Here is a 118863-nt window from a genome sequence, read left to right as displayed (position 1 = left end):
TTTCCAATTTGTATTTCCCTTCATTTATTTTATGTTTTCAAAACAGCAGATTTACACACTTCACATACTGCATTTGCCTGCAACACTAGACAATTTCTTTCTAAGTAAAGCAAAATATAACATGTTAGTAATAACAACAGAGTCTGGTGGCACCTTAAAGACTAACAGATTTATTTGGGCATAAGCTTTCGTGAGTAAAAACCTCACTTCTTCGGATGCATCCGAAGAAGTGAGGTTTTTACTCACGAAAGCTTATGCCCAAATAAATCTGTTAGTCTTTAAGGTGCCACCAGACTCTTTGTTAGTCTGTATCTACAAAAACAACACGGCTACCCCCTGATACTTGACAACATGTTAGTAATGGTACAGAAGGCATCTCTCAACATCTATTAGCTAGAATGGTTAAATCTACAACAGTCCTCTCATAAATGCAAAAAATCATTGAAATAAAAAATGATCACCCGCTCATACTGTAAAACAAATGCCTCTGATTTTTGTTACACGGTAAAAATTGGCCTGCGTAGCTGAGATGGGAACCAGGAGCACAGTATTCAACTCCTGCTCATGCCTAACAAAGGTTGTTTGACATGTGTAAACTCCAGCAGATAGATGTATATGTGAAATACCATCTGCAAGGACACACTCCTGTTGTAGAATGGGGGGAAAGCCATCTTTACCATATGTGTTTTTATTTGACTTCTGGGTATTTATTTATACAAACAAGGGAATATTCAGGCTATATTCAGAATTGGGGAGGAGAGTTACTTTGTTAGGAGAGAAATTGCAAATATTCTGCAGCTTCTTGATGTAGTGCAACCTCGTGATTGTCCCAGAGCTTGACAGTAAGTCTAAAAGTATTTTTTAAAATGTAGTGAGTTTATATGACTTTGACTTAGTTTTAACTGATATTCTCTAAGGCATGGATTCTGCAGTTTTCAATGCACAGGCAGACTACTGCACTTGTATGAAGCCCCATTGAAATCAACAGGGCTCTATGGGTCTGCAGCAGCCTTTCTGTGCATTGTAAATTGCAGGATTGGGACCTGTCACCTACTTAACTTTTTTTGCCTGGAACCATTATTTCTGCAAAAATGCTGAGGGATTTTTAATGACCAGGCAAGGGGAGGTAACATCTGTTTAAAGTTTAAGGAAGTAATAAGGGAGCTGGCTCAAAGTATGCTGTCATTCAGAACTAGAACTTCAATGTGGAAAGGGGGCAACTTTCAAAAATAAGAGCAAAACTAGAGCTCTTAAGTAATCTTCACTAATATAATGCTTCACATCCTCACAGTTCAGTAGAAACAGGAGCTATCTGCTGAGTGAGCTCCCTGAGTCTAGCCATCTATTTTATAAATGGGCCCTTTAATCTAGCAGACAAAGGTATACAAGATCTAATAGAGAAGGGATAGCTCAATGGTTTGAACATTGGCCTGCTAAACCCAGGGTTGTGAGTTCAATCCTTGAGGGGGCCACTTAAGGATCTGGGGCAAAATCAGTACTTGGTCATGCTAGTTAAGGCTGGACTCAATGACCTTTCAAGGTCCCTTCCAGGTCTAAGAGGATATTTCCATTAATTTATATTATTTATTTTATTTTAATGGTTTAAAGCTGAAGTCAGACAAATTCAGACCGGAAAGAAGGTGTGAATTTTTAACAGAGGGTAATTAACCACTAGAACAATTTACCAACGGTGGGGGTGGATTCTCCATCGCTGGCCATTTTAAATCAAGATGTTATGTTTTTCTAAAAAGCTCTGCTGTAAGTCAGACAAGAGCTCTTTCTGGGAAGTGCCCTCTGGTGCTAGGTGCTGTACAAAGATGAAAGGCCACATGGGCTGTATCTGGAATAGCTTTCAATGGAATGCAATGCACTGAGCATGACTGAGATAGTTGCTGGAACTGGAAGTGCTGCTGCACCCGCTGGCTTGAAATAGTTTCCATCATATAGAGGGTTTACCGTTTGGTTCAATAGCTCTCAGCAGCCCCCCCCCCCCCCCAAAAAAAAAAATTGTTCCAGCACCCTGGTGCCTGACAAAATGCACTGGGGCTGAGGATAATGGAAATAATCATTAGGGCTGGGGGTGAACAATTTGCACAACGGATGGTCCCTACACATTTCAAAGGCTTTTTAAAATAGATGTCTGCTGTCCCCTGTTGAGGGGCTGCAGGGGAGCCTGGAGAGTGGGGGGTGATGTGGGCTGCTGGAGTTTGTACAGGGGGTGCCCAGGTAGGGGCTGCTGACGTTTTGCACAGGGGGTGTCTGGGGAGTGGGGGGGTGCTGGGGTTTGTACGGGGGGGCCCAGTGATCAAAGGGGGAAACATGAGGACTGAGGTGGGGGTGGGATGTTGGGGGGTATTTGATAGGGTTACCATTCGTCCGGATTCCCCCGGACATGTCCGGCTTTTAGAGTTAAAAATAGCGTCCAGGGGGAATTTGTAAATGTCCGGACTCCCCCCCCATGCAGAGCACGCGCGGCTAACAGGGCAGCTGGCCGGATGGTGCCACTTACATGGGGCTCCGACAGCCAGAGAGACCCCTCCTCCGCTTCCTCCTCCTCCCCCCTGCAGCTGAGATCACTCCCTCCCTCCCTGCATTCGCAGAGCGCCTCCGGCAGTCTGGAGCTCCTCCCCCGCTCCTCCTCCGCACGCTGGTCTGAGCGGCAGGGTGAGGGGGCCGGGGGGTCGGAGAAGGGGCAGGGAGGTTCTGGAGGGGGCACTCGAGACAGGGAGCGGGGGGGGGGGGGGGTTGGGAGCCCTGGGCGGGGCTATCAGGGGACAAGGAGCGGGGGGGGGGGTTGGGGGTTCTGAGGGGGGCGGGAAGTGGGAGGGAGGGGAAGGGGAAGGGGAGGGGCTGTATGGGGCGGGGGTTGCTATAGGTGACGGGGCATTGGCGCTCTCGTCCCGGAAGTGACGTTCGGGGCAGGCGCCGGGCGGCCGGGGATGGCGGCGGTGACGGGGCGGTGACGATGGGCCGGCGGGAGCGAGGTGAGACCCCGGGCGGCTCCGCTCCCCGTGAGCGCCCGCCAGTCCCCCCCCCCCGGTCCGTGCGCAGCCCGGGGCTCCCGCGCGGCCTGAACGCGCCCGGCTGCGGGCCGATGGGAGCGGCCCCCGCCCGGCCTCGCTCCGGCCGCCACCAGCGGGCAGGGCCGCGTCTGGAAACCGGGCCCCGGAGCTGTAACTCTTAGACTGGGCGTGGGGCAGGTGTGTGTGTCTGTATGTGTGGGCGTGGGGCAGGTGTGTGTGTGTGTCTGTGTGGGCGTGGGGCAGGTGTGTGTGTGTGTCTGTATGTGTGTGCGTGGGGCAGGTGTGTGTGTGTGTCTGTGTGGGCGTGGGGCAGGTGTGTGTGTCTGTGCGTGTGTCTGTGTCAAGCAGGTGTGTGCGCGTGGGGCAGGTCTGTGTGTGTGTGTCTGTGGGCGTGTGGCAGGTGTGGGCATGTCTGTGTGTATGCTCATGGTGGATGAGTGTGAGCGTGTGGCAGGTGCACGTGTGTCTGTGTGTGTAGCATGTGTCTGTGCATGCCTTACATGTGTGCATCCACACACCGCTTAGCACAAGGGAGCCCCATTATTGGTGTGCAAGTTTGGTCATTACTGTAGTATACTCATCAAATAACCTTGTTGTGCTTGGTGCCCTTGTAACTATCAGCGTGACTGAAATACAGGGAGCCAAGAGCAGTTGGGGAAGTTGAGGGATCTGTACTTGTGAAAACTAAGACCTGGTGTACACCTAATACTTAGGTCCACCTAGTTATGTTGCTCAGGCATGTGAAAAGAGATGTTGTTAAACTGACCTAAGCCCCAGTGTAGACACTACGAGGTCAATAGAAAAATTCTCCCCTCAACCTAGCTAACACCTCTGGAGTGGGTGAATTTACTACAGCAATGGAAACCCCCCTTTTGTGGCTTTAGTGAGTGTTTATACTACAGTGGCATGACTGCAGCTGTGCTGCTGTAGCACTTGTAGTGTAGGCATACCCTATGTTTACAAAATAATCTGAATAGAATTTTCCTTTCCCCCACTTCTAAATTCCTATCTCAGGTCTTCCTGTCAAAGAGGGCCTACATGCAGGTCCTTCTTCATCTGCCAACCAGGAGCTAAGCTATAAGAATGGCCATATTGGGTCAGCCCAGTGTTCCATCTAGTCCAGTATCCTGTCTTCTGACAGTGGCTGGTGCCATATGGTTCAGAAAAAATGAACAGAACAGGGCAATTTCGAGTGATTTAACCTCTGTTGTCCAGTCTCAGCTTCTGGCAGCTGGAAGTTTAGGGACACAACCCAGTTATATGGGGTTGCCTGTCTGACCATCTTGGCTAATAACCATTGATGGACCTATGCTCTGTGAACTTACCCATTTCTTGTTTGAACGCTGTTATGCTTTTGACCTTTAAAACATCCCCTGGCAACGAGTTCCACACGTGGATTGTGCATTGTGGGAAGAAGTACTTCCTTAAGTTTGTTTTAAATTTGATGCCTATTAATTTTGGCAGGGGACCCCTAATTCTTGTGTTATGTGAAGGGATGAATAACACTTCCCTATTTGCTTTCTCCACACCATGGATGATTTTAAAGACTTGTATCATATCCCCCCTTAGTCATCTCTTTTCTAAACTGAACAGCCCCATTCTTTTTAGTCTCTCTTTGTTTGGAAGCTGTTCCATACCCCCAATCATTTTTGTTGCCCTTCTCTTTTCTCTGTACTTTTCCCAATTCAAATATATCTTCTTTTTTAAGATGGGGCAGCCAGAACTGTACACAGTATTCAAAGTGTGGTGTACCACATATTTGTATAGTGGCATTACGTTTTCTGGTTTTTTAATCTATCCTTTTCCTAATGGTTCTTAACATTCGGCTAGTTTTCTTTTTTTTGACTGCTGCTGCACATTGAGTGGATGTTTTCAGGGAACTATCCACAATGACTCCAAAATTTATTTCTTGAGTCATAATAGCTCATTTAGACTCCGTCATTTTGTTTGTGTAGTTGGGTTATGTTTTCCAGTGTGCATTACTTTGCGTTCATCAACATTGAATTTCATCTGCCATCTTGTCACCCACTTATTCAGTTTAGTGAGATCCTGTTGTAACTCTTGCTGTCTTGAGTAATTTTGTATTGTCTGCAAACTTTGCCACCTTAGTGTTCACCCCTTTTTCCATACCATTTATGAACGTGTTAAATAGCACAGGTTCCAGTACAGATCCTTTGGGTCCCTTTTATTTACCTCTCTATTGTGAAAACTGATGATTTATTCCTAGCCTTTGTTTCCTATCTTTTAACCAGTTACTCATCCATGAGAGGACCTTCCCTTTTATCCTATGACTTGTTACTTTGTTTGAGAGCCTTTTGTGAGGAACCTTGTCAAAGACTTTCTGAAAGTCCAAGCACACTATATCCACTGGATCATTCTTGTCCATATGTCTGTTTAACCCCCTCAAAGAACTGTAGTAGATTAGGAGGCATGATTTCCCTTTACAAAAGCTGTGTTGATTTTCCCCAATAAATTATGTTTGTCTATGTGTCTGATAATTATGTAATTTACTATAGTTTCAACCAATTTGCCTGTAGGTTTACTGGCCTGTAATTGCCAGGATTGCCTCTGGAGCCTCTTTTAAAAGTAGGTGTTACATTAGCTACCCTTCAGTCATCTGATACAGAGTCTGATTTAAGTAATAGGTTACATACCACAGTTAGTAATTCTGCAGTTTCATATTTGACTTCCTTCAGAACTCTTGGGTGAATGCCATCTGGTCCTGGTGACTTTTTTCTGTTTAATTTGTCAGCTTGTTCCAAAACCTCCTCTACCAACACCTCAGTCTGAGACTGTTCTTCAGATTTGTCATCTAAAAAGAATGGCTCAGACGTGGGAATCTCCCCCTCATCCTCTGCTATGAAGACCGATGCAAATAATTCATTTAGCTTCTCCGCAACAGCCTTGTCTTCCTTGAGTGCTCCTTTAGCACCTCAATTTTCCAGTGACCCCACTGATTGTTTGGCAGGTTTCCTGCTTCGGATGTACTTAAAAAGTATTTTTGGTGTTAGTTTTTGTCTCCCCTGCTAGTTGCTCTTCAGATTCTTTCTGCATTTTCTGCCTTTGTAGGCTCTAATCTCCCTGAACTTTTCACAATCACCATCCTGGTCAGGTGGTCAGTAATATATACCTACTGCTATAGTCTTATTATTCAAGCATGGGATTTCTATCCATAGACATTCTGTGATACAATTTGATTCATTTAAGATTTTTACTTTATTTGACTCTTTCTTTCACATGTAGTGCCACTCCCTCACCAGCACGACCCATCGTTCCACATATTTTGTATTACTGTGTCTCCTTGATTATCCTCATTCCACCAAGTTTCCATGATGCCTATCATATCAATAACCTCTTCACGTAGGTTTTTTTTTTTAACAGGTGTCTGCCTCGCTTGGCTACAGATCTGGACAGTGCCTTGTGCTGTCTGTGTATTTCTTCTTGATGGACCTTAACTGATCAAGGTGTAGATAAATTTATCGTTTAATTTTTGTGACTCTGTTTTCAGATAAGAAGAAATCTAAGAAACGTCATTACGATGATGACGATGATGAGGAAGACGAAACTCCTGGTAGAGAGTCTCAGGAAGCTGTTCCATCTGCAGCAGGGAAGCAAGTGGAAGAATCGGGGATCAAAGTGGATGAGTATGGAGCAAAAGACTACAGACTCCAGATGCTTCTAAAGGGTGATCATTCCTCACGTCCACTCTGGGTGGTAAGTCCCATCAAACAGCTTTGTAAAAGACTCCTTTTGTTTATGGCAAATAACAAAGGAGAATGAAGTGTAGTATTGTGCAGTGGCTTAGGTGTGAGTTTGAATTAGGTAGACTTAGAAAGGGACACTGTGAGGAGAAAAATTTGGCTTAAGACCCAGCAGTACGGACAGATGCTGTGGAAAACGTAGGCAGTGAGACAGTCTTTGCCCTAGATTGCTAATAGACATAGGACAAGGTGCCCTGGAGATCTAGAGGAAGGATTCATGTTATCTAGACAAATGCCTTTCTCTGTAATATGGTACAAATGAGGTTTGAGGTACAAAGTTAAAACTGGAAGCCCCCTTCAATATTTTTTCCCCAGAGAAAAGCTGGGAATACAGGAGGATTCGTAGCCATTTCAAAATATGCTTTGCTTCCTGAAATCTAGTAGAGAGGCATAGGGGGGGGTGGGGAAACAAAACGTATTGTGTGTCTGCGGGTAGATAGAAACCTTGGTGTGAGTTTGCCCGTATAAAACCTTCTGAGCAAACTTCAAAGTTTGAGCCAGTCCTAGTTTAGAATGGCATGAGAGGATGTGTGTGTAGGGGGATGTCATTTCAGGGATCTGTAGAGTTAATCCTATAGAAAACTCCTGAAGTAGGTAGAATTAAGGGGTTGATAATGTCACTTTAAGAGAAGGTGTGGGTGAAGCAGGGCAGCATTCTGTGCATTTCAGTGTAAACAACAGAAGAAACAAATCAAGTTAGGTTAATAGAAGCAAATAGACTGTGATTTTTTTTAAGTGACACAGTAATCTGATTCCCTGTATTGGAATAAAGCAGAATTAGTATAGTATAGTTGATACCCTGCCTCTGGCAGCAGCTTGTTCCCTCTGTGTAAAGGGGATCACAAAGAAATATGACCAATTTTGGTTAGTTGTGCAAGGGTATTTGGTGGGAGAACCTTCCAACCAACTCTTGCAGGCCATCTGTTTATGCCCTTAAACATAAAGTTTGCTTTCGTCAGTAAGAACGTAATAATGGCCAGACTGGGTCAGATAAATGGTTCATATAGCCCAGTATCCTGTCTTCCAACAGTGGCCGGTGCCAGGTGCTTCAGAGGGAATGAACAGAACAGGGCAATTTATCGAGTGAGCCATCCCCTGTCATGCAGTCCAAGCTTCTGGCAGTCAGGGGTTTCAGGACACCCAGAGCATGGAGTTGCCTCTGTGACCATCTTCGCTAATAGCCATTGATGGACCTGTCCTCCATTAACTTATTTAATTCTCTTTTGTGTCCAGTTATGATTTTGGGCTTCACAGTGTCTTCTGGCACAGGTTGACTGTGTGTTGTGTGAAGAAATACTTCCTTGCGTTTGTTTTAAACCTGCTGCCTATTAATTTCATTGTGTGACACCTGGTTCTTGTATGATGTGAAGGTGTAAATAACACTTCCTTATTTACTTTATCCACACCATTCATGATTTTGTAGACCTGTTTCATATCCCCATCAGTCGTCTCTTTTCCAAGCTGAATGATCCCTGTCTTTTTAAATCTCTCCTCATATGCAAGGTGTTCCATACCCCTAATCATTTTTTTTGGTCTTTTCCAATCCTAATATATCTTTTGTGAGATGAGGCGACCAGAACTGCACCTAGTATTCAAGGTGTGAGCGCACCATAGATTTATATAGTGGTATTATGATATTTTATCATCTGTCCCTTTCCTAATGGTTCCTAGTATTCTGTTAGCTTCTTTGACTGCCACTGAATGTTGAGCAGATGTTTTCAGAGAAATATCCAAGATCTTTTGAGTGGTAACAGCTAATTTGGACCCAGTCATTTTGTATGTATAGTTGCGATTGTTTTTTAATGTGTGTTACTTTGCATTTATCAACATTGAATTTCATCTGCCATTTTGTCGCCCAGTCATCTAGTTTAGTGAGATCCCTTTGTAACCCTTTGCAGTCTGCTTTGGATTTAACTGTATTGTGTAATTTTGTATCATCTGCAAATGTTGCCACCTCACTGTTTACCCCTTTTTGTAGATTGAATATGTTGAACAGCATTGGTCCCAATACAGATTCTTTGGGGACCACTCGCTGTTTACTTCTCTACACTGTGAAAACTGATGATTTAGTCCTACCCTTGGTTTCCTATCTTTCAAACAGTTACTGATCCATGAGAGGACCATCCTTCTTATCCCATGAATCAGTGTGTATTGCTGTTATGATTCAGAACTTTGATTAGCATAATGACTCCTCCCGAAGAGTTAGTATGTGGTCTTGTCAGAAAATTAATATGTCAGACTGAAAAAACCTCATCAGTTCTAGTGATCTTTACACTTGAATGCATTAAAAAGACACTGACAAATTAATATCTGGTCACTTGCAGAAAATGAGTTAAAAGTAGCTTCTGGTACTATACCCAGCTCTGAGTCCCCTGTCAGTTTTTGTGGTTTTACAGCCCAGGGTGAATTGATGTAAGTCAACACGATTGAAATCAGCAAGCAGGAAACCTTGATTTAAATCATCAATTTTAATCATGTTTTGCATTTGTACGTTTTAGTTATTTTCCTAAAGAAAAGTTTATTTTTATTGGTTGGTAACCGTATTGATTTGCAACTAATATAGCCTTTCCACTACACTTGGTGCTTCTTGTTGCTAACCAGGATACACTGTATCTATACACATTTATTTAAGCAGTTATACAGTTTAACTTACATGTATTCACATTCTCAGTTTTAATTTTTGTATTCTGTTAAGAAATGGTGAATGATATATTTCTTATTTAGTAGACAATTAACTTTTTACTTATGATTTGTGTCAAGCTCTATTAGGATGGAAATTCAAATTCAATTAAAAAAGGACCAAACCAACATTTTATTTTGTTTTGTTAAATTAAACTACTTTAAATGTGTTGGATACATAGGAAAAAAGTTTATCAAAACAGATTTTATTTTTAAAACTGATTTATTAAGCAAAGGAACTATGAACTGTAGTTAGCAAATTGAACTGATTGTTTCTGGTCACTATATCTTTCAAGCCTTTAGAATTAGTAGATCTCATCCCAGGTTTTATTCATAGACTGGAAGAGGATAACAAGCATTCTTTGTTTTTCAGCTCCCATTGGTTTCTTAATTTTGAAATAACTAGTCATTGAACTGAACTACTTGAAAAAAGAACAGGAGTACTTGTGGCACCTTAGAGACTAACAAATTTATTTATTCCGAAGAAGTGGGCTGTAGTCCACGAAAGCTTTTATGCTCTAATAAATTTGTTAGTCTCTAAGGTGCCACAAGTACTCCTGTTCTTTTTGCGGATACAGACTAACACGGCTGCTACTCTGAAACCTGAACTACTTGAATAAACTGAAATGAAGAAAATATTCACTCTGCTACTGCTGTCCAAAACTGGTTTAACACTTCAGCAAACAGTGGTTCCAGATGCTTAGCCAATGACTTCCACCAGTTGGTTGGATTTTCTTAAAAAGTTGGCAGCAAACATGTTGTTTATTGTATTTCGTTAAATGATTTTAACAGATGATGATAGGTTTAGGCCTTAACATAAATTTCCAATTTTAAATTTAATTGTAAATAGGTTTATTATTTTAACAATAAACCTGTATTTAATTTTAAATCATCAATTTTATTCACCCTTTTACAGCCTCATGTTTCTATTTTTAAACAACTTTTTTCTCTCACTTGGTGCTCTATGATGGGGAAATTGGTAATAGTGAAACTGATTAGATGAACCTCGAGTTTGTTGCTGACTTTTTTTGTTTGCGTCTTGAATTTAAGATGTTTTCTTCCATATGTGGCTCTCTCACTGAGACAGCAGCACTTTTTTGATGCCCCATGATGTACTGTCAGTTAAATAACAATAGTCTCTTTGCAGAGTGTGTCCTTAATCCTAGTAGTAGAGAGGGCTTTCGACCTTTCTCACACAACCTCGTTATTTCTTTAACATATTTTTCCTTTGCTGTCTTATAGGCTCCTGATGGCCATGTTTTCCTGGAAGCCTTTTCGCCTGTTTACAAATATGCTCAGGATTTTCTAGTTGCTATTGCTGAGCCCGTGTGCAGGCCAACCCACATACACGAATACAAACTCACTGCTTACTCGCTGTATGCTGCTGTCAGCGTTGGCTTACAAACAAGTGACATCACTGAATATTTGCAAAAGCTGAGCAAGACGGGTGTCCCAGATGGAATAATTCAGTTTATCAAGGTAAGACCATTTCAGTGAAGAGTCATTCTCCGTTGTCTTTTCATGTCTCTAATATTCCTGTTCTCGTCTATTGCTCTGTTTCAGAATTCAGGGAAGCACGCTCTTCATCCTATCTTCTTCCTTTACCCTTAGGATAGTGTGAGAAACATAGCTTTCAGGCTGTGACAGATTGGAACTGGACAACAAAATTGCATGTTTCTGATTGGTTTCTCCATGCAACATGTATGCATGTCCTAAATACTGAAAATACCTTATAAATAGGTTTGACCCACAAACAGAAAATTTCATGTAACGGTCTGATCTTGTAACCATTGTTCATGTAAATAATTTAATTGGAGTCAGTAAGTGCTGCAGCATCTGACCCCAAATCTGGAATCACCCCTGCTATATGCATTAAAACTTCACATTGTCAAAAGGTACAAACCTGCACTATTCAACAGAGTCTGAGTTGCTTACGTTTTTTTTTTTTGCCTTTAATAGTAAGTTAATGCATAGGTGAGGTGGCTCTATTAAAATCAAAGTCAGAAATGCCATAGTCAAGGTTCCAACAGATGTATTAACACACCTGTGTTGTACATCCTGTATGTTTTTTGGAATGTGCTTTTTATATTAACAGAAATATAGTAATCTACACACTTAACCATAAAAGTAGTGTAGAAAATACACTCTTAATCAGGAATTAGGAAATTGATAGAAAGTATTCCATAGAATATACAAGCTATGCAGTGTGGCTATTAACATTGCTATAAGAATCTTATTTTAACTGAGCAATCATAGCTTTGCATTAATGAAACATATTGTAGTTATTATTGCATAATAATGGAAATTAATATACGTTGGTTGACGGGAGGCAGTTCTCTGAAAATGATAAAAATGTAATTTCTTTTAAGACCAGAAAAGCATATGCTCCTTAGTGAGGACTATGCCTTTCAACCTTAGCAAGTAGCAGGGACTGTCTTTTTGTTCTGTTTTTGGATAACCTCGAGAGCAGCAGGGTCCTTGTCCTTGAGTTGTACTCCTAAGTGCTATGATAATACAAATAAACACTATTGTGGGCATTGCCGGGCACCTGCTGTAACCAGTCTTGTTATCAGCAAATAGCCATAACCTGTCTGGGTCTCCAGGTTTCTCTGGATATGGATTGTGAGAGTGTAGAAGCGTGTGAAAGATATCATGGCGTAGCCTTAAATATTTATGAACCAGCTGCTATTTGGACAGATATTACCAAAGATTCCAGACTTGACAATGGGACTGTTGCCCTGGAATCTGACACTATATTGTGGGATAGATGAGTTCCCATCTCTTCTGTATCCAGGGGAGGAATTGCTCAGATTTTTCAAAGCATCCAGTTCTTAATGGTAACTAAGACGGGTTTGTTTGTTTTTTCGTAATCCGTAATAGGCTGTGAAATCTCTTGAAGACCTCTCATCTTTGATACCCATCAATTTTGCAGCAGCTCTCAGCAATCCTGTGCGTGTAGAGTTTGACTGATGTCAGTTCTCCCTTATACTTCCCATTTGTTCTGACTCTTATTGGTCCTGTACTAGTCTTGGTGAACCATTCTGGTTACACAGCCAGGGGTGTGTGTATGTATTTCTGTATACACACAAAAACATGTGCTGTCACTAAATCAGCCACTGCTTTATTATGCTGAATCTGAATTGCTTGTTCCTAATGGATGTTCTTGTCTGTTTGTAGCTGTGTACTGTCAGCTATGGAAAGGTAAAGCTAGTGCTGAAACACAACAGGTAAGCAGCTTTTCTCTTTTATTTTGGGGGGTGGGGTGGGAGGCATATCAATTTTTTTTTTATTCACCCTGCTTGCAGTGCTTTAGTATAGTAGTTATTTGCTTTAAGTTTGACTGTTCTGTGTTCACTCTAGTGGTGGTCATTGTGTTAGCATGGGTATGCTTTGGTTTTTTTAGAAGGACTCTTCAAACCCAAAGCGCTGATTTACATTAATTGGTCAATCTGTGGTCTCAGAGTGCTGAGCTGACAACGTTTGTTTTGCTGCGTTAGATTGCTTTCCTGGGGGAAGTGGCGCAGGCCGCAGGGACGTGCTGGCTGCCGCTTCCTGCAGCTCCCATTGGCCTGGAATGGCGAACCGTGGCCACTGGGAACTGTGGGCAGCTGTGCAAATGTAAACAAACTGTCTGGCGGCCCGCCAGCGGGATTACACTGATGAGCCAGGCCACAGGTTGCCCACCACTGGGCTAGATGATCTAAATGGTCCCTTTTAGCCTTAAAATCTGTTCTCTATTCTGCATCTGAGGAAACCAAGGGTCAGAGGGGAAGTGACATGCCTGAGATGCCACAGCATGTCAGTGGCTGAGCCAGGAATAGAACCCAGGGCCCCTGACTCCCAGTGCCCTGTCCCTGTTGCCTCCCTTTTAACCTGCTCCTTTGAGAATCTGTGGGACTCTTTGCAAGAGGCTGTTGTGAGGGCCAAGACTATAACAGGGTTCAAAAAAGAACTAGATAAATTCATGGAGGATAGGTCCATCAATGGCTACTAGCCAGGATGGGCAGGGATGGTGCCCCGAGCCTCTGTTTGCCAGAAGCTGGGAATGGGCGACGGGGATGGATCACTTGATGATTCCCTGTTCTGTTCATTCCCTCTGGGGCACCTGGCATTGGCCACTGTCAGAAGACAGGATACGTGGCTAGATGGACCTTTGTTCTGACCCAGTGTGGCTGTTCTTATGTTCAATACTAGCAAACTCTTTATAGCAGTTTTAGGCCTCCCTGAACCACCTTCTGCTTCTCCAGTTCAAACTTTTTTCAGCTTCTGTAGGCTCAAATTTTAACGAGACTCTCCAACGAGCATCTTTATTGGCAAGCTTCAAGGGGAAGAAACACTTCTAGGGCTCGCAGCATAAGGTTTCCATAGCTTCTGCCTTAATCCTAAGGGCTCAGGCAGCTCACTGCGTGTACTCAGATTCCTTTCCTGGCCCCACCCCAATTAGGCTTCAAAAGAATTGACTCCTTTTAGAGATGGACTGTAAATTGGGGAGATTTTCAGGGTTATCTGAATGGTGTTTTTGGAGTCTTTCTAGTTTTATCTAATTTTTGAAATGGATTATTCAAGCAAGATTCCCAAGCAAGGGAATCTTTAGCAGCTAAATATTTGCTGTGAGGGTGTCTGTGAAAAGTTCTCTGTAGTAGCAACAATTGTTTTAACCTTCACGCACACAAGCGATGGCTAAGATGCTAGAGCTTGAGTGACTCCATTTGGAATCACTGTCAGGTAGATTGAAACGTCAATGCCAGTGTTCTGGTAGGTGCTCAGACAGATTCTCTGTTGATTGGTATAATGTGCTTTAAACTTGTTGGGAGCTGCTTGTATAGTTCTTGTTTGTTCTTTCCATCTAGGTATTTTGTAGAAAGCACCCACCCTGAAGTCATCCAGCAGCTTCTTCAGGACCACGTCATCAAAGAGTGTCGGCTGAGAAACGCTGAGGGAGAAGAAACAGAGCTCATCACGGAGACATTCACGAGTAAATCAGCAGTACGTTGGGATCGAGGGTCACCATCTAAAATGCAGGATTCCTCTTTGTGAGGCTGTACACGCTGTTGAATATCTGCAGTGGTGGTCATTGCATACTTCCTTCTGTTGTAAACGTTGCAAGTGCTCTGTGCTTATTAATGAACCATTGCTCAGTGAGAATCTCTAATAGCTTCTGTTAAATTCCTGTTTTCAGATTTCTAAATCCAGTGATGGAGGTCCTTCAACATCACAAGGGACAGATGCTCAGAATAAATCGGATGTCCCGGCTGACTTATATGAGTTTTACGAGCAGATGGACAAAGATGAGGAGGAGGAGGAAGAAACACAGACTGTATCTTTTGAAGTCAAGCAGGTAAATATCTGTTAACCCCTTGGCATCCATGTTCCTGGTGAGTCCCACTGCAGGCAATTGGATATGGGGTTGCTAAATACCATATTCTAAGGCTTTTCTATTGGGGGGGCCCTCTGAGCCACAAAGATTTCTTCCCCCACCTCCAAAAGTCCCACATCACAGATTCTTCCTCTCCAGCCTGGTGGGAGGAACAAGACACTGCCCCTTCCCTGGCTGATGCATGAGTGATGTTGACAGGCTACAGGGCAGTGGCTAGGGCATATGGGGAGTTCCCTTTCTGCAGGATTGAATGTGCTAACTCTGTGTTAGGTGGACTGTTATGCTGACCAAACCTGAGAGAGTTAATTACGTGAAAATATTAATATAGTGTGAAGGCAGACTCTAAATCCACCTGGATGCTTTGTGTGACTTCACATCTCCTTCCAGCCCCAGCAGCTTCTGGCAACTGAGAGACTGTCCTTAAATTTAGCTTGTCTGCTTGATCTTGTTGGCTGTTAATTTTTGCTGAATAGTGTAGTTAATGTGGCTTGCATACATACCCCATATGTTTGAGGAGTGTAGTAAGATCTTGTGGACTTTTCTTTGGTGCTCATTGTTGTAATTTCTGAGCATGTCACAAATACTAGTGAATTTGGCTGCGATTTTCAGAGGAGCCTATGGAAGTTAAAAGGGAGTTGTGTGCTTAACTCCTTGGGTACATTTGAAAATCCCAACCTCAATCCTCAAAAAACCCAATCTTGTGTGAAGTAGAGATCGTTGTTTATTCCCTCGTGCAGATGGGGAGCTGAGGTCCCAGGAGCTTAAGTGACTTGCCCAAGGACAAGTTCCACTCTAGTGCCTTAGCTACAATAGCATTCTTACTCCTTATGCAAACCTGGCGTATGTAAAGAGATTTACTGTCCCTGTTTGCGGGTGTGGAACCTTTAATGTTACTGCTTCTGTTTGTCAAGTGCCTTCCCCATCCCAGGAGCGTGTAAGTAGTGAGGTGTGAGATCATGCAGGGGTTTGAATCAGATTTTGCTGGGTTTCTTGCAGTGTTTTGTCTAAATCCTTGGACAAAGATGCTGTTTATACTTCTGTCATGTACAGAATGGAGCATACCCATGCTTAACAGGTAGCAGGTGCTGTTTATGAATAGACTGTATTAGATCAGACTTACTTAGGAGGCTTTTTTGTGAAGTTTCTGTAGTTTTATCCTAGACTTGGCAAGTCTTTTGTTGCCTTATTGGAAACACAAAGAAAATCGGCAGGCTATTCGGGTCATTTTTTCAATGTCTCAGATAGCAATTAAAAGCAACATGCTGTCGTGGTAGAGTAACTGTTACTGGGGAGTGAAGATTTCTGTTACCAGATGTGTAGCTTTTGTGGATCTTCAGTTACAAAACAGTGACCGGATGTGCTGTATTTTGAATTTTTTGTGTTTGAAGAAGGGATTTGCTACTTCAAAATGTTGATTTGTCAATAGTCCTGTAAAGGACATTATCAAGGGCTTTCCCTACAAGATAACACTCTTTCAGAGATTTGAATATCTCACTTTTTTCCATTTCTCAACAATTTCCTCCCTTTGTTTCTAATATACAATAATACTTAAATTGTTCTGTTTTCTGCTTTGATCACCAGCAAAATTCTGGGAATAGGTTTTAACTCCTGCTATTACAGAGCAAGCAAAGGGTGTAAAAGAACAATTAACTTGCCTTTATACAGCTTGTGTATATAAACTGGCTATTTTAAAAAAAATCCTCAGCAGGTTTTAGAAATTTAGAATGTGCTGTTAGAAGCTTTGTTTCCTTTCCAGGAAATGATTGAAGAGCTTCAGAAGCGTTGCATCCACTTGGAGTACCCCTTGCTGGCAGAGTATGACTTCAGAAATGATTCAGTAAATCCTGACATTAATATAGACCTGAAGCCCACAGCTGTTCTCAGACCTTACCAGGAGAAAAGTCTAAGGAAGATGTTTGGGAATGGGCGTGCGAGATCTGGTGTTATTGTCCTGCCATGTGGTAAGTAGTTGGATTTTGCCTGAGCTGAAGCAAGGCCTTACACGCAACTAGATGGCATTTCTCTGTTTGTAACACAATTTTTGACTGCCAAAGCTGATCGATTCCAGAGAGTTTCAAGGAATGTTCTGGGTATAACCCTGTTGATTTTTGTGGAGAAAAAAAAGGCGGGGGACACAGAGCCCCTGGCATCTGGTTAGCAGCTAGGTCTGCAAATGTCTATAGATCGAAGAGCCAACCACTGGCAGCCATTAACACCTTCCAGCATAACAATACCTCCCCCAACTCAGTTCTACTGATTGTCCCAATAGGGTTTTAAAATGTTGACACCCTGAATGATTTATCTTCCAAATAGAAAGAAAAGAAATAAGGATGGCAAAGCAAGAAATGCAAGAACAGCCATACTGGGTCAGACCAATGGTCCTTCTAGCTCAGTATCCTGTCTTCTGACCGTGGCCAATGCCAGGTGCTTCCAAGGGAAGGAAGAGAACAGAGAACAATCATTAAGTGATTCATTCCTTGTGTCCACTCCCATCTTCTGGCAGTCAGAGGCTAGGAACACCCAGAGCATGGAGTTGTATCCCTGACCATCTTAACTAATAGCCATTGATAGACCTGTCCTCCATGCACTTATCTCATTGATTTTTGAACACTGCTATAATTTTGACCTTCACAATTTCCCTTGGCAATGAATTCCACAGGTTGACTGTGTAGTATGAAGAACTATTTCATTTTGTTTGTTTTAAGCCTGCTGTCTATTAATTTCATCACATGGTTCTTGTGTTCTTGGTTCTTGTGTTATGTGAAAGTGTTATTTTTTCCTTCTTATTCATTTTTTCCACACCAGTCAAGATTTTATAGACTTCAATTAGATCCCCTCTTAGTTGTCTCTTTTCCAAGCTGAAAAGTCCCTGTCTTTTTCATCTCTCCTTGTATGGAAGCTGTTTCATCTCCTTAATCATTTCCATTGCCCTTCTCTGTACCTTTTCCATTTCTCATAATTTTTTTTGAGCTGGGGTGACCAGAACTGCACACATTATTCAATATGTGTGCATACCATGGATTTATATGGCAGCATTATGATATTTTCTGTCTTCTTATCGATCCCTTTCCTAATGGTTCCTAACATTGTTAGCTTTTTTTGGCTACCACTGCTGCACATTGAGCAGATATTTTCAGAGAACTATCCACGATGACTCTGATCTTTCTTGAGTAGTAACAGTTAAGTTAGACCCCATCATTTTTTATTTATAATTGGACACATGTTTTCCAATGTGCATATTTTTGCATTTATCAGCATTGAATTTCATCTGCCATTTCGTTGCCCAGTCACCCAGTTTAATGAGATACTTTTGTAACCCTTTGCTTTGGACTTAACTATCTTGAGTAATTTTGTATCCTCTGCAAATTTTGCCACCTCACATTTTCCAGATCATTTATGAATATGTTGAATAGGAGTGGGCCCAGTAGAGACCCCAGGGGGACACCACTATTTATCTCTCTCCAGTCTGAAAACCGACCATTTATCACTTGTTTTCCTGTCTTTTAACCAGTTAGTGATCCATGAGAGTCTGGGAGTACACAGAGCCCTGGCATGACAGTGGGGGTGGGTGGGAAACTGCCAGGGACTCTCTGAAATAGAAGGGGAGGGAATGGGCAACGGGGGATGGATCACTTGATGATTACCTGTTCCGTTCATTCCCTTTGGGGCACCTGACATTGGCCACTGTTGGAAGACAGGATACTGGGCTAGATTGACTTTTGGTCTGACCCAGTCTGGCCGTTCTTATGCTCTTATCAGGGTGGCACAAAGGGTGCTTGTAGGGGTGGGGAATAAAGGAATACAAGGAGCCCCTGGAGTGTGCAATGGCTCAGCCTGTAGAAGCAACAAAGACCCTGTACTGTACAGCTGTAGTGCTTCAGTGAAGATGGTTCTACGCCGATGGGAGAGCTTCTCCCGTCGGTGTAGTTAATCCATCTCCATGAGAGGCAGTAGTTCTGTCGACAGGAGAAGCTGTCTCATCAACATAGCACTGTCTACCCAGGGGTTAGGTCGGTGTAACTAGGGGAGTGGATTTTTCACACCGCTGTTCTACCAATGTAAGCTTGTAGTGTAGACCTGGCCTAAGTTCTGGAACAAAGAAACTATTCAAAGCAGTTCATTTTGCTGCAAAGAGAACATTAACTGCAGTGATTTTGCTGAGATTTTTCATAAGTGTATGACAAGCAGCAAACACAGATGTGTGGTTTCATATGCTAATATGTAAAGGCTGCTGTTTCTGTTATAGTCTTAAAGCTGTGGATACTGAGAAATTTCCCCTCCTCTAGGATTCCTGGGCAACCATTCCACAGTGGTTTTCCTCCCCTCCCCCTTTTTATCCAAGGAGTGATGGGATCTATCTGTCCGGGTTGATTACTGATGACAGTTGCTCTTATTTTTCCTCTCCTCATGCAGGTGCCGGCAAGTCTTTAGTAGGAGTTACAGCTGCGTGTACAGTCCGTAAGCGCTGCCTGGTACTTGGCAACTCTTCTGTCTCTGTGGAGCAGTGGAAAGCCCAGTTCAAAATGTGGTCCACCATAGATGACAGCCAAATCTGTCGATTCACGTCAGATGCCAAGGACAAGCCTATCGGCTGCTCTGTTGCCATTAGCACCTACTCTATGTTGGGACACACAACTAAGAGGTCTTGGGAGGCAGAGAGAGTAATGGAATGGCTTAAAAGTCAAGAGTGGGGCCTTATGATACTTGATGAGGTGCACACCATACCTGGTAAGGAGTGTACAAATTCTTAAATAGTCCCCTCCCCCCAGACCCATTGTTAATGCTGCGCTACTGTTGCCATGCAGTTTCTTTCTGGCTTTCTCATACTGTTGTTCTGAAGTTCTAGAATAAATTAATAGCTTAGTATTTGAGGCTTAATACATGTAGACGATCATAGGCTCTGGTACAAGTTTTTTCAGTACTGCAATATTTATATGAAGACTGCTTTCCAGAGATCTATCAACTCGTTAGGGTATACGTGTTACCATTCTTAATACCAGTGGGAAAGCATTATAGTAATGTTAGTACTTTTTTTTCCTAATTACAGTAGTAAGAAGTGTCATCTCTAGAGCTTTGGTCCAGAGAATGGATGGTCACATGATGCAGGCTTTCTTCTGAAGCTGCTTAAACTTCACTAAAAGATTCCTGAAGTACACTTAATAGCCATTTACTTTTCATGTAACAGTTGCTAAAGTTGCCATGTGGCTGTTACATCACCACAAGTGGGAGAGGAGTTGGTCTGCATTCTCTTAAGTGGGAAGGGAGGTGTCCTGATACAATCTCTTGAAGTGTGGTCCCTATGAATAAGTTAGGGATCCCTTTGTCTATGTATGTATTTTACTGGGAGGAAATATATCCATGCTAATTTGTTTCTGAAATAATTGTTGATAGTTGAGATAGGTGTGTTGACTTCCAGATAGGGATATGTGATGTTGGAAGGAAAGAATGGGAGCATTTCAGTTTACAGAAAATAATGCTGATTAGAAATGCCCCACCAATCCAGTCCAAGTCTCTGCATGTAATTTTTGAGTATTAACAGAAGTGGGAGAAATGGTAAAATATGGAAATAGCCATTGCTCATTGGCAGCCACTTTAACGAAGATCTATGCTGTTGCCTCAGTTTTCTTACCATCATCGCTTCTTAGACTTGGTCATAAAAAATAAGGCAGAAGTCCTACTTTATGCTACTAGAAAGATGATGGGAGTGCTAGGAATGCCTGAGAGAGATGATGCCATCGTGCTCCAATGGACTGAACCTAGGAATGGTAGAACCCCTGTATTCTAATCCTGGCTCTGAAATGCTATGTGGCTAGGTCAAGTCACTTAACGCCTCTATACCTCTTTTTTTTCCATCGGGTAAACAGGGATTGTGATGCTGGCAGTCCAGGTGCCAGCTCATGGCAAGATCCCCACTGATCATTGACCAGTGCATAGCTGGAAACCAGTCTGGCTCACCTGTATGTTAGTATTGTTAAAATAGGTATTAGATTTATAGAGTTGTGTTTGGACTTTATAAAATGCTTGTGAGTTGCTGCCTGCATTAATGTCACTTCTTATATCCATATCCCATGTTATAAGGTAATATTGGAGTGTTTGCTTTGTAACTATAAAAGTGTTTCTTATGAAACTGGAAACCCCCACAATCAGGAGAGAAACATGACCAAGCGTAAAATACTAGTTTTGCCACAAGAGGTGTTAGGCACCAGACGAACTGCTGTGGAACATCAATGAACAAAAGACTTTGCTGATTGCTCCTCCCACGCCCATGAAGAGGGGATATGCACAAATCTGCATCCCATCGCCGTTTGAACTGTGGGGGAAAGGAATAAAAATCCCTGACCAGGAGGATCTATATCACTCTGCTGCTTGGAATTTGGCCAGGGCAGTATTTCAAAGCATAAGCAAGGGGATCCCCAAGATGCTTAGTTTGGGTTAGAGCCTGCCTATTACAGTAGCTGCTATTACTTTTTGAAACCTAAGACTGTTAACGCGTGTGTGTGTGTGTGTGTGTGTGTGTGTGTGTGTGTGTGTGTGTTTACCTGCTTTAATATTACAAATAACTCTAATTGTTTTCCTAGTTAACAAACCTTTAGTTAGCTTAATATAGGATTGGCTATTAGCGTTGTCTTTGATGAGAGATCTAAGGTACAACTGACCTGTGGTAAGTGACTGATCCTTTTGGGACTGGAAGTAACCTGTACATTGTTGTGATTTTTTTGGTGTACCGGTCCTTCTGTCACAAAGGCGGGCTTGCCTGGGTGGGGAGATAGACCGGCGTGCCCAAGGGGACTCTCTGAGACCCCATGTTAATGCTGTTATATTGCTTGAGGAGTTCACATTTGATACTGGGTTGGTGAAATCTAATGATAGAACACAGCCAGTTTGGTGTTAGCAACCTGGTTGGTAACAGTCTACCCTGAGGTTGGCACCCGCGTTTGTGAGCCACTCCGGACAGTTGACATGGTTAATACTGCGGTCGGAGGACTACTTAAGGTTTGTGCAGTAAAAGTGCTTAAGTATAAGTCAAAAGCTGCAACAAATCTAGTGCTTGGTTTTAATGTAGGAGTATTCGATTAGAATCCTGTGTTTGCTTAACCATTTATACTGTGCTCATCTCTGGCGTATAGCTAACACAGCAATGTGTGTCTCTTTAACCCATTTATGAACTCAAAAGGAAATCTCACCTTGTGTTTCTTAGCCAAAATGTTCAGACGTGTGCTCACCATTGTGCAAGCTCACTGCAAACTGGGCCTGACTGCTACTCTCGTCAGAGAAGACGACAAAATTGTCGACTTGAATTTCCTGATTGGACCAAAACTCTATGAAGCCAACTGGATGGAGCTGCAGAACAATGGCTACATTGCTAAAGTCCAGTGTGCTGAGGTGATGCTCTGCTTTTTACTACCACAAGTGCTAGAGTCTATATTTTCTTGCAGCCAGAACTATCTAATCCCATTTATGTTTAATTAGGGCAAACAATCTTCTTTATAGATCTGCAACAATATTGAGATACTGTGCGTTTCAGGCAAGACTGTCGGTAATCAACATAAATCCATGGTAAATCCCGTATTGTGACTCAGTCATTGCATGCTCATATAATGGTATCTGGACATGCATCTGTTGAGACACTAATGCTGACTGCTGATACTGTGGTACTTGGTTAGCTGTCTGTAGACCCATCCTCAGACATGGCTTCAATACTAGTGTAGTGCTTTGATCATAGTTTTTAAGGTCAGAAGGGACTATTATGACCATCTCCTTTGTTCTCTTGCATAACAAACCATGGAATGCCACCTAGTATCCAGCCCAGTAACTTGTGGTGGAATGACAGCCTTTATTTTAGAAAGGCACCCACTCTTGATTTAAAGACTTTAGGTGATGGAGAACCTCCAACAGCCCTTGGGAAAGCTCTTCCAATGGTTAATTATGCTGACTGCTACGAATGTGTGCCTTATTTCACCTTCAGATTTCTTTGGCTGTAAATTCCAGCCACTGGTTCTTGTGATACCTTTGAAATGTGCCCATGTGTGATCTCCTCCTCTAGTCAGTCAATTGGAGGGAAAGGATTAGTGTAAACTATGGTGCCTGAGAAGGGAAAATCTTTCTCTCACATTTTAAGCCCTCAGGCTTTTGAGGATATAACTGAAATAAAGTAAAGCAATTCCCCAGACAGGAATAGAGTTCAGTGTAAGTGATGGCTGTGAGATGGAAGTCTTCTGGGGTTCTCCTTCTGCCCATAAGTGTCGACTCCGTGGGTGCTCCAGCCCCTGAGTATCCACATGGAAAAAAAAAAAACGGGTGCTCAGCACCCAGCCACCCACCGATCAGCTGTTTGGTGCTGGTTGGGAAGTGCTGGGGGGGGGGAAAGCAGGGTTGGGAAGAGGCGGGGCCTTGGGGTGGAGAGAGGGTGGCACCTTGGGAAAAGGGGCGGAGTGAGGGGGGTCTTGGGGCGGAGCACCCACCTGGAAAAATGAGTCGGTGCCTGTACTTCTGCCGTTCCATTCAGGGTGTCCATACAGGGAGTGGCTGGCAGGTGAGGGGTTGTCCCAGAATGAATGACCGCCAAAGGTGCAAATTTAGAGGCTTTTCTCCTGCTTTAGTGTTGCTTTGTGTTATCAACCATGGTGTTGTCTTAAATAAGAACGTGTAAGGTGGGAGGACTAATGATCATAGCTTTTCAGTTGATAGCAGCCACTCCACTTCCTTAGAGAGTGAGCCCAGTCTCCTTAGGGACAAATAGGTTTTCCTTAAAACAAAACAAAATAAATAAATCCCCAAACAGATTGAACTTCCAACCTCTCAGCTATAATAGCTTGGTCCTATGGAGCTTCCACTAGTCTTGTCCCTCCAATGGAGCTATTGGGAGAACTGCTGTCATGGTAAATGTGTGTGTATGTACACTAGCACTGAAACTGCAGTATTATAGGGACAACAATTTGAAAATTTCATCTTATCTTTGTACCCATTTAATTACAAGAAACACCCAAGCTTACTAAAACCTTGTTTTGTTTTAGTTTTACTTACATTTGTCAGCATTTTCCAGCCGCCTTTCCCCGAAGAATGAGTAATTTTTTGCCTTGCTAAAAAGAACCTTATAAATCTCAAGTCTCATCCAAATTACGTTTTTTGTTTGTTTTTGTTTTGAGGCCGTACTGTGTGGATGGTGCTCTGTCAGGAGTTGGAATGTCTGGAAATTGAACAAGCTGAAACACAAAACCAGAAAATCCATGCTGACGAAACCATGATTAGCCACTTCAGGCAATTCATTTCAGGAGTATGGTTTCCCTATTGCACACACTGTTAGTAGCTCATAGACCGGGGTGGGCAAACTATGGCCTGCAGGCCACATCCGGCCCACCAGCCGATTTTTATCTGGCCCTCGAGATCCCACTGGGGAGCGGGATCTGGGGCTTGCCCCACTCCTACGCTCCAGCCACGGAGCGGGGTTGGGGAGCGCTCCGTGTGGCTCCCAGAAGCAGCAACATGTTCCCCCTCCGGCTCCTACGCGTAGGGGTAGCCAGGGGGCTCCGCACGCTGCCCCCGCAGCTCCCATTGGCCGGGAACTGCAGCCAATGGGATCTGCAGGGGCGGCGCCTGCAGACGGGGCAGCGCACAGAGCCGCCTGGTCTTGCCTCCGCGTAGGAGCTGGAGAGGGAACATGCTGCTGCTTCCACGAGCCTCTTGAGGTAAGCGCTGCCCAGAGCCTGCACCCAACCCCCTCCCGGCCTCAGCCCCAGCCCTGATTCTGCCCCCCCCCCCACCCTCTGAACCCCTCGATCCCAGCCTGGAGCACCCTCCTGCACCCCAAACCCCTCATCCCCATCCCCACACCAGAGCCTGCAGCTCCAGCCGGAGTCCTCATCCCCCGCACCCAACCCCCTGCCCCAGCCCGGAGCCCCCTCCCACACCCTGAACTTCTCATTTCTGGCCCCACCCACCCAGCCAGAGCCCTCACCCCCTCCTGTACCCCAACCCCAATTCCGTGAACATACATGGCCCACCATACAATTTCCATACCCAGATGTGGCCCTCAGACCAAAAAGTTTGCTCACCCCTGTCATAGACTCATAGACTTTAAGGTCAGAAGGGACCATCATGATCATCTAGGCTGACCTCCTGTGCATTAAATATGGCATTCAACTCACAAAGAATGTTCCCTGTTGTGAACTTTTTTTAGGTACTTGCAGCTTCGTGTGAGTTCATGTTCTTCAAGAGAGTGTTAGATTTTTTTGACATTTAATTTAGAATCTACATTATTTCAACAACCAACCAAGTAATGGTGGTTTCTGGGAAGTAACAAACGTCTGTGATCGGTATGAACTTTATTCACATTCATGTAGTGTGTCATTTCATAGCTTGCCTTATCTATTCTGGCCTAAGAAAGCAACCTGGTTGCTTCTGAATCCAGATCTTCCAAGTGGCAGTAGAGGGCAGTGCTACCCAATGATACAGCAGATCGTATTCTCTGCATATATCGCTTGCTCATTCACTGCTTCAGAATGTAAAATTATATTGGTAGTAGCTGCAGCATGTTAAAGGTAAATGCTGCTCCTATCTAATATTATTTTTAATATTTCCACTAGCTCTGTTTCCAGAGGTGTCTGATTTGCAGTAAACTTGTCCCCAGATTCTGTACCGGGTTTATACCTTGGAGTGCATGCCATGCAAAATTTTAAAATTAAAAGATCAGTGGGGATGGAAGTATATTTTTACTAGTTTTACCCTTGAACGAGTGCATAAGTCACTTAGTGGGAAAGATCCTGTCTACTCTGTGGCAGTAATTCCTAAATCCTGTGGTTTAAATTATTCTGTTGTCAAGAATTAGCCTTTATTTCTATCTTCCCCTTTCTCCCCTAGCAAACTCACACATCTGCTGGTCCTAGCTGAAAATACTCATTGATGTAAAATTTCGTACCCCTTTCAAGTAGGGGATGTGCAGGAGCGATAAAGCCTAATCCAGAGTAGTTCCATTGTTAGACTCTAACCTGGTGGGAAAGGAAACCTCCTCTAAACCCATTGTATAGTCCACTTGTTTAATCTGTGCACTGAAGATGGGATTTGAGTAGAAAAAAATAATAATGACCACTAAGGAAGCACATAATTATTCAGCGGTGTCTCCTATATTGCTTCCATGCCATAATGCAAATGTTCATTTAAATTAATGGCAGATTTCTGTTTTTAAACCTGATTTATTAAACAATTATTATAAACTATGCTTTCATTTACAATGTAGTTGTTATCTGTTCTTAGCTTTATTTGCAAGCGTTCTGTTCTTGGGTGCTTGGATTCTATGGTAATGAGCATGGTATGTAGACTGGGGGAAAAAAAAGATGAACTTCTACTCTAAACTATGGTGTACAGATAATACCACTGCATTTGTGGCAAGTTCCTCAAATTTGGTTAATTATATGCAATAATATGACAGTAAATAAAGGTCTCTCACTAAATATAAAATCATGTAATGCTAAAAAAATGTATTGTAAAGAAAGACCATAAATGGGGAAAGCCTCTAGAACCCTACTAATTTGAGCTAGCAGTATTAGTTGAAGCCAGCACTTCAGGAGCTGCAGAATCTACATGTGCACCAGTGAAGTGATGGATTCTTTTGAAAAAAATCTCTGGAAAATAGTAATTAAAATTAAATGGAATTTGGCATGGACATGTTAAAAACAGATTGGTGAGTTGCTACACTTATACGCTAATGAAAACTAAATGTCTCTTTCAGCTGACAGTGATTTAAGAGATGATTTCAACTAGTGGTGGGAAGTCCAAAAGAAGACTGTCTTTATACCAAGATTGGATGTCTAAAATATATCCTCTAGTTCAACCAGTAGTTATGAGCTTGTTGCAGGAATTATTGGGTAAAATTCTCTGGCCCGGGTTATGCTGGAAATCGGACTAGATGATTATAATGGTACCTTCTGACCTTAAAATCTATGAATATCTGTTTTCTACTACAAATGGAATCTCATAAAATAATAATGACTCATTATTACTGTGTATAATTTTTTTTTTTTTTTTTCAAAAATTCTAGGTTTGGTGCCCAATGTCTCCAGAGTTTTACAGAGAATATGTGGCTATCAAAACAAAAAAGCGGATATTGCTCTACACTATGAACCCAAATAAATTCAGAGCATGCCAGTTCCTGATCAAATTTCATGAGCGAAGGAATGACAAGATCATTGTATTTGCTGATAATGTGTTTGCGTTGAAGGAGTATGCAATCAGACTGGGGAAGTAAGTATTTGTGAATGAGGAGGGTACCGTCTCCTTCTCCATACTGGAAAATGAATGTTTCACAAATTTCAGTCACTTCACGCATTTTTATAATAAACATTAAACTTAATAAAGATAGGAAACATTGAAGAGCATTCCAAGTAAATTTCAATGTGTATTGCAATATATTTTTCCAAGTGTAACGTTCTAAGATAAGATAAGATGTGCATTTTCTGTAGTGGCTACAGAGGAATTTTAAACCAGTACTTACGTAGAGAGCTGATAGTCACAATAAAATAAGCTGAGGATAAAAGCACTGTAGGCAAGTGACTAAATAAGGGGCTATTTGGATGGTCAATTATCTGTGCAGGTAACAGACTAGTGTCCCTGCCCCCATGTGAAATGAGAAGGAAATTTTGTACCAGGGAGCCCCTAGATCCTTCAGGGCCCACAGAAAGCCATGGCCTTCCCTGCTTTCTGCCCCCTTCCAGGCCTGTGGCAGTCTTGTCTTAAAACTAAGATTTTTAAGCTCTTTGGGACAATGGCTTTTACAACATATCTATACAGTGCCTAGTACATTGTGCTTCTACACACTACTGTAATACAGTTAATAAACAGCAGCACAGTTTCTGTAGGAGCTCCTTTGGACTCCTCCACTGCCTTGGAATTGCTCTTTGGGGCAGGGTTCAATTGCAAAAGCAGAGGTAAAAGTTAAAATTTACTTGCCAAGAGATTAGCATCAATGTGCTTGCCGGATTAATGAGGAAATAGTAAAGGAGATTGGTTCTTCCCTGCCTGATACTCATGGAAGGGTTTCCTTCATGGAGCATGTGGAGAAGCCAGCCTTACCCTTTCAATCATGAGTCGAAATCATGGCTTTTCTATTCCCCTCTCTTGGCAGAAATGGTGAGGAGCATTTAGCCCTCTAAACCTTTTCAGCTGTCCAGGAGTTTCCAACAGTATTTCTTAAGGGAGTTTTTTTGTGGGTTTTTTTTTTTTATCTCTTTTTCCCAAATTGGTGATGAGTTTTGAATGGCAGTGCAATAGCCATTCTACACCAGCTCACTGTGACTTCAAACAATGAGCTGGCTAACAGTGCTGGATGACTTCCAGATTCAGAACTCATGGTCTCTTTCATCATTGTTCTTAAACCTGCCTGGACAGATATTAGCTAGAATGATGCTTCTGGAATGTTAATAACTGTGTTCGGTGTTCCATATAAGATAATGAATATAATGAGTCTTTGAGTAAACAATAAATGAGAGATGGGCGGGAGGGGGCAGTCCTGTAACTTAGTGACTGGTAAAGATGTTTGAGAAGCATTGTAAGTAAAACTACTGAAGGTTTTTGGCAGAGTTATTAACTTGTGGGAGGATGGGGGGGAAATTGCTTTTTTAAAATCCATCTTCCAAATTGCTCTCTTTGGCTCTGGAGTGGAGCCCAAGGTTACACAACTGTCAGTACCACAGGGAAGGCAGGATTGTAATGCTTGGCAGTCATGGGGGATTGGCATGAGGCAGAAAAGGCGGAGTTTCTTAAAGCTCATGTTAAGTGCTGAGATTAGGAGTCTCTTGAGCTGATCCTGGCATCTTGACCATCATTCTGTGCGTCATCCGGAGCAAGAGCTAGTATAGCTTGTATGAAAGCCATTCTTTGCTTACAGCCATGGTGCTTATCAATACATCTAAATCATTGCTTTATAGAAGACACGTCCAGCCTTCCTGGGCTTGACAGATTATGACACAGGTATTGATCCTTGAGGCTCATTATCTTCCCATTGGTTGGAGGAAGGATTGGTTTTCAAGTTGTTATTAGATGGTTTTTGTTTATTCTGGGTAGGGAAGTGTTATAACTTGTTCATCACGATAAACCCAACGGATGGGAGTCAAGGGGAGATTAAACACCCAACAGTTTTAGGTCATCCCATTTTTTTGGTTTAGCTACAACAATATAGGCAAATGCTTGACAAGCTCTGTTTACAGTCTTGGGAAGCAGCTCCTGATGGACATGTGAAGTTCTCACAAGTTTTTTTAATTTTAGTTCAATCAACAGCAGATGTTTTGTGTGTTAATTTTGTTTGGGATGAATATCACCTTCACGTCCTAAAATGAAATGATAAATGAAGGCTAAAATAGAAGTACTGGGAGACTGATAACTACAGCAGCATTACAAGATCTCACTAGCTATACAACAACAGTATTGTTTAAAACAACTTGTGTCTCATTCCTATGAGCCATTCAGCTTTGGCTAGGAAAAGACTGTTACTAAAATGTACCAAGTAGAAGAATTGGATTAGAGGAGATTTGGCAGCACAAAAACTGGAATGACGTTTTCAGTAAGAGAAGGCATTAACCGCCAATACCCAGGGGATGTAGAAGGTCTTGGCATGCTATGAGTTGGGTTCTTGTGCTCAGATACCATGGTGATGTGTGCAGTATGTAAACTCAAGCTAAACTTTTGGGCCTATTTTAAAAAAAAAATAGGGAAAAAACTTCTTAACATGAATTATGAAACTTGCTTCTCTTGGTTTTCGAAGGTGCTTGTTAACAAGCTTCTCCAAAGAATGGGGAAGAGATGGAAAAGCAGCAGCTGCACATCATTGCCGGTTTCTCTTGCATTTACAGCCAGGCCCTGGAGTTTGCAGCAAATGCTGCAGATTCACAGCAAACTTTAAAGTGGGAGGGAGTCGATGAAGGGGTCAAGTTATATGCGGTGTTATGGAAAACTGCTGCTAATGTAAGGTAGTTGGGAGCAGGGCCGGCTCCAGGGTTTTGGCCGCCCCAAGCAGCCAAAAAAAATTAAAAAAAAAAATTCGTGATCTGCAGCGGCAATTCGGCGGAAGGTCCTTCGCTCCGAGCCGGAGTGAGGGACCGTCCGCCGAATAGCTGGACGTGCCGCCCCTCTCCGGAGTGGCCACCCCAAGCACCTTCTTGACAAGCTGGTGCCTGGAGCCGGCCCTGGTTGGGAGACTATGTGGAACGAAGGAGATCCAGGGGAAATCCAGCTCTACAGGTACAAAGTCAGGGTATGTACAACATTCCCACAAAATCTTCCTGTATTATCACTTTCCCTTCGGACTCTGTAAGGAGATAACCTGTACAGTCTGAACTTCACTGCTGTCCTCTTGAGATTGCAGACAGAAGTAAGAATTTACCACATCTATCTTAACCTTTGAGTGTCGGCTTGCAAGGTACACTAAAGAGTCTCATAGCTTCCTCCACCATTGTAAATCCCGGGTTGTGCTGTTCTTTTCCATAGAACCCAGTGGACATTGTATTCTGGTCACAAACCGTATGTCCAGGGGTTACTGGAGAGGAGGAGAAAGGTGTTGACTTCAAAACATAGACATCATTTCCAGATAAAATACCTAACAGCCAGCTTGAGACACTGAGAATTTAATTAAAAGGGAAACTTGGATTCTTAAGGACTCAAGTGGGAAGAAGTGAGAAGGGCACAGCTGTCCATATGCTGGCTCATTGGATTTGTTTAAAAAAAACCCAGCCAACCACCTTTTTATTTTAACAGCTGCATTCAGCCTTTCATCTAGGATTAGCAAATGTTTTCAGTCCACTGATCCGCAGTTCAGTCAGAGCACATGAAATGAAAAGCATTTACCGCTGTCAGGATTTATTTCTGCAGAAAGTGGAAAGATGTCTGCCTCTGGCAGCTTGGGTTTGCCCCAGGTGGTGATTCAGTATACAGTTGGGCAGGGTTACAGTAAAGAGCCAAAGGATTAAAGATGAGCAGCACAACTTTTTTTGTTTTTAAACAAAATCAAAACACTCCTATTTATAGACTGATCTGAAATTGTAAATGGTTATACTGCCCTCCCCTCTGTGGTATCCTAACCTAAGGATAAATAGTTCTGAGAAGTCTGGAGAACTGATTACTTTCAATGGTTGTTCTATCTTAGACCTTACATATATGGTCCTACTGCACAAGGCGAGAGAATGCAGATTCTACAGAACTTCAAGCACAATCCAAAAATCAACACTATCTTTATTTCCAAGGTAAGTGAAGGCATTCACTGTGATACTGCATCAGGTTGAAGGGTGCAAATGTAATTTAAAAACGCAGTAAGTTACATGTGCCAACTTATTTTTGACATACTTCTTGTTGCATCACCAAAGTTGTATTTTTCATTGTCTTCATTTCTTAATGTGGAAAACCGGGTTATTGCTGAGAGGCTGCGTTTGTATTGTAGGTAGGTGACACGTCGTTTGATCTACCCGAAGCCAATGTTCTGATTCAGATTTCGTCCCATGGGGGGTCTCGAAGACAGGAGGCTCAAAGATTGGGACGAGTGCTGAGAGCCAAAAAAGGTAAATGAGGTTGGTTTTGGGCTCTGTGTCTTGGGTCCTGGTACGAGATTAGGAATTCTTAATAATTTAGGTTGAACACTCAAATTTTAGTGTAACACAAAGCATCCATTTAACTAAGCAGGCAGATTGCCATAGTCAGCAGTGGCCACTGTTGACCCAAGATTACATGTAAGATTAAAAATTGAAGAGTAGCTATTAAACTGTGCTACACTAAGGAACCATCTCTTTTCTGCTTCTTTCATGTTCTCTACTTCTTATCCTGACTTTTTCTTTCTATTAGCCATGTATTTATCTTTCTCTGTTTCATTTTTTTTTGGTCTCATCTCTTATCCTTTCCTATCTGCCTGTTGGAACACTTGATCACCCCTTGCTCCTGCTTGGCGCTCTCTTCTTCCTTTCCTTTCCTTTCCTTTCCTTTCCTTTAAGAACTTAAGGTTCATTTTCTTCAGGAAACCCCATGTGCATATTCTGAGCAGCAGCAAAGTGCTGTCTTGAAACGCATTTAATCAGTATTCTGGAGATTGGGGCTCACTGCAGTTCCTAACGAGCAAGTGTCAGCATTACCAACACCACTGTCAAAATGAGCACAAATTGATGATAATGTTGAAAGTATCTGCAGAGGTCAAGTATTTGTCTGCGTGTGGAGACCGAATTATCTTATCACTTGTCTAGATAGTCCCTCTAGAGCAGGGGTCTCAAACACGCGGCCCGCGGAGCTCTTCCCTGCGGCCCACCAAGCTCCCCCCCAGTTACTTCCTGTTGCCGCCAAACTCCCCTTACCCCCGCGCCCCCCCCCCAGTTATTTTATGTGGCAGCTAAGCTCCCTGCTCGCTGCTCCCCAATGTTTGGGGTGGGGTCTCTCCCCCGGCCCCGCCTGCCACCCCCACACACCTCCCCCGTGTCCCCCGGGCTCACTCGCTGCCCCGGAGCCTGCAGCTCATGCTGACTCTGCTCTGCCGGCTTCCAGCATCACCTACTGCCGCAGGGTCCTAGTGCCCCCCCCAACTAGGGCCAGGGCAGGCTGCCCTTCCCCTGCCCTAGTCCTGAGCCTCTCCAATGCCCCAAACCCCTCACCCCTGCACCCCCTCCTATCTCCAAACTCCATCCCAGAACGTGCAGCTCTGCCCCAGCCCAGAGCCTGCACCCAGCACCCAAACTCCCTCCCAGAGCCTGCATCCCAGACCCCCACCCACGCAAACTCCTTCCCAGAGCCTTAGGCAGGTGGGGGTGGAGTTTGGGGGGGCGGGCAGGTTCTGGGCACCACCAAAATTTCTACAAACCTGCCACCCCTGGAAGAGGCAGAGCAGGGATGGAGTGGTGGTGCAGCCCTGTGCAGTGGGGGGGGGGCTTTAACAGAAATAAATCTAACTAAGTGCATGTTTTGTCCTTTCAGTGAGGTGCATTACTGTTGGTGGCGCTTAGCACTTTCCAGGAGGGAGAGGGAAGGAGCAGGGAGTCACACGCTCAGGGGAGGAGGTGGAGAAGAGACTGGGCAGGGGCAGGGCCTCATGGAAGGGGTGGGGTGGAGTGGGGGTGGGGCCACGCCGGGGGCAGTGGTGTGGGGGGGGAGGTGTCAGTGATGCTGCCCTTGGGCCAATGCACTAGTCCTCATGTGGCCCTCGTGGTCATTTGAGTTTCGGACCCCCACTCTAGAGCAGCGGTCAGACGCTGGCAAGGTGGTGTGGGAAAGCTTGCACTGGTGCTGCTTGGTGCTTGTTCTGTAGAGGACAGGCGTGGATGGGCATGGAACCACCAAAACTTCAGAAAATGGCTAACAAACAAATCCTGTTTTTTTCCCCTTGATACACTCCTATGCCTCCCTTCCAGGCTTCTGGGTGGCATGATGTGTAGCATACTGTTCTCCCTCCCCACCATCTCCTGAGTAGGACCCTCTATTCATTCTTCCTCCCTCTTCGGTAAGGGCTCTTTTCAAGCTATGTGATTCTGGGTGGGGTGGGATGCAGGAGTCTCCATTGGTTCTCTTCCCTCCTACTTAAAGAATTTTAGGATTGACTCTTTTTCTTGACACATCTTGGGCTTCTCACCATTTTATACTTGGTGGGAGAATGCTTTGGTGGCTTGAATCTCCTGCAGCACCGGGTACTGATTAGCTCCCAGTAAAGCTCAAGGCCACTATGGCACGAGGACCTGTAAGCTCAGCCACTGCTCCCATACCATGGCACATTCATGGAACATAACTTTCGAGGCTCCCTCCAAACTCATGAACCAGACCTTAGTGCTTTAGATACCCTCCCTTCTTCAACCACGAGATGGACGACTGACTGTTACCTTCCACCAGCATAATTTTCACATTTAAAAACCAGATAAACATGTTTGCAAGACAATGAGACTATATTTTCAAATATTTTTTGTAGTTGCATAATCTTAGTATTTGAAATTGCCATTTTCTGAGCTGTGGATTTTGATTTGAGAAATTTCTGAGTGGCAGATCTCAAAGCAGCTCAGTGCTTAACACGTATCACTCTGCACCTCAAACCTAATCTGTTGAAAATCAGAATGAACATTTATTTCAGTCCTGAAAGGCTTTCCTTTTCAAATAAATGTAAATTAAAAAACTTGTTAAGTTTTGGCTGCAGTTCTGGAATGATGGCTTCCATAATTAAGGAAGAGGAATCTAACTACTGCTTGGCCTAGATGGTCAGTGTACCATTGTTGGTTCTGTGGTCCCTAAATATCCACTCCACCAACTCTGTCCTCACAGCTCACTGTGGTGCTGATGACCCATAACAAATGAAAGAAGAGGAGAGACAACTAGAGCATTGATGGTGGAAGTCTCATGTGAATCTGACCAATTATGATGTGCAGACTTTAAGACTGTATGTTGTGGCTTTGCAGGAAGTAAAGACAGGTTTTTCTCCTTCCATCACAACAGAACTGTTTGAAGTGACCAACAGCCTGATAAAGCCTGTAACCACCCAGATTGAGCTTGACTCATGTGAAAAATGTAATGTTGTTTTGCAGACAGGCTTGCTCTGATTCAGAATGAGTTGTCTGCCGACGCAGAAACAGAACCACATCCAGCAGGGGAAAATGCTGTCATCTTTGCTTGAATTACAGCTGGTGCCATTCAGTTTACAGAGGTGCTGGAGTGCTTTTGTGCTACAATTTTTGAGTGAAGGCCAGCTGGAGAATACTGTGTCCGTTTTCGCTTGTGTTTGTTGATGTTTCCCTATGTGGTGGGAAAGATGCCAGTGGTCTTAAGCTATTGAGGCCAGAGTTCAAGAAACCAATTCTTGATACTGACATTCTGGCTAACTGTGACTTCCATCTGGGGAAGGTCATTGAGAAGGTGGTAGTGGGGCAGTGCTCGGTTTCTTGATTGATCAGATTTCCTTGGCCTCAAGTCAATAAATAAATGGGGATATCCCATCTCATAGAGCTGTAAAGGACCCTGAAAGGTCATCGAGTCCAGCCCCCGGCCTTCATTAACAGGACCAAGTACTGATTTTGCCCCAGATCCCTAAGTGGCCCCCTCAAGGATTGAACTCACAACCCTGGGTTTAGCAGGCCAATGCTCAAACCACTGAGCTATCCTGTCAGTGGATGAAGACTTTATGCTTATTCTCTTAAGGTACCTTTGATGGTTTGGAGCATAAGACTTAGATTCACTTGTGGACCCTTGCAGTAGTGGTTGAGCTGCTCTTGAATGGCTCTGGTATTGTTCTGGGAGAACCTAAAAGGTAGCTGGAGGCAACTGTTCCTTTACTTCAAGGGTTCTTTCCTGCAAGGTACCACTGTGCCAAGAAGAGCTTGGGGCCAACTGTAACATAATCCGAGAGAGAGAGAGAATGTTAATTGGCTGGGGGAGGCAGCCAGGAGAATTTTAGTAGAAATTGCTGGCTGCCGTCATTGAGAAAGTGCAACCATTTGTAACACCATGGTTGTCACATCCGGGACTGCTTTTGGATGCCTGGATAGTGACTGTGGTGTGCACAGTGCTGCTTTTCCCATCCTTGCCATGTAAGAAGTATGACCTTATCTTCAGTGCAGACCTCGCCACAATTATCCATGCCTTTATCACCTGGAAACTAGATTGCTGTAATGCACTCGGTGTGGGTCTACATCTTGGGACTAATTAGAGGCTGAAGCTAGTGCAAAATGCTGAGTCCTTTCTGGTGAATGGAATTGCACATGGGGAACATGTCAGATCAGTGCCCTGGGATCTGCAGGGCTTGCAGTAAGCTTCCAGGTGGAATTCAAGGAGCTGGTTGTACCTTGTAAGGCCCTAAATAATTTGAGACCTCCTTACTTGAGATCCCTGTCTTCCCTTGCCCGGCCACCACAGTTAAGTCACTGGTGGTGGTTGAACAGTAGGTGCTGTCAGGGCATTCTCTGTGAAGGTCAGTGACATGGAATCTCACTCCCGGACACCGGACTGCAGAGTGTGGTTTCTTATCCTTTCTGGCATGCTGTAAAGCTCCCCTCTCCTCCAGCTACTGTGGAGAAATGGGCAAGTTGCATATTTATGGGTATTCCTTTTATATCAGGTGCCCTTCAGTTCATGGTCTAGGCACCCAAAGCATAGGATAGGTGCATATATTTTTATAAATTAGAAAAAATATACTGCATGTATTTATGCTACTTTTCATATGGGTAATACCTATTAGAATCAGTATCTAATTTCCAAGTGGACTCAAGTAATACACATTTTTATCTACAGGTAAAGTTCCCTCTAATTCATTTTCATTCCTCAGTGCTCTCCTGACCGATAATCCTAGTAAAAATATACCACAAATAAATTATTGTAGCATTGCTCTAAATGCACATATCTAATTTTTTAAACCATCTAAGTCCCATTGACTAAGTGCCTAGGTTGCTTTTGAAAACAGAACTTCTGTTCCTCAGTGCTTAAGTGCTTTTGAAAAAATACCTAAAGTGCCTTGTATTTAGACAGTAGTTACCTGGAGCACTGTTTCTGTTTGAAATTAGAAAGTGCAGCCCTTAGTGCATACTCAGGATTTGATTCCTCGTTGCTTAGATTGCACGATGGAACAGTATGGATTTGAAAAGGTCTGAAATAGATGTAACATTTGCACTATTGTACTAGCTGGTGGTGAGGAGAGGGGCTGGATTATCGAATAGTTGCTTTGTACTGTTTGAGCCATAAAATCTATTACCCATATACAACTATATAGCCTAGGTTATTCAGAATTTTGAATAGCCTTACTAATTCCTAGCTAAATATCTTATTGTCTCATCTGGTTTTGTGCCATGTCAGTGTAAATCTCTACATTTACATTTATAAAACTTTTCCTCTGGTATCTTGCTGCTGTACTATTTCCTGACTTGTATCGCAAGCACAATTTAAGTTGTTCTTAAGATTATCCTGCATAGCACCCTTGGGAATTTTTTGTTCTTACCTCGTTTGGAATACACAATTCAACAAACACTATTTTCCTCCAAGAGTTAGGTCTCCAATATCTCCCGTTGCCTCTTCCCATATTCTTTTCAAGCTATCAATAGTTCTCAGCAAGAATTTCCATGCTATGTAGATGATCACTTACTTAAAGTATGTTCAGAAAAGCAATTTTTTAAAAATAACTTTACATTCCTGCTCAGGATGTTTTCTTTTTATCCTTCAATTTACTCATATAGGCTAATTGTCTAATACCTCTTGTCTCCTAGGGACGGTTGCAGAGGAATACAATGCCTTCTTTTATTCCCTTGTATCTCAAGATACTCAGGAAATGGCATATTCAACCAAACGACAAAGATTTCTGGTAGATCAAGGTTACAGCTTCAAGGTAATTTTGTCCCTTTAATGTGGAACACTGATGACTTGTGCGTATAATGTCAAATTTGCACATCTTGGAGTCTTAATGTACCTCATATACTTCCTGAAGATAATGAAGGGTGCTGTTGGTTAATCAGTTGGTGCTTACAGGCAACTATTGTTGCTGTAACATTACTATATTGTGGTGCCTGTACTGCTGTAGAGGACAGGTTAAGGTAGCATTAATTACAGCATCTGACAAGGCAAAGCATTCTGACTTTATAGCAGGCAACAACTGGGGAGTGGGGCCAGAGAAACAACACATATGGGGAAAAATTGGCTGATTCCACAAAAATGGGATGGCCTTAACGTGTAAGTTTTGGAAGCCCTCCCATTTGAGAGTGTGGAGAATAGAGACTCAAGTAAACTAGCTTTGTGTCCCCAGTTGGTCAAAGTCCTCATTGCTGTAGGTGATATTGTGTATAGTGTACATCAGAGTCCAGTGAATATCTTGGTATATTTTACTTCCTTTGGTTATATTTTAAGAACACTACTCTCTTTTTTTTTTTTTTTTCCTCTTCATTTGTGACCTTTTCCTTCCCTCCACTTCATCAGTTCTGCTTGATGGTGTCATGAAAGGCTTCATAATTGAATTGCAGTTTGAACAGCCTTTATTCCTGAAACCATATTGCCCAAATTAATGGTTCAGTGGTTGGTATCTTTTCTCTCAGGATTTGTTTTCAGCATCCACACTTAGTAAGGACTCAGATATTATTCTATCAAAGATAGCTCTCAAAAATTTGTAAATGAAGCAGTTCTGATTCCTTATCATTGGACCAGTGGCACCAGTAGGACTTGGCATAGTTATCAATAACTATCCCAACCAAAACAGGTTGGTATCGATGTCGCCTCAAAGATTAGCACCACCATTGGAAGACGTCTACTCCATCTTTCAGAAGAGAACCTTTTCCCCACCATTCAACAGACAGATCTTGAACCACCTGACCAACATCCTTCATCCTGTCCCCAAGACTCATCATCTTCTCCCAACAAGGCAGTTGTCTTGGCACTTATACTATCTCCTGATGACTTTAGACCCTTCCAGAAGTTTTTTTGCCTGGATTGTTGATGAACCAGAAACAGAGACCTCATTGACTAAGGAAATTTATTTGACATAATATATTCTTTCGGTAATGCTATAATAGCATTGCCCATTAACAAGGGCATTTTAGAACTGCAAAAATTCTATGGCAAATGCAAGCAACGTTACCGCCGATGGCTAAAAGAGCAGGAAAAAAAGCTACCAAGTAGCCAAAAGGGTTTTGAGTGATTATGCACCCTCCCAACATTGGATTCTTTAGTGGACTCTGCAGTTCATGAAAAAAATTAAAGGGTCTAAGAGTATCTGAAAGGAGAAAAAAACCTAAAGAAACTAGATCTCTTTGGGAGGAAGGCTTATTCATCAGCATCACTTCGGCTACAAATAGTGAACTAAAGCTTTGTTTGCAAAATTGAATGATGTAACCTGGGACATAATATCTTTCTTTCTGTCCAAACTCTATAGAGTGGAGTTAAAAACTATTATGACTAAAAAAAAAACCTAATGGCAAAGAAGTTACAAGCAGCCATGGATGCATCAGACACGATGGCTAGACATAGGGCCACTGCAGTTACTATGTAAAAGAGCATCATGCCTCTGGTATTCCTAGGGAGACTCAGAATACAGTAGACTTCTCAGTTTTGGGTACAGATTTATTAATATGATGTACTGATGATGATGCTTTACATCCAGAGTCACACTATGGTCAGTGGGCATTCAGCCCCAAACTGCAAGCTATTCAGATACAAAAGGCAAACTAGACAGAAGACACCCAGCTACTCTCAACAACGGCCTTCTGAGTACCCACCTAGGAAGAAGATGAGACTCTCTCAAAAGAAGTAAATCTCTTTCGCAATCACCATTCAGACTACACCAGCTGCCAGATATCAGATTTAACGCAGGAGTTGAGAACCACACTGAAACTGGATGGAGAGTCCTCCCCAAACTCCACCTTCAGGTGCCATCTTTCTCTTTTCTGCCAAGCCCAACTGGAATAACAATTGACAAATGGGTGCTGGAAGTTGTCTCCACTGAATACTAGAACCTATTTAAATCCTCCCTCTCTCCCCCAAATCTCTTCCCATCCCTCTTCAGGGATCCTTCTCAGGAAAACCAACTAAAAGAAGTAATTTCCCTGCTTCATCTAGGGGTCCTTGAGAAACTACTTATCTTATCCTTTCTGGCATGCTGATAAGATAAGTAGGACAAAAGGGCGTCTTTGTCCTATCCTAGACCTGAGCAGACTGAACAAATATCTATGCCATTTCAGGTTCAAGCTGAAAATGATTGCGGCCATCATCCCTTCCCTTTAGCTCAAGATTGGTTTGTGGCTGTCGATCTCCAAGACATGACTTCAATACTGTGATCCAATACAAGAGACTGCTGTTCAGTCTCTCTCCACAGCACCAGTAGTCTTCACAAAATGCCTACTTGTTGCGGCAGCATAACTAAGGAGACAAACCTTTCCCATCTATCCATATTTAGACAATTGGCTGGTCTCATCAAGAAGTCACCACAGCCTAGAACTGTGTCCTTCACCTATGTAGGCAGCAGGGCTTCATGGGGAAAGATTCCCAACCCATCACAGAGTTCATAGGAGCCCTAATTGATTCCAAGTTATCCAAAGCGTACTTTCCCAAGGACACATTTCACTCTCTCTAGACAGTTATCACCAACATCAAAGTGAACTCATCAGCCATAATCAGAACTTGCCTCAGATTTAGCGGCCACATGTCAGCATGCACCTACCTGACACCACTAGTCAAATTTCACCTATGTCCATTGCAATGCTGGCTAAAGTCAGTTTACCACCCCACAAGACATCAGATGACCACACACGTTGTGGTTCTAGCTTACATCCTGTTATCTGACCACCAGTTCAGTTACATCAGGAGAGTTCAGAAGAGGGGTATCCTTCTCCATCCCCTCCTACAAAGACCGATAAGACATCAGTCAGGAACAGGCTAGGTGCAAACCTGGACCACCTTGAGATACAGGGACTTTCCTACTCTGGGGATGGGATAAGAGAACAAACACATGAGATATGTGTATTCATGTTGCTTAATCTGTTATTGGAAGGTGCTCAGATGCTGTGGGGATGAATGTGGTATACAAATCTAGATAGAATAGAATAGGGGTATGGTCCCAAAAGGACATGAATCCTTACATAGCTCTAGAATTGCAAGTCATCTCTCTAGCTTCCATAGCATTCCAACCTGTTTAAAAATTCCATAGTATGGATTCTCTCAGGCAACACACCTGCAATGTATTATGTAAGCAAGCAAGGGAGGTATCTGCTCATCACCCCTGTGGTAGAAGGCAATCAAGTTATGGACATAATGTCAACTCCATGGAATAACCTCAGTAGCTTTTCATTTCCTAGGAGCCAGCAGTGATGGCTTCCTAAGAGGACAATCCATTGCCAACCACAAATGGTCACTGAAGAGTTCCCGTCTCAGACAGATATTTCACCAGCGGGGAAATCCCATTATAGATTTGCTTCCCATCAAAAAGAAAACATACTGTCCAGTCTTTTGCTCTAGAGGAGATGTGACCCTGGGATCCTTACAAGACATCGTTTTATACTGTGGGATCAATGTCTCACTTAGGCATTTCAACGGATCTTACTAATACTCAGGATGATATGGAAAAATACGTGGGGTACAGCCCCATTGACTCTGATAGCACTATGTTTGCCCAGACAGCTCTGGTTAACAGAGCTCGGAATGTCTGCTCAGTCTCTGATAGCACTTCCAGACTGTCTAGACATAACACCGAACCAAGGGCAAATATTACACCCAGGCCCACCAAAAACCACTGCACCTTACAGCCTGAATGTTGGCTGACTGAATGCCACTAGCAGAAATTTCTCACTGCAAATATGAGAAATTCTACTGCAGAGCAGAAACCTCTGACAAGGCATACTTATTCCACAAAGTGGGGAAAAAAAATTGTTTGGGCACAACCATGACCTTTTGGAGGCCCCATACCTAAAATCCGTGATTATATGCCACATTTGAAATAGTTTGAACTTTCATTCAGTTACTTTATGGTCCACCGTGCAGTGCTTTTGGCATGACAACACCCTCTTCCAGTCACGGTCAGTTTTCTTACCCCACTGTATCTAGATTTTGAAAGGGGTTACTCCATATTTCCCCACCAATTAAGGAATCTCTGCAATGTGGGATCTTAATATTGTCCTTTCAAGCCTCATGGAGGCTTTTCCCCATCACCTTTTTGACATCAGCCAGAAGGGTCAGCAAACTCCAAACTCTAATGGGCGACCCTCCTTAAACACCATTCCATTGAGAGCTCATCCCACATTTATCCCCAAAGTTGTCAGACTTTCATTTAAAACAATATTTATCTCCCCATTTTCTTTCCAAAACCCAATTTCTCTCCAGGGGTAAAGAAACTTAACACCTTAAATGTTTCTGGGTCTTACTGTAGTATCTTAATAGGACAAAGCCCTTCAGACAGACTCCCAAACTGTTGCCATAAATAGTGCTTCTAAGAGGCAAACGGCTTTTTTCCAGAGAACATCTGTGTGTATGTCTACACTGCAATTGGGAGGTGCAATTGCAGCGGTTGTAGACATACCTGAGCTAACTTTGATGTAGTTAGATCATAGCTAGCTCAAGTAACAATAGTGAAGTCCTGCCCACCCAGGACTTGAGGTACCTACTCAAGCGGCCACCACCCATGGTGCTGCATCTTCTCTAATACTGCTATTCTAGTTATCTTTGATCTAGCTTGGGTATGTTTACATGTTGCAATCACACTTCTGAATTGCAACATAGACATATACTGAGTTATCTATTTTGGGTATTTCAGCCTGCTATCGCATGGCTGGTATACTTTCTCCAGACGTCAAAGCTCATTCCACTAGAGCGCAAGCTTGTTTTACAAACCTCTCCATATGAGATATGCCTGGCAGCCACTTGTAGAACCCCTTTACTGTTGGTTAAATATTATGCCCTCAACTTGTTGGAAAGATCAGGTGCCAAATATGGTAGGGGAATGTTATCCTGATTTAGTGGCAGCTTAGACTCCTCAGTCCCACCTTCCAGATGGTGACCGATAAGCAGAGCCCTAAAATGGGATCAAATATTCAGAGAAAAAATGATTATTTGTGTTACATGCATCTGAAGAAGTGGGTTTTTTACCCACAAAAGCTTATGCCCAAATAAATCTGTTAGTCTTTAAGGTGCCACTGGACTCCTTGTTGTTTTTGTGGATACAGACTAACACAGCTACCCCCTGATATTTCTCTTACAATAACTCTGGTTCTTCAGTGTTTTGCCCATGATCCGCCCTCCATCCCTGCTTTTTCAGAGTCTTTAATTGATATTAAGAATTGAGGGAACTGTGGGATGGTTGTGGCTGCTCTGCCCTTTGTCCTCGGGTGAGGGAAGTAGGTGTAGCCCAATGGACGCTACTATTGAAAGATTCTGACCTTGCACACACGAGGTATATGCACAATCTGGAGTGGGATTTACATGGATAAAACCTCTAGAAGAATCATTTTTTTCATAGTCTATGGCCAGTTAAGAGGACTGCTTCAGAACAGTCTCACAACTGAAATAATTTCACTGCAGTCTTTATATATGAAAGCCTTTTTTGTGGCATATCAAGTTTGCCCAAATAGTTGCAGATTAGTGTTGATCTAATAGCGAACAGGCCTACGTGGTTACAGCCAAAAAGACTCAAAGAAATTGCTTTACTTGTATTTGAATGCTTTGGATTATGGAACTAATTAAAAAAGGCCAAAACAGAGAGATTTCCTTTTGCAAGTAATCCTTAGTTTTAGGAGCCTTCAATTGGCATTATAACTAGGACAGTATGAGTGCCAAATGGTTGGTGCCAAACTTAAGGCTGGTACCGTGGGAAATAAAAAAAAAAAAAAAAAAAAAATTAGTTTTCTGGAAACACTTGCTATGTATGGATAGTTTGATGTGCCATTTATTAAATAGTTCCATGTGTTATATCTGTATGGATAAAAATTGTGGCTTTTTTCATCTTTTTGCTATTTTGTGTAGTGTAGTTGGTTTTTAAATAGAGCCCTCTTGTCATGATTCCTTGCTCAGAACCCAGTGAGTTAACTGTAATTGTCTCATGTTTTATCTTATTAAAGTATATTCCCTTTGAAAAATACTGCTCTACAAATCTAAGACTTTTATATTAAATCTTGGACCAATAGCAGAAAAACCTGCTAGACCAAAGAATCGGTGATAACTTCTAAATTTGACACTTCTTGAACCAGGCCAACTTGAAACAAGTATTGTATTCTGTTGAAAACCAAAGAGTCTCTCTTTAGTTGTACACATCATTTTGTTTTTAAACCATCGCAAGGGACAGTTTAATACACCTTAAAATCATTTTTCTTCTTTCTACACTTTTTCCTGTTAGAAGCTGGACACAATCTTAGCATATGCTATTTTTCATAGATTCACAGATTGTAAGACCAGAAAGGACAATTGTGATCTAGGTAGGCCTGTGTAACAGAGGCCATAAGGACTTCCTTGAATTAATTTCTGTTTAGGTGTTTTTCTAAAAGATACACTCCAGTATTCAATCTTGACTTAAAAAACCTCCTGTGAGGGAGAATCAACTGCAACTGTTGGTAAGTTGTGCAGTGGTTAATTACCCTCACTGTTAAAAATGTGCACCTTATTTCTAGTGTGAATTTGTCTAGCTTCTAGCCATTGGCCCTTGTTATACCCTTGTCTGCTAGATTGAAGAGCCCATTATCAAAGTTTTGTTCCCCGTGTAAATATTTGTCGACTGTGCCAAGAACTGATCTCTGTGGAACCTCAGTAGAAACATACACTCCCTTGATAATGATTCCCCATTTCTGTTTACATTTTGAGACATGTCTGTTAGCCAGTCTTTAATCCATTTTTGTTCCATGTTGATATTCTATCATTCCAGTTTCTTATTCAAAATGCTTTATAGAAGTCTAAATATATTACATGAACACTATACCTTTGTAATTTCATAAATATGTATATATAATATTGTTTGACAAGATCTATTTTCCATAAACTATGGTGACTGGCATTAATTATATATTCTAAACAACTATATAAACCAAAGCTTTATAAAATATTATCACAGTTTGGTGTCCTAGCTTCTCAATAGTATCAAGTATTAACCTCTTAACTGTTGACGTTCAAGAGAACTCAGGCGTTCAGAGGATATCTTGATTGAAATGGGAGGGGAAAAAGCCAGATGATAAATCCGTATGACCCAGTTTGAATGGCTGTCTTGAAACCTGCCATGGCTGGGAAGTCATAAGTGCACCCAGGACTAGCATAATTTTTTAAAGCAGTAAACTTGGATTAGTAATCAAAATGGGGGGGAAAATGTCGATTCCTTTCTACTCTGGATTTAAAGAGATTGTTTTTGAGTCTGATAGCCCTACTGAGGGGAAAGATGTTTCAGTGATTGTGAAAGAAACGGAATTTACAGTGAATGGTCGTATATTGTAAACATTCTTTTTTCACTAAGACTAAGGGTACGTCCACACTACCCACCAGATTGGCGGGTAGCGATCGATCTATCGGGGATCGATTTATCGCGTCTCGTCTAGATGTGATAAATCGATCCCCGAATGTGCTCCCTGTCGACTCTGGAACTCCACCAGAGCGAGAGGCGGAAGCGGAGTCGATGGGGGAGCTGTGGCTGTCGATCCCATGCCGTGAGGACAGGAGGTAAGTTGATCTAAGATGCGCCTACTTCAGCTACGCTATTCTCGTAGCTGAAGTTGCGTATCTTAGATCGATTTCCCCCCCCTCCCCTCCCCCAGTGTAGACCAGCCCTAAGAAGCAGAAGCTGGGAGACTTTGGAGTTCGCTAGGAAAGGAGGACTTTGAAGTAGAGTGGTGATATATTACCAGCAGATAGCACATTTACTATACTTGCCCAGATATCTGACTAAATAGGAGACTAAAATATGTGCTAAACTGTACTCGTATCCTTGGTGGTAAAGGCAAATCAGGGTGGGATGCACGTGTCAGAATTCTCATAGTGAGAGCTGGTGCCTCATGAAAATGTAGAATAGTGAAGAAAGCTAGAGGAATAAACAAAAGTGGGTCAGTCCATAAGAAGAAACTGTAATCTAAAAAAGCAGTTTTCTGCCCTCTTTATTATTAACTCAAATATAATTACTAAGCTAAATGTGCTTTGCTCAATTTCCTTGTCAATGTGGTACGTTAAGCGTTTGGCTGAACATTCTGAAATAAGCCTGCCTTCATCCTCAGCTATGTGCTTTTGTTCTAGCCTCTTATCTAAATGACATTTTACTTTCGGTTCCTTTAGCACAGAATGTAACAAGGCAGGTGTGTGGTATCATTCACCTTGTATTATGTGTATTTAGACTTGGCAGAATTCGATTTTTTTAAAAATAATTTTGATGGATGTTATCGGTTTATTTCTAAGCTTTTTTTCCCCTATTTTTAACAATTTAAATTTTCTCAGTTGTATAAAATTGGAGGGGGGGTCAGACAATAATTTAATGACAGTAGATGTTGAGGGTCAAAAATTAGAAGCTTTATAACTGTTAAAACACAAACTGTCAACATCACATGTCAAAATATACAAAGTAAAATTCTTAAATCAAGTTCTGCATTCTGAAGCGTCATTTTTTTTCCTTGCCCATCTGTAAAATTTCGATTATCAGTGATGGAAATATTTGTCAGGTTTTTTTTCCCTGTGGCACCTTTAAGACTAACAGATGTATTGGAGCTTCATGAGGTTGATAGATTTCCATTCCATACGGCTAAATGCAGTGCCTTGCATGGTGTCTAGTGTCAGAGGGGTAGCCGTGTTAGTCTGGATCTGTCCTAAGCTTTCGTGGGTGAATGCCCACTTCGTCAGACGCATGTCAGTTTGTGTGTGCGGTGAATCGAAGTTTACCGACATTTACTAATTTAAAAATGTAATCTTTCCAAGTCTACATATATTTGTGGTAGCTGTGAAGCAAAGGTGATGGACTGCTAATATGCTATAAATGCAGTAAGGTCCACTGGGGGGGCATAGTTGATTTTCTTGGGAAATGGGGAGATGCTAATTTAAAAAAACACTAAAGTGAACACTGAGCAAATGCATCCTCCACCACATTCTGCCTCCTAGGTGATCACAAAGCTTGCAGGAATGGAAGAAGAACAACTTTCATTTTCATCCAAAGAAGAGCAGCAACAGCTTCTTCAGAAGGTCCTGCAAGCGTCTGACCTGGATGCTGAGGAAGAGGTGGTAGCAGGAGAGTATGGCTCAAAGTCGACTCAGGTACATGAAGAACGCTTAGCTTCTGGTAACTGTGGACTACAAATGCTACAGAACTGGACCCTTACTTCTTAGTCTTGCTTCTGCATAACAGTGCCAATACACAGAACGTTGAAAAATAGAATTCTTTACTTTCAGCTCCTCTAACACCTAGTTAACGATGAGAGTAACTGCTAGCTTAGGGACTAGAGAGAAATGAGACACTTGAACAGGTGTGACCGCTACAGTATCCTTTTATGTTTTAGGACATTGGTGGCAGATGGCGAATTTCTTTTATAGAGATCAGTTTTATGAAATACACATTAAAAATATCCTAGTGCAGTTAATTTATTTGGAGTGTCACACTGATTGAAAGGTTTCATGCTCCAGGACTTCATCCCCAGAGTATAGTTCTTCAAATAGGGCTGATATTCAATCTTTGTATATGCTATTTTATTTTTACTCATAGAAAATAAAACATGATTTCCCTAAAAATAAACACTAGAAACTAAAGGCTTTTCTACATAGGGAGATCTAGGAAAATTAATATGAATTAACCAAACGTGTGAATTTTAGTGGATTAGTTAAACCACATTAAATCCCTGTGTGAACACCCTCACTCAGAATTCAAGTGGCCTTTATTTGGTTATTCACTTGTGAAGTTAATTAAGCTAAACTGAATTAAGGCCACTTTAGTCTGAATGAGGGTGTTCCCACAGGCATTTAATACGGTTTTACTAATCCACTTTCAAAATTAATATCGATTAATTTTCCTTAGCGTCCCTGCATAGACAATCCTAAGGCTTGCTAATACATTGAGTTAAGGGGACATCATAGGACTGTAGCTCAGACTTCAGGCTTGACCATTAACTGTGGTGGCATTGGGCTGGAATGCCCTTTGAATTCTGAATCTGTTGAGGTATCTCTTCTATAGTTCCATTGCTTTTGTTATACCAACTTTAACTAGAGATGCACATTACTCTTGTAGTGTGTTGTGAGGTGCTTTGGTTGAGGAGCATACCTGGTGCAGAAGTAGGGGTATACTTACCTATGCACTTAGGTATACAGAATTCTTGATCATCCACTAAGTGTCCAGTGTTTTAGTATTTAATTTAAAATATATATAACTTAATAATATCTATATTAATTTGATCATTCAGCATTGTATCTAGCTACTCTGGCATCAGTGGGTTAAGGAGATTATGTATATAGTTAAACTGAACAATTGTGATTTCTCTTAATCTAGGTGTCCCGTCGTTTTGGCACAATGAGCTCTATGTCTGGAGCAGATGATGCAGTTTATATGGAATATCACACTTCACGGAGCAAGGCATCTTCAAATAAACATGTCCATCCACTTTTCAAACGTTTCAGGAAATGATGTAATATATGGATGCATTTTGTCAAATTGTGGACTTATTTATCCTTCCATACAGCGGAATATGGAGCCTAAATATCTTATAGACCCTTAAAGGACTCTTTAATGTGTGGCTATATAGATATATAAATAGTTAGCAATATATCTATGCTAATGGGTGAGGCTGAAAAAGTGAAGGAACTATCTCTGACCACAGTGAAAGATGTTATAGAAGGACTGAACCCTGTTTATGCCTATGTGGTGTTCCCAAGGTAATAAAACCTTTATTTTTATCAAGTGAATTTAAAGACCACTTTTTAAGCAAATGCTGCAAACGTGATCTTTTTTTGTATATCAAGTTTGTACCAATGTTTAAAATTTTATTTATATCATAAATATTCTAGTTGAAAAAAAAAAAGCAAAGTCTAAAATGCTTGAAGGAAAAGCTTAAATAAAACTTGATTAAAAATCATTCATTGTTCACATTTTATGATGTTTATTTTTTACATATGGAGAATTGAGTAATTTGTACTCCTAATTTCAATTTATAACAAACTAGCTCAACATGTCATGAAGCTTCAAGAGAAAAAACCTAAAGTGGGACTTTGTCACTGGAGTAAACCTGGGAAAAATATTTAGAAATTAATGAGCAATCCATTTAACCTGTATTTTGGGGTTCTTACTACAGTTTATCTTCTGTTGTATACATCATAAACTGCACCCATAAATAATCCTCTGTTTAACATTGGCATATTATCATGGAAATTAGTTTTGCATAAAAAGGTAGCATTTTGACTTGCTACAGGGAGAGGGGGAAGCTGGGTTGCGATGGAGAAAGCCCTTTTTTAAAACACAGGTATTTTTGATTCTTGGCAATACTGGCAAAGAAATCTTGTTAATTTGATTCAACGATGGATTTGCTTTTACCACAGCGAAAATGCCTGTCAAAATAAATGTAATCATGAAACTCCTGAGATTTGTTTTAAATACAAACCCACCAAACAGCCCACTAATGATATAAGACCAAAACTTTTGATATTGCATTTATTAGCTCCTTTCTGTGAGTAGGAGTAGGATTTTTGTAAACAACCTATAATGTAATGCTGCGCTTGATCCACCAGTTCACAGATCTAGGGGGGAGGGATAGCTCAGTGGTTTGAGCATCGGCCTGCTAAACCCGGTGTTGTGAGTTCAATCCTTGAGGGGGCCACTTAGGAATCTGGGGCAAAAATCAGTACTTGGTCCTGCTAGTGAAGGCAGGAGGCTGGACTCAATGACCCTTCAAGGCCCCTTCCAGTTCTATGAGATAGGTATATCTCCATAAATTAAGGCTAGGATTAGCCTTACTATGCTGGATGGGATGTATGTTAGGGGCTAAGTCTTCAGGGGGCTCTTTTGAGGAAATAAAACAGAGATGGACTTATTTCCTTACAGGAAATAAACACCAAAGCCCTGTTTATGATGGTGTTTCCATTTTTGGTTAATGTGCTTGGAATGCAAACTGTTCACATTCACACAAATGCTTCTAATGTTTCACAAATATTCCCAGGATCTGTATTAACAGCACCAGTTCCAGACAGATCTGAGAATTGAACCCAACAGGTTCAATTCAAATTGTTTCATTGTTAGTCCTCGCAACTTCATCTCACAATGCTCAATTCTCCCTCCCCTGAGCTGTGTCTTCCTTCCACGTGGCAAGCCTGGAACCAGTCAAGGTGGTGCTTGGGTAGCTTGAGTTAAGATATCTATATAGGAATAATGTGTGTACAATCTTAACGCTCATTCCTTTCCCCTTTGAATTCCTTAGACAATAAGCAAGGGCACAGCACTGGAACATTTGCCCATTCCTCATATCTGCTCTCTTTGTCTTGGGCCTTACACAAATCAGTGTGTTGAATTATCTGTTTAGCAGAACAGAATGACGAAGTGGGATGATGTGATCATTAAACAGACAATTTTGTCAATGTTCTTAGTGGGACACTTATCTCTGTCAGGTTTTAATGCTCAGTTCAGAACCACTTTCTGCTGTTACAAACTTTGAAAAAGCTGTAATATGCCAGATGTGAAGATGGCTGTAATTTACTAGTTAAATTAATCCTCATGATGCATTTATAGCGCTGGCTAGAGCAAAAGATGTGCTCTGCAGCTTTGATAATGTATGTTGGTCCTGACATCTAGCCCTCCTGCTACGACACAATGCATGGAGATCTCTGCTGTTCAGACTGTTCTCAGCACAGAAATAGTACTCAAAACTGCATGTGTGGTAAGAATTAAGCAAACCGCTGCCACTCATTGCAAGAGTAGAATCTAGGTCTTCGGAGTTGAACAGCTAGTGTGTATTCTACTATGCTTAGAGAGAACATTGCTACGTTTTAAAATAAACAATAGGTTCCCTTGTTTAAAGTTATGCATAACTGTATCTGGATCATAGCCTGCTAATGTTCCATAAATCTGATTACTCAGATCTTTCAAGTTTTCAAAATTCTTGTTACTAATAGTCTGAAGAATGCCTATTCATAGGTCACTTACTGATATACAGAAAAACCTTCACTAAAAGATCACCTTCAAGTGACTCTTTCACATTTTAAAGTGAACACTTCAAAGTATCCCCATGCAGTTTCTAGTGTAATTTCCTTCATCCTTTAAGACAGCTTTTATTGTGTAACCTACTTTTTCTGGTCCATAGGGTAGTTACCAAAGGCTGGTTGGACTGGACTGTACCTGGTTTATTGATGCAGATGTTCAGCTGACCTGCATGATGAACAGCTCACTGGAAGAAGTGAATAATGATCTCTGCTATAGTTGAAGATAATCTTAATTTTTTCCTGTTTTCTCTGCCATGCACCCAAACGCTCAGTTCATTTGAGAAGATTGGAAAGGAACAGTGGAATTGCTTCAGCTCTGCGCCCATCCTGTAAGGTGCAGAATACCCTTAACTCACACGTCAATGGCGTACTCAACTCAGATACTAAGGTGATGGATGTCAATATAAGAATCTGGGTGGATAGATGTGTAGGGGCAATGTGGTGGGAAGGTTGCTTTGATGCCCAAGACTCTTTTCAGGGATTTGGTTGCAGTGTTTTACTAATTCTCCCAAGGCTCTTAATTGAATAATTTTCTGTGAGCAATTTTTGGAATTTAGCAGGGCCCCAAGTTTCCAATGGTGAGCGATGGTATGATAGCTTCCTGTTATGTGCTGGGGGAAATACTGATCTTTGCCTGAAGAAGGAAGGATAGTTCTTGCATTGCTAATATCTATATCCAATCCTGGGTTTGTCCCCCTGTGTCGGTGGGTGTGTCCATTGCCTGTGTGAAACCAAAAGTGAAGCGGGCAGGAGGTTTTATATTGTGATCTGTGTTAACGTTGGAGTCTCCCAAACTGATGATGTCTTGTGAATTCTAAACTCTTCTGAACTCCATTACCACAATCAGATAGTGCTCAATCCTAATTAGAGACTCTCTTACAGGAAGCCTTTGGTGTCCAAAGGTCCATAAAGTAGAAGGATGTCCGTTTTCTTCCTCCGCCGTTGCTTCAGTCCTATTAATGGGAGATAGCAGCCATTTTGAATCTTTGTGGAATTCTCTATAGAAAAATAATTCTTCAGCCTCTGTTGAAGAAACATTCAGCTCTTCGAGTGCTTGTCCAGATATAGACTCATAGACTTTAAGGTCAGAAGGGACCATTATGATCATCTAGTCTGACCTCCCGCATGATGCAGGCCACAAAAACTGACCCACCCACTCCTGGAATAATTCTCTCCCTTGACTCAGCTGTTGAAGTCCCCAAATCATGATTTAAAGACTTCAAATTGCAGAGAATCCTCCAGCAAGCGACCCCTGCCCCATGCTGCGGAAGAAGGCGAAAAACCTCCAGGGCCTCTGCCAATCTACCCTGGAGGAAAATTCCTTCCCGACCCCAAATATGGCAATCAGCTGAACCCCGAGCATGTGGGCAAGATTCTCCAGCCATACCCTCCGGAAAAAGTTCTCTGTAGTAACTTTTAATATCCCATCATTGACCATTGTTACTAATTACCAGCAATGACACGTTATTGACTAAAATCACGTTATCCCATCAAACCATCCCTTCCATAAACGTATCAAGCTTAATCTTAAAGCCAGAGAGGTCTTTCACCCCCACTGTTTCCCTCGGAAGGCTGTTCCAGAACTTCACCCCTCTGATGGTTAGAAACCTTTGTCTAATTTCAAGCCTAAACTTCCCGACGGCCAGTTTATATCCATTTGTTCTCGTGTCCACATTAGTACTGAGCTGAAATAATTCCTCTCCCTCTCTGGTATTTATTCCTCTGATATATTTAAAGAGAGCAATCATATCCCCCCTCAGCCTGTTATATATAGTGTGTGTATGTGTGTATGTATGTATAGTCCTTCCAATCTCGGCACACATGCACCCTATGAACTTGAGATTGCATCTTTTGGTCAGCAATGTCCATTGGGTCTGTGCAGATATGCTCTGAGTGCCCTCATGCTCCATCCCAAGGGCATAAAAGGTGGTGCAGGACCAACTGCTACACAGTTCTTTCTCCCCACCTTCGGGTTTGAGACAGAGCTACACTCTCACTGGATACACAAATTTCCAGTTTAGTTATTTAGATTTAGTAGTTGCCCATTGGCACTCCCCTTTTTGATGAGCTTTAATTAGATTTTGGAAAGTTTTAAATTCTTTCCTTCCCTTGTATATATTTTTGACCAGAACCTTCCCGCTACCAGGACATGTCACACTGATGGGCAGACAAGGTATCTTTTTGTTGTTGTTTTGTTTGGGGGAGTCCCATATCCCCAGTAAATGCATTGTCCGCAAGCCCTTTTTCTAAATGGACTTTAAAAGCCAGAGGAGCAAGGCTTAAAATGTTTCTTCTAAACTTCTCCATGTGGCCTGGGTCAGCCTTTGTACCTGGTACATCAGTTTGTGGTAAAGAGATGTGCCCCTGGGAGCTCAATATCTGTTAGCTGCAGGGCTCCTTTGGACTTCCATGGATTTGGGTAGGACTGTCCCTGTTGAGTACTGAGATGGAAAGGAGTAGAGGCAGCTCTTCTCAAGAGAGCTCTGTAAAGAAGAGATCAAAATAATCCCTTCATTCTCAATCCAAGGAGATTTCACAGCCTGAGTTGAGTACCAGAGGGTCTTCAAGGGAGTGTACTGCTGACCATTACCATTAATTGAAGGTATGTCTGAATAAATACAGAGACTACTGAGGTGTGTGCAGTACCACTGATGTCAGCACTGGCTGCTGGCTCCTCTTAGGTAGAGATAAAGCTATTGGATCTGAACATTTCAACTCTGGCTACTGTATGGCCATATTGGAACCAGTGGGGTCCTAATTATGGGCATACCTCACATGTACTGTCTCAGAGAGCTACTCAGAGGCAAGAAACAGTATAACCTCAAGCATCCCCTCATGATACTCAGCATCTCGAGGAAGAACAACAACCTAGAAATTAGGATATTCAGGCACCAGTAACCACTCTTCTTTGTCTCTGGATGAGACAGTGATCCCTTTAGCACAGTCTCATCTGGATGACTATAAAAGCTTCCGGAAACAGATGATGAGAGTAGTCCAATCACTTCAGATTCTGCTTGAGAAGGTACAGAGCGCTCCTAGTAAGTTACTGGATGTTTTGCATGCATCTATGCTGGGAAAAGTTCCAGGATCCCAAGAGAAGTGCAATCAACAGTGGAGAATTTTCTGTTTGAGGGTTCAGATTTGTTCAGAACGAAAACAGATGATGCTTTTCACACTTAGGGATTCCTGTATCATTCTACACCTGCCTCCTCTCCACTTTCCCCATCCCTATTCAGAGACCTCTTTCATGAGAGATTGTTACTCCAGAAAGTAGATTCATTCCCGTCTCTCGGAGCAATAGAAGAGATTCCTATACAACCGAGGGAAAGGTTTCTAATCAAACTATATCCTCATACCCAGAAGAAAGGGAGATAAGGGCCAATTCTGGATTTGAGAACACTTAATACCTTTATCCACTGAATAAAGTTCAGAATGGACACCTTAGCCTGCATAATACCATCTCCAGATGAAGGAAATTGGTTTGCGGCTCTCAACCTGCAGGACATCTATTTTCATATAGCCATACGTCGGGTCACAAGAAATTCCTGAGATACGTTACATCAAAACCACTACCAATATAGAGTTCTCTTTGGCCTTTCTATAGCACCAAGGGTATGTACAAAAGTCTTAGCAGTAGTAGCAGTACACCTAAGGAGACAGAGAATAAGTGTTTCTCTATACCTGGATGACCGGCTCATCAGAGGTATAGCGCTCCATCCAAAGCATATTTTAGCTATTCATATCCCTTGGACTTCTCTGTTGACTTTTAGGCCATTATAACACCAATACAAGAATTTATAGGGACCATTATAGACCCCAAGACAGCCAGAGCTTAACCTACAGCAGGTTCCAGACTATGGCCATGCTTGTCTCCCAGCTTCAGACAAATCCTCAAACCATACTAAGAACTTGTCTAAATCTGCTGGGTCACATGGCCGCCTGCATTTTGTCATGCTGCATGGTAGACTGCACTTTTGTTGCATGCAGGACTGGCTGAAATCCGTGCACATTCTGAGCTAGCACAACTTAGACATACCTCTGATGGTGCCACAAGACATTCTCTACTCTCTTCGTTGTAGAAGAACCATAACAAGGTATGAATGGGAGTCCCTTTCTCCCACCTATCCTAACCAAGACCATAGTGACTGATGCTTCGTTACTGAGTAGAGGAACCCCACTTGGATCACAAATCAGGTACAAGGCAAATGGAGACTCAATATTCAAGAACTCAGTAGTGTGCAAAGCTTTCATGGAGCCCTTACCTCCAATACATGGACTGTCTATTGAGTTAATGACAGACAACACAACTGCCATGTTTTATACAAACCCTCAAGGAGGGACTCGATCTCCTCTGTGCCAAGAAACAGTTCAATTATGGAATTAGTGCATTCAGCATCAGATATTTCTCTCAGCAATTCACCATATGGGGCTGCAGAACACTGGTGGATGATTTGAGCAGATACTTTTCATCAGAGCATGAATGGACAATTCACTAGTCAGTTATTCAGTTGATTTTCAAGAAATGGGATCATCCAATCAGTAGTCTTATTTGTGACTGATAGGAAGAAGTAATGTCAAGTACTTTCTGCTCCAGAGGGGGACAGAGTCCAGGATCCTTATCATATGTGTTCCTTGGTCTGGTGCACTGATGCACACTTAGCCACTGATTGTGTTACTCCCAAGGGTACTCAGAAAGATCAGACAAAATGCAGCCAGGGTCATCCTGATAGCTCCTGCCTGGCCAAGGCAGTTCTGGTACCTGAAACTGTTACAATTGTCAAACCATCCTCCAAAACTGCTTCTACTATTCCCAGACCTGTTTAAGAATGAAGGAGCCATCCTTCATCCCAGCACATCCACACTACAGCTAACAGCCTGGTTTCTGAATGACTGTGTCACTGAGTAAGTACACCCTGTCACAGGGTATCGGATAGACATCAAGGTAGCTTTCCTCCTGTGCAGGGCAGCGTGGCCTAGTGGCCAAAGTCAACATGGCTTCTCTTCGGTGCGGGGCCATGTGGCCTAGTGGCCAGAGTCAATAGGGCTGCCCTTTGGTGCAAGGCAGTGTGGTCTAGTGGCCACAGTTGATAGGACTATCCTTTGATGCAGGGTGGTGTGTCCTGGTGGCCAGAGTTGATAGGGCTGGGCAGGCAGCCCTCACTGTATAGGGTCCCACAACTTTCTCGCTGGGGCAAATCAGCAACAAGTTTGGACCTTGAAGCCAAAGAAATAGAAATGTCAGAAATAGTGAAGTTATGTTCAGTTGGTGCACAGAACATTTTAACTAATAGCCAAAAGACTCTACCAGGAAGACTTATGCAGCTAAGTGGAGATTTTCAGCTTGGTGTGAACACCATCACTTTCAGCCTCTTGAGACACAAATCCCTGCCATTTTAGACTTCGTACTCTCTCTGAAGAACTCAGGACTTTCAGTTAGTTTTGTCAAGGTGCACCTTGCAGCTGTTTGCACATTCTATCCACCTACAGAGGGGTATACAATTTCTTTCCCCATTCCACTATTTTCAGATTTCTTAGGGGTTTCTTGAGAGATTTTCCACCTATAAGAAGAACCAACTCCCACTTGGGACCTTAATGGTGTACTTGTGGGCCTCATGGGTCCTCCATTTGAGCTCATGGCATCGTGTTCTCTTACACGTATCTGTAAAGACCTCCTTCCTTGTAGCCGTCACATCAGCTAGGAGAATTGGGGAAACAAGATCACTCATGGTGGATTCCCCTTATACTATTTTTCACTTTGAAAAGATGTCCGAGACCACACCCTAAGTTCTACTGAAAAGTTTAAATCAGGTTATAAATCCACCTATATTTTTCCAAACCTCATTCTAATCATGCGAAATGACTGCCTAGGAAGGAGTACTGCGGAAAGGGATCTGAGGGTCATAGTGGATCACAAGCTAAATATGAGTCAATAGTGTAACGCTGTTGCAAAAAAAGCAAACCTCATTCTGGGATGTATTAGCAGGAGTATTGTAAGCAAGACACGATAAGTAATTCTTCTGTTCTACTCCGCGCTGATTAGGCCTCAACTGGAGTATTGTGTCCAGTTCTGGGTGCCATATTTCAGGAAAGATGTGGACAAATGGGAGAAAGTCCAGAGAAGAGCAACAAAAATGATTAAAGGTCTAGAAAACATGACCTATGAGGGAAGATTGAAAAAAATGGATTTAGTCTGGAGAAGAGAAGACTGAGAGGGGACATAACAGTTTTCAAGTACATAAAAGGTTATTACAAGGAGGAGGGAGAAAAATTGTTGTTCTTAACCTCTGAGGATAGGACAAGAAGCAGTGGGCTTAAATTGTAGCAAGGGCAGTTTAGGTTGGACATTGGGAAAATATTCCTCACTATCAGAGTGGTTAAGCACTGGAATAAATTGCTTAGGGGGGTTGTGGAATCTCCATCATTGGGGATTTTTAAGAGCAGGTTGGGCAAACACCTGTCAGGGACAGTCTAGATAATACTTAGTCCTGCCTTGAGTGCAGGGGACTGGACTAGATGAACTCCTGAGGTCCCTTCCAGTTCTATGATTCTATGGTTAAGTTAAATTACATACCTTTTGATGTGCCTAGGGCCTTAGCCTTTTTACTACAGCAAATGATACCTTTCACTTCATTTCTTAGACCGTTCTTATCTGTTGCTGAGAAGATAAAAGTCAATCCTATTTCCACCCAAAGATTATTTAAATGAGTTTGAGGGTGGATTACACTCTGCTATGAACTAGCTAAATTAGCTCCAGCAGATATTAGAGTCCATTCCACTAGTTCACAGGCAGCTTTGTCTGCTTCCTTGAGAAGCATTCTGTAAAGCAGCCACATTGGGTTCTATATATACGTTTAATCAGATGTACCTTAGTGACAGCTTCCGGAGCAGATGCTTCCTTTGGCAGAGCTGTTTCTTACAGTCTATCTTTAAGTGAAACTCAGAGCATCCATCACTTTAGTCAGATCGCTGCTGGGGAGTGTCTATATATATATATATATATATATATATATATATATATATATATATATATATATACAAGCACTATAGAAGAGAGAAAAGTTACTTACCTGTACAATAAGTGGAGTTCTTTGAGATGTTGTCCATATATATTATATATAAAATTTCATGACCCACCTTTATTCCCCTTTGCTTCAGCGTCCCACTTCAGAGTGGTGGGGGAGGGATAGCTCAGTGGTTTTGAGCATTGGCCTGCTAAACCCAGGGTTGTGAGTTCAATCCTTGAGGGGGGCAAAAATCTGTCTGGGGATTGGTCCTGCTTTGAGCAGGGGGTTGGACTAGATGATCTTCTGAGGACCCTTCCAACCCTGACATTCTATGATTTAGAGTTCTATGAAGGAACTGAGTGGCACTCGGACCCACACTACCTTTTATTCCTTCAGTATGGGAATGCAAGGACACTCAGGGTGCATGTGCAGACCCTACAACTACTGCTGGCCCAAATGCTCCAAGCTTGAAGGCATGTGTACCAGGAAGGGAATATATATATATATATATGGACAACATCTCAAAGAATTCCAGTTGCTGTACAAGTAAGTAACTTTTCTTATTCAGAGTAACAGAAAAAAATTACTATTAATTGTAAAACTTCTTCACATATAGCCTAGGCACAAGATTAGTGAGTTTAAGTTATATGAAAAGTTTGAGGCAAGTCTGGTGTTCTGATGAGATCGTTTGGGATACAAGCAGGATCCAAATTTCTTAAAGGATCTATTTTTAAATTAATTTTAATTCTAAACTAGTTAGATTTACTTATCAATTTTCAGAAAATTAATTCTATATTCAGTAAATGTTCATTTGGTTGTACATAAAGATGTTAAATCTCTGCTTTAATTGTAAAACTCAACTCATCCTTAATTGTGGAGCTGAAGTTGATACCTCCATAATGAACCAAACAGATCTGTATTTAGGAAAATAAGAAATAATGCTAGTTTGGTGCTCTGGAAATAGAAGATTATGCTATATACTATTTTAGACTATTGGACTTTAAGATAGTGTTAATGTGTGACATGGGCTTGTTCTGTAATGAAGGCCCATTCTGTTTTCTTCAGTAATAAGAAAGTAATAGTTGATTAATGTTGCACTTTTTGTCCTTACAAAAGCCATCTTGCAAGGGTAATATCCTGGCAGGCAATTCAAGTTTATCTGTGTGGCATAAATATAGCTAGGTGAATACCTGTCTAAATTCAGGACAGGAGTGTTTTGCTAGTGATGCTGTAGGAATATTTAATTGTATTAATTTAGTAAATTAATAGTACCATTTTTCAAGGATTTGTCATAATGAGCTGTGAACAAGAACAAATAAAACACTCTTGTTAATCTGACCATTCCTTGGTGCTAACATTTAATCTGATCATTTTAATAATAATCTGATCAATTTAATCTGATCATTAAAATGTTTGTCATGTGGCATGTTGGTGAGAGCAATGCGATATTGTATCTCACATTTGTGAAGAGGCCTATATTTTGAATTTCTGTATGAAGGAAATGAGCAATAGAAAGTGAAGCCACATCTGAAATAATAATCTCAGTTCTGGGCACTACACGACCAGGAAATTTTGGAGAACAGAAATTTAAAAAATGTAGGTGGCTGGAGAGGTTGCTATATGAGAGAGAGTTGTAAATGTTAGATAAGCATAGTGACAACTAGAAGAGTAAAGAGGACATGACTGTCTGATAGGTACGTACAAGAGAGATGCAGCTGTCAAAGCCCAAGGTGATGGACTTTCTTACAACCGAAGATCAGAATAAGTTGGAGCTTTACAACCCCTTAAGAATGCAAAATAAACAAGAGAAGGGTGGAGAACAAAAATCCTTTTGGATTGAAGCATTGCTGTCTTATATTTTGGTACCTAGATGAGACAATGATGAGAGCATTATAAATACATAGATTGGATAGAACAGACTTCCAATTAACTGCTCTAATTGCTAGGCCATTCCCATTCTATACTTATCGAATAAATACTTTTCACTGCACAATTTTTTTGTGCATACTAGTTTCCTAGTGTTTCTAATTATCCTGGCTCTTTTCTGTAAACTGATGTCCTAAGAGTCCAAATTATATGTTTGTTTGTTGTGAAATTCATGCTGTTTGTTGGTTTGATTGTAAAAGGGATCATTCTGCTAATCAGGCTTGGATTAAATAGGATATTTTATTATCATTTATGTAAAAGATAAGATTTTAAATAAATGGTTTAGGAAGAGGTTCTATAAATGCAGAGAGGGCTGAGTGGATAACCCAAGAAGTCATTTCTGACCATGAAAAGGCTGATACAAGACACCATCGGTAAAGAATTAAAAGATGGTATCTTACTTAATGCCAATCAACATGGTTTTATGGAAAATAGGTTTTGTCAAGCAAACTCATTTTTTGCTTGGTTTGGTTAATAAAGGTAACTGTGTTGACATAATGTACTTAGACTTCCTTAAGGCATTTGACTTTGTCCCACCTGATAGTCTGATTAAAAACAGCATTATACAAACTCAATATAGCCCATATTAAGTAGATTAAAAACTGGTTAACTGGCAGATTGCAAAAAGTAATTTTAAATTGGCAATTGTCATTCACTGAGGGGCATTTCTAGTGGGATTGTTTCAGGGATCATTCTTGGCCAATGATATTGAGTATCTTCATCAATAACTTGCAAGAAAATAAAATCATTGCTGATAAAATTTGCAGATGACACAAACATTGGTGAAGAGGTAAATAACCATGGGGACAGACCGTTTTACAGACTAATCGAGATCATTTGGAAAGGTGGGATCATTTGAATAAGGTGTTTAAACACAACCAAATGCAAGGTGATACATCTAGAGACAAAGAATATGGGTCACATTTATAAGATGGGTGACTGTATTTTAGAAAGCAATGGCTCTGAAAAGGACCTAAGGGCTGTGCTAGATAACCAATTGAACAAGATCCTGCTGTGCAATACTGTAGCTACAAGAGTGGGAGTCCTCCTTGGATGTATAAATGGGGAGATATCAAATAGGAGTAAGGAGGTGGTATTACCTCTGTATACAGAATTAGCGAGAGCATTACTTGGTACTGAGTCCAGTTGTTTTGTCCCCACTTCAAAAAAAACATTGAAAAATTGGAAAGAGTTCAGAAAAAAACTACAAGAATTATTCAAGTTCTGGAAAACCTGCCTTATAGTGACAGACTAGAGAAGGATAAACTAAATAGACTGAACAAGAGAAAATTAAAAGGAAACTTGATCATGGTCTACAAGTATTGTCATGGTGAAGAGATTTCTTATAATAGATTGCTCTTAAGTCTAGCAGAAAAAGCCATTCAATCAAAATCTAAAGATTCAATGGTTGGAAGCCTAACCTAGACAAAATGAGACTAGAAATATAATATGTAAATATTTAACATCAAAGGTAACTAACGACTGGAACAACTTACCCAAGTCTCTAGGGCAACTTTCGATTGTTTCCAGTGTCTTTCCTATAATGTTATGACGAAACGCTCTCATTGTATCTGAATATGTCTTATCTTTCACAGTTCCAGGTTTACATCTGTGAATTTTTATTCACATACTGCCATCCAGCAGATGTTTTCATGATCTCACATTAGCATTGTTCAGCTTTTTCCATTTAATTAAAATGAAAGCCACAGGACCATATGCAATCTTGACGTGAAGCTGTAGAACTATTCAGTACATTCACTCTAGGTGGTAGAATATAAATCTGTGGAAGGGAGATCAAATTAAAATGAAAACTCCAGGACTGTCAGACACAGACATGAAAAGTGAATGTGACTAAGAGACAGACTACAACTTTAAGTAAAACAAATGAATAGGTATTTCTCCTCTTTTTAACACTGGTTTAACCACATTGAGAGTTTTGAGAGACAATTAGCCAGAGAAGAATAAAAGCTGAACAGCTTGTTGATGAAATCCAGACTTTTTATTTTACTTTTTCTCTTTTGATCTTAACCAGCGACCTGAAATTAGGGAAACATCCACAAAGGGCTCTATCCAGCAGACATTACTCAAGCATAATTCCCATTGATTTCAAAAACTTTTGCCTGAGCAAAAACTGTAGGAGTGGCACCTAAGGTAAGAGATACTATCACTGTTGTGAAAAAACATGTTTTCTTCCTCACACACCTATAAAGGGAGTTCTCTAAGTTAAATCAAGTTCTTCCACATTAAACTGTTTGTTGACTTTTTATAACTTAAATCCTCTCCTCTCTCTTTCTATTTCAGACTTTGAAGGAAAAGCACCATCCTGTTTCTATAGAAGGCTAGAAGAAAGGTAATCACAAAGGATAACATTTTCAAAAGCATGTCATTTTCATATTGCTTAATGTTCTTAGTGTTTAATGCCAGAAGGGATCATTAGATTATCTAGTCTGACTTCCTGTATATCACAGGCCCTTATATTATCCCTGTATTAAGATCAGTGACTTGAGGACTGAAATTCTTTAGTTTAACTCTGGAGAACAGGAGAAACTAAGTTGCCACCAATCATAGGCGCAGACTCCGTGAGTGCTCCAGGGCTGGGGCACCCATAGGGAAAATCCTCCTCCCACCTTGAACAAACCGCGTCCCTGCTCCTCCGCCTACCTCCCAGCGCTTCCCACCCAGCCACTGCCAAACAGCTGTTTGGCGGCATTAGCAAGCTCCGGGGGGGGGGAGGAGCAGGAACATGGTGCGTTTAGGAAAGGAGGCAGGGAAGAGGCGGGGCTGGGATTTGGGGAAGGGGTTGGAATAGGAGCAGGGAGGGGGCAGAGTTGGGGCAGGGACTTTGGAGTAGGGGTTGGAATGGGGGCGGGGCAGGGCCGGGGTGGTCGGGCACCCAGGGGAAAGAGAGGAAGTCGGCATCTATGTTACCAATGGCCAAGACCTCTGCAATGTCAGGGAACTGACTAGATGAGATATGTCCAGATGCTCCTACAGGCGATCCATGCTGCAGAGGAAAGCAAAAAAATCCACAAGGGTCCCGGCCAATCTGACCAGAGGGAAAATTCCTTTCCAACCTCAAACTGGAATAGGAAAATGAGATTGTAAAGCCACAAAAATCTGCTGTGGGTCTTATAAACAGTTGTAGTAATGGAAATTACTTTTAATTCGCTATTTTAAAATGACTATATTTTAAGCTAATAGTCTCCCTTTAAATAAAAACTCTCTCCATAGTGGAGCAGCAGATATTGCTAATTACAACTGAGTTTGAAAATAGTTGTCATGCACAAATCTTACAATTTTATAGATATATTTACTAAAAGTAATAAAAAAACAAACTATAGAGAACATTTTTAGAAGTTTGGGCTTGTCACAAAATAAATAGCTAAAAATATTTAAGAGACACTGAAATAAAAATCATATTCTGTAAATAAATGCCTTTTTACTTACGTTACTAATAACAAATACAGTCAAGAATTTTGTTTTCATTTTTTATGCTGTTTGTTTACTTTTTGCATTATTCTCAGTGTGTACAATGAAAATCAGTTAAATCTGTTTTACTTTTGTTCATAGCCAGGTTTCATAGCTCTGAGAATATGCTGCAATGTTTGGGTTGCAAACATTACAGATGTTCACTTTTTTTAAAATAACTTCTTCCTTTGGAAGCTTTATGCACAAATTAATGGAAATATTTGTATTGGTCTTAAGGTATTTTTCTAATGTTTCATTTTAACAAAATCTAAACTTTGAGTTCAATATGAGTTGAGGGCGATGATTTGTGAAAACAAAACTATCTAGTCATAGTAGAGAGTACATTAGAGCTCAAGTGAACAAGACAAATGCAATATTTTAGTTTCCTACGTTTCAGTATATAGTACAAAAGTGATTGATTTACAGATACAGGACCTGAACTTCATCCTGTTGAAATCATTTGGAGTTTTGCCATTGCTTTACAGTAAGAGCAGGATCAAGTCCATAGCCCCAATCTTATGCCTTCAATTCATAAAAGGAATCCTGTATTCACGCAGGTAATTCCACTGAGTAAGTAAATGGACTCGTGTGATTAAGGCAGTGGTTCCTAAACTTGTTCCGCCACTTGTGCAGGGAAAGCCCCTGGCAGGCCGGGCAGGGTTATTTACCTGCCGCGTCCGCAGGTTCGGCCGATTGCGGCTCCCAGGGGCCGCGGTTCGCTGCTCCAGGCCAATGGGAGCTGCTGGAAGCGGTGGCCAATACGTCCCTCGGCCCGCGCTGCTTTCAGCAGCTCCCATTGGCCTGGAGCAGCAAACTGCGGCCACTGGGAACCACGATAGGCTGAACCTGCGGACGCGGCAGGTAAACAACCCTGCCTGGCCCGCCGGGGGCTTTCCCTGCACAAGCGGTGGCACAAGTTTGGGAACCACTGGATTAAGGGTTGCAGGATTAGGACTTTAACAGTTTATTTTTTTCAAAGTTTGTTTGTAACTCATATTGCTGTTAATGGGAGTTAGGAATATCTCCAAGGGAGAACAGGCTCATTAACCTTCCAATTTTTGCTTTTTAATCCTTTGATTAGTTAATTACTTTACAGTATTCACAGCTTTACTTATCTTTGTGTGACTTGTACTTAAGGAAGAGAAATAGGGAAGGGCTCAGTGGAACAGAGAAAGCTGCTGCTATGTAGACATGTTAAAAGTCTTCTCTATGAGTTATATCCCTCCATATCTCAAATACCAACACTTCATTAGAAAAAAGTAACAAAGAAGCATGGGAAGGGTCAGGCTCCAGACCTGTTACAAAAAATCCATGTGCAAAGTTGAATTCTCTCTTGTTGCAATCAATTAATGTTCTTTATTAAATACTGAACACAGTCACATGGAATGCTAGCACTGCTATGGACTTGAAGTTCTTTCCTCATTTTCTTTAATCTTCTTCTTTTTTTTTTTTTTTTTTAAATCTCTTTTGTTAAAATGTTTGGTTTAGATTTTAGTGGCTGTCATGTGATAGATGATGGGGTGCAGAAACCTAAAGTGTATCTATATTAACAGACTTTTCTTAAACCAAAGCTGCTTTCATAACTGACTATACAAGCTCTGCTCTCACCTCATACTCATATATGACACTAACAGACAAACCCATGCGAAATGGGAAAGTATGCAGAGAACTCTGTGATGGAGGTATCTGCATAGATTGCCTGAAAAATTCTCCCCTGAGGAAGGAGTGTGTGGACATTCAGAAAAAGCAGAAGGCAGGGCTTTCTAACCACATGGCTTTTTAACTGCAGGGATGTCCAAAAATACATTGGGAAATCAAGTTCAATTCCTACCATCCTGGGGCAGCTGCATGGAAAGCTAGTTTTTCCGCATTGTTTCTGACAGTATGGATCATTCAAAAGCCAATGGTCATTTATATTCCTGGCTCCCTCAGTAAGGCAAGGAGGGAAAGTTAATTCTGTAAACGTCTACACACATTTTTTACCGGGATATCTACCAGTTTGAGGCTTGAGTGGTAGATTAGAGCAGTTCTTCCTCAGCTGCACTCCCCTCCAAAAGTGCTGCAAGTGCCCTAACTCAGTAGCTCCTAACTTTCCAGATTACTGTACTCCTTTCAGGAGTCTGATCTGTCTTGCGTACCCCCAAGTTTCACCTCACTTAAAAACTACTTGCTTACAAAATCAGACATAAAAATACAATTGTCACAGCACACTATTACTGAAAAATTGCTTCCTCTCTTCTTTTTATCATGTAATTATAAAATAAATCAATCCGGGCAGGTCGGTCTTCACCCATCCCATTATGGCGTGATTCCTGAAAAGTCTAGAGTGCCTGTACCCGCACGTCTGAGATCCGGTTCCCCCACGGGACCTGAATCTGCTGCTCTCAAAGTTCATGGGTCCTCCTTTTGAAACCCTAGCTTCCTGCCCCTCTCTTGGACGATGTCCTTCTTGATGGCTATAATGTCAATCTGGCGGGTGTCCGAGATCAGGGCGCTCACTTCGGAGCCGCCATATATGGTCTTCTACAAGGAAAAGGTCCAGCTGCGCCCGCATCCGGCTTTTCTGCCCAAGGTCGTTTCCCAGTTCCACACTGGCCAGGACATTTACTTACCGGTCCTCAAAAAAGGGAAAGGGACAAGGTCATCTTTTCAATAAGTGGGGGAAGGGTGTAGCCCAAAGTCCAGTGTGCTTCAACAGCAGCCTTGGGAAAAAACGGTTACCTACCTTTCGTAACTGTTGTTCTTTGAGATGTGTTGCTCATGTCCATTCCATTCTAGGTGTGTGCGCGCCCTGATCTCGGACACCCACCAGGCCAACATAGCTTTCTTGAACAACATGTGGAACTTATGTTGAACTGTTTTACTGTGTGCAAAGAATACACTGTATCCTGACAAAAGGGCCTGAAAAGATTTTAGGCATTAGTCCTTCCTGGGCTGGGAGGCAGGCCAGGAGCCCTAAACTAAATACAAGCCAGGTTTTAAATCAAGGAGGTATGCCATATGAGATTGTGCTGTGATTCCATTAAATATCAAAAGTCATATTATGAAAGTCAGCAAAAGTTGGAGGCAAATACAGTGGGACAAAGTGTATTATTTAAGTTAAAAAGACTGTGATAAGGGGCTTTCAAGGCTCAGGGTAACATCATGTATTGATATGAAAAAGAGCTGAAAGACTAGAAATGGGAAGAAATGTTTGTTGTAATCACTAAAATGTGTTTCAATTAGTTAGTGTTAAAAGACAGAGTGAGAATGATGCTATAGTCCAGTGGTCACGAGTGGGAAGGGAGAGAGCTTAGTTCCAGTTCCTTTGCTCCAGTGTGTTTTTAATTATTTAAATATTTATGCCTTAAACACCCTGATGCTGGTACACATTTGCCAAGTCTCAGAGCAGTTGATCAGACTATTTCCTGGGGTCATGTTTCTCCAGCAGAAAGCTTGCAAGTGAAAAGTTGTTATTTTGAATTATATATTTAAATTAAATAAATACATCATGGAATGAAATTGTGTGTGCACGCACAGTGCTTCCACATGCCCGCAGGGCTTCCACATGCCTGCTCGTCTGCCTTCACTGCCATTGGTACCACCCCATGTGCGCCTAGGGGCTCTGTGGACTGCCTGGGCAATTTAAAAGGGACTGGGGCTGCCACCGCTACTGCAGCAGCGGTGGCAACCGGGGGCCCCTGGGCCCTTTTAAATCACCTGGGCCCCATGGCAATTATCCCCTTCCCCCCCATTCCCCACCCTAAGTACATATATATCACTAATTTGAACTCTATTCTGTTTGCACATAACAAATGTGATCAAGTGATGATTGAGGGTGCTGGGGACACACAAGTGTGATGCATGGTGGAAGGGGTGCATGCAAGTTTGGCACATGCAAACCAGATTGATTTGGCCAGGTGCACATACATCTTCTTTGGCAGGAGCAATGCTTTTCTTTCAGACTTTATCCTACAGCAGAGGAGGGTTCATGTGTGACTGTTGACACATCATGGTTCATTCTCTACTGTTGATAAAATATTCTTTACCAACAAATGCACTTCTACCTTCTATCAATATCCCTCCTTTCTCACACACTTTGTAAACCCTCATCCCCGATTAAGCATTAACAAAACCTAGGAAATTAATGCACAAAATAACCCTCCCTCAATTTAACTGTCAAGCAGTTAAAGTTATTACACATACACCAAATCTGACATAAACCCACAAAAGTCCATCTAAGGTGGCTAGCTGTCCATCACACCCTCTTGCACATAACCTCTCACCAAACTACCCTCACAACACAACAGAACCAGTACACCAAATATTTGCAACTACTAATATTGAGGGGGAAATAATCTGATAAATGAGCATGTGCTGAAGGGCATAAGCAAGGGGATCAGAGTTAATACTAAATTAAGCTGTGGTTGTAGTAATGGTAATGTTATTAGCATCTTTCTGATTTCTTCTGAACACTTGTCTACCAGGAAGTTGTACTGTATATTCTCTTCCCGTTGCCCCCATTGGCTTGGAATGGTGAACCGTGGCCAGTGGGAGCTGCGATCAGCCGAACATGCAGACGCTGCAGGTAAACAAACCATCCCGGCCCGCCAGCGGATTTCCCTGATGGGCCGTATGCCAAAGGTTGCCGATCCCTGGGATATACAAACCTCTCACTGGAGACCGGGGCTAAGGAACAGCTCTGGGCCCAGGTGGCCCTGCCCAGACACACCTGCATAAGCTGGAGGCAGGGCTTTAAAAGGGAAACAGAGCAGTTCAGAGGCAGGGCAGTGAAAGGGAGCAGATGGCTTCTCTGCTACTACCCAGGAGCTCATTGCTTGTTACCTGACAATACAGACTGTGCAAACCCACAAGGAAGAAACGGGACAAAGTGTGCAGGTCAGAGACTTTATTGGAATGGTTTACTCTGGGTAGCTCAAGGAGACGGGGTAGGAAGTGGTCCGGGGAGAGGGCAGCAGACTCTAAGGGGTCTACGAAAGGTGACTATGAAAATAAAGTTTCAGATGCCAGAAAAGGCATTCCATTTTTCTGATCAATCAAAAGTATGTGAATACCCCCACCTACAGGTCAAAACCCGGAAGTTTTGTCATTACTATAGAAGCCCACCATTTAGTGCCCTTTTTCATGCTACTTCAAATGCTGACGCCATGCTGAGCACGTTCAACATTTATAGTTGAATTCTGTTCAGTCTGTTTTCAGTCTAAGACTTCTATGGTGGGAGTCTGCAGACCACAGGTTGAATTTCCAAAACGGTCTGCATCTCCATTTGAAATGTTTTAAGGGTCCACAAATGGAAAAAAGGTTGAAAACCACTGGCATAGAATGATTAAGTCCTGAACATTATTGCCTTAGTGACAGCACTATATTTCCACTGCAGAAAAAGTGTTGTTACTACTGAATATTGGTGCTATAAAGTGTGGAAGTCTATTATTATTTTTCAGTGACAGGTTGTATAGTAGAGATGTGAGAAACAAAGACAAGGTAGAAACTGAAAAAGGAACAGTTATAACATGGAGAGCCAAGAAAGAAGGTTTTGTCTGGGCAAGCCAAGAGGCAATTAAGTCTGTAGAACAGAGGGACAGAATTGCCATGGATGAGGAAAAAGGGAAGTGTGGCCAGTGAAGCTGACAAAAAGGACTGAAGTAACTAAAAATTGCTGGAAGAAAGGATAAAAACAGATTTAATCTATAAAAAATAGCTATTACACACTATTTGATTTTAGCAGGCTTTTGTTGGTTCAATTCTTTTTAAAATTGTGCAAAAGAAATTGCTATCCAGTTTTAACTTTAATTCCCTGTGCAGAAAAAATAATCACAGTTCATTATAGATGTGTACATATTTATCGAGAGTCAAAGGGTGGCTGAACATGACATGCAATTACAAGATAATGTTCAGTTGAAACTGTTCTACAAAAACATGCAGAAGTTACTTCTGGAGGAAAGTACAGCATACTGAGGAGAGATACTTGTGCAATAAATTCAAGAACAAAGAAAACATATGGGCAACCTGATTATCATCACAGGAATTGTTGGCAAACATATTTGCTGTAAAAAAGCACTGGTCTTTATATATGAATAAAAACGTTCTTGTATTTTATGGCACATTGAGTGGTAGTTACATAAGTTTTATTAAAATACCTTAGTATTTGCTGAAAGGTGGAAATGCTAGCTTTCAGGAAAAAAATCATTTACTAATCTTAATACCACTTTTTAATGAATGAGAAAACTGTAATCCATGAGAGATTTTTGCCAAAACAGGGGGCGGAAGGGTGGAATCTAAACCTTGATTGCTTCAGAGCAGGCTTAATTAGTAAATTTATCGGATTTGAATTAAAACAATAGGCTCATTTTATTCAAGTCTCATTCCAGACCACCACCCCTTTTCCTGCCTTAGGGGAGGGAGCCTTTAATAATGGTCTGTGTAAACCGATGCTCAGGCATTAAAAGATTGGAGAAGTGCTGCTTGCGCAAGTTAAAGCAGAAGAGAAACGGCAATCAAATAAAAAGCGGCTGCAGAAACAAAATAGAACTTTTACTGAATATAAGAAAAAAAATGCCTCTTTTCACCAAAATCTTGACCAGCAGTTGCAAACAGGCGCTTGAGCCTGAGAAAAGGAGTTGCTTTTCTCGTGTGATTTTTGTCAGCGGGTTTCACCAACTGACCAAACGTTCTAGCAGCCAGACTTTGGAGGTGCAAAATAACAGTACAACAGCAGCTGCTGCAACAGCAGCAGCAAAGGACAAAGAGGAGGCGATGGTGGCAGTTTCAGAGGGGGAAGAGGGACTCTTGAAACCCACTCAGCACCACCACTGCAACGTGAAGAGCCTGCAGGAAATGCCTGGACCCAAAACCCTCTCCAATCTAGTTGAGTTCTTCTGGAAGGACGGCTTTGGTCGCATTCATGAAATCCAGGTACAATTTAGTTAAAATAATCATGTTTTGATTTACTCTAGGATGTCAATTAAAAATAAAGTAGCTGCTTAATTAATGAGTTGATCCAGTTAATCCTGCTTGTCATTACAACGTCGTGTTGGTGCTGTTATGATAGAGTTGGGTGTTTCTTTACAGATCCCTGTTCTCCCCATTCAATCTTCATTTAATGAGTGTTTTAGTGTTTGGCGACTTAAACCCTTGCTTTCTTCTTTCTTTCCACCAGAGAACACTATTAAAAACGTGCTTTTCAGCCATAGACAACAGAGTCTGCAAAAAATGCATTAGAATCTGCTTTCGTGAGAACAGATTTCTGGCTGATTCGTGTGTTTGTTTTTTTTCTCAAATCTCTTATCTAATTTTAGGGCTTTATCACCCACAAACCCAGCATCTCGTGGGGCTTCCTCTGCATCTTCCTCCTCCTCCTCCTCCCTTTTTCGGGCGATATTTACCCGTCTTTTCAACCTTCGTTGTTTGGGGTTTTAGTGGGCACGCCTGACTTCTTTAACATTACACGTAGAGCTGAAGAAACCCAGCCATAACAATACCTGGCAGGGGGTGCTTTTTTCCCCCTTTGAGGAACACGCGGGAGGATTTTTCCTCAGATTTTACCGAAAACCAACCAACTCCGTCTCCAGGACGAGACAGTGTCAGCACCACAAAGCAGAATTTCGGTGACTTGCCATGAAAATTTGAATTACAACCTCCCTGAGGCTTGGGGCAGCCGCCCCACTGTGCTGTGGGTGCGCACGTCTCTCTGGGGGCAGAATTTGGCCTTGCAGCACATTTCGGGGGGGTTGTTCCCTCAGCTTTTTTCACCTACACCTCCCCCAGCGCTCATCAGTTCCTCAGAGAGACCATTTTGTCTCTTAACTCTCCCCCCCCCCCCCCCTGGCATGCAGCCCCTTCACGGGTCGGGCCCCTCAGGGCCGGTTTATGTGCATATGCCCGCGCTGGCTGTGTGTTAGCGTGAAGGCTGGCGGGGCTGCCGCTGCTGAGCTGTTTACACAGCCATCCCCCTCAGCAGCAGGCGGGCCATTTGAAACCCTCCCTCCACCCCTTCTGAGGCGGGGGGGGGGGGGGCGGTGGAGGTGGCGGCGCGCGCCAAAGTTGGAGGTGGAATGCGGGGGGGTGGGGGGGACCCAGCCAACGGTCGCGGCTCCCCAACGTTCCAAGGGGGCTCGCGCTGCCCGAAGGGAGCCAATGGCGCGGCTTCCCCCACGTCCCCGAGGCAGCTGCCCTCCCTCCTGCGCCCCCTGTTGGCAGACAGCGGGGAACGGACCCCACGTGTGGGATGGGATGGGGTGGTTGTGTGGAGGGGAGGGGCTGGACCAGGGCTGTCCAGGGGGCCTGGGGCAAAGCAATTTTGGGGGCCCCTTCCATAAAAAAAAGTTAGAATCATAGAATATCAGGGTTGGAAGGGCCCTTAGGAGGTCATCTAGTCCAACCCCCTGCTCAAAGCAGGACCAATCCCCAACTAAATCATCCCAGCCAGGGCTTTGTCAGGCCGGGCCTTAAAAACCAGTTGCAATACTATAGAATACTATATTCTTGTGGGGGCCCCTGTGGGGCCTGGGGCAAATTGCCCCACTTGCTGCCTCCTCCCCCCCCGGCAGCCCTGAGCTGGACTAGGGTTACCATACGTCCGGATTTTCCCGGACATGTCCGGCTTTTTGGTTCTCAAATCCCCGTCCGGGAGGAATTTCCAAAAAGCTGAACATGTCCGGGAAAATAGGGAGGCATGGTAAGGGGACCCCGAGTGCGAATGGCTGCAGCAAAACTTACAACTCTCGCGATCTGACGGGGCACAGAGGCAGCGGGCGGCATCCAAGCACGCAGCCGCCTCCTCCCCGGGCTCCAACTTTCCCGGCTCCCGCCACTCTCCACCGCACACCGGGGCCGACACAACTTCCCCAGTGCAACAACAGCTGGAGCCCGGGGGGCGGGAGGGAGGAGGGGGAATGCGGGGTGCTCAGGGGAAGGGGTGGAGTTGGGGTGGGGACTTTGGGGAAGGGGTTTGAATGGGGGCGGGGAAGGGGCGGAGGTGGGGCCAGGGCCCCCGTGGAGTGTCCTTTTTTTTCAGTGTTGAAATATGGTAACCCTAGGCTGGACCCCTTATAGTGGCGGGGGAGGAGGCTTCCTTGTAGTGGGCAAGAAGTAAGAGTGATGCCAGCAGATCAGATCGAGGGAAGTGATTATTCCCCTCTGTTCAGCACTGGTGAGGCCACACCTGGAGTATTGTGTCCAGTTTTGGTCCCCACACTATAGAAGGGATGGGAACAAATTGGAGAGAGCCCAGCGGAGGGCAGTGAAAATGATTAGGGGGCTGGGGCATGTGACTTACGAGGGGAGGCTGAGGGAACTGGGGTTATTTAGTCTGCAGAAGAGAAGAGTGAAGGGAGATTTGATAGCAGGCTTCATCTACCTGAAGGGGGGTTTCAAAGAGGATGGAGCTCGGCTGTTCTAAGTGGTGGCAGATGACAGAACAAGGAGCAATGGTCTCAAGTTGCAATGCGGGAGGTCTAGGTTGGATATTAGGAAAAAACTATTTCACTAAGAGGGTGGTGAAGCACTGGAATGGGTTACCTAGGGAGGTGGTGAAAACTCCTTCCTTAGAGGTTTTTAAGGTCAGGCTTGACAAAACGCTGGCTGGGATGCTTTAGTTGGTGTTGGTCCTGCTTTGAGCAGGGGGTTGGACTAGATGACCTCCTGAGGTCTCTTCCAACCCTAATATTCTATGATTCTTCTAAGAAGGGATGGGGGAACGAGTGACTGCAGGCTTGGGGGCCCCTTGGCCACAGCTTGGCTGTGTGCTCTCTCATGTTGCACACACAGTTGTATGCACACTAAAGCCCCACACCCAGACGTGATAAACCACTCTGAGGTGGGCCAAGCGATGACACAGGTTAGGGCAGCTGAGGTACCACATGCTGATCCCAGATACTTAATTTGGGTGGGAGAGGACCAGTGTCTGGAGTGGGTGGCTAAAGGGAAGTCCCAGGGCTCCTACGATCTGGCCTGTGGAACGAGCAGCCTAGACAATAGGTCATCATTTTGGTCTGTCTGGGTCAGAGAGCAAAGATGGAATGCATCGTGGGTTGGGACCTGTCATCTCCATGCCCTGCACCTTTGCGTTTGATAGGCCCCAGCCTGCAACGTGCCACTTTGCACAATTCCCAGGAGCAACAGGAGAGACGTGCGATAATTAGAGCATGCTGCTGACATAGCCTCTGGAATGTGTTTTAGAAGAACTCCCTCTTTTCAATCTTTGTTTTTTAAGCAGCCACTCTTTCCTATGCTGGGGCTCCCTTCCCTCCCATCTGCATCTTCCTTGGACAAGTGGATTTAGGGTGAGCACCTGCATTTCAAGAAAATAAAGAACTGTATGAAAAATACAAGCTTGTGTTTCTTTTTGAGGGACAGGACCTAATGGGTTTTCATGCCTGATACAAAATCAGACATTTGTAACACAGTATTGACCCTTTAGAATAATTATTGCTAGAAAAAATACTGTCTGATCAAATGTTTCTTTTTGTTAGATAACATTTGACTTTAGGCATCACATAAGGATGGTCCATTACAATACACTACAGCAGGCGTCAGCAACCTTTCAGAAGTGGGGTGCCGAGTCTTCATTTATTCACTCTAATTTAAGGTTTCGCGTGCCAATAATACATTTTAATGTTTTTAGAAGGTCTCTTTCTATAAGTCTATAATATATAACTAAACTATTGTTGTATGTAAAGTAAATAAGGTTTTTAAAATGTTTAAGAAGCTTCATTTAAAATTAAATTAAAATGCAGAGCCCCCCGGGCAGTGTGAGTGCCACTGAAAATCACACAGCCTTAGGTTGCCTACCTCTGCACTACAGGGTGGGATGTCACTGTAGATAGGTTTGAATTTTCCCGCAGTAGTTACACCCACCATAGGAATCCCTGCTGCCTAAAATAACTTAACCTCAGGCTTTTGACCAGAGGATAGCTTTCCATCTGAATTCTGGGCTCTCCAGTGGTGTCTCCAGCTTTGCTAGATCGGCATTCACAATTTTGTTTCTCTCTTGCTCGCTCTTAATTGCTGGCTAGGTAAGAGACCAGCTGTTGAAACTTCCTCTCTCTCTTCCTTGGTTGATCCCTTGTCACATTCTCTTTGGTTTCTCCATCTGCTCTTGCTACATGAGGCTGTGTGGGGACTGTGGTGAGGTACCATATAGAGAAGGGAGAAAAGGTGTGCAGCATCAAGCAGTAGCGGAAAAAACAGTCATATAAGTCCCCTCCTTCCCTTGTTGGAGTCAAGCCGGTGGGGAGCAGGAGAGCTGAAATGGGCAAAATCCAGTGGGTCATGAGACAGTCAGAGGAAAGTTGTGGAGTTGTTAGACATTGAGGGAAGGGGAACAGAAAGGGATGGGGCAGAAAGAAGGGAAAAACTTGAATTGGGAAACGTTAGAGGAAGAGAGGAGTTCTTCACCCTTTGGAGGAAGAAGAGGGAACGGACACTGAAACCACTGCAGTAGGGAAGGGACTTGTGTGCCCTCCGAAGACACCACCCCTAAAGAAGGCAAAATTAAAAGCATATACTTCATTTTCTATCAAATTTGATTACCGGCTTTACAGTAGCCCAGGGTTAAGCAGGTCTGCTTCCCCTTCCTCTCCAGAAGAATGCAAAGACTGCAACTGTGGCTGCACTGGGGATATAAGGATGGGGGAGTGACCAAACTCCTTGGGTTATAGGTGGAGGGATCAGATGCACTCTAGCCTGTAAGGCCTTGTCTAAACTTAAAAGTTTTGCTTCCTTAACTATGCTGGCATAGTTCAATTCAAGCAGCAGAAACCCTGTTATGTAGATGAAGTTGTACCAGAGTAAAAGTGCTTATACCAGTATAGCTTATTCCAGTTCGGTGGACAAAGCATACTAGGCTACATCTACACTACAGGGGGGGGTCGATTTAAGATACGCAAATTCAGCTACGTGAATAGCGTAGCTGAATTCGACGTATCGCAGCCGACTTACCCCGCTGTAGGGACGGCGGCAAAATCGACCTCTGCGGCTTCCTGTCGACGGCGCTTACTCCCACCTCCGCTGGTGGAGTAAGAGCGTCGATTCGGGGATCGATTGTCGCGTCCCGATGGAACGCGATAAATTGATCCCTGAGAGGTCGATTTCTACCCGCCAATTCAGGGTAGACTAGCATAAAGGCTCTATACCACTATGGCTGCATCTATGCTAGGGCTTAACCGTTGGTAAAAAATCACACCCATTAACAACATAAGTTGTGCCGTAAGTTAAAGCTTTTTAAGTGTAGACCAGGTCTAAGAAGCAGCAGCAGAGGTGTGATCTTGGGAATGGAAAAGGAGCAGAGAAGATAAAAAAGGAATAGAGGGGAGAGGAAGGGGCAACTGCTGAGAAAACACAAGGTTATCAGGATAGAAATGTGAAAGATGGAAGGAAACAAAAATCAGGATAGAGAAGAGGGACTAAAAATTCCCAGAAAGGGAAAGGAAAGGCAAAAAGGGCAAATTCAAACAAGTTGCTGTATTTTAGAGTAAAGATTATATGTTTCTTTCCATTCAGATTTTAAAAAATAGAGTACAGTTAGACTCCTAAATCTTTAGTGAGGTCAATGGCAGCTGAACTTTAGTCTTCTATTTTTGAATTTCTTGGCCTAACTGGATTGGTAGCCATTTAAAACAACTGACATCCCCTCTCCCCCCCCCCCCCCCAAAAGAAACAAAGCAAAAAATAATCTCTGTGTGTGTGTGTACAAGACAGACATCTGAGCCACATACAAAAATTAAATTACAACAGGGTTAGACCTACTCTGCAATATATTGCTTTCTTTAATTTTAACAACTAAAATATTTGTTAGTGCTATGAAAATTTTTGAAAATAACAATAATCAAAGAAACTAGAGGTGGAAAAATCCTAAGTAATACATGCCTATATGCTTCTCCACTTTTCACAACCACTAAATAATAATACAGGATTTTCTCCTTAATCCAGTACAATTTGTGGAAGGAAAAACTGCAAAAAAAGGTGTGAGGCAGTATATCTTATGTATTTTTTATTCAGTTTAGAGTCTCACAAAACATTTTACTTTACAAATCATGATGGCCTGTTTGCATATACTCTGTAACTGGATTAATAACACCCTGTTAAATTTAACAACAGAGTGAACATCAGGAATGAATTAATCTGAAACCTCTGGGTAACCATTGCAGCTATTTAAATTATGTTCTTTGAGACACAGAAATGTTCCATATGCAGAACATATGGTGGGGGGGTTTAAGCATTTTTTTACAATGAAGGTTCTGTTCTCAGTAACCTGATTCCAGAATTTAATTGGCCAGAGCAGCAGTGCCTACAGCAACTCTGGGTAAAGGAAAAGAGTTTTGAGTTCAGTGGAGTTGGAGCTGTTGTGTTCCATACGTAGGTTGAGAGAGAAGGAAAACAAAGGTATGGGGGAAGGGTTTGGACTCTGACAATTCAAATGTTGTGTGTGAAGTACAGTATGACATGAGGGAGTAGGGAGACCAGGTAGGATATTTTTAATAATTGTAACAAGAAACAAAAATGGAATTAATGGGTTTGTGACATAAAATATCAAACAGACCTTTCAGCCATATCTGCAATATACCTGTGATGCACAAAACACCATTTTGTTTATTATTTTATTATTATTTTTTACAAGTAATGTCCCCAGATGAGCTAGAGGCTGTACAGTCATAATGGAAGGCAATAGTCCTGCCCTGAAGAGTTATCTTCTATTTCTATTATTTGTGGAAAGAACACATATTTCATTAGATTTCACTCCTCAAAATTTAGTCCAAATTTGTCTTTATTGAATTCTAGCATATAAATCTCACCATAAAGAGTATAACTGAATGTACGTATGTTATAAGAACATAGTACAATATGTTAAAGAATGATTAATTCTGTCCAAAGTTATTACAGGCAATTGAACATCTCATCTGTACAATAGTGGAAGATTAAGGAATACTACTCAAATTAAATTTGCTCTCTTGATGGTGGATTTTTTCCAGTCCTGATTCTCTGATTGTAAATTTTCTTAACATAAGAACGGCCATACTGGGTCAGACCAAAGGTCCATCTAGCCACGTATCCTGTCTTCCGACAGTGGCCAATGCCAGATGCCCCAGAAGGAATGAACAGAACAGGTAATCATCAAGTGATCCATCCCCTGTTGCCCGTTCCCAGCTTCTGGCAAACAGAGGCTAGGGACACCATCCCTGCCCATCCTGGCTAATAGCCATTGGTGGACCTATCCTCTATGAATTTATCTAGTTCTTTTTTGAACCCTGTTATAGTCTTGGCCTTCACAACATCCTCTGGCAAGGAGTTCCACAGGTTGACTGTGCGTTGTGTGGAAAAAATACTTCCTTTTGTTTGTTTTAAACCTGCTGCCTATTAATTTCATTTGGTGGCCCCTACTTTTTGTGTTATGAGAAGGAGTAAATAACACTTCCTTATTTATTTTCTCCACACCAATCATGATTTTATAGACCTCTATCATATCCCCCCTTAGGCGTCTCTTTTCCAAGCTGAAAAGTCCCAGTCTTATTAATCTCTCCTCATACAGCAGCCGTTCCATACTCCTAATCATTTTTGTTGCCCTTTTCTGAACGTTTTCCAAGTCCAATATATCTTTTTTGGGATGGGGTGACCACATCTGCACGCAGTATTCAAGGTGTGGGCATACCATGGACATATATAGAGACAATATGATATTTTCTGTCTTATCATCTATCCCTTTCTTAATGATGCCCAACATTCTGTTCGCTTTTTTGACTGCTGCTGCACATTGAGTGGAAGTTTTCAGAGCACTATCCACAATGACTCGAAGATCTCTTTCTTGAGTGGTAACAGCTAATTTAGACCCCATCATTTTATATGTATAGTTGGGATTATGTTTTCCAGTGTGCATTACTTTGCATTCATCAACATTGAATTTCATCTGCTATTTTGTTGCCCAGTCACCTGGTTTTGAGAGATCCTTTTGTAGCTCTTCACAGTTTGCTTGGGACTTAACTATCTTGAGTAGTTTTGTATCATCTGCAAATTTTGCCACCACACTGTTTACCCCATTTTCCAGATCATTTATGAATGTGTTGAATAGGACTGGGCCCAGTACAGAACCCTGGGGGACACCACTATTTACCTCTCTCCATTCTGAAAACTGACCATTTATTCCTACCCTTTGTTTCCTATCTTTTAACCAGTTACCAATCCGTGAGAGAACCTTCCCTCTTATCCCATGACTGCTTACTTTGCTTAAAAGCCTTTGGTGAGGGTCCTTGTCAAAAGCTTTCTGAAAATCTAAATACACTATATCCACTGGATCCTCTTTGTCAACTTGCTTGTTGACCCCCTCAAAGAATTCTAGTATATCGGTGAGACATGATTTCCCTTTACAAAAACCATGTTGACTATTCCCCAACAAATGATGTTAATCTATGTGTCTGACAATTTTGTTCTTTACTATAGTTTCAACCAGTTTGCCTGGTACTGAAGTCAGGCTTACTGGTTTGTAATTGCCGGGGTCTCCTCTGGAGCCCTTTTTTAAAATTGGCATCACATTAGCTATCCTCCTGTCATTTGGTACAGAAGCTGATTTAAATGATACGTTACAGATGACAGTTAGTAGTCCTGCAATTTCACATTTGAGTTCCTTCAGAACTCTTGGTTCTTCTACACCACCTCTCCTGCTAATGGATTTTTATTATCTATATCTACTACACCTCTACCTCGATATAACGTTGTCCTCGGGAACCAAAAAATCTTACCGTGTTATAGGTGAAACTGTGTTATATGGAACTTGCTTTGATCCACCGGAGTGCGCAGCCCCGCCCTCCGGAGCACTGCTTTACCATATTATATCCAAATTCGTGTTATATCGGGTGGCGTTATATCGAGGTAATGGTGTATCTCCTAAAGTGGTTTTGTGGCTTCACCTCGGCCTACATTTAGTTCCTAATCTCTCCTCCGATATATTCAAAATTAATTCCTGAGAGATGGGTGCTTCATTTCAAGACCATCTCTGAATGAAATTTGTTAATCTTTTCCTATTTGTTGGGAAAGATAGAGCATCACTCTGTAAAATAATCTCCTAGGAAATCTTTTTGGTATTTTTTTTTTTATTATTGTTGAATGTTTCTCAATTCCTCTTTCTTAATTGCCTGCTCTTTGCCTCCAGCTAGTATTCATGGATCACTCAGCAGAGATATCTTACTAGATAAGTAGAACATCCTCCACCTCTTCTTTTCCACCACCTGACAGTGTATGTCTTTTTTGAGATGTTTGTCATAATAAATCTACTCTAAAATTTGGAGATTTCAGTGCAGTGCTGTTGTGCTGGCAGCCCTAATGGTAATGCCATTAAGTAGATAGCTCAGTGGTTTGAGCATTGGCCTGCTAAATCCAGGGGTTGTGAGTTCAATCCTTGAGGGGGTCACTTAGGGATCTGGGCAAAAATCAGTACTTGGTCCTGCTAGTGAAGACAGGGGGCTGGATTCAATAACCTTTCAGGGTCCCTTCCAGCTCTATGAGATAGGTATATCTCAATATGTTTAAAGAATAAGGAACGCACTAATTGCTACATTTATTGGAGAGGGACAAGTGAGCCTTTTTAAAACAAAAAAGTACAAATTTACTTCCTGATTATGCTTCTGACCTCCCTTTACTTCCATCCTTTGTTTTGATCTTTTCAGGGCTGATCTTTTATATGAGACCAATATTTTTATAATGGAGCACTGCACAACAGGTTGATATGGGGAAGAAACAGTTGTGTCACTCTTTTGGACATGAGCTTCACATTTCCCTACTCCACAAGACCTTTAACATCTTCAATATTCAGTGTAGCTAGCCCTTTGTGACATGTGGAGGTCTGGGGTCTTTCCAGCCTCAAAGATCCTACATAGCAGTGGCCTCCCCTTCTGGTCATAGTGAGTATTTCAAGAGTGATGATGTTTTCTAGTGACACTTCCAGCTATTGCTTGATTGAAGAGCTTGGGACCTCGATCTGGATCTGACACATGACTACTCACTGTTCTGCCACTAGATCATCAGGCTGGTCTTCAACTCCTGTCTTTCAAGTAATGAAATATCTTTGAAGATGGCTGATATTCAGAAGCATGGTTTGCTCCTGAAAAACTTATTCTGTTTCTAAAGTGCTACTACTGCAAACTCTCCCCTCAGTAAACTAAGTGGCATTTTATGTCAGTGCAAATTGTTATGTTCTATAACAAAAGTATCCGTTTCCTTTGCCTTTATTTTTTTTTCATAACGTTTTTCTTCTCTGATTTGTTGTCGATGTTGCAGCAAAAACACACTCAGGAGTATGGAAAGATCTTCAAGTCTCACTTTGGTCCACAGTTTGTAGTGTCCATTGCAGATCGAGACATGGTTGCCCAGGTGCTCCGGGCAGAAGGTAGAACTCCACAAAGAGCTAACATGGAATCCTGGCAAGAGTACAGAGATTTAAGAGGGAGAGCTACAGGACTTATTTCTGCGTAAGTATAGTCACTATTTTCCCTTCTTAATGTATATTATCAAAGCATGTTAATCTTCTGAAGTACCATATAAATCAGCCTGGTGTTTTTTTCATTTAGCATATGATTGATTCAAGAAGAGTTATCTGCCTCTGAAAGCTTGCATGTAACATGATTTTGTGTGTGTGTGGGTGTATGAGGGTAATTGTCCTTGTGGAGCATTCACAGTAATCAATGATGTAATGTGTTTATGTAAAAGGGAACCAATCTTTTTGTGAGTCATGGCCATTCTCTTACTTTGATGAGATAAAATTGCAGTAGCAAAAGGCTTTATATAGTGAAAGCCTGATAATGCATTTAACATTCACATTACACTAAAATCTCAAGGTTAAAATATAGGCCAGAGTCAAAATAATGGCTCCTTGTTGATATATAAGAATTGGAAAAGGTACAGAGAAGGGCAACAGAAATGACTGGGGTATAGAACAGCTTCCATACGAGGAGAGATTTAAAAAGACGGGGACTGTTCAGCTTAGAAAAGAGCTGAATAAGGGCCGGGGGGATGTGATACAGGTCTATAAAATCGTGAACCATGTGGAGAAACTGAATAGGGAAGTGTTTTTTTACCCCTTCATGTAACACAAGAACGGGAGTCACGCAATGAAATTAATAGGCAGTAAGTTGAAAACAAAAGGAAGTACTTCTTCACATAATGTACAGTCAACCTGCAGAATTCGTTGCCAGGGGATGTTATGAAGTCTAAAAGTATAACTCTGTTCCATAAAGAATTAGATAAGATCGTGAAGGTAGGTCCATCAAAGGCTATTACCCAAGATGGTCAGGGACACAGCCCCATGCTCCAGTTGTTCCTAAACCTCTGCTAGAAGCTGAGACTGGATGTCAAGGGTTGGATCACTCAATAATTGTTCTGTTCATTCCCTCTGAAGCATTTGGCACTGGCCACTGTTAGAAGACATGATACTGGGCTAGATGGACCATTGGTCTGACCCAGCATGTCAATTCTTATGTTCTTATTTTGTTTTGCTAAATAGGGGGCCCATAATGTAAGATTTGGAAGGTGCCACTTATTATTATTTATTTGCATTATCATAGCACGTCAGAGTCCCAGTCATGGACCAAGACCTCATTGTGCTAGGCGCTGTGCAAACAGAGAACAAAAAGACAGTCCCTGCCCCAAAAGAACTGAGATAGAGACAAGAGATAGATACAGACAAATGAAGGAGTACAAGGAAACAATGAGACAATATGGTCAGCATGGTAAGTAGGCTGTGGTCTCAGCACACCAGCAGCCTAACCGTTGTAAATGTTTTTGTAGACCTTACAGGAAAGGAGAGCTTTAAGGAGGGTTTGAAAGGAGGATAATGAATTAGTTTTGTAGATGTCTATAGGAAGCTTGTCCCAGGCACGAGGGGCAGCATGGGAGGCAGCATGAAGAATGAAAATTTAACAAGTAGGCAACAGAAGCGAACCTCAATGGCCAGTTCGAGGAGGGAGTCAACCTTTCGATGCTGAATGATAGATGATAGGTAGGATGACGATAGGTCATGAAGGGCCTTGAAAGTGAAGACAAACAGCTAATGTTTGATATGATAAAGAAGAGGGAGCCAGTGAAGGGCTTTCCAGAGAGGGATGACACAGTCAAAGCAACAGGCTTGGAAAATGATCTTTGCAAAATTCTGAATGAATATAAAGGGGGCAAAATTGCATATATCAGGGCCAGAAAAAACAATATTACAGTAATGGAGATGAGAGTTGGGACAAGAGTCTTAGCTGTGTGGATGGATAGGAGGGCTGTATTTTAGAGATGTTATGCAGAAAGAATTTGCAAGACTTAGACATAACCTGAATGTGAGGGACCTAGAAAGAGGTCCGAATTGAAGATGATACCCAGGTTATGGGCCAGAGTGACAGATAGAATGGTGGTGTTAGTCCACTGTGATCAAGAAAGGAGGTCGTGTGGGAAGGGTTTTTGGGGGAAGATTAGGAGCTTTGTTTTAGCCATGTTGAATTTGAGTTGACAGCTAGACATCCAAAACATAGTCATCTGTATCAAAGGCAGCTGACAAGTCATGGAGAATGAGGATGGAGTATAATTCTGAGATCTGGCTAAAAAAAAGAGATCATTAGAGACTTTGGTGAGAGCGGTTTGAGTTGAGTGTAGAGGGTGGAAGCTAGACTGAAGAGGGTCTAGGATGGAATTGGAGAAGAGGAATTCCAGACAACAATTGTAGATAGTGTGTTCAGTGAGTCTGGAGATGAAATGGAGAACGGAGATGGGGCAGTAGTTGCAGAGGCAAGTGGGGTCACGGGTGTTTTTTTTGTTTTTTTAAGATATGAGAGACTAAAATATGTTTGTATTGTGAAGGCAAAGAGATGGAGGATAGTGAGCAGTTAAGGAGATGAGTCAGGTAGGGGATGAAAGTGGGCACAAGGGAGATCAGGAGATGGGATAGGATGATGTCACTGGGGCAAGTGGAGGGATTGGAGGAGGAGATCAGAGAAGAATTCGTGCATCTGTGACGAGAGAGGAGGAGGAGAGTTGTAGGAGGGGGAAGGGAAGGCAAGCTGAGGAGTCAGGGAAAGTCACATAATATTTTATCATTTTTTTCCTGATAGAAATCAGCAAGATATTCTGCAAAGAGAGAAGTGGAAGCAGGAAGATGAGAGAGTTTGAGGAATGAGTAAAGGTGGTGAAAAGACAACTGGGATTGTGAGATTCAATGGGAAAGGGGGGCAAAACAATCAATGGTGGAGGAGAGAGCGGAATGGAGTGAATCAACAACCGTATCAATGGAGGAAAGAGAAGAAAGAGCAGATGAGAAGTCATCAATGCTGATGGCCTGGAAGTCATGAAAAGGCCAAATGACAGGGCATGAGAGAGGGGGCTAATGGGCAATGTTGAACGAGACTAGATAATGGTTGAAGAGGGGGAACTCAGCAACAGGGAGATCAAAAAGAGAGCAGTGCTTGGGTAAGACCAAGTCAAATGAATGGCTCTTTTTGCGAGTGGGATAGTTTGAACCAGGGCTGCAGGTTGAATGAAGACATGAGGGTGAGGAAACATGCATCTACGGGGGTTGGATGGTTTATGGTGGATTGTGAGGAGAGGACGAGAGAGAGCCAGGAATCATAGCTGGAGAAGAAGGCAGATGGGGAGGAGTTGGGTGGATGGTAGACGATAGCAAAATGGACAGGAAAAGGAGAGAAGAGTTGGATGTAGTGCTCTTCAAAAGAGAAGAAAGGGTGGGAAGAGGGAGGGTTTGGAAGCAGCAGGAATGGGAGAGAAGCCCGACAACTCCACTGTGATCTGATCCAGGGCAGGAGGTGTGAGAGGAGAGGCCTCCATAAGAAAGGGCAAGTTTCAGAGGCCATGCCAAACGAAGGGATCCAGGTCTCTGAGAGCCAAGAGCTGGAGGGAGCAAGATATGAAGAGATCATGGATGACTGAGACCTTTCTAGAGATGGAGTGGGTGTTCCAGAGACAGCAAGAGAAGAGTAGGCAGTGGGGGAATGGAGGGAATGAAATTCCTCTCTGGTCCAGTAACTTTCTGTAACCTACTGCAGCATCATTCCAAGTGGAAGACTTTCAGGGGGAGTGCTTATGCAAATAACAATTTAAAAATGTTTGAAAGACTGTTGATTTGTCTGCTTAAATAACTGTAAGAGAGACAAGGTAGGTGAGGTAATATCTTTAGATATTAGACAGGCTTCTGTTGGTGAAAGAGACAAGCTTCCCAGTTTACACAGAGCTCTTCTTCAGGTCTGGGGAAGGTACTCCGAGTGTCAACACTAAATACAAGGATGGAACAGATAAGGAATCAACTCGTGTTGCAAGAGACCATTCAAGGTGAAGTGGGCAGTTGACATTTCTACAATCCTAGGCAAAAGGCGTGTTAGTGGTTTACAGATTGTTATAATGAGCTGTAAATCCAATATTTTTATTAAGTCTATGATTTTTGGTGTCTAGTGGAATTGTGAATTTAAGTTCCCAGGCTCATCTTTTAAAGATGTTGTGCAGGTTTCCTTTGAGGATGAGGACTGAGAGGTCAGATACACAGTAACCATTTTGTCAAAATTGTTTGCCCACAGGTGATATGGTGTATATGTCTTTTATCGTTTTTTTGTGTGAGTTCATTTGAGTGTAGTGATTGTCTTGTTTCACCCATGTTGTTATTGGGGGCATTTAGTGCACATTTTGTGATGGGCATGTGTAGGGCCTATGGATCTTGAAAGGCGTGTTTGTTGGGGGGATATTGATGATTGGAGCAGTGTAGATATGTTTGCAGGTTTTGCATCTGTTGTTATGGCAGCAACTAGTGCCGCTTTAAGTTGGTGCGTATGTGTTAATTCCTTATCTGATCCACCTTGTACTTATCTTTGACACTCTTGAGTACCTTTCCCAGACCTGAAGAAGAGCTCTGTGTAAATGCAAAAGCTTGTCTTTTTTACCAACAGAAGTTGGTCCAATAAAAGATATTACCTCACTCTCCTCGTCTGTCTAATATCCTGGGACTAATATAGCTGCAACAACACTCAGGAGCGGATTTACCATGAAACAAAATGTGCAGTGGCACGGGGCCCCCAACGACACGGGGGGCCTCAAAATGCAGGACAAATATCTGACAATCTGTCCCCGAGTCCCAGCCGGCAGTGCAGCAGGGCTCAGGCAGGCAGGCTGCCTGCATGCCATGGCAGGTGGCCCCCGCCACTCCCGGAAGCGGCCGGCTGCTGACATGTCTCTGTGCAGCCCTGGCGGGGGGGCAGGGAGTGGCTCCACGCGCTGCCCCTACCCCAGAGACGTCCAAGCAGCAGGGCTAAGGTATCTCCCTGCCCGTTCTGCCTCCCTCTCTCCACACTGCTTCGCTCCTGAAACTGGCCGGCATGTCCCTGCGGCCCCTGGGGGGGGCGGGGGAAGGGGTGTCTCCATGCGCTGCCCCCACCCCAAGTGCCAACTCTGCAGCTCCTATTTGCCGGGAACTGCAGCCAATGGGAGCTGTGGGGGTGGTGCCTGCAGGCAGCGGCACGTGGAGATCCCCTGACACCCCCTGCCTCGCCAAGGAGCCACTGCCAGAGGGGTGTGTGTGTGTGCCAGTCGCTTCGGGAGCCGTGCCGCCCGAGGTAAGCTCCATCCTCCTGCCCCCTTCCCGCATCCCAACCCCTTGCCCCAGCCCAGATCCTGCACCCGGCCACCCAAACTTCCTCCCAGAACTCACACCCCTCATTCCAACCCCCTGCCCCAACCCAGAGCCTGCACCCTTCCTCCCACACCGCAACCCCATGCCCCAGCCCAGAGCCTTCACCCAGCACCCAAACTTCCTCCCAGAGCCCGCACCCCCTCCTGCACCCCAACCACCTGCCCCAATCAAGGTACCTCACTGCATTTTCATTGACTTCCCATTGCTTATAATATAGGAGGAGGATGAAGAAAAAAATAATGAACAACAGGGGGGAGATAAGAGAGAATGTTCTTTTTCTTGGCAGGGTCCTGAGGGGGGCCCCCAAAACGAAGCTGCGCACAGGGCCCCACTAACTCTAAATCCGCCACTGACAACACTGCAAACAAATAAAGAACTGTAACACATCGATCACCATCTAGATACAGACACCGCTGTCATCAACTAAACTGCGTATGTGAGGCATTGGAAATCTAATTCAGGACCTTAAGTTTCAAAAACACAGGCCTCTACATATTTCAGCTAAAAGAGACTCTGGCTGTAAGAAATGCTTCCAACAATCTAAAAACCAACATTTCAGTGTGTCTGATTTACTCCAGCTACAGTGTTATACACCAGGGGGTCTCAACCTTTTTCTTGCTGAGGCCCCCCTCAACATGCTATAAAAACTCCAGGGCCCAGTGGGGGCACGGGGGACCCTTGGGCATAGGCATAGTTTGACTTCTATTGGGGGGGGGAAGGGGCAAGGGCTGGCAGGGCTCAGGTCAGCTCCGCACAGGGGGAGCGCCACCTCCACCCCCGACTCACCTCAGCAGGCCACCCAGTCTGTCAAAAGTGTCACTGCATACTATTATTGAAAAATCGCGGACTTTCTCAATTTTACCACATACACCTCTACCTCGATATAACGCGACCCGATATAACATGAATTCGGATAGAACGCGGTAAAGCAGCGCTCCGGGGGGGCGGGGTTGCGTACTCCGGTGGATCAAAGCAAGTTCAATATAACGCGGTTTCACCTATAACGCGGTAAGATTTTTTGGCTCCCGAGGACAGCGTTATATCGAGGTAGAGGTGTAATTATAAAAATAAATCAATTGGAATATAAATATTGTACTTACATTTCAGTGTATAGTATACAGAGCAGTATAAACAAGTCATTCTCTGTATGAAATTTTACTTTGTACTGACTTTGCTATGCTTTTTATGTAGCCTGTTGTAAAACTAGGCAAATATCTAGATGAATCGGTGTACCGCTTGAAAGACCTCTGCGTACTCCCTGGTTGAGAACAATTCTTAATGTATTAATAATCTGTCTTGAACTTCTCATACTGTAGGTTGTTAGGTCTCGAAAAGTACCATTTCTCACAGAAAGTAAACTTTTCTCACAGAAAACTTCCCCTAGATTTGGAATAAACATAACTGGGCTTGATATGCCAATAACAGGATTTGGTATATTAAATCAGACCAGTGGTCCATGAAATCTGGTTATGCTGGATGTTTTTGGGAGAAAAGCACCAAATCTGTATAAAAGAAAACAAATTAGCAAAGATAAATGTATATTTAAAATTTTATTTTAATGGGAATAAAACCAGAATCTCAGACGTGTTTTGTTGGTCAGGTACTGTATGTATTTAGCAGGTGTGACTAAACAGTTATCTGAAGGCACTTCCAGAATACTGAGAGAGTCCTAAAGCTCTAACCAGTACACATTAATTAACTTACAAACTTGATTGCTTACTGTAATAGTGAGGTGAATTAGACAATGGAATGACTTGCCACCTGCAGTAAATATACAGAATAAGAAACATAAGAACATATTACTTGAGACTCCAGTGACCACTATACTCCTTTCCAGTAGTGATTTCAGTTTTACCAATGAATTTGTTTATCACTTGCTAATGAGAGACTCTTATTTAATTCATGAACTTCCTGCCCAGCTAATGATTACCAGGAAGAATTATATATAGATATTTTAAATTATTTCTTCTAGGGAAGGGGAGCAATGGCTAAAAATGAGGAGTGTACTAAGGCAGAAGGTCCTGAAACCCAAGGATGTGGCTGTTTTCTCTGAAGGAGTCAATGAAGTCATCACAGATTTAATTAAGAGAATCCACACGCTCAGGAGTCAAGAGGAAGATGGGGAAACCGTGACCAATGTTAACAACCTTTTCTTCAAGTATTCCATGGAAGGTGAGAGACAGACCATATAATATCTGGAAAGAAAATTAATGCTAAATCATGTGATTATAATTAGGCATTTTTTATCATAAACTGCCACTGCCACACTCAAGCTAATTTAAAACAATCAGAGGGCTTGATCCTACAAATGCTTCACTTAACTAGCGCCTGCCTAAATTCTGTCTGCAGTTTCAACCGGGAAAAATATTTTTCTTCAGTGCCTACATGTGCCTAACTGTGGGGTTCTTACACTTTCTTCAGAAGCATCTGGCTACTGGTGGAGACAAAGATACTTGACTAGATAGATCTCCAGTCCAATCAAATATAGCGATTCCTATGTTCTTGTGTAGTTGTTATGTAGCATTGTTTTTGTGCATTTAAACATTTGTTTTATTCCTTTCCCAAATATCTGATTTTCAGCAGTGGTTGAATTATTGTTTTTTGTTTTAAAGTTTCATGTGGTTCTTTAACTGACACTGCATGAACTAGAGAGACAAGGGGAGTGAGGTAATATCTTTTATTGGATGAACTTCTGTTGGTGAGAGAGATAAACTTTTGAGTTTACACAGAGCTTTTCTTCAGATATGGGAAACTTAGAGTGTCACAGCTAAATACAAGATGGAACAGATTATTTAGCATAAGCAGTTAACACATATTTCCAGAGATCCTTCAAAGTGAAGTGGCCTGTTGACACCCCTCCAGTCATAGAGAGGAAAGAAAGTGGTGGTGGGAAGCAACTGGGAAGGCATTGTTAGTGGGTTATAGATTGTTGTAATAAGCCATAAATTGGTGTGTTTGGGGTGGTTACTGGATCTATGAAGGTAGGTGTGGTGATCCGTGGGTTTCTTGTATATAGTTGTGTGTAGGGTTCCATTGTTGAAGCTTATTGCAGTATGCAGGAAGCTGATGCTGGTATGGGAATATTCCAGATAGAATTTAATGGATAGGTGGTAGTTGCTGAAGTTGTGCTGGAAGTCTATAAGGGAGTTTAAGTCATCTGTCCGGAGAATGAAAATATCATCAGTGTATCTCAGGTATATCATTGGTTTCGTAGTTCATTTGTCCAGAAATAATTCTTCAAGGTGGCCCATGAAGAGTTTGGCGTATTGGGGAGCCATCCTAGTACCCATAGCTATTCCCATAGTTTGGACGAAGTGTGTGTTGTTGAATGTAAAAATGGTTATGGGTGAGGATGAAATGGATGAGTTTGGCGATGTATTTGGGGTAGATATGAGGTTTGTCCAATGTCTTGTAAATATTTGGGGCAGACAGCTATGCTGTCATTGTGAGGGATATTAGTGTATAGGGAGGTGACATCCATAGTGGCAAGAATGGTGTTCTGAGGGAGGTCGTTAATACTGCAGAGTTTGTGGAGGAAGTCAATTGTGTCCTAGAGGAAGCTGAGCCTTTGTGTGATGAATGGTTTGAGGATGTTTCTATGAGTCGTGATGTTCCTTCTGTAAGAGTGCCATGGCCAGATACGATGCGTCCGCTTGGATTCCCTTGTTTGTGAATCTTGGGAAGCATGTAGAAGGTCCCTGGGGTTGGTTCGTGGAGGATGAAATTGTAGAGTTTTTCTTGGACACCGACGCCGGCTTCCTCAGGGCCCTGGGGGTGCTCAACCCTTCCACTCTGCCCCAGATTCTTGAAAGCTCTAATTAAGAGTCTACAGAAAAGTGATGTGTGTATGTGTTTGGTTTTGTTTTAGTTTTATTTAAAGAAAGTATGGAAAATATAAACATGAGTCAAATAAGGGACCCATCTATTAAAAAGGAGATAAAGGAGATGTTAAAGTTATTTCTTTTATCATAGAAAGGACACATAAGGAGGTCATTTAATCTACCCTCTGTTTTATAAGGGACTGCATTATCCCTAAACCATCTCCAGTAAGTGCTCGTCCAACTAATTAACCATGTTTTTGCAGACTTGGTTATGTTCCTTTACCGTTTCATTCTGTACCAGAAATAACTCAAAGAAGGGAAAAAAAAGAATGAAGGGACTGTAAATTCTGTGACGTTTCTCCTGTGCAGGTGTGGCAACTATTCTGTATGAATCCCGATTGGGCTGCCTGGAAAACAGCATCCCAGAGAAGACTGTGGAATACATTGAGGCTCTGGAGTTGATGTTTAGCATGTTTAAGACAACTATGTATGCAGGGGCAATTCCCAAATGGCTTCGTCCATTTATTCCAAAACCCTGGAGAGAGTTCTGCACATCCTGGGATGGACTCTTCAAATTTAGTAAGATTTAACAATAGAAAAGTTCAACTTTGTCTCTGTAGCTGCTGTCACTGTATTTGAATAGCGCCTGTTGCATTTGTACCCTAAAATTATAGTAAGAAACTGGGGAAGAGGAAGCAAAGTAGGAATAAACTACAGTGAGAAGTATTAAGGGATTATGTAGGGTGGGTACAGTAAGAGACACTCGATGAACATTTGGGATACGTATCAGAAAGAACTTCTTGACAATGAGATCTACTAGGCTGTGGTGCGGTAATCTTTTAAGAGGAGTGGTGGAAGCCGCACTGATTGGGACAATTGGAAGTAGGCTGAACAGAAAACTAGGAAAAGCATTCTAGGAAACAATCCTTTATTGGCCAAGTGATGGACTGTGCAGCCCAACAGATCTTTTCCATCTCTGTCTTCTATGTTTCTGGGAAATCATGCTTATCATCCAGAGGTTAAAGATATTCTGACATTTGCTTTTTTGCTAAAGCTTATTTGTTTTATTACCCCAATTACCCAGCCACCTTGTTTGTCTGTCTTATTCACCTGTTGCATTTCACAAGCCAAAGCCGAGCACGGGGGCCAAGGTTTTTCAGGAATTCCAGAGATATGTTATCATAGCCTGCAGCTGTTCCACACTTGATGCTACCCAGTGTCTGTTCCAGCTCTGTTACAGTGAATGATTCTGGGCAGCTTCTGATCTGGTGTACATATTTAAACATACATCATTTGTTCCTCACTTGTCTTCGCACCTGTTTCTCCAAAGGTGCTCTAGCCACTTTAAGTAGGTGTCCAGCTACTTGGTTGGGTGTCACTGAGAATCGGCAGAGTGCAGGTGGCTGCTGCGCTGCTCCAAGGCATCAGAGCAAACTCCAACACTTGTGGCTGGAGCGGGTAAAGCTCGTCCTCTCGGTTGTCTCCTTCCATCTGGCTCAGCGAGCAGTGTCCAATGATTCGATCAGAGGGCCAGTGACATCTAGGTCACCAGATGCCTCATACTGCTCGAGCAAGGCAGTGCTCTCCTCGTCGAGAGAGGGGATGTAGACTGGGCGGCAACCACATGGGATGGCTCTGTAGATAGCACCACAGAAGCAACGGCAGGTCTCATTTACTGAGATTTGCCGGGCTGGTATTGTCACCACACTCTTCTTATGACCTTCTTATGTTCTTACGTAAAAGTTTGAAAAATATTCCATTTGGAAACAATTTTGCCAATATGGTCTAGTTAGTCCCTTATTTTTCATTACCGGTTCATTATTTATTTTCATCTCTTCTGTTGCTTGTTCCTCACTTGAAGTCAGAATCATCTGTTAAGCACTTTTTCAAAACCTATTCAATTTAACGGAAGTTTTTTTCCCATTGAGTTTAGTGGAGTTTTGGAACAGAAGCTCTGTGACAAAACCATCATCTCTTCAACTGATTGTGAACAAAATGAGGAATCAGCTCATGAACTCTGCATGAAATGCACTCAGTATTTCTTAAAACATACCTACTACTTAAAAAAGATGAGGGAAGAAAAGTAAGGGAAAGTATGGCATATGGTTTGAAACATTCTATTTACAAGCATTTCAGTGGCCTATAATCACTCTGAGGAAGTGGAGTTCTGTTTTCATATTTCTCATTTAAAATTTGGGGGTATCAAAAACCCTCTAATATTTTTACCCTGCAGAAATAGTGCTAGAAACTGCATGCGTCTGCATATTATTTCATTCATATTGTAGCAGAATCTTCTTTTTCTAAATTCCCCCAAATGTATACTTTTTGAGAGAAGATTTGAGGTTCTTTCAGATTATTAACTATCTAAATCTGTCATATGGCTGGAGCTGTATTGACCTATAGTAATTACTCCTGAGCGAATTATGCGCCAAAAAATTAAAAATTATGGACCCCCAAAAAATTATTTTAATATGATTTTAAAATTCTGACTGTAGGGGGCTCCGTGGAGGCGGGCAGGGGGGTGGTCCAGGTATGGGGAGATGGGGCTTGGCAGAGGGGGTCTGAGTGTGGGGGGCTCAGTGGGAGGGTCCAGTTGTTGGGAGGGTGGGGATCCAGGTGCAGCTGGTTGGGGCTCAGTGGGGTGGGAGTCTGGGTGTGAGGGGCTCAGCAGAGGGGTCTAGGTGTAGGGGGTTAGGGCTTGTCAGGGTGAGGGTTCCATGGGCCTGCTTAACAGGGAAGTCCCAGATGCAGCCAAGGGGACGCCACACGCTGGGCTCCTGCTTCCCCCTGCGATTCCTCATCTCCTTTCTTCCCCATCTCACCCCCCTCCCCGATTGCCCCATGCCCCATCCCCCTCTCCTCACTCCCACATTCCCTTCCGCCACCCTATTCCACCCCCTCTTCCTTTCCCACTGCCTCTTCCCCTCAGCCCCCCTTCACCCAGTCGCACCATGGTCACTCACTGTTGCACAGAAAACAGGAAGGCTCCCAGCACACACAAGGGGAGCATGACTGGCATTAGGATCCAAGAGGCGACATTCAGCTGCAGAGTCAGTGGAACCCATACGCAGCCTCCTTCAGCTGGGCAGCTCTGCGGTTGCAGAAATGAGGGGCAGGGGGCAGTGGCAGGTAACCCCGTGTGCTTCCTCCATGCCTCGCCTCTGTTTGGGTGGGGGGAACCTCCCCCCAACTGCACCCATGGTCATCCCCCCACCCATGCGAAGCACAGGCATTCTGTGAAGGGGTGGTTCCTGCAGAATTTCCTCAGGACTAAAATTAAAGATGCGCAAGATCTATCAGGAAATCAAGTCCATACCCTACGCATATAAAATTATTCCCTATAATACATTTTTGATTGCTTTAAAGAATTCATTAGATGGGGTTTCTATCATTTCCCCTTGTGGAACACGCACCTCCAAAAACAAACACCCCCTTCCCCTGCAGACCTCTGATTAATATTAACAGCAACTGAACAACAACAGAATCCAATCTCTTTGTTTTCAGCTTTCTTTTTCACATTGTTTCTTTTTTGCAGTAGCGCCTGCTGTGAAAAAGGAATTAAAATATAGGTGGAGATTCTGTGCTTTACCAAGATCACCTGTTTTTGTGTGTGTGTGTGTATGTATGTATGTATGTATGTATGTATGTGCGGTCTTCATACAAGAATATGCCAATTATGGTTCTTTTTTCTACGAGGTCAGCATCTGACCAATCTGTGGGGTGGTTTAAGCATTGCGGTATGACCTCTTCTTTAGCATCACCCATCTCTACACCTGAGGTGCCATGTTTGTAATCATCGAAGTATAAATCGGAAAGAAGGGATGGAAGAAAAGAAGGGCTGAACAATGATTAGGGGAATTTTTTAATTTTTTTTTTTTTTTGTAATTTAAAAGGTCAAATCCACGTTGACAACAAGATAAAGGATATTCAGTCCCAATTGGACCAAGGAGAAGAAGTAAAAGGTGGGCTACTCACCTATCTCCTATTGAGTAAAGAGCTTACGGTAGAAGAGATCTATGCCAATATGACTGAAATGCTTCTGGCAGGAGTGGACACAGTAAGCTTATTATTATATCATTTTCTGTTTGGACAGTTTTATTGCTGTATAAATCCACTCCATTTGCAACCTAGTGCCAGTGATATGTAAGCGTTTTTGTGCATCATAAATTGTATGAATGAATCATAGTAGTAATGGAAAATACATACTAGTTTATATAGTCCATCCACTGAAGCCAAAATGTACTCTCTACAGTGCAATTTGATTTTGAACTTTGTAAGTGATGGGGCTTCCACCATTTCCTGTGGGATGCTACTTCACAGTCTAATAGAAATATATGTATTTGTTAGTTTTTCTTAAATTCCCTTTTCTAGTTTGGCGATGGAATAAATATGTAATGGCCCTTCAGAAAAACAGAAATAGGCAACTCTATTGAGGTTCTCTATTTAAAAAAAAAGGTATATTTAGAACTTGCTAATGGATTTTGGTATATGTACAATTAATCATTGAGAGACATTATAGATAAGATACGTGGCATCTGTTAAAGTCCCTTTGCGCCACTAGCCTGATAACAAGGGGACCTTAGACCAACTGTAAGGGGATGATGTGAAGTCACTAGCATGGAGGAAGCTTGACCTCTGTGCCATCTTTCTGCCATCCCTCCTGGTATAGGGGACATGATGGGGTGTGGTGGGGGCATTCCAAGGCAGGATGGAGCCGGGGGTGGGGGAGGCGAGGCTAGAGTATGGTACACATAATGCCTAAGGAACCATTCTTGACAGTCCATGTTAGAACATCCCTGTGGATTAGAGACTGGGGTGGCATAAAGGTGGTTTTAGAGCCAACGATGCCTTCCCTGCCCCACAGCGTGGGCTCAGCACAGCTGAGAATTGCATTCTAGGATTGGGTTCATCCACAGAGATATAAATGAGCCATGTGCTGGAGACCGTAATAAAGCAAGCTTTTTGGATCAAGCCTAGAAGGGTTTAATGAAGATATACAACCCCATGCACGCTTGTTTGCCAGTAAGCTTGACATAAAAATCCAGCTCATTTATTGCTAATTGGATTCAGCTTTTTCTGGTGTGAGAGCGGTCTGGAGGGATTCAGGATGGTTGGGAAAAAAGAAACGTTATTAGCCTCCGAACAAAAAGCATATGTATTTCTGTATTGAGAATTACTTCACTGATTAAGTTTTCCAGAGGCTTATGAGCTTGGTGAGCTTTTTATTGTTGTTTATTTAAATAAAACACAATGTATTCATCTCATTAGTTTTCCAGCCCTTCAAAGCCCTAATTTTCCACTTTTAGGCTGAGAGAGTTTTCATTAAACCGAAAGGGCAGTGTACTAGTTCACGACAACAGACTCTGTGTTTGTATTTATACAGCTTTCTCAACTGACAATGATTACTTTATGAGAAACCTGTGCTTCTGGCTTTCCCCTTCTGGTACATGATAGAAATGGAGGGAGCCCTGTTTCTCCACTGCTGTCATTTCAGGTTTTGTTACATGATGGAAACTGAAAGAGCTCACAAGGATTATTAAAGATTTAGAATAAATTTGTAAAGCTGTTATTTGGCTTCCAAGCATTTTGGCTGTTGTAGCACAGAGCCAGTTTTGAAGAGGATGTGAAGGAGCTGGGAACCTGAGAGGGGAGACTGTTTATATTACAATAACTCCTGTGTGTAGTTTGGCACAGCTGTCAGCCTCTTCAGAGAGGAGCAGCCCAGAACTGAGCTGTAGTGAAGGATGTTATAGGGATGGAAGGCTAAAAGGAGGATTCTTGGGGTATTTCTACCCTGAAATGTAAGCCCAGGGTTTAAATTCTGGCTGAAGCCTAATCTCCCTTCCATCTACACACAAATCACACTAACCCAGGGCTATGACCCAGGGGCACCCCTGGGGCGGAGGGTCTGAACCTGAGTCAAGCTGGGTCCGATGGTTCAAGCCCTGTTGCTTTGCAGTGTGGCTGCAGTCCCCCTGAACTTAAGCGCAGGGAATCCGCAAAAAGTATTACACAATCCGACCAGCCAACTTTCTTTGTCCACTGGACAGTCTTTTGGTGGCCAGTCAAGTGTTTCCACACTGAACTATGAAATAAAGGGCTAGAATGTACACATTTTGGGAGGGCTCAAGGAAGTCAGGGATATGGGTGGTTGGTTTTGGGCTTACATAATGCAGTGTAGACTAGGGTGACCAGATTACCACTATAAAATATCGGGACGGGGGCGGAGCCAAAAAGGGGGCGGAGCCAAAAAGGGGGGGGGACAGAGCAAAAAAAAAGTTTTAAGGGGCCTGGGGCATTAGCAGGCCCCGCACGCTGCCCTCCCCGAGTCCCCGCGGAGCCTCCCGCCCCCTGGCCCGCCACGGGCATATGCGGGGCGCAGTGGGTCTGGGCGGGGGCAGCGCGGAACGGGCAGGAGCCGGGGGGGGCGGCAGGGGCCGAATCCCCGCTGCTGCCAGGGAGCCCCGTGCCTCTCCCTCCCGCTTGCGGTTGTGGCTCCTTCCCGGCGGGACGCGCCTCCCGCTGCCCCGGGCACATGCGGCCCGTGTCCCCCGCGCCTAGTCTCCCTCCCACCGGGAAGGAGCAGCTGGACGCGCGCCGCATGTGAGTGGGGCAGGCTGGGGGGCGCGTCCCGCCGGGAAGGAGCCGCAGCCGCGAGCGGGACAGAGAGGCGCGGGGCTCCCCGGCAGCAGCAGGGATTCGGCCCAGGCCCCCGCGCCGCCCACCTGGCCCCTGCCTGCTCCGCGCTGCCCCCCGACCGGACCCACTGCGCTGCCCCGCGGGCTGCAGGGCTGGAGCAGCCTTCAGGCTGCGCTCCCGGCCCCGGGTGCAGCAGCCCGGGCAGAAGCCCTCTGGCGCGGCGGGGGGGCTCACAGCTGAGCTCCCTGTCTCCCTCCCTTGCCCGCCCGGTGCCCGGGTGCTGGAGCTGACTCACCAGCTCCAGGATCCAGGCGCCGCCGCCGCCACCCCCTCCCTCCAGGCTTGCACCGCCATGCTGCAAGCCTGGGAGGGAGGAGGAATGCTGGGGAAGAGGCGGGGCCAGGGCGGGGATTTGGGGAGGGAGCCAATGGGGGAAGGAGGGGGCGGAGCCGGGGCGGGGGGGGGGGGCCGAGCGCCGGAGCGGAAGGGAAAATTTCTTCTTTGTCCAGTGTCCCGACCAATCGCGGGACAAAGAAGCAAATATCGGGACAGTCCCGATAAAATCGGGACGTCTGGTCATCCTAGTGTAGACACTGGAGCCCCAGGTTGGGATCCAGGTTTCAACAATTCCTAACTTGGGGTTACAAATGAGTGTAGATCCTCAAGCCCTAGGTAAATAAACCCGTGGTCTGCTAACTCAAGTTCTAGTAACTCTGGGCTTACATTGCAGAGTAGACACATTTGGGGACAGGATTTTACGGGGGAGGGATAGCTCAGTGGTTTGAGCATTGGCCTGCTAAACCCAGGGTTGTGAGTTCAATTCTTGAGGGGTCCACTTAGGGAGCTGGGGCAAAATCAGTACTTGGTCCTGCTAGTGAAGGCAGGGGGCTGGACTTGATGACCTTTCAGGGTCCCTTCCAGTTCTAGGAGATGGGATATCTCCATTATTTAAAAAAAAAAAAAATTTTCAGCAGTGTCTCCTATTTTTGCAAATAAACACAAACTGAAAAGGTCACTGTCATGTCAAATTTGCTCTCTGATTCCAATTTTGTAAAGTTATACCAACAGAAATATTTCCATACATTTGTTTTTACCAGTATATTGTTGGCAACCCAAAAATTCCAACATTGTGCTAGTGCATGAGAACCTGAAAGTAAAACTGATTGGTAACTAACTATACAAAAATGAAACTGAATAATCTGTTTTCATTATATAAGCAGAGAAAAATGCAAACTCAAACCACATGAATGGTAAAAAAAATAAATTAGAGATTAAATCTTCTTTCTCTTTTAGTAATCTAAGGTATTATAAAAAAGGAAACTGCCTTGCTTGCCAAGGGACACTGAATCAATCAGTCTTGGAGGTATTCTGTCTGTGAAGAGGAGTTCTGAGCGAAGGAGGTTCAGAAGAGGCTTCTGTATCTTCTTTTTGGATGTGGTAACGGGTGGTCTCCCACACACACATGCACCTGCACCAACTTCAGTCATTTAGCTGGTGTGGAGAAGGATGGGGCAATGGCTCCTGTTCTTGTGTCCTATTCCTGCCTTTGTGTGGTTATGCAGGGCAAGCCACACTCGGGATTTATGATTTTTAATCTGCCAGTGTCTTTTTAAATGCCTCATTCTGTACAGTCTTTCATGATCATTAGTATCATACATGTTTGATTTGTTTTCTTTGAATATGCCATTTTAATGGAAACCGCTCTCATGAAGAGAGTAAAAAGGTGAATTATGCTGGTTTGTTTTAAACTCTGATTTATACACACACTCCCCTTAAACGTTGACAGGAAAACTTTCCATAGGAGGTAGAATTATGTCATATTAGTGCTACAGTAGTTTCCAACTGCTGGAAAATGCATATTGTGTTACATCACTTACTAAATGATGAGATATAATCCTAGAAATGATAATGGCAATGTTCTCGTTAGTAGGATTCTGTGAGGAGAATGCAATATGCTTACAGCGGGTGGAAATGCTCTGCGTAGCATTCTATCATTCTGTCTCCTGCAGAATATTTTTGTTGGGAGGAAAAGCACAGCAGTAACTGAGAACTAGCTATTAATTTCATCCATTCATGTTTATAGCTTTTGTGTTACATATATCATTTTGTAGTTTACTTTTCCTGTCGCTTTTTGATCTTTCACTGGTAGAAATATGGAGGAGGGGTAGTTCTGGTGTTTTTCCAGGTGGAAAAGGGCTGAGATAGAGGATGATGTAGACTGATTCATGCCCTGAAGCCCAGATGTTACTCATAGTCCTTTTGTTTTATAACGGTGTGTGTACATAGTGAATCCTTAGTTGAAAACTGCTTGCTTTTCCTGGCATTGAATTAAACATTTGTAGCTACTTTCATTATTTTTTTCTTTTTCCTGATAATGTTGGCGGTTTCTTTCTTAGACTTCTTTCACTTTGTCCTGGGCAACATACTTGTTGGCAAAGTATCCTGAAGTTCAGCAATCTGTGTATGACGAGATAGTCAATAATCTGGGAAAAGATCAAGTTCCCACTTCAGATGATGTTCCCAAATTGCCAATGATTAGAGGCCTGCTCAAAGAAACCCTGAGGTAAGTGAAACTTTTAATTATCAACTTGCAGTTGTCTGCCAGTTTCTTTCTGGTTATAGTGATTCTTGTGTCCAAGCTAAAATATGTATTCAGTTGGTGCTGGTGGCTGCTATTATTTTTATTCATTGTATCACCAGTATACCGAGTGCATTCTGAGCAATTTAATATCATACATAGCACCTATATAATGCTTTATGTTTTCTAAGTGCTGTATAAATATTAACTAATTAATGCTCACAGTGTTCCTGTAAGATAGATCATTAAGAGCTTGACTGTGCCATTAGAGCACTGGTCACTGAGGGACTGTGAAACCACACTACCTCAGCAGGAGTTCTGGAGAAGTTGTGCCTCGGAGAGTACTGGGAGAGTGTGCCCATCGCAACAATTCTTGAGGCCATGGACACATAACCTACTTCTCCCTTTTAGGGGTGGCTAGCTCTGCTAGCCAGGAGCAGTCCCTGTGCTCATGGAAGTAAAATGACAGAAGTATCATTATCCGTATTTCACAGATGGAGAAACTCAGGCAGCGAGATTAATTTATCATGTTAAGGATACCCATTATTTCACTTTTATTTGCAATGTTGTTGTAACTGTGTTGGTCCCAGAATATTAGCGAGACAAGATGGGTGAGGTGATACCTTTTATTGGACCAGCTTCCGTTGGTGAAAAAGAAAAGCTTTAGAGTTACGCAGAACTCTTCTTCACGTCCGGAAAAGATACTTTAGTCCAATAAAAGATATTACCTCACCCATCTTTTGTCTCATTATTTTTCTGGCAAAGCCAAAATTAGAACTACAGAGATACTAGCAACTAGTCTTATAGAGACTAATAGACCATGGTGCCCCACACTCTTTTGGTCCCCAACAGAATCCATACTTGCTACAATTCTTTTCACTCTGAGTGTATGTTAATGTGGTAGCTAAACTGGATCCTTTGTAAACCTTTGTAAATTTTATAAATTAGAGATGCTGAATCCCTCCTTAACATTTGTCTGTAGGTTATTCCCAGTATTGCCAGGAAATGGTAGAGTGACACAAGAAGACTTGGTTGTTGGAGGATACTTGATACCTAAAGGGGTGAGTTGTGTGATGGTCTTATGGAGGGAGAGGAACAGATTTTCTTCATAGAATCATAGAAATGTTGGGCTGGAGAGGACTTCAAGAGGTCATCTTCTATCTCTAACCCTATCTCCTATAGGGATATCCCTATCATGCTGAGGCAGGATAAATATACCTAGACCAATCCTGACAGATGTATGTCTTTATGTATAGAAAGTCGTCCATTAAGACAGAATTACACTGGTGTGACTTTGCAGGATATCATCAAAGATGGGAGTGCAGGAAAGAGGAACTTATAATAGTGTTCATTTATGTGGAAAAAAGATAATTTAATCATTGACTATGTTTTTTACCTGAATCCTGATGTAAATGTGAGTGTTTTCCTTATTAGAAGGACTGGTTCTCACCCTCTGATGAACCTTTCCGTTTTGGCTTTACTCTTCAGTACCCTAGAAACAAAGAGGGCTGCTGATAAATTTGTATTAGGATGTTATGATTAGGTTTCAAAACTAGAGCACACATTTTATTATTTTTGTAAATTAGTGTAATTTGGGGTATCAATCTCATTCTGTCAGGAGAGATGAATTTCTGTTTTAATTATGGTCCTAGCCAAGGTATAAAATTAGGACTACAAACTAACCTCCGTTCACAGTGGAACTCTCACTGATACCATTTGGAGACTTACGCAAGATGAAGGGTAGAATATGCCTTTACAAAGTAACTAAACTTAGAAGGTCTGATTCTCATTTACGTTAAGGCTCCCTGACACTGCTGTGGAAGAGTTAAGTGGCCTTTTAAATGGATGTAAATGTAATTTGCTCACACTTTAAAATCCTTTTACGTTGTCAGAGCAAAGTAAAAGGGCCTTAGTGTAAAGAATCAGACCCTTGCGTTCTTAACATTCTTTATTATTTATCTATTGTTGCATTCAGCATCTCTCTTGGTAACATGATCACCTTTAGTACTGCCACTATTTCCGATCTCTGTTTTCCTTTCTTCTACATTCTCATTTCTATTTCTCTCCTTTTCCACTGTCTTGGCCTGAATCCACAAAGGAACTTAGGAGTTACCTGGAAAATCACTGGAACAATGAGATCCACATCTGAGTTAGGCACCTAGGCTCCCTATACAATGAAGCTGCCTAACCTAGCCAATGGGAAATTCTGACAAGAGTGGTATGTCCTAAGTTCCGTCCATTTCATGGAGATAGGCACCTAAATCTGGGCTGCAGGGGGGCACCTATCTCTGCTAGTGATCCACAAACAGGAACCGCTCTGCTGCAGTCAGGCCTCGTCATTTATTGTGAGAATGTCTCACTCCGCACAAACAACTGGAGGAAAGAGTGGTGCCAACCTTATAACCCAGTGGTTAGAGCACTCACTTGGGATGTGGAAGACCCACTTTCAATTCCCCCCTTTACCTGATAGGGAGAAAGGAGGTGGGAAGGGTTCTCCCCCGCTCTCAGACAGTGCTCTAACCACTGAGTGATGGGTTATTTTGATGTGGGGCTCCCTCAATCCCTCTTGTTCAAGCTGTTGCGCTTTAAATCAATAGTTCGTCAGCGTGCCAAAGAGAGAGTGAGAATAATTTTATAGCCTGGTGTGCTGAGCACCCGCCTGGCAGGTGGGAGACCGATGGTCCATCCCTCTTTGTGGATATGAGCCTTTGTGTCTGTCTCCTCCCGTCTCCATCTTGCATTTCTCTTCCTGACACAATTCCCAGTTCTGTACCTGTGCCTTCCCCATCCCATCTGCTCTAAAATAATCATCAGTTAAATAATTAATACTGACCTTTACAATGTCATAAATAAACTTTAATGTTAACAACCCATGAGGTTAACGAGGGAGCTGGGGAATCTACATCCCTCGAAGTTATTGTTTCACAAAGTCTGCAGACTTAAGAATTGCACTGATTTACACCTGGTTCAAGTTATTTTCACAGTCATGAGGTTAAAAATTTAATTTAAAAAAAAATGAAAGCTTAGATTTTGCAGAATCTGAGTGTGGCATGTGGGCCACAAAAATACATTGCACCGGGAGTGGGTTTGGCTCATGAGTCGTGTGTTTGAAACCACTGGTTTAATTCTGATATATGTTCGCAAAATAGATCATAATGTTTCTGAAGGAGTGATGCAACTGCCTGTTGTGTCAACCCTTATGGCTAAATTCTGCTCTTAGATGTACACATGTGGCTTCTGTTCATTGCTCTTTTTATATTATAAGTTGTGATGTATGTTCTTTGCCATGCTATCTCCTATTGTGTCACCTCCTGAGGCCAAATTCCACTGTTACACTGGTGTGAATTAAGAGTTAATCTGTTGAAGTCAATGAAGATATGCAGGATTTACACCAAAGTAGTTGAGAACAAAATCTAGTCTCCAATTTCTTTTTTTATAAATGCAGTTCTTCAAGTGATGTCCCTGTGGGTGTTCCAATGTAGGTGCAGCAGCACCCCCTATGGCTGGGAATGGAGATCTTCACCAGCAGTGCCCGTCGGACTGCACATGTGCAACTCCCCTCTTTTGCGCTGTGCACAGGACGTATATGTAGCACTGTGCAGTCTGACCGCCCCCACTTCCTTCACTACCACCTTTGGTCTGGGACATACTCCACTAGCAGAGCGTGCTTCTCCTATTCCCTCATAGAGATTGCCTTGCCTGATAGTGTAGTTAGTATTTTCCTCCTCTTCTTTCTCCTTCTAGCTAAAGAAAATATATATGTTTTTGTTTTAACTTTATCTTTACAGTTCTTCTCATAGTTTAGGTTTCTGTTTTTCTCACTTCCCCCACCTTTCCCGACCAGGAAGCCTTTTCCCTTCACCCTTATGCCCGTCTCTCCCAAATAAATTTGTTAGTCTCTAAGCTGCCACAAGTACTCCTGTTCTTTTTGCGGATACAGACTAACACGGCTACTACTCTGAAAAGTTTGAGTGCGTTTCATGTGGGGCCGCCTTCTCAATAATGGACAGCCACCTGCAGCATATCTGCTGTCTGGAGACACTGCCTCGCCTGAAACCCAGAGCCAGAAAGGACAGGGACATTAGATTGAAACTTCTCCTCATGGAGAGATCGCTACATCCAGCATCAGGCCCGGGCCCGGACTCTTCCCCAGAGAGGTCCTCACGCTCTGCCAGGTCATCTGCTGACCCCCATTCTCCATGCCCTGTGAAGAGAAAGTCATCCTGTGATCGTGCAGATGACAAGCAACGGGCTTCCTCCTCCTCACATTCTGAGGCACAGCCTGCCAGAACACTGTCCCTGGCTAGGTTGGTGGCCTCAACCTCATTTGACAAGAGACATAGCTCCAGGGCTTGTCTGAGTACCTCTGGTACAGGCTCAAAGAAACAGTTTAAATACCCTTTCCGGCCAGACCTTCAGACCTCGATGCCATTTCCCAGCTCTGAGGAGTGAGGCAGCCCGATGAAACTGTTGGCACCGAGTAAGTCCTCGGCACCATTAAAATCGTTGGCACCGGCCAAGTAACCGACACCAATCAAATCATTGACACTGAAAACTTTGGCACTAGGCAAGTCTTCGGCACTGGCCAAGTCATCGGCTAAGTCTCTGGAGCCATCTTCTGAAATTTCAGGGACATTCACCCTCTCATCAGCAACGTGTATTACAAAGGCACCAATGATGCTCCTTTCCCCTCCACAAGACTTCAGATACTCTAAAGACCTGCTGATATCTGACACTCCGGAGTCTCCACTTCTTTGATGGGATCTCCCCCCACTTTTGCCTTCCTCTCCGGATTCACAACATTCCTTCCTCTCTTCGCTGAGGACAGCACCTCCCTTCCCCCGGGAGGAGGAGGAGGACTCTATTGTTCCCTTGACGACTTGACAATTTGCATTGGCTTATCCTCACTCTGGCTCCCAATCCTGGCAGGGACCACTGTGAATGCAGCCATATGTACCACTCTCACCAAACAGGCCATATTGGGACCCTTGGGCTACAGGGCACAATTCAGGAACCTCCCAGAGAGCAAAGTCGGAGACCTACACCTCTCCCTTCTCCATCAGTCTCTCGCCCTCAGGAAGTTGAACCACCACCAGTACCAAATGAGAAGGAAGAACAGGAGGAAGAGCAGGAAGAGGAGGCTCCCCCAACTTTAAATTTTTCATCCTTCTGACCTGACAAGGCAATTATGCCTCCACCCCCTACATCTGCCGACGACTTCAGGCACTTTCAAGATCTATTCCATAGGATGGTGTATTCCCTCCAGATACCGTTGGAGGAAGTCAAACACCAGCAGTATAAACTGCTGGACATTCTCCACACATCCTCTTCCTCAGAGAGCAGACTACTGATTAATGAAGCTCTTCTCGAACCCGCCAAGGTTCTATGGCAAGGTCCTCGTAGTAGTCGTGGCCTTCCTAAGAAAACAAGAACTCGTCATTTTTCCATACTTGGACGACTGTCTCCTCAAGGCCCTTTCTGAAATCAACACTCTAAGCTGTCCATATAACAATGGACCTGTTCACAAAGCTAGGCCTCCTCGTTAACCTAGAAAAGTCCATTCTAATGCTAGTACAACAGCTGGAATTCATCAGTACACAGTTGGATGCCATACATGCCAGAACCTTCCTACCACCTCACAGATTCTCGGCTACAACGGATCTGGTATCCGCCGCACGGGTCTGCCCCCAGATCTCTGCATGAATGTGCCTCCAATTTCTAGGCCACATGGCAGTGACCATGTTTGTGGTCAGGCACGCAAGACTGCACATGCAATGTCTTCAAGCATGGCTCTGTATCGTATACCTCCCCCACAAACACATTATTCACAAACTTTTATCCATGTTGAGGCGAGTCAAGGACTCACCGCTGTGGTGGACACAGCCCAGCAATGTCTTTGTTGGAGTTCCTTTCCTACAGCCATCACTGACTATGATACTAAACACCAATGCCTCCCTAATCAGTTGGAGAGTGCATCTACACGAATACACAGTGCAGGGCAGATGGTTGTCCACCAAATCTACTTTAGACATCATTCTCCTAGAGCTACGAGCAGTTTTCAATGCCTGCTGACATTTCCTACCTTTTCTCAAATATCATACCATAAGAGTGATGATGGACAATCTCACCTGCATGTATTACATCAACAGGCAGGGTGGAGTGAGGTCCCACTCTTTATGCTCGGAAGCAATCAAATTGTGGAACTGGTATATCCAGAATAACATCTCCATTTCAGCCGCATACCTAGAACACGACCGCAGACACATTGAGCAGGATGTTCTTGCACGATCATGAGTGGGAGGGGAGCTGGATATGTGAGCACTTCACCCCATATTCAGCCAATGGGGCCATCCCAGAATAGATCTCTTCAGCACTCAACACAATGCCCGCTGCCCTCAATTCTGTTCCAGAGCAGGACTGGGGCGCGGATTGCTGGGACACACATTCCTCGTAACCTGGGACGCACCACTCCTTTATGCCTTCCCTCCTTTTCTCCTATTCCAAGTACTTTCCAAAAAACAGGAGTACCAAGCTCATGTCATACTAATAACTCCAACATGGCCACAACAGGTCTGGTATACTTACCTTCTATGCATGATGGTATGCTGACGGATCTCTCTCTACCTAAAACTGTGGCTCCTCTCACAGGACACAGGATGCATTCTCCATCCCAATCCACAGATGCTCCACCTCAAAGCCTGGCTCTTCTGTGGTTTTGGGGTCCAGAAATAACCTGTCAGACAAAATCAAACAAATACTTTTGAATAGCAGGCGTGACACAACCAGACACATTCAAAAATGGACTAGATTTCACTGCTGATGCACCTCACGTCAGGTGGATGCAGCACACTCTCCATTGCCACTTAGTCTTGACTATATGCTACACCTTAAACAGCCAGGATTGGTCAATAGCTCTATTAGGCTACACTTGGCGGCAATCACTACCTTTCACTCCCCCATTGATGGCCACTCTGTCTTCACACAGCTGCTCATGAAGCGCTTGTTGAGGGGTATTCAAAATCTCTATCGCCATATACAAGACTCGACTGTGGCCTGGGCCCCTGCCTAGTCCTACGTTCTCCGACTAGGCGCCCATTTGAACCAATGGCAACCCGTTCTTACATACACCTATCAATGAAAATGACCTTTCTTTTCACCATAATTTCTGCTAAGCAGGTAGGCGAATTCACAGCCCTCATGGTATATCCACCATACACAGTGTTGTGTAAAGACAAAATTAAACTACGCCCACACCCAAGATTCTTACCTAAGGTCCCAACATCTTATCATCTCAATCTAACAATACACCTCCCTTGCTTCTTCCCAAAGCCTCACAGTAATCAACAGGAGGCAGCTCTACAAGCCTAGACGTGAGGCACGCATGAGCCTTCTACTTGGACAGGACTAAACCCTTCTGGAAATCACCATGATTATTCCTCTCCACCACCAAAAGATCCAGAGGCACTGATACACCTTTACCTCCATATAACGCTGTCCTCGGGAGTCAAAAAATCTTACCGCGTTATAGGTGAAACCGCGTTATATCGAACTCGCTTTGATCCACCGGAGTGCGCAGCCCCTTTTCCCCCTCCCTCCTCCCCTCCCCCCCCCGGAGCACTGCTTTACCGCGTTATATCCGAATTTGTGTTATATCGGGTCGAGCTGTATATCAAAACAATGCCTCTCTAAGTGTATCTCACAGTGTATGCATTTATCTTATGAACTCCATGATGGACAACCTCCTACCTCAATCAGAACACATTCCACACAATCATTATCTACCTCGTTTGCCTTTCTTAATAATGTCCCCATTAATGACATTTGTAAGGTTGCCACATGGGCATCAACAGACACTTTTGCCTGGCACTACGCTGTTACGCACGATGCTGCAGCGGATACTCTCCTTGGACATGCTGTCCTATCCTCGACAGTACATGTTGCTCCGAAACCCCAGCCTTCCAACTAGGGTCACTGCTTTATAGTCACCTACAGTGGAGCACCCATAGGGACATCACTCAAAGAAGAAAAGGTTACTCACCCTGTGCAGTAACTGAGATTCTTCGAGATGTGTGTCCCTATGGGTGCTCCACTACCCGCCCTCCTCCCCTCTGCTTCAGAGACGAAAATAGAAGCTCTGCGGCAGAGAATGAACTGGGGGTGGTCAGACCACATAGCACTATATATACGTCCCGCACACAGTGCGAGAGAGGGGAGGTGCGCACGTGCAATCTGACGGGCACTGCTGGTGAAGATCTCGATCCCAGGTGCAGGGGGTGCTGCCACACCTACAGTGGAGCACCCATAGGGACGCTCAAAGAACCTCATTTACTGCACAGGGTGAGTAACCATTTCTTCCTCTTTTCTTTTGATTGTGTTAGGCAATACATATAGGAGAAAAACAGTATAGAAAAGGGTGTATTTTCTGTTTATACAAACTCATGAGGAATCTTTTACTGAGCCTAAAAGTTTTTGAAGATGATCTAATTTGAGCCAATGAGAAGGAGATCTAATTTTGAGATACCTGCTCTTTACATCATCTTTTTACCCATCATATTTCATGTTACAGAAACTATAACTCAATTATCATTATTACTGCTACATGTATCAGAATTAATTACAAATAAAATGTCATTTGTTTTCTCAGACCCAGTTAGCACTCTGTCATTATGCTACATCATATGAGGAAGAGAATTTCCCAATGGCAAATGATTTCCGACCTGAGCGCTGGCTGAGGAAAGACAATATGGACAGAGTGGATAACTTTGGTTCCATCCCATTTGGTTATGGCATTCGCAGTTGTATAGGAAAAAGAATTGCAGAACTGGAAATTCACCTTGCACTGATTCAGGTGAGGAATCTGTGACAGTGTTATAAAGAGATAAAAATATATTCGTATCAGCTCTTTAATATGCAAACTGCCTCTGGACATCTTTTTATTTAAGAAAAGCTTTGTTTAAAGAATGCTGACCAGGCCCCAATCCTGCATTCTTTTTCATTAAGAATACACATGTGCTTAGAATTAAGCGTGTCAATAAAAAGCTACATTGCAGAAATAAACATTGTAAATCCCAGTTGTAGTACAAGCAAAATACATCCAATGTAAGATTACTAAGGAAATAAATTACTTTAGTATAGAAGGATTTTCATAAGTCAATTGCAACCTTTAAATGAAAGGCTCTCTTGGCATATGGCAGGATGGTTCTTTACTCAGTTATAGCATTTTGATTAAAACATTGTTGATTGAGAACAGCGGAGCATTTACCAGAAAGTGAAGTAGGTTTGTAATCCTGAGACTGAGGCAGACCATACTAACCAACATTCAAACCAAACATCCACTTTCTCTGTGTTTTCTCTGATACCTGTATCTTCTTTTTCAGGCTTCTGCATGAATTCTTTTTGCTATTTTATATAGATAATTTTGTATTGTCTCCTGAGGTAGAGAAGGCTTTCCCATCAATTCCTACTTTATGTATCCATCTCCGAGAATCCCCCAAAAGATTTGGATCAGATTGAGCAATTAAAACACAAGGGTTTGAAATCTTTTTTTTTTTTTTTTTTTTACCATGACTTCACAGTCACAACTGATCTACTCGGATATGCTCCAGTCATTTGTGTAATGCTCTGTAGCACTTCAAAAAAGTTGCTGCCTCTCCCATGTGCTTTTTCTCATGCTACTTTAGTGGATGTATCATCGGCATCAATGCAATGGTCTAATATCAGCAGATTCATCTTGATTGAATGGCAGCCTGTTATTGTTATTCTGTTCTATCTAGATTCTTGTGTCATGCTCATCACTTTATTATCCGAGCACCTGCATTAAGAAATGTGACCAACATCTGTCATGTTCTATTGTTCCATCCTCTGCCCAGGGGGAGAAGTGTGTGCAGTGGAGTATTTTGTTTTGGAATATTTTTAATTATATACACATGCTATATATTTGTTTGTGAGGCAAGGTCAGATATATGTGCCTTGCACTCAAAGAAGAAGGTGGATAGTCCTTAATTCCTGTGGGAGTTCTTTCCACAGTTTTAGGCCTCCGAAAAAGCTCTGTCTCTTGCACAGACAAGCTTTTCACTTATTGTAGAAAGTTCCATTGTGCCAGAGGAGCATAGTTGTCAACAATGTTCTCCATCCTGGAGCCAAGTTTCATTTTCCCTACAGAGTAATCATGTTAAGAAGGTTCACTGGAACTGACAGCAAAGTTAGTGGTAGTGATGAACTCTAAGGAGTATTACTGGTTTTCTGTTTCTAGAATTATAAATTTGTATTTGTCGATTTATAAGCTTTCTAATATCAACATATGTCTCTTTTCAGCTGCTTCAAAATTTTGAGATCAAAATTTCTCCCAAAACTAAACCAGTCAAGGCCAAAACCCATGGACTTTTGACTCCTGGAGACTCCATCAATGTGAAATTTGCTGACAGGAAGTGAGATGCAAATGTTTAGGAAATGTTAGCGTACTCTTCTTGGAAATTGACTTGCATCTGATTGAAATATGATCGTTCTCTTGTCCATTGGCTTGTGGGCATTCTTCAAAATGATTAAGTCTTAGATGCTGACCTACTTCTAGAAATATGCAAGAGATGTTATCCTGTTCATAGAAGATAATTCCACAAGTTCACATGGAACTGTATGGAAATATAAACTTAAATACTTCCTTTTTGCACTGGGAGTTACTTTTTCCCTGGAGTAAGTTTTGGATGATAGCAATAGATGCACTGAAACAACAATATCAAGTTTAGACATAGCATATTATCTTGTGCTTTTGTTAGATTGCTTAGTCATGAAAGACGATCATTCCTGTGTGTCTGTGTGGTGATATATACTATTCCCAAACCTGTATATAGATATGGTGATTGACAGTTTGTTGTCTTCAATGCCTTTTTTTTTTTAATTCTCTCTCTTTAGTTAGTTTTAAAAAGCATTTACCTGACATGCATCAAAATAAAATTAATGCAATCGTTTGAAACATAAAGATATTGTAAAAATATGTGGAAGATGCTGCCGGTTTGTTTAGACTCAACAATTAGGATCTGTTTTTAAAAATGTTATTTTATAAAACATAAAGTGAATAGAAATAATAATTGCCCTATTCTGTTCATTGCCTTTGAAGCATTTCGTATTGGCCACAGTCGGAAGACAGGAGACTGAGCTAGATGGACAATTGGTCTGACCTAGTATGTCTGTTCTTATGTAAATGTGTCTGTAAAATTTAAAAGCATTTGTAAAACAAAACAAAAAAAAAAAACTTTAAAAAACATATTTAAACACCATGTTGCAGAGTTGTGAACCCCAAACAGTGTTGTTGTTACGTTACCACACGAAAAGCAGAAAGTGAAATTAGATTGTTTCAGTGTTCCATTTGAGTAACATGCAAATAGCAAATAAACAAGAAAAATGATGGAAATACATTAGTTTACATATTTCCATTTCCTGTGACCTAAAATATTCCTTGTAACAGAAATGTTTTTAAAAATGGCAACAAAACCAAACACATATAATTTTTATCCTGATAGTCTCTTTTTAAAAGTAAGAACTGGAAAAACTCATTGTAATGTACTGCCTGCCTTCTGTAGGATGGATATGTGACTGCTACAAGGTTGATTGGTTTTAGATTAATTGACTATCTAGTGGCCAGTCTAAAAAGTGTATACTTTAAAGTTACATGATCTTTGACAGCTAGTGGAAAATATCTCTTGTATGTGGCTTCTGATCATTATGGCACCAATTTTACATTTATAAAAATATCCTTATTTGAGAGAACCCTGTACCTTGGAACTATTTGAGCTAAACCATTTTGCAAAAGAGCTCAAACCTATGTATTCTATAGTCAAATTAACTATATAAAAATGTGTATAGTTAGCTATAAAAGTATCAGAATATTGATACTAAAATGTGAGATTGTGCAGAGGTAGTTTATTTAATGATGTTCATAAACCTTCTGACATGTTACATAGTTATTAAATTCAAGAAAACGTATTGTGAGGCTAATTTTCAAATTGGGATTCATTTTTTGGTCTTCACCCATCCGACTATCAAAAACAGGTTAACATGGGCTAAAAGCAAAATTATATTCTGTTATTCTTACTTTTGATTGTCTGCTGAATAATACTTCTGAGCTTTGTAGATACAGACACTCACTGTTCTAACCTGGGTGTTTTGGTTCTATGTTTGTGAGGATTTGGCAACATTTATCCTTTCCATCGATATACTATGTAAAATGGACTTACAGATCAAAAATCTGATCTTGTTAGAATTTTAAGTTTGCACAGTGGCCCAATGAATTTTCTTGAAGAACTTTGAGGTGCTTTAGGCATTCTTATGTACCATAAGATCTGCAGGCAGTCTTTAGAATTCTTTTTGCAAGGTTTTCCTGTCTTGTGTGTTGGGTTGCTGGTTTTTGTTTTGTTTGTTTGGGAAGGTTTTTTCTAAGACTTCCCATTTTGCCCCTTTATTTTCTTTCCCAACATCACCTCCAGTGACTCCAGATCTGCACTGATCCGCCATTTGTCTGACAAGGACTGGACTAACCTTCCAGAGCCAATCTACGCATATCTGAGTGTCATCCAGAAGTAATTGCTTAGCAGAGGCACAAAACCTCTTCACCTACTGGGTTAAGCATGCTGCCTCCATTCCATTCCCAACATCTGTTGACCTATGATCAAGGGGCCAATTTCTGGATCCAAATTTGAATTCCTCATGGGGCCTGCATTTTGCACTGTCACATCACCACCAGTCTAGACCGATGATTGGTGTATTCTAATAATTTTGTTACATGGTGCCAATTCCAAGCTAATATTTCACAGTATAAGAGGGAAGAGGCATTCTAGAAATACTGATTAAAACATTTTCATAATTTCTTTTCATTAAAAAAGCTTGATTTGTTTTTGATAAAGAATCTGTCTGATTTGTCTGTTTCATATAGTAAAATATTTATAAAGAATGTACGAGCTCCTGTTCTCATTTCAAATTGTTGCTTACATTGGCACTTTCTTCTAGTATCTTAAAGCTTTGAACATACTGGAGGGAGGTGGAAGAAAGACCTTTCATATTAATGGCATCTTCATGTGTTGGGCAGTTACTGGAATAAATACAAATAAATATTGAGTTATTAATTTTCTAATCAATATAGAAAATTGGCATTTTAAAGCTACACAGAGGCTGAAGTAGATGCCAGCAGCCAAAGAGTTTGAAAATGAATCACTTATAAGCATCATGATTCAAGAATTTGTTGCTAATGGGGCATTGGCAAATTAAAGAACACTGAAGTAATTTTTTCCTCTTGATCGTAATGCTTTCTTAGAAACTTCAGTTTATTTCTTTTCAAAGTCACACCACCACACACATTGTTTAAGGACTGCTTTTGTTTAACTGCTTCAGTTTAAATATTGTCTGCTGGATTTATACACTGGGCTGAGAGAATAAACTCTAGCATTATTTAGTTTAGAATAAATGTTAAAGGGGGCTTGTCACAGGGCGGCTGGCCCCTTCAAGTGCAGCAGGTCCAGTTCCCATGATGAGTAGGCAGGGCTTAATGAGGGGCCGGGCAACACCTGAATTAAAAGATAAGAAAAGAGCTGCACCCAGGTCCCTAAAAAAGGGAGGAAGATAGAAAACAGCCATCCCAGAAACGGGCTGGAAGAGGAGACTGGGGGAAGGCACTGAATAGAGCTGCAGGAGGGAAGTTGGCTCCTGTAGTGATTACCAGGACAGGGGTCAAAAAGAGAATAGTTGAGAAGCTGCTTGAAACCACTTGGAAAGAAAGTCGGCCCAGAGAGGGCAGGTAGGGAATATGAAAACACTGTGATTACACCTGGCTGGAAAGAGATCATTTTGGTTGACTGCTTCATTTATGAAGGAACTCGGAGCCCATGCCGAGGAAACAGGAATAGAATGCCTGAAGAACCAAGCACAGAAAAGAGATTGACCCAGGACTTTAAGTTGGGACACTACGGTTTGTTTTAAGGCTGTGGGCAGAGTTATTTGGACCATTAATAAATAAACCTACAACAGGGGATGCTTTCTCATTTAAAAAGGTGGCGGTGGAGTAATTGCTGAGACTCTTGAGGACAGGGTGTAGTCATGGCTGTGGCCTGTTGGGTTATACTTGGCCAGCAGAGCAAGCTTGAAAACTGCACCCTCTGTGATAGAGCATAAGTAGGGTATTGACATTTGGAAGGGTATAGTGGAACAAGATAACTGCTTTCTTTTGATGCTGTTCTGGAATATTAAAAAGGGGGATCACTCCAAATCACAGAAGTAATGAAGGAAAATATTTCTTCACATAGCCAATATGTGGAATTCAGTGCTGCAGGGACTCGTATGGCTGCCATCTCCCTCGTATGCCATGGCCTTATAATCTTTAATGTATTTAGTCCCTCAACACCCCTGAGAGGTAGGGAATTTCCATTTTATAGATGGGGAACTGAGGCACAGATCGGCTAAGTGCCATGCAAGGTGTCACAGGAAGTCTAGGGCAGTGTGACGGGGTGTGCATACCTCACACTAGGCAAGAAAGGGTTAACCCAACTGTGATGGGTTGGATCACAGAAACCCTCTTGGGAGTTGCCACCCGATGTGCCAAGACTACCCCTGCTTCTGTTTTCCCTGGCAGCTCGGGACCCCAGCACCCTGTCTTGCTGAGCCAGACACTCCCGTTTTCTCTAACAAAGACTCAGGGTCTGAATTACCTGCAATAAAGCTGCAGGTTTACCTGAAAGCAGCTAACAAAAGTGTTCCTGTAGATGCCCAACTCCGAATGGGGTCTAAACCCAAATAAATCCGTTTTACCTTGTATAAAGATTTTACAGGGAAAACTCATAAATTGTTTGCCCTCTATAACACTGATAGAGAGATATGCACACTTGTTTGCTCCCCCAGGTATTAATACATACTCCGAGTTAATTAATAAGTAAAAAGTGATTTTATTAAATACAGACAGTAGGATTTAAGTGGTTCCAAGTAGTAACAGACAGAACAAAGTAAGTCACCAAGCAAAATAAAATAAAACGCGCAAATCTATGTCTAATCAAACTGAATACAGATAAGACCCTCACCAGTTCCAGAATGCTCCCTTTTACAGACTAATCTCCTTTTAGCCTGGGTCAGCAATCACTCACACCCCTTGCAGTCACTTTCCTTTATTCCAGTTTCTTCCAAGTATCCTGGGGAGTGGAGAGACTCTCTCTTTAGCCAGCTGAAGACAAAATGGAGGGGTCTCCCAGGGGTTTAAATAGACTTTCTCTTCTGGGTGGAGACCCCCTCCTAACTCCTATGCAAAGTCTAGCTCCAAGATGGAATTTAGGAGTCACCTGGGCAAGTCACATGTTCATGCATGACTCAGTTTTTACAGGTAGCATCCATTGTTTACATGCTACCTTGAACGTCCTCAAGTAGACTTATGTGGATTGGAGCATTTCAAGATCCATTGTCCTTTAAGTGTTTCTTGATTAGGTACTTAATTTCAACATTCCTTTCCCCAGGAACTGACCAAATGCTCTACTAAGGTTATTTAGAAATCAAGCCAGTACACAGCCAACATTCATAACTTCGAATACAAACATGACACATGCATACGAATAAGATTAATACAGTCAGTAGATCATGACCTTTACGGAGATATGTTACATGGCATATGTAGCATAAAACACATTCTAAGCATATTTCCATATACTGCTGCCTCACTATAAAAGGGAGCAGCCCAGCTCATTCTAGGCTGACCACCAGGGCGGAAGGACATTTGGTGGAGGCTCCTGCCCAGGAGCCACTTCAGATCTTGACTGCTGGACCCAGAGATCCTGAGGACCAGACCAGAGACCTATTGCCTACGGCCAACCAGCTGGAGTCAGAATCCCAGGTAGCTATCTATACTGAGGAGCTTGGAGGCCCCAACAAGGTACGGACCCCAGCTTCAGGAGACACAGTAGGAAGTGGCCTAGGGAGGCGGTGTGAGTGATATCTCCCACCTGAGGAAGGTCAGTGTGTTGCAGTAGGATCCCTGCTGACAGGGCAGTGACCATACTTGCCGCTGACAGGCCCCTGGGCCGGGACCCAGTGGAGCAGGGAGGGCCTGGGTCCCCCTACCCCAGCCATCAGCCTCCCCTTTCCCCCCCGTGTGGCAGACCCTGACTCTGGCTATTAGGCCCCACAGCCCTGAACCCCAAGGGCAGTTGTATTGACTCTGGCTACTAGGCCGTGCTGCCCTGAACTCCAAGGGCAGTTATATTGACTCTGGCTATTAAGCCACACAGCCCTGATCCCCAGGGAAGCCATAGTGACTCTGGCCATCGGGTCGTGCTGCTCTCAGCCCAGGGACTGTAATTCCGGTAGTATCAGAACCCCGACTTGCCCCAAAGGGGACAGGGTGTGCATACCCTGCAACAGGCAGAGCAGAGAATTGAACCTGGCTTTCCTAAATCCTAAGCTAGAGTTCTAACCAGTGGGCCAGAAAAGATGATATGAGTTTATAATCATTAATAAAATTTGTAGTGAATAATTTAAGATTAAATGATACAGAATTATCAAACTGCATACTTTGAGGTATAAAAGTATTAAAAGGGTCACAAAAGCATTTTATTCTATCTTGTATTGCATGGTCCACTGGGCTAAGGAGCAAATCTAGTCTGTTGTATCCTAACTGATTATTTTGGGAGATCTCTAGGGAGATCTATGGGGGACGGAAAGAATACTTCCTGCAAGACTGTGAACCAACAGTGGAGCCATTCCATGAAACTTACTCCCGCCTAATGCCCGGTGTACACCCCGTGGCACTACCCCATCATTTTATTGAGGGCAGGAAAGGATTGGAGGAAAGGGCCAAAAGGATCCTTCAGTCCTCAACATATGCCCATCCTCTGAACTGTTCTGACTCCGATCTCAAACTCACCCCATGCATGGCCAGAGACGGAATCCCCAGAGTTGGGTTCTGCACAGTGCGGAGGATGTGCTCCCTCTAAAAGACACTTAACAGACCCTGCATTCCTAGTGCCCCAAACTGCGTAGGTTCCATTGACCTGCAGTAAATGGCTGCTTGTACGCATGGAAATAAGAACAGAGTTTGCATCTAGCTACGTGGGAGGCTTTTTTCACCTCCTTCTGAAGCATCAGGTATTAATTAGTAGAGACAATATTTTTCAGTTTTACTTTTTACTTAGGGTAAATAGATAATGTTCTTTTCGGATGAAAAGTCAAACTTTTACTCAAAACTTTGTGGGCTTGGTTTTTGCAGTTGTTTTGATTCCATAATGTAGTGAGCTGACACTGATCATCAGTTGAAAACTCGCTGAAGGAGCATATAGCAATTACTTACAGCCCATGGGCTCATCTGATCTGAATGATGTGTTTATCTGATTCTACAACAGATTCAGATTATAAGCTTCCTTTTTTTTTAAAGTGCATTCTTAGCCCTTATAGTTTTAAAGAAAACTTTTCAAAGATGACCCCATATAGTGCTTAGACAATCTAAAACAACAGCTCTGAACAGCATTCATTTCAATGGGCTATTGTCTTTTAAGACTAACAATAACCTAAGGACAAGAATTTCAAATAATTTAGGTGTGCAAGTATGCACCTTATTTGCATTTACCACTATTGTGTACAAATATCATATAACTGCTTGTTAAAATGCCCAAAAGGCAGAATCAGAAGCAGTTATAAAGTACTTTTTATATTTTTTCCCACTGATGTTGAATGCAACATAAATTTACTGCTATACAGCCATGTTTTTGAAGTGTTAACTAATTGTGCCTCAAATTTTGGGTGCCCAACTGTTGATACATCTTGTGCTTGATTTTCAGAGATACTTAAGACCGACAGCTCCCAAGGGAAACTTGCAAAAGGGACTTTATTCTCTACTGTCTTGCACCTTGCTTAGTCATTTATTCCCATGCAAAGAAGATGTAAAATGCTACAAAATTAGAATGGTACCACTTTCCAGTCTCTTTGAACAGGTATAAATGTCGATGCAAGACTGGAGAATCAGTCCTGCTTTTCCTAGGTATTGGTTAGTGAGAGAGCCAGGACACTAGACTTGATGGTCTGAGTTTTGAATATCAATTCTGTGTCCTATAGATTGCATATAATAAAGCAAGGCATTCTTATTGCTTGCTGGAAACTGTATGAGAGAACATTTTAGGACATTGGTCCAAAATAGAACACACTTGAATCCTAACTCTTGGCCTACAGATTTAGATTGTAATGCTCCAATTTCAACCATACTAAAGTCAATAAATAAATTTAGTGGAATAAATATGCTATAATAGTGTAATTCTACATCCATACACAGGAAAGGAGGTTTGCACAGGTGTTAAACCTGATACTGTAGCCTCCTCTTATCCCTCCCCAGTAGTATTCATTAATCAAACAAAAATTATAGGCAGCCGAAGAAGTTTGCATGTGAGTGTGTATGTATAGATTCATTTATTTGGTATATATTAGTTATGTTCCATTTGGATGTCTTTGTCTATGCATCCTATGACCAGTTCAATCATTGGGGACTCATTTCAGGATGTTTCAATGGATGGCACTTTTATCTCAGTGGTGCCCACCTCCTCTCTGGGACCCCTGAGGTAAGGAAGCATTATCATCCCCACTTATAGATGGGAAATTGAGGCACAGAGAGGCTAAATGACTTGCCCAAGGTCACACACGAAGTCTGTGGCAGACCAGGCAATTGAACCTGGGTTTCCCCTGTCCCAAGCCAGTTCCTCAACCAATGGGCCATTGTTCCTCCCCTTCTTTTTGGATAAGAAGGAAAAAATAGATGCAAGTGTTGTGCGGATATTTTTAAAATTGGATTTCATCTGAGAACTTCCAAAATGTAATTTGTCTCCGAAAGTATAGTATAGATTATTTTCCATTGTGTGGTCTTGTAGTACCACTAGGTGGCACTGTCCTCACAGTATTCCATTGCTCAATTGATGCAGGATATCTTTAAAAAGAAAAACCGTACGTAAAATAAACCAAAACAAGTAGCGTATACTACTTTCCCTTCTGTAGCCAGATCTAAACCTCTGTACTACAGATGAGTTCAGTTCTCCAATATATGAGATTGCTGTGGCATCCTTGTATTTTGAATACAAAATATTTCAGGGACTTATTTTCATACATCAGGCCCACAAGCATCGTTGTGTGTGCAGCCATGTGCCTACTTTGCACATGCACTTCTCCACATGTGTGCTCAAAATGGGGCTTTGCACAGATACATACAGAACTATGCATGCAAGACAAGCACACAACTGTCTGCACAAAGTTGTGTGTGGGCAGGGCTCAAAAAGGGGAGCGGGGGAAGGTAATTGTTCCAGGGCCCTGAGCAGCGGGGGTGGGGGACCAACATCTGTAACATCTGAATAAATAAAGTGAAATGAGAGAGGGTGAGGCTGCAGCAAATATGATGCACCAGGACTTCACATTTTTCTCATCAGGTCTGGGGAGGGGGACCTGCTTGGAGAAATTTAGGCCCTCAGAACGTTGTATTCATGATTAGAATCTATTAATTGTTAAGCTCTGACAAGCTCTTAATGCTGTACAAAATGTAAAATAAAGATCGTTCCTGCCTTGTTATTGGCTCCCTGGCAGGTGTTGCAGAAAAGCGTCTTATGGAATTGGTTATGGAGGCTGCACTACAGGCTTGGCAGTGTGTGTCTGGAACCCCCAACCTACTATCAGGTGTTGACCCAGCTGCGAAATAGTTAAATGGGATCTGCTGAGTCACTGAGGTAGCTTTGGATATAAGGGAGGCTGGAGCAGTTGACTTGGAGAGAGCAGATTTAGGGAATGAACACTGGAAAATCAAACCAAATAAGGTTTGGTTTTCCCTTTTTGCTTGTTGAAATTAGTGAAATGCTGATTCAGGCTGTAAGTGATCAGATACAGAGTGAGTAGATAGTCCGTGCTATAGCAGTTCAAAAAGAGAAAACTAGAAATGAAGGAAATCAACTAACATTAATGGCAGAGCTGTAACCTTTAAACCGGACCCAAGCATAAGGTAGGATTGTATCAAGGAACATATTTAGTACTGTAGCTAAGGAAAACATAATGCAAAGCGCTTCTTTCATATGCAAGATATAAAATACCAATACAGGGGCAAGTAACTGTTATAATTTAAAAACAAACAAACAAACAAAAACCCCAGATCACTTACTAACATTTCCAGTAGTAAATGCTGATCTTCCACCACTATTAGAATTATAAGCTTTCTTAGTCATGAAATCACTTTTTTTAAAAGTGCCCATTGTAAATGCCACATACTTGCATACAAAAAACACAGGCAGCATACTTAGAGAATTCTCAGATGTCTTCTAGAGCCTAGAATGTCTTAAAGGTAAATCATACATTAAAATAGACAAATCCAGAATTATTCATTCAC

General features: G+C 42.6%; 2 protein-coding genes and 2 long non-coding RNA genes across 6 annotated transcripts; 3 read left to right on the top strand and 1 right to left on the bottom strand.

Annotated features, from left to right (window-relative positions):
- The first annotated feature begins 2903 nt into the window (after positions 1–2903).
- Positions 2904–48301, top strand: ERCC3 (ERCC excision repair 3, TFIIH core complex helicase subunit). Its single transcript, XM_054044011.1, has 15 exons — positions 2904–2984; positions 6532–6737; positions 10706–10942; positions 12641–12690; positions 14314–14449; positions 14643–14801; positions 16597–16801; positions 19254–19568; positions 22039–22223; positions 26875–27077; positions 30970–31066; positions 31261–31378; positions 37025–37143; positions 46344–46496; positions 47719–48301. The coding sequence occupies exons 1-15, from the start codon at positions 2966–2968 to the stop codon at positions 47851–47853; spliced, it is 2337 nt and encodes a 778-aa protein (XP_053899986.1). The 5' UTR covers positions 2904–2965; the 3' UTR covers positions 47854–48301.
- A 2233-nt stretch (positions 48302–50534) lies between these two features.
- On the top strand, positions 50535–62015 carry LOC128845435 (uncharacterized). Its single transcript, XR_008446654.1, has 3 exons — positions 50535–50802; positions 61377–61495; positions 61646–62015. It is a non-coding gene; the product is annotated as an uncharacterized LOC128845435 (long non-coding RNA).
- Positions 60864–113757, bottom strand: LOC128845434 (uncharacterized). 2 transcript variants are annotated; one of them, XR_008446652.1, is made up of 4 exons: positions 113555–113757; positions 105084–105231; positions 99895–99990; positions 60864–61124 (listed from the first exon to the last, which is right to left on the bottom strand). It is a non-coding gene; the product is annotated as an uncharacterized LOC128845434 (long non-coding RNA). The 2 variants fall into 2 exon arrangements; XR_008446653.1 differs by lacking the exon at positions 60864–61124 and adding an exon at positions 87569–87655.
- LOC128845433 (cytochrome P450 27C1) lies at positions 67604–111441 on the top strand. 2 transcript variants are annotated; one of them, XM_054044161.1, is made up of 10 exons: positions 67604–67690; positions 69206–69724; positions 80075–80265; positions 87433–87632; positions 89651–89860; positions 93175–93338; positions 98317–98483; positions 99481–99559; positions 107143–107346; positions 108813–111441. In XM_054044161.1, the coding sequence occupies exons 2-10, from the start codon at positions 69224–69226 to the stop codon at positions 108927–108929; spliced, it is 1833 nt and encodes a 610-aa protein (XP_053900136.1). In that variant the 5' UTR covers positions 67604–67690; positions 69206–69223; the 3' UTR covers positions 108930–111441. The 2 variants fall into 2 exon arrangements, with proteins under 2 accessions (XP_053900136.1, XP_053900137.1); XM_054044162.1 differs by lacking the exon at positions 69206–69724.
- Positions 113758–118863: the final 5106 nt, after the last annotated feature.

The sequence above is a fragment of the Malaclemys terrapin genome, chromosome 11 (assembly GCF_027887155.1).
Source record: "Malaclemys terrapin pileata isolate rMalTer1 chromosome 11, rMalTer1.hap1, whole genome shotgun sequence".
Classification (NCBI taxonomy): domain Eukaryota; kingdom Metazoa; phylum Chordata; order Testudines; family Emydidae; genus Malaclemys; species Malaclemys terrapin.
This window is presented reverse-complemented; position numbering and strand designations above follow the sequence as displayed.

What these genes read in the sequence shown, in the direction of transcription:
- LOC128845433 (XM_054044161.1), top strand. Translation starts at nt 69,224, where the DNA reads ATGGTCTGTGTAAACCGATGCTCAGGCATTAAAAGATTGGAGAAGTGC. An exon ending in CTTCAAGTATTCCATGGAAG is followed by an intron (nt 87,633 to 89,650) that starts GTGAGAGACAGA and finishes TCTCCTGTGCAG; the next exon opens with GTGTGGCAACTATTCTGTAT. An exon ending in CTGCTCAAAGAAACCCTGAG is followed by an intron (nt 98,484 to 99,480) that starts GTAAGTGAAACT and finishes ATTTGTCTGTAG; the next exon opens with GTTATTCCCAGTATTGCCAG.
- ERCC3 (XM_054044011.1), top strand. An exon ending in GAATAATTCAGTTTATCAAG is followed by an intron (nt 10,943 to 12,640) that starts GTAAGACCATTT and finishes GTCTGTTTGTAG; the next exon opens with CTGTGTACTGTCAGCTATGG. An exon ending in TATCTTTTGAAGTCAAGCAG is followed by an intron (nt 14,802 to 16,596) that starts GTAAATATCTGT and finishes TTTCCTTTCCAG; the next exon opens with GAAATGATTGAAGAGCTTCA.